We start from the raw sequence: 144,179 nt of genomic DNA on the forward strand, positions 1-144,179 counted from the left end.
CTTAAGTGTGATTCAGTAATATGGCAACATAAGTTTCAAGATGATAGATTTTAAACTTGCATCTGTAACAGCAGTATCAGCCAAGTCTATAAATAATGCAGAGAATAATGATGAACAGAGGATATGGAAACTGGCTTTGAAGTGAGAATACTTAGTTTGAGGGAACCTCAACATGAGGTAAGTGTCTTAATAGGTTATGAATTGTAGAAAGCATAAGCAGAAACTGAGCAATTGTATGCTACTGACTTGGCTGCGATGAATAATGAATTGACTGAACCTAAATCTTGATACTCCTAATTAGAAGAATACTCGAAAAGCTACCACTCAGAGCTGTTGCGACATGCAGTTGCTTAGACGAGTGTGCCTGTTGCAGCGGGGTTTTTGCCTTGCTGATTGCCGAGGAGAGGTTGCAGGAGAAGCCCAGGAGGTGGCACCCGCGTCCCCAGTTTGAGCACAGCCAGTGCCAGCGTGCAAACGCTGTGTGAAATTTACCTGCCCCAACTGGTGAGCAGGATCTACCAGGAACTGCAGGTTAAGTACGGCACTAGACACAAATCAGTATGAGCTAGGCAATGCTGATGCTCAGTGAGACAAGATCTATCTGAGCACAAACACCTTTTCTCCATCTGAAACCACGTTCCTGCCAAGACTGGAGCATGGCATGAGCCAAGATCAGGGATCTGCTGTGTGATACAGATGCTCCTTTCAAGCCCCTGGGCTGTGCTGCTTTAAATCATGCCAGCTTGAGCATGCTTCCTGCAGGTTTTTGTCTCTACACTATTAAACAATGGCAGATGCTGGAAAGAAGAAAATTCTTTCTTCTATTTAAAGGTCCATGGACTCATTTGGTAAAAAGTTTATTTGCAATTAGTATGTTCTCTTTAAATTGCATATATGGATATTCATTCTGAGCTTTTCGTTCTAGGCTTGATTTACCCAAGAGTAACTGGTAGAATACAGAATGTTTCTCTACATAATCCAGCAGAATGCAGGCTACCTACGTGTCTGTTTAATATATGGCAAGGCTGTAAAATATCTTCCATATTCTTACTCTTTTGTTCTTGGAGGTCTTCCCTGGTGCTCTGCAATATTTTCCGCATGACTTTACAAGTCTTTGCTTGATGAATGGCTGCAGTGTGTCTAGAACTTGCTCCAGAGCTTCCACTGATTTCCTTCATTTTACATCTACAGCAGTGGGAGAGAGACAGTCTTAAAGTATTCATCTACCTAACTGTGTAAGGCTTGTTGTCTGATTAATAACCATTTGAGATTTCATCTAGAACATGTCAGTTCTGTAAATACACCAGTAGGCTGCTGTAAGTACTCTGTAGTTCTCTTCTGTAAGCAGCTCACACTTGGCAGAGAATAAAACTGAATGCCCTATGAATTTTCAGAAAATTGTGCTGACCAGTCTGAGCTTAAAAGCTGGAAAAATAACCCTTTCACATACTTCCAAAAATAAGTTGTAATGTGTTGCCCAGACTGGCTTTAAATGTAAGAGCATTCAGAAGGAAGAGGAGAGAACTGCTGCCGACCAGACACATGTCAGCAGCTCGTCTCGGGGTGGCCCAGGCTGCTGTCGGATGCCAAAACTGAGAGCAGCAGTGAGGTCTGCTCATCAGGACAGTACAGCCTCTATACATTACCTAGGTAAAAAGCATGTTTGACTGCACAGACAGATCCAAAACACACCAGCGTGGACTGGTCAGATACCCTGATAGACCCTCAAAGAATGAGGTTAGGTTTAGGTTGCTATTGGCAATGGGAGATGGTTTCTTGAGAACTAAATAGCTCCCCTTAGTGATCTCGTATTTTTGGTTTAATTGCAGGTTTCATTCTCAGATGCATAGGACGCCTTTGTTTTGCAAACTGTTGTCTGCACAATCTGTTTCTACTCACTTGGCTGAGTATTGAAAACAATTGGTAACATCCAAGGTTCAGACAGACAATTATTGTCCTGATGATTTGGTTTTGTTTTTTACTCACTGAAAACTCAGACGTCCCGCACTGCCGAAGATTCCATACCTATAACATATACAGACAGATATGTTAACTTGTTTACCCCCAAATTTCTGCATTTCCAATGTCAGGAAACCTATATTTTCCTTACCAAAGTTTTTGGCAGCACCCAAAACTGGATAGCTAAGAATGATCATTCCAGCATATCCTTTGGGGCAACAGCTCCACTCTTCTTAACCTGTGCCTTCATCCTTTCTTTCACATGGCTGAATGTGTTTAATTGCAGTGATTGTGGCACCTTACAGCCTGGCTCTAACTTCTTTAGTGATTGAGTTTTCACTGCAGCAATGAGGAACATAATGCTTTTACCTGTTGGCTCTCTAAATTTCTAAACATTTGCAATTGAAATCAGAATTGTTTTCTACTTGGCCTGTTTTTCTTAGCTATTCAGTTTCTGAAAGAAACAGCTGTGGCTACAGAGAAAAATCTGTAATGATTGGAGCCCAAAATGAGGAAGAAAAAAAATTCCTTTCCTCATAAATAATTTATAGTTCACTGCTTTAGTGTAATGAATAGGTTAATCAACATTCTGCCTGGGATAAGAAAAGGTCTAGGCTTGGTTTAGTGTATTTCACATTTACTGTGGCACTTTGCATCTGAACAGTATTCTCAAAATGTTCTTCACGCTTACTTTATAAGTAATTAAGTGATTTACTAGTAGATGATAAAAAACAAGTCCCTGTAGGAAATCCCTGCTGATTTCTGTTTGTTGGAGTTACTAGGAGGGAGGTTATTCATTCTTTCAATTATTGATTTGGAGGTAAAGTATCAAGCTGCTGCTGATAAAATCTGTGGTTGGCACACCTATCAGGGAGTGCTGACAAGGGCAGAGCACCCTGTCCTGTTCTGCTGGCTGGCTCTGCTCGAGTATCTGCATACAAATTCGGCTCAGTGCTGTGTTTTTATGCCTAGCTGCAGAGGGCGAAAGCAGCACTTAATTCCCTGGAAAGCAATGATACTGAAAATCACAGTGAAAAACTCATCATCTGCTTCTGTGTGATCTTTCAAGGCGTTTGAGCAAAGATGAGCATTGCATCATATTATCTTTGTGTGCTGTATGGGTGAGACTGACACTCATGATGTACGATTCTCATTTTTGAAAGGAAGTAGAAAAAATTGAGTGCTGAAAAGGGAAAGGGGAATTATTGAGGGCATGCACTGCTAGTTAAGCTTTTTAAATCTTCCAGTATTAGTTTATTGAAAAGAAAACCAATAGAAAATACCATTGTGGTGTATCAGAACCTCCTTGGGGAGAAAATACGACACAAAGGGTCCTTTAATCTCACAGAGAAGGTAGTAAAAGGAAATAGAAGTCAGACAAATTCCAATTTAAAATAAGAAGATGGTAAATGCAAAATTACAGCTGCTTAATCACTGGAACAAACTATGAAGAAATATGGTGGGGCTTTCATTTTTCAGTGCTTTCCTGAATACTCAATGCCTTTCTGGAAGAGCTGCTTTAGCCCACTTGCTTGAGCCCACTCAAACTTTCTGCAAGTTCAGGACTCACCTAGGAGTGTTCCCTGGAGCTACCAGCAGCAGTTCAGTTTCAGATGAAATATTCCATGTTTTCAGATGAAATATTCCACGTTTACACTCATTCTCCCCTGCAAAAGAAACAGAGGTATCCCCAAAAAGTTAAGGACCAGAGCAGTTCACTCACTTGTAGACAAGACTCACTTGTCTTCACTTTTTAACTCTTCTGTGCTGGAAAAGCTGACCCTGAATGCTATTTTCTAGGATCAAACTTTAAATGAATCCTAAGGATTTCCATAAAGAAAAATACTGCTCTAGCTGAACACAAGCAGAATTAGTTAGTCACAGTGCAGGTGTTATGGGATAGAATGGAATCTACATTACCTAGGAATCTAACTAGGAATCTACAGTGGAAATGTCAGTAGCAGTTAGGAATTGCAAAATCTTTCTGATAACTCAGACTGAAATATTCTCTCATCTAGCTAACTTGTTTGTTAACTTTTTCATGTGCATTTCATTCTGAGATAAATTTCTGGCCCAATCCTAGATCAGATTGCTAATATTTGAGTAGTTCAGATTAGGTTTCAAAATACCAGTTGAAATATTTTTTTGCAAGAGGATGTTTAGCAAATAGTCAGTGGACGGAAGAGTCCTCTTCTCCCTCCAATGAGTAAAGATCAGAAAGAGAAGGAGTATTATCTATGCCTAGTTTTTGGCTGTTGACTGCTGCAATGATACAGCAGGCTTAAAATACTTCCTCACTGTCATGAGGTAAACAGAAAAACTTGATAAAAACTGAAAAATGTATTTATTTCATTTCCTATTTTCATTTCTTTGCTACCTCCCCATGCCTACCTCTATGAGATTACAGTTATATTCAAATCAGTTGTTGTTTCCCTACCACCACCAAAACTGCAAACTAGTTAACTCAAATTTAACTGGCACAGTGAAGTTTTTCTGAAGCTCACCTTGATCTTAGCCAGATTTTGGGATCTCAACACTTCCAACAGCTGCTTAGGTTTGGCATGCATGTGGTCAGGTAAGAACCTGAGTTTTGAAGTTTCTGATCTATGAACAGAAATACCAAATGTTGAAGTATGAAGAAAAAAAGAACAGCTTCATGATTCCCCCCACTCCAAACCCAAACCCTGGAATTAAAATATTTTGCTTTCCTAACTGCTTTCCCCAAGAAAGCTTTGCAGTCTTGACTTTCCATGCTATACAATCTCTCTTCTGTTTCCCTACACGCAAATCAGTGAAACATTCATACTCATGCAGGCCTGCACACCCATGTACCCATGTATGTAACTAATCTTATAAAGCAACTTGCTAGCTATTAAGTTTTTAGATGATTTGAATTCAAATGCAAACACTTTGCCTAGGATCCATCTTCAAATAACTTGAGTATAGTGCACAGAATTATTTTTTCCCTAACAAGAAACACAAGACAAGCTGTGCATGTAAGTCAGGCAAGGTTACTTAATGCCTAAATACTACAGGACAGAAAGAAAGTGTTTCAATTTAGTACTGAAGTGATATATTGGTTGTATAAAGGTCCTATTAACCTCTACCTAATCTGCAGTTGTTGAATATGAGAACCATAAAGAACACAAAGCATAAGATTTCTTTCAATATAAAAAAGCTAGTGATTTTTTTTTTCTTGACAATTCTAATATTCTTTTCTAGTTTGGTCTATGCACCTGTTTTCTCTGTTAAAACCAGCAGTAAAAGCCAGAGCCAATATAGAGCATAATCATCTACAGTACATTTTCAGTGGACTTTAAGCACCAATATCCACATTTGGTATTTAAAAGCTGCTCAACTGCAGCCAAATGGCTGTTACAGAACTTCTTAGGTGTTGTGACTGTAGATACATTTATGGATTCTAAAATTAAATCAATTCCCAATTTTGTCTCTGTATATGCTGGAGCTACCCCATTGTGTGCAGCTAAATGTATGCAGAAGCATCCAACTGGCACCTAGAGGTAGCTGGCACCTAGATGACAGAACAGAATGCTTAAATCCCCACGAGATCTGAATCCCAAGCACAGCACGACGAGTATTTATTGATGAGATTTGCTTCCTGCCAAAAGAGCAGCAGCAGCCACTGCTTCCTTTAGGATGTGTCAGAATGAAGAGTAAATAATGTCCCTCTGAGATAACTTGTACAGGGAGTCTAATAGTTAGATGACAGTCAAGGTCTATATAACAGGTGGATTTGTTATTTGAGAAAGAGAAGAGATGGGTTGATTGATCAACCCCTTCCTGACACTCCAAAATGTGAGTAATCCCTCACTTTAAATCTAACTCCTGGCAGAACGGTCTTATCAACAGGCTACAGTCTTTTCTGTCAAAACTCATGAGAAGGAGAAGGGGAACTCTATTACTTGTGTTCACCTGCACTAACATTAAAAAAAAAAAAAAAAAAGTAATTGAAAGAGCAAGAGGAAGCCTGGCTTTGAAGCCTAGTGATTATCTCACTTGCCTGGCAGGGAGAGAGAGAACTGGATTCTGGTACCTACTCCCAGAATTTATTCTGTATATTCAACCATCAGCAGCAAGTATGACTTATCCTAAGAAAGAAGGAGCTCATGCCACCCACAGGGAAAACACAGGATCTTTTTTCCAGGAAATTTCTAAGCATCAGGCTAAAGTCACACATTCTTTACCTGTAAAGAACTTTTAATATCTTTGCAGCACTGAACAAACCAAGCAACCGTTTTCAACCTGAGAGGCATATTCCTTTAAAACCAGGAAGGTCCTGTTGGCAGGTCAGGCTCCAGTTTGAAGGTCAGTGCCAAGAAGAGAGATGCCAAAAGGAGTCAAACACTTGGATCATTCTCAGGGGAGCAAATAAAACTGCCCAGTTCAGCAGAAGACTAATCTTCTGCCTGCTCTAACCTCAGGAAGACCTGGGCAGCCACTGCGTCTCTTTGGCCTATCTTGCCCACTGCTTCCAAATAAAGCTTTGGGTGCGTGTGCCTTTTTACAGTTTTAACTATGATTTTATATACACTACATGCTTGTTAAAAGTTTGTTGAATTTTCCCAACAAGGCCTCTTACCAAGATAGAAATTTCCTTTCCAAGGCATATCAAGCTTTAATGGGCACAAGGGAAGGAATTTAAGGTATGCTGGCAGAGAGAGTGAAGAGTTCAGCTCTAGAAAAGAAAAGAGGCTTTCATGATTGCTTGCCTACTTGTCTTGGAAAAGGGACAGATTTTCAAATACAGTAGAATATGCCCTTGCCTAAACATAGGCAAAATCTTTGGACAGTACTTGGATTTTACCAAAAATATATGCTCAGGAGTAGTAGAAAGGAATGGAAAATGTATGTAACGATGGAACTGCCTCCTCTCATCTAGAGTTTCAAGACAGTTAATGATGAATTTTCAAAGAGTAGAATAGAATTCTATAGCAGCAGCACAGAGATTTACTTCTGAATTTGATAGTAAAAATCTGCACTTTTCTGTGTTTGAAACTATAAAAACTCTCATTAAAATCAAGCATTTGTTGAGGGTAAAATCTCTTCCACGAATGTAAAACTTGAGTTATTGCATAGTTCAACAGTACTGTAACTGTGGAAAGGTGCAGTGAGATAAAAAAAGCTAGCTATTCATAGCTTTAATAAATGACTGAAGAGCGAGAGAGGGCACACAAGTACATGAAGCACATACAGCATACAAAGGAGAATTCATACTGAAAGAGAGGCTATATCCATTTTATGGACAGAATGAACCTACTAGATGTAAATATGACTGTGAGTATCATGATGGCATCTATCAAGAGGCTGTGGAACGACCATCCGTGAAGTGATGGAAATCTTTTTAGATGTAAAGAAGAGACACTAGCAATCTTGCAAACTGTCAGGTGATGTGATTGGTACGTTTAATCTCTAGTATCTAAAAAAATAAAAGAAAAGCATTAATTTAAATTACCTTACAAATTTCATGTTTACTGCAGCCATACTACATTGCTGTGACAATGAAATATGTAAAATTCAAGATCTCTCTGGGAAAAATAATGGAACAAAATGAATTTTCTTAGTTAAATACTTAAAGAATGACATTTCTGAACTGAGAAGTATTAATCCTGGCAAACATTTATTCTAGAAATGAAGTTTTGTTTATATTTTTCTTGAATTTGAAGTTGCATAATTATGTTTTTATGAAGACAGCTATTCTTCGTTAGCAGTCTGCCAATTTCTGGGATTTTTTTTTCCCATTAATGCAACAGTCGCACATAGGTCTGTTGTGCATTTAGGAGAATAGTGTGGGTGAGCCATTCTGGCAGTTTAATATTAAGTGTGGGTGTTTATATGCATATTTCAAAATGTTTCATTCTCAGTGTGACTTATTCACGATTGAGTATATAGATTGTAATGCTCAAAAATTGAACCTATTCTCTAAGGAAATGTCTTTGGCTATTTTCATAACCTGGCCTCTCCCAGTGTGCCATGCTGGTGGGTTTGCTTTTATCTGTAAACACAGGTGATGATTGCTTTCCAACTTCTACTTCTTTAGACAGAAATTTATACTGAAAGATGCCACATAAATGATCTTTGCCACATAAATGGTTTTGAAACGGTGCTTAAATTAAAAACAGCGTTGCATATATTAAGTACCTTTTACTGAATGCAGGTGCTACAGGCATAAGGGTGATGTGCCCCTAAGGGCACCAAAGGGCCTTAGTGGCCCTGACCAGCCTCACCTGGGTGCTCCACCAGCTCCCTGCCCATGACTCCCAGTCCCTATCACAGAAGCGCTGCTCTTCAGCTTGGCTACCACTGTGCCAGGCCTTGCTACAGGCTCTATGGATCCTGGACCAGTGGACTGACTCCCCAGATTGTCCTCAGGTCTGTCTCATCAGCAGGACACTGCCTGGCAGGCCGGACTGGGTCCTGGCCCCGGCCTGCCCTGCTCTGGCCCTGTCTGGCCTTGCCCAGCCATGTTGTGCTTGGCTTCTCAGCCCCCAGGGAGCAGCTGCCTGATGAAAGGTTGGGGAAACGGAGTTTCAGTGTCTGCCACGATGTAGGAGGAGGGAGATGAAGGAGCCTACCAAAGGCCATCCCCTTTCATCCCCCTTGCATCCAGCTCTTCACTTCCTGAAGCAATGGCATAGAAAACAGCAACGAGCAGGGCACGCACCCACTCCTCCCCAAGCAATATGTGGGTCAATGCCTCCCTCATCATGGATTAGCAAATAACTCCTCCTTCAATGCACAAAACAACTAAAAGGAGATGCTGCATGTTTGCTGAGGACCTCTGTTGCCAGAGAACTTACTCAGTACACAGCAGAGGAGCACTTAATTTTGTCCTTTGCCTAGCAGCAGCAAAATGGTAGCTCCCTCTCTGATCACTAAGTACTTGTCAAGTACTTCTGTTGAAGCTGTTCCTCTCTGAATATAAAAGTTTAACATTTACTGGTGAAGGACGTGAGTGAAAATAACTTTATAGTTCTACGGAGTAGTTTAAAATAGATTGCAGCAAGAACTAAATACCACATCTCCCTGATCCCCAGTAATACACTAGGATACTCTGCCATTCTTTTTCTTTGGCCTAAGTCTTGATCTACACCATGCAAAGGAAAATATGGAGAACATGGAGATGGGTCTGAACATGTTTTGAAGCCTTGCAGCTATTAGCCAGAAAGTAGGAAACACAAATTCAAGCAGAATGAGGAACCGAACCCATTTACCTTTAAAAGCAGTATCTTCCAAAGGACCAAGAAATGTGAAGAGATGCAATGCTTCCTCTAAGTGCACTATGCTTCAATGTTTCCTGATATATTCCACATTTAGCTGGATTTTAAAGATCCTGTTCTTTAGTACCCGAATTTTCACCAGAACTGTGTAATAGCTGTGATTTGATTAGATAGCAACTAAGCGTTATCACATTCAATGCAACAGCAACTAGCCTTCTTGATGGAATGGCCTTTCTGCAATCTCATGCAAGCTCCACTTCAGGGATTCATAAAAGTGTTTCTTAACTTTAAAGTTTACCTTTTCCATTCAAAAGAACATTTATTCAGTTCTTGGAACTAAAAAATTGCAAGAATGGAGTCAGAAGAATTTTGGTACATTCTTCTGGACTACAGAATTTCAAAATAAAATGTGAGCTCAGGTAAACAAATGAGAACAGTGAGTTGGTAAAAAAGCTTAGAATGATAAGTGATGTAAATGTTAGTCACACGTGCCTGAAAAAAGGGTATTTGAAAATCTAATCACTTTGCCAAAGACTGAAAACCACTGTTACCATTGGTAAGCCGGGTATCTTGGTGGTTGTGACAGATAAATCCCTGAATCTCTGCATATTTCCTGGCCTGTATCAGAAACAGTGTGACCAGCAGGGCTAGGGAGGTGATCGTCCCCCTGTACTCAGCTCTGGTGAGGCCGCACCTCGAGTACTGTGTTCAGTTTTGGGCCCCTCGCTACAAGAAGGACATCGAGGTGCTTGAGCGGGTGCAGAGAAGGGCGGCGAAGCTGGTGAGGGGCCTGGAGAACAAGTCCTACGAGGAGCGGCTGAGGGAGCTGGGCTTGTTCAGCCTGGAGAAGAGGAGGCTCAGGGGTGACCTTATCGCTCTCTATGGGTACCTCAAGGGAGGCTGTAGCGAGGTGGGGGTTGGCCTGTTCTCCCATGTGCCTGGTGACAGGACGAGGGAGAATGGGCTAAAGTTGTGCCAGGGGAGTTTTAGGTTAGATGTTAGGAAGAACTTCTTTACCGAAAGGGTTGTTAGACATTGGAACAGGCTGCCCAGGGAAGTGGTGGAGTCACCATCCCTGGAAGTCTTTAAAAGACGTTTAGATGTAGAGCTTAGGGAAATGGTTTAGTGGGGACTGCTAGTGTTAGGTCAGAGGTTGGACTCGATGATCTTGAGGTCTCTTCCAACCTAGAAATTCTGTGATTCTGTGATTCTGTGATATGATGAGCATGTTGACCGGGGTCAGCTATGTTAGGCATCAGATCACAGAATCACAGTGATTGGAAGAGACTTCTAGAGATCATCTAGTCCAACTGCCCTGCTCAAGCAGGGTCACTTAGAGCATGTTGCACAGGATCACTTCCAGGTGGGTTTTGAATATCTCCAGAGAAGGAATCTCCACAACCTCTCTGGGCAACATGTTCCAGTGCTCTGTCACCCACACAGTAAAGAAATTTTTCCTCATATTCAAATGGAAATACCTCTGTTTCAGTTTGTGGCTGTTGCTTTGTTGCTTCTTGTTCTATCACTGGGCACCACCAAAAAAAAAAAAATCCAGCCCCATCATCTTGACACCCTCTCTTAAGATACTTATACATGTATATGCAATGGTAACATCTCCTCTCAGCCTTCTCTTTTCCACGCTAAACACGCTCAGCCCTCTCAGCCTCTGCTCACAAAAAGAGACACTCCAGTCCCCTGATCATCTTCGTAGCCCTCCACTGGACTCACTCCAGGAGCTCCAGGTCTCTCCTGTACTGCAGAGCCCAGACCTGGATACAGCACTGCAGGTAAGATCTCACCAGGGCTGAGTAGAGCGGCAGGATCACCTCCCTCAACCTGCTGGAAATGCTCCCTAATGCACCCCAGGATCCCATTGGCATTCTTGGCCACAAGGGCACACTGCTGGCTCATGGTTAACTTGTTGGCCACCAGGACTCCCAGGTCCCTCTCCGCAGAGCTGCTCTCCAGCAGGTCAGACCCCAGCCTGTACCTGTGCTTGGGGTTATTCCTCCCTAGCTGCAGGACCCTGCACTTGCCCTTGTTCAACTTCATGAGGTTCTTCTCAGCCCAACTCCCCAGCCTGTCCAGGTCTCTCTGAATGACAGCACAGCTTTCTGGTCACCAGCAGACTTGTGGAGGGTGCACTCTGTCCCTTCATCCAGGTCACTGATGAATAAATCAAACAAGATTGGGCTTAGTACTGACCCCTGAGGGACACCGTTAGCTAAAGGCTTCCACATAGACTGCGCCGCTGATCACAACCCTCTGAGTTCTGCCATTCAGACAGTTCTCAATCCACCTCACTGTCCAGTCATCTAACTCACAATTCCTGAGATTAGCTATGAGGATGTTGTGGCAGAGTGTCAAAAGCCTTGCTGAAGTACAGGTAAACAACATCTACTGCTCTCCCTTCACTTATCCATCCAGTCATTCCATCATAGAAGGCTACCAGAATGGTTATGCATGATTTCCAGTATGAGCTGTTTCATCACCTTTACAAGGATGGAGGTGAGGCTGACTGGCCTGTAGTTTCCTGGGTCCTCCTTCTCGCCCTTTTTGAAGACTGGAGTGACATTGGCTTTCTTCCAGTCCTCAGGCACCTCACCTCTTCATGATCTTTCAAAGATGATGTAGAGTGGCTTAGCAATATCACCAACCTGCTTCCTCAGCACTCATGGGTGCATCCCATGTGGGCTTATGGATATGTGAGTTGGCATAAATTATCTCTAAGACAATCCTCCTCAATTCAAGGAAAGTCTTTCTTTCTCCAGACTTTCTCTTGTCTCCAGCATCTAGGATTCCTGAGAGCTGGCCTTAGTAAAGACTGAAGCAAAGAAGGCATTCAGTAACCCTTCCTTCTCTGTATCCTTCACCACAAGAGCATCCACTCCACTGAGCAGTGGGCCCACATTTTCACAAGTCTTCGTCTTGCTACTGATGTATTTGAAGAAGCCTTTCTTGTTGTCCTTGGCATTCCTTGCCAGATTTAATTCCACATGGGCTTTAGTCTTCCTTGTCACATCCCTGCATACTCTGACAACATTCCCATATTCTTCCCAAGTGGCCTGTGCCTTTTTCAGAAGTACACATACTGTGTACTTCCTTCTGCTTCAGTTTTCCCAGGGGCTCCTTGCTCATCTTGACACCTTTGCTTGACTTCTTACTCATAGGGATGTACTGATCTTGATCTTGAAGGAAGTGTTACTTGAATCACCAGCTCTCTTGACCCCCACCCACCCGCCTTCCTTCTTTCTAGAACCATAACCCATGGGATTGCTCCAAGTAGGTTCTTGAAGAAGTTGAAGTCCAGGGTTGAAATCCTACCTATTACCCCGCTTCGTTCACACAGGATCCTGAACTCCACCACCTCACAGTCACTACAGCCAGTGCTGCCCCCAACCTTTACATCTCCAACCAGTCCTTATTTGTTTGTCCATACAAGGCCCAGCAGCACACCTCTCCTCAGTGGCTCACCCACCACCTCCATCAACCAGTTGTCATCAATAGCCAGGAGGACTCCTGGACTGTGTATGCCTAGATACATAATCTGAAGTGATGCAGAGTTAGAGATCACTGAAGTGTTTCCTATGCTGTAAGGAAAGGCAAAAATGCAGGTCATGTCTATTTGCAGAACAGGAAGGCTATGAGGAAAGACATTTAATGGGAGCAGAAGGAAGTGGGTGGTGTGGTTCAGGGCTGGAGGTGCTTTGTATTATTGTGTTCCCAGGACACTGTACTGGTGAGAAGGGTCAAAGCCTTCCCTGGTCTGCTGGTCCTACCAAATATAACTCAACCAGAGGTGCACACAGAGCTCTGAAAAACCTCCCATTAGGTTACTCGACATCTTCCTCCACCCAAATCCTGCACATCAATATCGAACCACTAACTGCATCTGGGTCAGGCTGGCAGACACACAGCGTTTATTGAAGCTCTAGGTGAAGCAACCCAGCTGAGCTAACGCCAGCTGAAAGAACAGTGTGACCAGCAGGGCTAGGGAGGTGATCGTCCCCCTGTACTCAGCTCTGGTGAGGCCGCACCTCGAGTACTGTGTTCAGTTTTGGGCCCCTCGCTACAAGAAGGACATCGAGGTGCTTGAGCGGGTGCAGAGAAGGGCGACGAAGCTGGTGAGGGGCCTGGAGAACAAGTCCTGCGAGGAGCGGCTGAGGGAGCTGGGCTTGTTCAGCCTGGAGAAGAGGAGGCTCAGGGGCGACCTTATCGCTCTCTGTAGGTACCTCAAGGGAGGCTGTAGCGAGGTGGGGGTTGGTCTGTTCTCCCACGTGCCTGGTGACAGGACGAGGGGGAATGGGCTTAAGTTGTGCCAGGGGAGTTTTAGGTTAGATGTTAGGAAGAACTTCTTCACTGAAAGGGTTGTGAGGCATTGGAACAGGCTGCCCAGGGAAGTGGTGGAGTCACCATCCCTGGAAGTCTTTAAAAGACGTTTAGATGTAGAGCTTAGGGATATGGTTTAGTGGGGACTGCTAGTGTTAGGTCAGAGGTTGGACTCGATGATCTTGAGGTCTCTTCCAACCTAGAAATTCTGTGTAACACCCAGTGGGAAGCCACTTCAGCCAAATTTTCAGCACATTTCCCACATTTACAGCAGCCTAGCCAGCCGCCTAGGACTATCTCTAGGACCACACGGGCGGCACACAGATAAGGGCGATTTATCACACTTCCTGACGCGACAAAAACCCCGCTAAAACTCCTGGGGTGGGGGACCACCGGGCCAACCCCACACCTCCGCGCCGCAGGGCGGCCACGTCAACCCGCCCCGCCCCGCCCCGCTCCTACAGCCGCGGGCGGCGTGAGCCGGGCGGCCCGGGCGGCGCTGGTTGGCGGGGCCGGGGGAAGCGGCGCGGCCGGAAGGGGCGGCCCAGTCGCCCCGGTGACAGGAGGCCGAGATGGCGGCGCGGGAGGCGGTGGCGAGCGCCAGGCTTTGAATGAGGGGCGGCCGGAGGCTGCGCTTTGGCCGCCTCGGCGCCCGGCGGCCCCCCGGCCGGGGCAGGTGAGCGGGAGGCGGCCGCCGGTTGGGAGCCGTGGGGGAGGTGGGCGGTGCGCCCCTGAGGGGCTCGGATCCTGGAGAGCAAAGGAGGACGGCGTCCTGCGGTGTCTGCTGCCCTCGGAAACTCAGCCCTGGGCCGGCGGTGGGGCGCTGCTCCGTGGTCACTGTTCGTGGTGCCTCCGTGGCACGTCTGATGAAAAACAGCGCAGCTTGCTGCTTTATGGTCGTGCTGGCTGCTCTGGATATGCTGCTGGGCTGTGGAGGGGCTTCTTCAAGTCATCCCGTACAGCACGCCCCATGGTGTATCACGGCGGTGAATTATTGCTGCTTGTTTGGACAGCGGATGTTGCAAGATGATTTTGTGGTAGTAGCAAGAGTGCGTTAATTTATGTCTATGGCTTTCAGTGTGGATACAGATAATTTAAGTCCAGGGTGACCAGTAAAGACTGTGGTACAACTGGGGTATCGTGAGCTGTGTCGGAGTCTGGGAACTCCAGTGCTGTGCAGGGAGTTATATGAAGTAGTTCATTGTGTCAAAGATTAACTGTACGACCAAAGTTACAGTGTAGTATCATGGGATTGTAAGGCTTCCATCTTTATATTCTGCATCTGTTTTTCAGAAGATAGTAGCACATATAGATAACGAATTATTAAAGAATGACTGTGCCTAGTTAATGGACTTATATTTTCTGTTTTAACTAACATTACCCCAAAAAACAGGACTAATTCTAATTCAGAATAGAAAGTTTCAAGAACTTGCATTAACAAGATTGGAACTATGCTCATTTTCTTCAGGAGGAAGGGGTGAGTTGAGGTGGTACTAGCCTAGCAGTTTAATGACTATAGGAAAGTAGATTTAAAAAATAAAAAGTTTAAGCTCCAGTCTGTAAACAGTTAGGTGTCTAGGAAAGACTTAGGTATGGCTAGTTTCTGTGTTTAGTTAGTGAGACAAACTCATTCTTTCTTAAATGTTGGCATCTTCTGCAAAAAATCATCGTGAAATATCTTCTTGGATTTTGGATTTGAGCACCTTGGATGCCTTGTCTCACTCCCGTAAGTAATAGGCAAAGAAGCAGTCTTTTCTCCCAGCTACCTTGTAACTTCCTATTTAGGGTGCTTATGCTGAAACTGAGAATATCAGTGTTGAAACTACAGTTCCCTGTAACCACCCGCATGTAGACAGATGCTACACTTATAATGCTGTAGTAGCATGGCTATGAGATTGAGCCACGTTTCCATTTCATCTATCCATTTATCAAAATCAATGATAAAGATGTTGGCCTAGTTGTGCTTTTTTTTTTTTTTTTTTTTTCCTCCTGCCTCAGCACTCCCAATATTTCTACATAAAGTTTCTACATAAAGTGATTAGGAAAAAAAAAAGGATCAAATCATCCAGGAAGAAGGGAGTGGAGCATCTTCACTAGGTTACAGGATCACGGTTACTCTCTGAAGTGCAGGAGATGCTGGTTTTTGCTTCCAGTACCTGGCTGAATGCTGCTCCTGAATCATTACATTGCTGTTTTAAAAAGTCAATGTCTTTGTACATCTTTTAATGTACATGATTTGGAGGAGGAGTTTTGTGCTTGTAAAGAACCATTTATTTTTTTTAAGGTCTTTTTACTAATCTTTGTAAGGTTCCATCTCCCTGTAAACCGACTTGGTCATTCTTCAGACTGATGTGGTAGCACTGCTTGTTTAAAATTTTTATACAAATTGAACTTCTAAGAGACCTTATTCTTGCTGCTTAAACTTTGGACTAATCACATGGTGCTTTCTTGATTTTTTTTTTTTTTTTTTTTAATCAGCTGTTTGTTCTAGTGCAGACATGCTGGTTCACTGGTGCTCTTGTGGAGTTTTGGGGCTGACACGTGTGAGTACCCAAGGGCATGTTAGTCTTCTGTACCAGGAAACAGACGTCTCATTTTGCCTTAGGAGGTTTTTTGTGGTTACTCATGTAAATATGTAGTTGGTGGGGAAACGTTCAGTTTCAGTCAAGTTATTTTTAATTTTGATATAGACTTCTTCCCTTGGCTATTTAATTAGCTGTATTTAATGCAAGTAAAAGCCACTGTTTCCAAGATGTCTTCATGTATTCATTGCAGAGTCCCAGATGAGCTGATGTGAAAGAAAGTGCAATCAACTCACAAAGCAGTGGTAATTCAAGGCAGAAATTCCATTCAGAAGATGATGATATCTCAAGAAAGCAACACGGCATGCATCAGTCAGCATTACAAGTAGAACATAGGAGCAGCAGAGGAGAGGATAGGTGCCCTCTATATTAATCTTCTGTCATCTTTTCAATTGATGGAAGGAGATGAGTTCAGTAAGAGGAAAACAAAACAAAACAAAAACCTTAAGTCTTTAAAACAGTTTGAGTGCCAGAAAGTGACTTTGTTTTAGAATTGGTTCTGTCTCTTGAGATATTGCTTAATTAGTGTTTGTGTGTGCAATTAGGTATAAAAGAGGAAGTGCTCCTGCAGACAACAAGGTGCTTGTTGCATGGTGATGGTCAGTGAGCATCTTGTCTCTGGGACCTTAGTTCACATGCTCAGCTGGATGGTGTGTGCCTCAGGCTGATGCCTGCGAGGTCCGAGTTGCCAGGAGCTCTAACGCTGCTGCAAGCTGAGCGCAGCGTAAAACCGTTTCAGTACATTTCTGGACTTTCCCTCCCTTCCCTATATTTCCTTTATTGATCCATAAAATGTTTCCAGGGCTAAGTTGCCTTGGGCTTCTCACTTGTCTCTAATGTGTTTAAAATCTTGCTGCTACCATGCTCTAATCTTTGTGGTGCACAACTTCCACCTGAGCAATTGCTGTAACTTCTTTCCAGTAGAAGGCGGCTTGAGATACGTGAATCAAACTCTGGCTAAATTTGTTAACTTTTACAAAATTGTTGCACTGACTGCTAAAATTAGATGAATTAGGATTCATGTCCTGATTTACTTATTTATATCTGTTGCAATGGAGCTTAAAAGTTCAGTTGACAGTAAGTCTGATAAATGTTATACATTAGAAGGAATGTTAATGGGAGAAGGAAAGCTCCATCCCATGTTACAAATGGGAAGCTGAGGCACGGGGCGTGATACATGCAAAGCTGTGTCAGGCTGACAGATTATCAGATTTTTTGAATTCTAGTCCGGTGTTTCACCTCTGCCTCCATCTGTTAAGAAATGTTTGAGGACTCTTCCTGGAGTGTTGCCACTCCGTGTTCTGTCCCAGTGCTGTACATGGCTGTGCATCTCTTCTTTGCCAGGCTGGAGAAGAAACAGAAATACAAGGAACACCTTGTTTTACCTAACAAGTCTCATGTAATGTTATCAGGTGAATTCAGTTTGCACTAAACTCAAAAAATGCAATAACACAAACACTTCAAATGCCGTTTTAGATGCCTGGTAGGGAATGCTTGATGTGTCCTGATCTTGAACCAAGTACTTGGTTTAGGATTCTTTTTACCTAACTTTTAACATACTGCCAAAATTAATGCGTATGTGCTGCTTCACATCTTAATTAGCTGTAGAAAAACTAGATACACTGATAAAAGTACCTTTTAAAGCTGGGTGACTGCTGGTAGTACTGTGCCTAGTGATTCCTTGCTGTTGCTGAAACTCTGGCTGCGGATCTGACAACTTCGATCACAGGGCTTAACTTAACTGGGGAGGTTACAATCAAAGCTTAGAGCAGAGGAAAGCAAAATGCTACTTGCTGTCTTGAAAGGCTTGATACTGCCATAGTTAAAGGGGAGCATGGCTCAAACACACACGTACAGCACATGGCTGTGTCTCGCTTTCCTTCAGTATAATGCTGTAGTTTCTGCGTGGCACATAGGAAGCAGAGCAAGGAGTCACCTGAGCGGTGTGGAGAATGAAGGTAGCTGTTGAACCCTGCTGAACAGGCGTGTGGGTGATATTGAAGTGTGTGCAGACGTGTATAGGAATGCCCTGGGAAAAAATGCATTAATTTCTGGTGACTAACAAACACTTGTCAGCGGTGAGCTTCAAGAACTTGTGAGCTAGACTGTCCTTGAGGGTTCTGTTTGTTTGTTTGTTTATTTGTTTGAATTTAGGCAAAAATAATATTGAGTCTAGATATTTTTGAGTAATAGTGCTTCCTAAAACAATCATGTCAATCAGTGGGCTGTTCTGTTTTGTTTTTAAATTTAGGATCTGTCTGGACTGTCTAGCGTGGCAGTTCAGTAGGCTAAACAGTAGGAAAGTTGCTTTACTCTTTGTACTGTAGAGTATCTTTCTATTAACTCCCTCTGACCCCCGAGCCAATAAAAGAGTGAATTCTGATGAAGAAGAATGGAATGAGCTTCTAAATAACCTTCCTTTCAGAAAAGACATACCTTTATTCTTATTTCAGCAGGTCACCTGCTCTTCATTCCTGAAATCCCAGGTAGATGGCTTTTAGCTGCATCTCTTTAAAGTAACAATTTCTTTTGCCAATTAAGTGCTCCTGTGCAGTAATCTTTACCTTTAGAATAGAGAGCTATCCATCCAATTGCCATCTGCTTTTTCTTTCACTAGCTTCTACTGTTCCTAAATCCTTCAAATTTTTGACTGATGCATTATCCTGTCACCTAGATATTGTCCAAATCACTTATGCCAGAAGGTAAGGAAGTTCAGGAGTACAATACCAAATAATAGTTCTGTTTTTAAATTGGAAAGCTGAGTGTGTTGGCTGGTGTCTGATGTTACTACTTTTTTTGTGGGAAGTTTGACTGTTTCCAGTTCCTGTTAGGTAAAAAGTCCATTTAATACCCACTCTTCTATAAGGAGTCTCCCATGAAATAAGACTAAGACAAGGCTAGTGTCGAGGTAGAGGTGAAATGTGTCCTGCAAGGCCTTTCTCCTGAGCTACAGCTTTGTAGCATGGCCTGTAATTTGGTGGTTATGTTATATATTTGGTGTAATTTTGGTGCTTATACAAAGGCTTAAGCCTTTTTTTTTTTTTTTTTTTTTTTTTTTTTCAGTAAAAGGACCTACTTGCTTAGTGGCAACCCTACACAAAATTTTCAAATATATTTTCTGGATTGTATGTGAAGTAGTATTTCTAGCACTGTATTACTAGGTTTAATACTAGTTATCGTGCAAATGAGCACCGATAAAGTAAATCTAAGCTCCGTGAAGCTCACAAATCCCACGATGTACTTTTTAATAAAATCCTCAGGGCAGTATTGGAGCAGCCTACCTAATGACCCACCTTCCTGACTCTTCCTAACTTAAAGCCTGGAATATAAAAAGTGATTTAAATGCCATAGCGTATCTGAAATCAAGCTGTCCTTCCATGGAATACTCATGGCCTGAGGAAGATGTCACAGGGCTGCCTTCTCTTCTCACCAGGAGGTATGTTAAACTGGCAACAGAAAATGTTGTTACAAGTGTAGCTGCATATAATTAAAAGCTGTTTGTGAAGCCTAACCTCTTCTTCCTTACTCTGAGATGTTCACCTGTAGAAAAAAGAAAAGGGATCATTGAATTACAGCTTATTATTCTAATTGGGTCTACACCTATTTGAGGGGACCTATTGGAATAAGTATAGATACACTGAATATCAATTACTAAAGTCTCTAATTGACGCTGAAAAATAGCAGCCAGCATTGTTGGTTTCAGCTAAAGATCAATTTTTGCTCATCTGGGTCTGTTAGCATAATCTGAGCTGTCACAGGAGCATTGATGTATCCAGGGGATTAACTTGTGCTGTAGCGCACGTAGTGTGGACAGGATCCTTCTTCCCTGGTGATCTTTCAGTGACATTGGTCACTAAAATAAAATGTTTGTTCTCATCACACGTTTCCAATTAAAATCACTGGAAACTTTAAACAGCCACTTTTGGGTTTTGACTTAGTGCTGATTTAATGTACATTTATAATTTGCATTTGCAAGACTTGCTTAAGGAGGTGCGAGCTTCTTGGTCATAATTCTTTTCTCCTTGCATTGTTAGTGTCTAAGGCGTACAGTCACCACAGCTGATTGCCAGCACTTCCACTTCAAAAGTGTCTTTAATTGTCACTTTATCTATAATTATGTGCTGTTTTTTTAAAGGCTGTACACATAAGGTGCTTGAATTTTTTACATCAGTGAAATGTCCAGGTAGTAGGCAGGTAGACTCCTCTGCTCCAGGTACCTCCTTTCTTTTCTTTTCTTGCATGAGTGTAGCTTCACAGAATGTTTCCTGTTTATGAGCAACTAAGGAAATTGGCTTTAAGGGCTATAAAGATATATAATGCTCTACATCTAACTTTTTTTTTTCTTTTGCAGGAAGGGTTTCTCATCATGGCCATAACACAGTTTCGGCTCTTTAAAATCTGTACTTGCCTGGCAGCTGTGCTTTCTTTTATTAAAAAGTTAATATGCAGGTAAACACGTACTTAATTTGGTTACCTTTTCTGGTTTAATTGCAAGTTCTTTCTCGTCTTTCCTTCTCCCCAACACATACCCACCTCTTTTCCTAATTCTGGTTTTGCTACCAATTGCAAAACAATCAAGAAGGATACAAAACAAGTCAAATCCATTCTTCAGTCTGCATATTCCTGTGGAGTTCAAAAGTCTATGTAATACAGTTGTGAGTCTGTGAATTTTTGTGTTATGATAGCTCTAATGGGGATTGTTTTCTGAACAGCTATGACAGGGTTTAAAAATTGCCTTTTAGCGTTATCCTCTGTCAAATGACTAAAAACCATTCACAATTTTTTTAAAAAGGATTTGGCAAGTGATATTCTCTTTTTTAAGAGGTTCAGTTAATGGCAGCATCCACCCAGTCATCAGTCAGTAGGCTTTCATTGTAAATATAACTCATTCTCATCCTGCTTGGTCAAGAAACTTGAGATGCTTGAGACTTCAGGTTCTTCTGCCTGCTAAAGGTTAATTCAAATGTTTAGAGGACAGTGATTAGTTTCAGAGAACCACTTTTTTTTTCCTTTTTTAAAAATGAACATCTTAAAACTTGCAAGAAAAAGCAAAAACACTTAATGTTCTTTTGAGTTGTAAATTTGTGAACGCAGCAGTGCAGTATCTAGAAGCATTACAAAAAAATATAAAAACACACGTGTGTGTGTTTTTATCTCTAACACATGTGTTATATATACAGATTTATGGTTATATATTAGTAGGGTTCAACAGTACCTGATGCTGATCTTCTCGGATACTGTGCCATCTTCTGGACTACTTTTCCTTCTCATCACCCTTACAGGATGTTGTTTTATTTAAACAATTAGCAGTCTGAAGAAATGTATTATTCTTTTGTGTATGATAACTACTACCTTGCCACTGAGATTAAAGCATATGCAGAGCATGTGGTACACACAAAATAGCATCTGAATTGTTTTTTGTCCTGTTTACCTTTACTCATTGTATAAATAAGAAGAAGCTTTTAACTAGTTGTTGGTAAATTCATTCCACATCTACTGAAGTTTTAAGAGGCACATTTTAATGCTGCATACAACTTGATAGCTGTCAGCTTTAGTTTTGTGATTTGAATTCTAAATTAAATTAAGAATACTTGCCATTCAAGTTCTTTGAGAAGTCAAAACACCAAGTTGGCATAATTTCTGTAACATATATTTTATATATGTTTCTGTAACATGTGGACCCTTAATCTAAGTGTTAAGATATCTCTTAGAAAGAGATAGTACTATCACTGAATGTAATAAACAATTTTCTTCTTTTTCAATTTCTGAATGAACTTAATCATTGCAGTGAACAGGTGAGGAACTGATTGGGAGCAAAAAATAGGAGAACTTTTCTTCTCTTAATAACTGTTAGTTAAAACTTTCACATAAGCAAGTGAGTTGATCAAGCTGGTTCAGTCCATTAACTACGGATAGTTCTTCATTTTAATGTCAGCTGCAAAGCGTAGTTTGATAAATTTTGTTTTCTTATAACGCACCCCTGCATATGAGTAAGCTTGGTAACCAACAAATGTGATTTAATTAAATGTGCATTTTAATTTGATGGATATGAGCTAGTACTTGTTTGGATTACATATCTTAGTTTTTAATTTAAACAAGTGCCTGCAGAGACTGTGCATCTCTAGTCAGCATAAAGCCTGTGCATAGCACTTGGCATCTTTTTAGTTAACTTTTTGATGAACGGCAGCCTCCTTGATACCGCTGTTTCCAGCAAACAACAGGTATAATTACAAAATAAGGTGAAATTTCATTCTTTTTAAAATCTTCATTTTGCTAACAAATCTGGATGCTGCTAATTATTGTAGATAAACAAAACCAAGAGACATTTGGTCTTCAGAGCAGTGATCAGTCTAATGATGGTTGGGAAGCAGCTGTTTCCAGGCTTAGGTTTCTGTTAGAGACATCAACAAATCCAGTCAGCCCAAGTATCAGATGTTCCTAATATGTTTGAGGGAGCTTTGGTTTTATTTTTGTTTGTTACAGAATCTAGCATCAAGTACATACAAATATTTTCATGTGAAGAGAAGATTAAAACAGGTCTCATATAACTGCGTATGTAAGTCAAACAGGCCTACAACAATGACATTTTTATCGTTGTTGACACCACAGTAGTAGATGACCTTTTGTATGAAGACTTAATTTTTTCCAAGGATATAATCCGGAAATTGTGTTTAAATTTGGTTGCCTAAGTAATCTTTTTTTACAACAGAACCTGCTCAAAGATTGAACCTGTGCATATATACTACATAAGATAGAATTTAGAATTTTGTCCCTATCTTGGTTGCCTTATACTTAGTAATAGCTTTTTCTGAGCTACATTTATTTTAATTTCTTAACACTGTAAAGACTTCAAGACTTAGACAGCTGTAAGTTTATTTCTTAAAAACCTGAAACAATTAAGATTTGCTTTGTCTTGAAGACTTCTTGCACGAGAACTAAACTGTTGTTTTTCAGCATAAAGGAGCAGTTTCTGAATGGGCTAGAGTTAATTATATGAAGCGAAAATTTGATGATAGCACCTGATCTTTCCTAAGGAGGTATAATTTGGTCAAAAGTAGGAAAAAATAATCTAGTCACTCACCGGTGTGCAGTGGACCTTGTGTTACAAGCAATTCAGCTGCTCTGATGTGATGGTGGAATGTTCTATAATAATAACAATAATGGACGTGAACTCCAAGTGCCAGTTCCCTGTGGCATTCTCATCAGCATCAATAAACAGATCTTTGCTCTTCAAAGCTATCGAGGTCCAAGGTCAGTTAGGTGACTGTCTTGATATAGGAGGTGACACCTGGGGAGAACACGAGTGTCAGTGTCAAATTAATTCTCTTGTGTTAAAAGGTTTTAAGATACAGCAAATGTCAGCTAAAAATATTTTGTTAATGTGATTTTTTTTTTTAATGTCATGAAGTAAATATTTGCATTGTTTATTAGCAATGCACTAGTGTTTGTCTTCAATTAAAATTGCTACAGTTGCTGAAACACTTTCGCTGCGACATTATTAAATAGAAGCATGTATTGAGCAGAAGCTGTTGACTTGCATTACATTTTGCTACCTATCTTTAGACTTCAAAGGGAAAAGTGCTTTAGAGGGGCTTTCAAATCGAGCAGCTCAACAAACGATTTGTTAAATGCAGCTTAACGCTTCAGGACAATAGAAGAATTTCTCAGTTTCCAGTGGAAATGGTTATCTTTGAGCTAATACAGATCTGTAGTGTTTGCTTCTTTAGCATTGGGAATCTAAAAACTGTAACTGACTATATGCAAATAACTGATTTAATTCATCTCTTTTCAAACTGGCATAGAAACAGAGGAGGAGCAACTCTTTAAGAAATGTGAAGAGTAAATGGCACTTGAAATTTGTGTGAGCCCCACTTTAAATTCACGATGGAAGTCTTACTAGCAGTAGACAATACTGAGGTAGTTTAGGCACTTAATGTTTTAGCCAAGGCTACTTTCAGCAGTGCTGTTCTCAGACCTCCTTTTTTTTTTTTTTTTTTTTTTTTTAAAACGTAGTGCTCATGTTTTCAGAGCTTGGAGGAATCCTACATTTTTCTTTCAGGTCTGGAAGAGGGCGAAAATTAAGTGGAGACCAAATAACTTTGCCAACCACAGTGGATTATTCATCTGTTCCCAAACAGGTAATTGCTTCAGTGGTAGGTAATTTAATAATTACTTAACAGAGTGATTGTACCAGTTCTGTTGTCTTAGCAAGATACGTTAAGACACATTTTTACTTTCAGATATTAATTTGTATCATTTACTTTTACAGCCAGAAGTAGAAGACTGGTCTTCATGGGATGAGGATGCACCCACCAGTGTGAAGATTGAAGGTGGCAATGGTAATGTGGCAGCTCAGCAAAACCCTTTGGAACAAATGGAACCTGATTATTTCAAAGATATGACACCAACTATAAGAAAAACTCAAAAAGTAGGTATTGAGTTTTCAACTATACTTACTGAGGGCTTTCCATGTTTTAATATAGGTTATAAGTAAATTGGCAACCTATAGACAGTGCTTCAGGCAAAAGTATGTTGTCCTGTTGAAAGGAGAATAGATGCTGATGTCTAGTCTAACCTGGCTGATTAAAATGCTGACTTTCAGACCTTACCAAATGTGATTCTGGTTAGTGTTTACATTGCTAGTCTTATAATTCTTGGAAACTTACGATGAGTTTCATAGTCTAACTGTTCTAGGAAGTATAAATGTGAGAACTCTCACCTCGCTTTTAATTCTAAAAACAGCACGGTTGCACTAAGACACTTGTGCTCATACCTCTTTGGTATTTGAACAGAGACACTCGATGTCCTGCCCTTACTGATGTTTGATGTAGCAACGTTGCTGCTTCAGAAAGCAGTGGGTTCCTGTCTTACCAAACCGTGTTGGAGCGAGTGTTGTTAGGGAGCTGATATTTCGAAATAGCTTGCTCTTCAAAGGTCAGATTTTTGAAGAATAGAGAGATGGGTATCTTCACACTAATATTAACACCACGAACTTTTTCTAATTAAAGTTCTGGTAAATTGCAAGGTTTGTTTCCATGTGGAAATATTCCAGTTGGATACCTACAGGGCTTTGAGTCGATTGGAAAACCTTTTGCATCATGAAGGCAGTCAAGGACTGGAACAGGTTGCCCAGAGTGGTCCAGTCTCCATCAAGACCCAACTGCATAAACCCTGTGTACCTTTGTCAGCCTCAGAGCTGACCATGCTTTGAGCAGGAGGTTCATCTGGAGACCCCCTAGGCCCTTTCAAACCTTAATTCTCTGGTGCTCCTATGAACTGGAGATGATAGTGGGGTTGTTCTTGTGTATATTTGGGATCTGCAAGACTGTGTGGACTAGAGTCTTCTGAGGATTCTGGTCTTAGAAAATCTGGGGGGCAGAGGAGGACTGGGGGAGAGGTGGATTTCTCCTTTGTTTCTCATGATGTTTTTTCTTAATGAATTAAGCTTCTGGTGTAGCATAAAACTCAGGAAGAGTCCATGCTGCTTAAGTACTGCTATACTGGTTCAGTTTAAACACATCTCTAGGGTTGACTGCAGGCACCATATAGACCATTGCTGCTAACTTGGCCCTGTTACCAACCTGTAAGTACAAATTTGTATTTGCAGTTCCACAGTGTTGGGGCTCAATATGGAACCCCAAGATCTGAGGTGGAATCCTTTTGTGTTCCTGCTCATATCGATGGTGTGGAAATGGAATTTCAGTCGGATAACCACATCTGCCATTGCGAAATGAGATTGTCTAGTCCTGTTTGCTTTCTTGCATTGCTCCTTGTGTTTGTACAGTCAGTGAAATTGGGGATCTTTTGGAAGCAGCAGGGGCTTAAAATAGGCTAAACAAAGCAAGTGAGTAAGCTCATGTCTTGAGGTCAAGACAGATAAGGGATACAGGATCTTAGCTACTGTGTTAAACTTGTTAACTTGCCTTTCAGGAGAAGCATTAGTGCACGTTTTTCAGCTAAATTAGCACAGAGCTTTATCAGTTGATGTGATATGGAGTTGCATTTCAACTACTGAAGCTTAGGCTGTCTGCACAGCAGTGCTGTTGAAGTACCTGGAATAGCTTGTGTTCCAAAGCAGGGTTTCTCCAAGGAATATCTCATGTAATTGGTAGCTCAGGTGAATACTGGGAGATGTGGCTGTTAGATCTCTCCTTTTTTTGTGCCCTTTTTGTGTTTTGATACAGTCATAGGTTGTCAGAGTGCTTTGACCTCTCTTTTTGTTCCTTTTTTGAATATTTTCAGATAGTTATTAAAAAACGAGAACCTTTAAATTTTGGGATTCCAGAGGGAAACACAGGATTCTCTAGCAGACTAGCAGCTACGCAAGATATTCCTTTTATTCACCAGTCTGTAAGTATGCTCTAAGTATTGATCTCTTATTTGACAGGTAAATGACTTCCTTAGGAGAAGGAATAATCTGCCTTCTGTATTGTGAAGAGCAAGAGGAATAGTTGTGGAATAACATAAATTATTTTAAAATCGAGTATGTGGTTCAAAGTAATGAAGTAATTGATCTAATTCTAATTTATTTACTCTACTGTGAAGCTTAACAGACCAGTGGTTAAAAGGTAGGGAGCTTCCAAGCACCTTTATACCAGCAAATCTTGTAAGCCAATGACTTACATGTTTTTTGGACTCTACACAGTAAGTTTCTAACAAGAGTTTTTATTATTTTTTTTTCTAGGAAGTCTGTGGGTTTTATTTGCTTTGTAATCTTGAACCCATATTTAACTTTCTGCTTCTCCCTCCTCTTTATATAGAGCTTGTCTTCTAAGAGTCTCCTAACTTTTGCTCTTATTTTGCTAAATAGCCTGGCTATGCAATAGCCTGGCTGTTAGAGGGAGATACTCATTTTTTTTCTTAATTTTTGCCTTCTTTAACAGTGCTTTGTTTAATGTAGTACACAAAGTGGTCTAGGCAGAAAGCAGTACAGAATGGTCATAACACTTCCTTAGACTGTCATAATGAAAATAATTCAGGAAAGGGCTCTGGTGAGTAAAAACAGCATTCAGGGAATAATGTTGGTCTGTCCATGCAACTTCCAGAAATTTTTAATACCATCTACTCAGTTCACCTGCTCAACTTGTCTTCTTCCTAAAAATGCATTCTAGTACTTCCTTCTTTCCTTTGTTCCCCAGCAACAGAATCTAAAAATCTACACTAACAATATAAAGGCAAAAAGTCAGTATTAGAACGTGAACAGTAAACTGAGAAGTACTGTCATATCTTAGATATTTCTGGAAGCCTGAAGCATCAGGGTTAAAAATAAGTGATTTTATCTTTATTTTTTCCACGTGCTTAGAGTTTTTTTCTTGTTTTGTTCCAGCCTGAACTGGGAGACTTGGATACTTGGCAAGAAAATACAAATGCCTGGGAAGAAGAAGAAGATGCTGCCTGGCAGGCAGAAGAAGTTCTTAGGTAAATGAAAATAGCATAGCACTACAAAAACTTTTATATGCAAAATAATCAAGTGCAGGTTTGTTTTCTGTAGCACTTCTCTCATTCTCAGTGCTTCACAAAACTAGTGTGAATACCTCATCTCTTTTATTCTTCTTTTCCATTTTAAGAAGTTGAAGTACAAATGGTAGTGAGATGCAGGTTGAGTTGAAGCTAATTGCACACAATGATCTGAATTCGCAATGACTTATGTTAACCTGTTTAATTTCAAAGTTTTATCAAACTTTAGGAGCTTGATACATGATCAGATAACCTGCCTCAGATCACTCCAGCTTCCTAACCTGTTCTTATTCTACTCAGAAAATCACAAATCTACGGCTTCGGTGAGACAATAGTGACAATGGGAAATAAAGACGTGATATATTTAAAAATAATTCTAAACCTGTGAATTCTTTAAAGAAAAAGGGTATTTTTTTTCAGAAAGAAGATTCTGTAGAGCTATTTATTGTGCCATTATTTGGGAAGATGTCTTACTCTCTTGTTCAAGAGTACAAGAGTGAAGTCATACATAAGAAGCATGCTTTTGATGCGTTAGTGGTGGATGATAAATTCAACCAATTCTAACGCTGTCAAACATACATTGACATTCTGGTTAATATTTAGTTAGTTGTTTTTTAACGTTATTACTGAAACTGTTTCAAGACTGTATTGCAGAAGCTATATGATATATCCGAATGTTGTTTCTTCGGGTTGTTTTTGTTCCAAGGATAGTGCCTTTAAAGAACATCAATAGGCTCAGTAAGATCTTTAATCTCAGATGTGCAATCTATTGAGACTCAACCTGTGATGCACCAGACAAAGAAAATGAAAGACAATGAAAAATCCTGTTTATTTGGAATTGGGGAATGACACTGCAGCCTCTGCAGTTAGCAAAAGCAGTGTGTTTTACTGAGCCCTTACCACGTTCCATTAAAGATCTTGGTTTTAAGGCTATAAAAACAAGTACTCAAGCTTTCCCGAGCGTGGACTTGTTTTACAGAAGTTAGACAGTAATAATCCAGTGAGTGCATGTGTGTTTGTTTCTGGAGTGTGAAATTGTCTGTGTAGTGGATTTTTCCTGGGATGGTTGAAGGTATATTTTCTGCCAGTTGTCAGGTTTGTGCTTTAGAATGCTTAGTGAGAGGGATTGCTTGCATGGGAATAGCAGTGGAGTTTCTCAAATTTTCTTATTTGGTAGAAGCTGTTCGGAAGCTTTTGGCCTGACATATTTTTACTATGGAAAGGCTTCAGCTCGAGTAGTTAATTTTGAGAGGCTTCCTCCTCTGCCCCACTAAAAGTATTGAACTTTACTTGTTTTAGTAGGGATTTATGTGTATGTGTCCAAATATTTCAAGTGAACGGAGCACAACTAGAACTGTAACTGTCTGTATTACATATCTCTTGGCCTACTATGAATGGCCACCTCGGTACAACTGATCATTGTCTGAGTTGTACCCCAGCTGTGTGAAGTAAAACCTTTGTTTTATTCAGGACACATCAGATTACAGTGGTTTTCTTTAATTGTGGAAAATGCTGGCTGATATTTAGCAAGATTGGTAGGAAATGCCTTCCGGGCTTACAGTCTCTCTTGCAGTAGGTATCTGTGGTGGAATTAACATCTAACTTTTGACACAAAACTTGAGTATAGTACTTGATAGGCCTGGCTCTGTTTTTCAGGCGTGTGTAGTAAGGGAGCAATCTGGAGTCTGTTCTTAGTGCTCAATCATGCTAAAATGGTCTGTGGCCTCTTAATAGCAGGGCAGACTGTATCCTGCGGCCTTCTCCCTGGTGACTTAATGCACACAGCAACAGTTGAAGCAAGCATGTGTAGTAAGCCAGATGCTTCCTGGAAATCCAAGCGTGCTGGAAGACAGTGCTGAGGAGTAATCTGCAGTTGTTGTCTGAGCAGTTCCTGGAGTCTGTTTTCTTGCCCATTCCCCAGCAAGTTCTGGGCTGGTAGCACTGAAATCTTCCAGTCAGTGGCAAAGCAGTGTGGTGGATGAAAGCTGGATTTTCATTTTTCTTTGCAATTAATTGAAGTTAGATAGAACTTCGCTGCTGCAGATTGTAGATACCTGTATGTACCTTTAGACTTTCTAATACCAATGAATTGTTCTTTTTTTATTTTCCCCAGTGGAAACAGTTAACATAAATGGTCCTTGGTTTAATAAGTAGCTTTGTGTAAAAGGTCCAATGTGTGAGAATAGTTTTTGTACTCTTTGTATTGAAAGAAATGAAAATGATGATGAAATGAAATCATTCTTCTTAGTTTTTCAGAATGCATACAGTAAGAAAAAAACAAACACAACCACTGGAATGTCTGCTAACTGTTCTGGTTATAATTAGTGTTCTGCTAACCAGTGAAAGAGGTTTAGTTTTTTTGGACATAACTAGTGTTAGCAGTGCAAAGCAAGGCTGGCATCAATAATGAATACTTTTCTGGTTTAAATGACTGGTATCATTCCATCCAAACTGTGCTGAACTCCTTGTGCTGGAGCTCAGAATAAGTGAGTCAGATGTGGCTGTAGTTTGTCGTAGGCTCTTTGTTGAGAAATTGAACCTTTCTGAGCTCAAAAGGTTGTAGTAACTTCATACTGAAAACAAGTAAAATGTTTGGAATAGATACCAGTGTTTTGAACAGTGACCAAGTAAAAGAGCAGTAAAAGGCAATTGCTTTCCTGGTAAGCTACTTGTATGTATTTTCTGGTGACTTCAGTACCTCTGAGATGATACAAAGATCACTTCTCATTTGGACTTAACTCAAGTCCAATAAAATCACTCAGCCAGTAGAGGGCATGGAAACCCCTTACAGGAATCTTTACTGTGCAGTGTTCTGTGTTGTAGTTTACACGGGGAAAGAAACCTGATCTGCTATAACTTTCCTTATTTCACAACAGCAAGTGAATAGCAAAATTGCTTAACACCTTTTGCGTCTTTTTTCTTTCCTTTTTTTTTTTTTCTTTTTTAAACTAACTCCACTGTCTCTTTTTGGAACTGCACTGCCTCTATGTGCGTCCTGCCCTCTTTTGCATCAGTTCAGAGGTGTGAAAAATAAAAAATAAAAGTTTGGGCTTCCCTTAACCCCACTAGGAATGAGAGGTAGATTCTGATGTAAATGATTAATTTCATTCTTTCAAGACAGCAGAGCAGTTTATTAGGGGATAGGAAAACTTCTAGCCATTAATAATCAATCAAATGAAACCGTGAAGGTATTAAGTACAATTCCTCTCCTACCACTGTCAAGTACAAAGATAATGTGTAGTCTTTATACCTCAAGTATTTTGTTTTGTGTGCCCAGCTTGCCCGTAGTTGACAATTTACCAAAGAAGGTTGCCTCAGTTGAAGATGGTTTTTAATTCTGAACGTTTTACAGACATGCACAGATAACATTAATATGTTGAAAGTTAACTCCTTACGCTCTACCAATTAGACTTCTTTATTCTCTTTTAATGAGCTATTCTTTATTCTTACCAAATCTGATAAATTTCTCCTCCTCAAATTAATGAAGCTCCGTTTTTTATTTTTAAGTCATCTTGCAAGCAGCATGGCAGTGTTGTTTTTTTTTGTTTTTTTTTTTTTTTTAATATCTAATAAGCCAAATGCAAAGCAGGAGTGACCTCTGAACACTGTTCTATTGCTAATGGTGAAGTACAGGAGCAAGCTGCAATGTGTCACTTGGAATATGAGCGCTATAACGTGTCCCTGAGAAATAGAGTACAGCACGGATCCTGAGCAAGTGAAAGGGAATGTTAAAAGTTATCATCTCACTTGGTTACATGGAAAATGTTCGTAGGACTTGCATTATGAAGAGCACAGCTACTGATGCCTGTGCTGAGGAAAAGGAGGGGCAGAACTTCATGTTCAAGACAAGTCAAATTGTGTTGGTCTGAATTTGAAAAGACAGGTCATCTTGCTATTGTAGCACTAGATTAATTATGTTCTAATTAGCATTAGGCCTTTTAATTGTCCACTACTTGAACTAATTATTCTGAATCTTTGAGAACTGAGTGGCTTTCAGATTCTAAATGTTAGGGGGGATAGCTGGGCCAGATGATCCTGGCAGTCTTTTCCAACCCTTATGAATCTGTGATATTTGAAGGAATATTACTGCCTAAGACCATATTAATCTGAGAAAAGACCTTTAGTATGACAAAAGAGTAACTGTTCTGAGACTAACTATAGTCGACTGAGGCTCTGTTTTCTATTAGTTATAATAAGCTAGTTATTGACTATGCTGTAAATTGGACTCCTGTTTTTTTTAGCAGTTCATTTTTCTCTAATTACAGGCAACAGAAGATAGCAGAAAGGGAAAAACGAGCAGCAGAACAACAGCGAAAGAAGATGGAGAAAGAGGCCCAAAGGCTAATGAAAAAAGAACAAAACAAAATTGGTGTAAAACTGTCCTAACAGAAACGACGCATCGGTGGCAGTGCCAGTGGGAAAAGAGAATTCCAGCTCTACAACATGCGTATTGGTATTGATATAAGTATTTCCAGGACTTCAACACACTGCTCGGTTTCAATGCATTCTTCAGGTCATTCTTGGAAGCCAGAATTCTCCCAAAGTATCTTGAACTGCTAGTAGATGATTCTTTAAGGAGGAAAACAAAATCACAAAAAACAAAACACACACACAAAATCATGCCTTGGTGAAATGAAGTTTCCTACAATAGTTCTGTTCCAATACCCTTCTTTGCAGCAAAATTGATTGAGCAAGGATGTTGATTGAGAGAGACTCCTAATGAACAGCTCAAGCCTAGAGAAAAGAATGTAAATATTCAGTGGTGGGGAACCTACTGTATTGTCTGTGCTTACCTGAAACATGTAATTAAACAGTTTTAAATAACCCTTTGCTTCCTACTTGATATCAAAATGTCTGCTTTTGCCTTTTATAAAAGTATGTATAAATACCTCAGTTTTATGCTGGAGAGGTTTTGGAGGAAGTCCTGATGCAGTGCCAGTATTGTGCAGCAGCAGACACAACCCTGGTGTGATAGCACTGCTGTTCTAGCTACATGTGCGGAGCACAGCACTGCATGGGCTGCTGCAGGGAAAAGTTAGCTCCATCCCAGCCAGACCCAGCACAACATCATGCAGAAGATGATGACCTGTTATGGGTGACCTGCGGCTCTACGTGTACTCCTGGTGTGCTGTGGTAGAGGAGAGGTTACAGCTGAATGCTTCACTGGGTTTCTCATCACTTCGGCACTTGCAGCTTCCTGTGTTACCGCACCCACTTACAACACTGAGGTGGCTACAGGCAATGGTATGGCTGCACAACAAGGGCGTGTTCTGCTCCATGAGTGCAGGGGAGTGATTTAATTGTTTCTTTGTATTGGTAGATTTGTATTTCTTGCACAAATTGTTACTTCCTGCAGTTAGGAAAAAAATCCTGACATCTCCCAGCCATTGCATAGGTAGTATAGTTTGGAAATTCTCAGTTCAGTTACCAGCACTCCTTGGATTCCCTTTATGTAGAGGTAGACTTCAGTGGTAGGTGGCACTGGCACAGGCTGCCCAGAGAAGCTGTGGATGCCCCATCCCTGCAGGTGCTCAAGGCCAGGCTGGATGGGGCTTTGGGCAACCTGGGCTGGTGGGAGGTGTCCCTGCCCATGCCAGGGGGTTGGAACTGGAAGGGCTTTAAGGTCCCTTCCAACCCAAACCAAACTACGCTGTTATCTCTGAAGTCATGATTCAGGTGTGTGGGTTTGTATCTTGTGACAGGTAAGTGAATTTTCACTTCTGTGCCTGAGACTTGTTCCCCATGCATACAGGGAACTATAAAGTTGTGAAAGAGTGTGGCTGGGTGGGAGCTTGCCTATGGTGTGTGCCCAGAAAAACAGAATTTCTAACTAAGTTGCAGGTTCTGACATGGGTTTTGCTTGAAAGATAATTAAGATAGCAAGGTGGTAAGGTCTTAGTGACTGGAAAGTTCTTAGCAAAAATGTTTGTTCTGCTTGTTGTGTTCCTTAAAGTCTTGCACAATTCGACTGATTTGACAGAAATCTCAAATGTGATGTCCTTGAGAACTGTTCAATTTCAGAATGCATTTTAGAAGGCAACAATATTCACTTTCATCCTTATTTTTTCTGTACAAGTGCTCTGGCTGGAGCAGAACAGATGGCTACATGCTCTGCAGACTGAACAGCTGCGTGGCAAGTAAATCTTACAGGGAACACTGGTAAAATACCTGACTGGTGAGATGAATGGGAGATAAGGGAACGGCTGGGAATAAGATTTAATAAAAATAGGTGTCTGTACTTTTAACCACACTGGTGAAGCGAGGCCCTATGTGTCCTAACTTTCTTACACCTCCCAATACGGAGCTGAGACACCCTCAGGATGTGCTTGGTTTCTTTCCCTCCTGCTGCTGCAGGCTCCTCCTTCCCCTCCACCCAGCCTCCTGGCTGTGCCCTTTATTTTCCCTTTGCTGGGAGCCAAACCTTCCCTGTTACTGCTGACTCTGGAGGACTGGCCTGCTGGGAGGGCTGGAAAATCCTCCTGTCCTTGGCTCTGCTGCAGTGTTCATGTATGAAATGACGCGTGTTCGTTTGTCTGAAGGGTTTTGGAACAAAATACTCATTTGCTCTCCTCATGTAGGACACGACACAACTAAAGCCGGACTTTCGTTTGAGTGTGTGGCTGCAGTCTGGGATGTGGAAGAGGTAGCTGCTGGGGCGGAGGAAAGAAACAACTGAGTGGTCAGGAGCTAAGATCAGCCTCGTGAGTGCCGGCACGGTAAGAGTACAGCTTGGGGCAGGGCAGGTGCCTCTTGGCTGAGCACTAAAGAAAGTGGGGTTAGGAAGAGAAGTGTGTGATGGGGTTAGCAGCAGCTGTCCCTGCGGCCTGGGAAGGAGCTGCCATTCCCATGCTATCCTGGAAGCCTCAACTTGGGCAGCCCCCTGCTGCTTCACCCCTCGCTGGTGAGCTGCTCGTCCTCCCCAGCTGCATGCTTTGAGGCAAAGATCTCCAGTGCTGTACTGGTATGGACATGAATTATTTCTAAAATAGGAGAATAAAAGGAGTTTGCAGTGAGCTGTCTGCAGGCTGATGGTCCTCCTAGCTGCTCCGTGCAGCACCAGGGGAATGCAGCTGAGCTGTGTCAAAGATCAAAGCTGAGTATTAGAGGGGAAAGCAAATGAAGATGGCATGTCTGCAGCTCAGCTGCTGTGTCCTCTGTGGATAGGGTAACAATGGCCATTTCCCCGGTCTGGGATTACACCACTTATCTTGGTATTTCAGGCCTCTTACACAAGGCACCGCGAGCTGTCCATCTCCTGGCAGTACGGCAGAAGGCAGAAGTGAGCTGAATTTTGGGTGGAGATCGCAGCAAGGATTTTCTTCAGGTAGGTGATGGGAGCTCTGCAGCTCCTTGCTGAGCATAGCTGAATGCTTCCTGAGAGCTGAGCAAAGATTTTTTAAGGGCAGGAAGCAACTTTGCCATTATTCTAATGTTCGTGCCTCCTACCTTTTAAACAACCTGTTTACAACCACTGCTGCTACATGGAGCCTGCCCAAAGCAGGGTGTGAAGTGAGTTGAGCCTGTTGAAATTTTAAACGTAAGCGTGGGGAGGTTTGTGCTGCTTTGTTTCCTGCTTGCTACAGAAGAAACCTGGGTAGTCACAGGTGAATGTCTCTCCTGGAACTGGAGATCACTTTCTGCTCTAAGCTATGCTGCATTTCCCCACCACTCAAAGTGAAGAGCACTTAAACAACAGCAGATGTAACAGAGCAACCCAGAATTGTAATAAAGACACTAACAGTGGCGCTAATTCAGTCCATTTGACTTGAACAGACATTTTAAAATAGGAATAAGGCATTCTCCATGATGCTTTTTTCATTCATAACAGGAGACATTTAGGAATGGTGGGGTAAAAATGAGGCTACCTGCTTCTGTTAGTACAGCGTGGGTGCGGCCACAGACCAAGCGGAGCCTCCTCCTGCAGAGTGCTTCCTCGTGGAGCTGTGATTAGTTGTTCCTCACCCTAACTCTCTTCTCAGGGTCCTGATGGTTCCTTATGCCCTCACATGTATGTATGTGATACCTCATCTGAAACGGAGCATTTTTAACAGCTTTGCCACAATAAGACACTCGTACAGTGGTAAATTTTCTAACATGCTTTAATGAACTTGTGATTATAAAGGTAATTTATAATAAAGCTATTAAATAAACAATAAGTTAAAACACAATACATTTATAGATGGTATTTCACATGGCTCGAAAGACTATCAGGTTCCAATACATTAAGACTTTAAAACAACATTAATATTCAGAGTGTATCCACCCCTATATTTACCATTGTAACACATTTCAAGACTCCCCCCCACTTAACATTTTTGGTTACAGTCCCCTCATACGTACAAGGCCAGTGGAATGCTCGAGCAACTGCAGGATTTGGAAGAGCACTACACAAGACAGGCATGAACGATGTGCTAGAAGCTGCCTGGGAAATATGGATTGTTTTTTTTTTTTTTTTAATTGAATTGACATTTCAGACAACAAATGGAAAGCGCTAGCATGCTTTCTAGAGTACAGGTGTGATACACTTAGGGGAAATGAGCCTTCATCTTACTTAACGCTGCAGTTTCACAAATGCTTTAGGTTAGTGCTGCCTGGAGAAATACCCCACCTTCCTCTTGCCGTTTGTTCCCATATGCATCACATGCTGCCCTTCAGCCAGTGCACAATGTTTGTGCGTTTGCTCAGTGAACCAGGCAGGGAAACTGAGCTTAAACTAACTCAGCAAGCGAACCTGAAGTGGCGCTAGCTGTAATTCTGCTCGCTGCCCCTGATCCTGTTCACTGGGCAGGTGCACTGACACAAATAAGATGCCAGCAGAGGGCAGGGACCCAGTGACTGGGTGCAGGAGGACTATTTCTGCAGGCAGCAATACAGTGCTACGCCAGTTACCAACATTTTGTGAAACTGCAGGGTTCAGCTTTGCCATTTTGGAACAAGGAACATGTTTTCGAACCAAGTTATAGTGCAAATCAAATAGTCAAGAGCAAAACAATGTAGTCTGCCAGAACATACAGTATCTCTCTTACCACCCCTCCCCCTCCCCCCCCCCCCCCAATGCTTCAGCCCCTGGTGCCCCGTGACTGAGCAGAAATTAGGTTTTGATGTTGAAGGGTGTACGACGCAGTGAGTGCAGGGCCACCAGGCAGCACCCACGCAGCAGTGTTCCGATATTGTACATGGGGTCTACTCCTCCTCTCTGCGTGCTGAAAGCCCACATGACAGTGGGCACGATGGGGGCTGCTACTGCCAGGATATCTACCATGAGGCTGCTGTTCCAGTGCTTCTTCATTATTCCTGTCTGAGAGCAAGTATTCACATACCCAAACTCTTCATCATGTGGCTCTGTAAAATCCAGTTCTTTCATGACCCGGTTATCATTAACTTCACAAGCCACGTTTCTGTGTGGAGACTCCACAGAAGGCAAAAATTTGGCAGAGTTTGGACTGTTTGGAGTTAAGTCCACTACCATACCAGAATCCACAGTGTAGGTTCCAGAAGAAAACTCACTCGGTTCCTTCACTGAGGAAGGTGGGCTAGGGGAGGAATCTTGAGATATGAAGACATTTTGAATGAACCACTCCATGTTCAGGCCACGTGGCACGTCGGTCTGAACGGACTGTTCCACCGTCATGTTGCTGCTTTCCTCGTCTTTCTCAGAAGAAGACAGTTTTTCATCAGAAGCAGTTTCACGCGTCTCTTGATCCACAGCAGAACTGGAGGAAGATGGATCGCTCCCTTCAGAACTTGCGGTGGTTGAACTCTCGTTACTTGTGTTGCTTGTGTCCTCAGTGTCCTCGCTCCTACACGCCTCACTGTCGCCCATCTCCTCCGAAGCCTGGTCCTCTGTGATGAGGCTGCCTGGCGTCTTGACGTACAGTGCTAACGGCTTCCCTGGGGAGTCAGACACATACTCGTCGCTCAGAGAGCCGCTGTGAGCCATCTCCATGCTGTGCAGCAACGATTCCAGTTTCTTGTTTTGAACGTTTATGTCTATGAAATATTTCTGAATGCCTTTGTCTTTATCTGCCAAGTTGTTCTTCATGGTTTCAATAACCTGCTTGAGTTGTTTAATTTCCTTCTTTGCTTCCTTTAAGGCCAGCTGTGCCTCCACACGGCAACACTCCTCTTCAATCCAGTCTTCCCTCATGCGTTCCAGCTGAGTTTTCAGCTCTTCTATTTCCGTCTCCCTGTAGCAAAAGAAAAATGTTGTAACACTTGTGCTGACTGGCCAGCTAGAGTCAACAAAAGGCTCCACTGCACTGGGATGGCTAGGCAGAGGAGGTGCTCCACAGAGGAGGCAAATTCCTCCACGTGCCACTTGCTGACACTGCTGAGAGAGTCAGCAGAGCTGTAAGGCGGCTGCCAAGACACGCTGGCTGACCGCTAACCAGAGTCACCGACCTCACCACGCAGTCAGCAGTCTTGTGGTACTTCTGAGGGTTGTGCCACAATCCCTGACATTTGGAGGTGCAAGCGGTGGCCTGTAGGTTGGATCCAAGCAGTACAGCACTTGCACCTCACCTACTGCCTTGCCCTGGAGGAATGGAGAAATGTCTGCCTGGAAAGCATGCAACACATTGTCTGTGCCTGCAAGCTCTGTGCCTGCAGCCAGGGTAACGCTGCTCTCATGCGGCAGGTGAGCTCCAGACCTGAGAGTTGCAGAGGCTGCGCTGTCCTCAACTGCACCCTCGGGTCCCCGGGACTCTGCCTGGGGAGGACACTCAAACGCCCCTTCATGCCTGCTCGGGTTGTGTGTGCTGGAGACCCTGCTCTCAAAGCCCATTTTCAGTCAAAGAAATGACATCTGTCACTGTGTAATGCACATCGTCACTTCTTTGCTCAGCACCGGTACAGAGGGCTATTGTGAAAAATTCAATATAAGGAACAAAAACACAAGCGGACTCGCTGGTTTGCATAACCGCTTTTCTTTCATTAGGGAATAAGGAGCACATTTTGAAGTCGTATTTCACCAACAGAGGTAGAACAGAAGACTAAAGTAATACAAGTTTGCAGGGATAAAACTGTTTTATGTATAAAAATTCTTGGTGCTATATCAGACTGACAAGAAATATCCTTTATTTTTAATAAAATTGCCTAATATTAGGCAAGTTCAAAGGGAAAAGAGCCAGCTTTATGCATAAATAAACTATGGTATGTATTTACTGAGCAGATAAAACCTGAATACCTTGAAAACAACTTAACCAGTCTGATTATATTTTAAATTTCTTAGTTACAACTTTACAAGGTGAAGAAATTAGTAAAACATTCAGGATTCCTAACCCTAAATGTTCCTGAAAAAACCTTTACAACTCGGATTTCTGAAATGAAATATACCTTTCTTTAAGCTTGCTCTCAGATTCCTTCAGCTTTGTTTTTAAATGTCGTACTGTGACTTCTTTCTGCTGTAGAGGAGTCAAATACTGCTCTGGATTTACTGGCTTAATGCCACGGTTCTCACCACAAGACAGGTATCTCCCAGATCGCCTGAAAAGAAAAAAAGACAAATAAACCATCACTCCTACAGTTCTTCAGCTTTGGCAAAAATAAAAATACCATATTGACTGACACAAAACTGAATTTACACTTGACTCATCTGGGGCTTCTCAGTGTCAGCACAAGTGACTCACTCTGGTAAGTCAAAATACCTAAGGGAACTGCTGATATGTGGCTATAGTGAAATATTTCCTATTTATAGCACTTGGTCTCAGTGCAATTACACCAAAAAAGACATTTATCTTTAAAATAACAAGACATCCCCTCACCTAAAACGGGTGGAGTATTCAAAAGCAGACAGGCTATAGACACAGCTAAGTAAGTTAATGTAAGAACTGAGTTTAGCTCCACATACGAATTATGTAGTTGAGCACACTGAAACCCAGATTCACCCTGTCTAGTTTCAGGTGTGTATCTGACATACTGGACTGCTGAGCTGTCTGAGAGAGAAAGGGAGATAGGGAAACAGCAGCAGCATGGTGGCAATTTAGTCTCTGCACTGTGTGTTGCATCCTCTGGCAGGCATCTGTGTTCTTCCCTCTACAGGAAACTGCACTCCTTGGGTAGGTGCCTAAGGCTAGGCAGGGTGAATTTTTGCCTGAGTGTATAATATTTTCTCTAGTACCACACCCAATTCTCTCCAAAGCAAAAGGACCCTTATGTGAAAGAACCAGTAAATCTACATGGGAACTGATGGCATGAAACCACATGAAAGAGCCTGCCTTGAAGTGAAAATCAACTACAAGAGGCCTTTGACTGAGAGTAACCTTTAATTTTACAGTGCTGAAACAAAAAAGCTTTTGCAGTGGTAGGAAAATATGGGTTGGAGCACCGTGCTGACTGTCAAGCCACCAGCATGAGGAGTCACACCTACGCTAAGGAGCAAGATGACTTGCTTGGCTGTTCCCACATTCCAGTGCAGAGCATTGAACACTGGGATGATGAAATAAGCACTTGCCTCATTATTGGGCTGCTGTCACTTCCTTTGTTACTTCCCGAGTTACTGCTAGGGGGAGAAGCCCCATAAAGCTGTTGGAGGCTAATAGGATTCTGCTGATTTCTGCACAGCGCAGACAAAAGGTCCTTTTCACGGAGAGCAGGTGGGCTGGCTCCAGACTTGTAGGCTGACGATCCACTATTCCGACCGTAAGGGCCACGACTGGAGAGGAACCAAAATGGTTAAAGCACATTGGGTTATCCTTGTCACACAACCCGTTATGTCTTACTCTACATCCAAAATTACCCATGAGATACCACTGGAACTGATAAGTAACTGTGAGCAGCTGGAAAAAGAGCCTAGATGTCATCAGCCACTGCAAGTTCTTTCATCAACTGTGAGGGTCTTAGTTTGAACTATATGATCTAGGAAACCTCTGGCATTCATTTGCACATTTCTCTGTTTACATTACAGTTCCCAGTGACTCCATCAGATCATCCGTGTTCTCTGAACCTCTGCCTCCATTAAGTAATTAGAGGGCTACAAACTTGACTAGTTCCGAAAGAACCACATTTCAGCTTTCCCCTGCCAGGCCTGCAGAGAGATGCCCAGCTTTGGAGGCTGACAGAGGCTTGTTGGAAGACCTCTATCACGATCCTCAGCAAGCAGCCTGAGGGATCCCAGTGTGAAGTGGAAACAGATTTTGTTTGAGCCACTGTTCTTTTGTGCCTTTGGCAAACTGGGTGCTTCAGCTGTCACTGTCAGCTCTTTATTTGCTTAGATATAGTTTGAACCTTGAGAGCAGGCTGAAATGGTATTAAAATTGACAAAGAAAAGCAGTTTCTTCTTCCTTACAGTTTTTCTTGTACATACCTACCTTTCTTTTCCCTATCTTTATTAACTAACATATTCATTGCGTATGCTTGAATGCAATTCATATCTGCACTGTCCAAGAGCACCTGGGGCACTGGGGACAGCTTTTAGAGGTGCACTCTTCATTTGTTCAGTTGACACACTTTCCTACACTACTGTGCTGCTACCTTCGGTCTCTACTGGAAGTTGTTCTTCTAAACTCTAATGAAAGGGCAGGTTTCAAAAAATATGGAAAAAGGCAAATCTAGCCAGCAAAAGAGAAGGCTCAAACATAAAAATTAAAATACCACAGAATTATGAAGAGCAATCTCTTCTTAAAATTGTCTGAATTGGTTTCCTCCCTTCTCTGAAAATGGAACAGTTTATCAGGAACAGATGGCTGACTGGCTATGCTGCAAGCCTTCATCACAGTGCTGTGGTTTGGGTGAATTTATAATTATTCTACAATAAAGTGCAGGACTGTGGTTTTGTGACACACTGAAATGTTTCATAGTGAGTTAAGACAAACAGTTAAAAAAGAACATGTTACAAAGGAGACATCTCTTTCCACTTTGTACTGTACAGCATCAACTTTTGTGTAATAACACAGCAATGCATTTGAAGGAGCATTATTATAGAGGACTTCTATCCAATTAAGTAGGTTAGTATACTCTAATATTTATGTTTATATTTAAATACACAATAATAAATGAAATTACATGTTCTTATCATTTTAGGGCTTCATATTACACCTGTTTTTTTTCCACAAGTAATAACTTTATATTGTTAGATTTAGTCCAGAGAGAGCTTAACTGATCCTTATTTTTCTAACAGTCTCATGCTACAGATAGGAGATTGTTCATTAAGCATCATTCTGCTGATCTCTGTACACTGGGCCACATTTGAGAAGTCTGTGTGACTTCAGCATATGGGTATCCTGCTGCTGGTCCCAGTCTGCTTGCCAGCTCCTCTCTCATGACTCCACAAAGGGCAGGAAACAAGTCTTGTCAACTTGAACTCTTTCCACCTACTCAAAAAAATGTACCAGCAGGGATTGCGTGGGCAGAGCACAATGTGCACTGCTTCATCCAAACACCCCAGTATTCACAAGCTGTCTAGATCTGCAGTTCACAAATGATATGGAGAAAACTTACTGAAATCTTTCAATGAAAGGTTCATTGAGGTAGATAACTACGATCATCTTTTTTTATTTGCATATAATTTTAGTTATAAATGGACGAGGGTGTTTCAGAATAGAACATTAAAGGCGATATTGTCAATTCTTCCTACAAAAAATAAGGTCATAACCTGGAAGAAGTGATATTGTACACATTAATTGCAAGATTTTACACTGCAGTCTTTGCACTAGGTACACTTGAAATATACAGGAAAATTTAGTTTGCTTACTTGCGAGAAAAAGAAAATCTTTTGTTTCCAGCAGCAGACATACGGACTTCAGGAACTGAAATACTGCCCGTGCTGCTTGAGGAGCTAAAATCAGCTTCACTCCCTGGAAAGGAAAAGGGAAGAGTAAAGATATGATGGAAATTATAACTCAAAGGCTGTTTGCAAAATAACAATGAATCACAAGCATCCTTCCTTTGTCTGCGTTGTGTGAATCTTAGAAGTTAGATGAATTTTCAAACATCCCCGAGGACAAGCACTGGATATGTTCCAGATTTTCAACACTTCTTCAGAACTGGCACTTCAATAAGAGCACAAAAAAAAAATTTGGACACCATACACCTCACTCTACAGAAGCCATTTTGGAACCAGGCTAGAAACATTTGTTATGGCAACCTGTTTGCTCTCTCACAGCTATCAGTATATGAATGAAGATGCTCACATGGCTCCTTCAAGAGCATGGTGATTAAACGCATCCAACTGTAACTACATTTCTCTTGTTTCAAACCATACAAAATTTGTATCTGTTGGGAGGAAAGCTGCTTCTAGGTTGGTTTCTGAGCTGATGTATGTGTATATGTATGTATACATGTATATAGGCTAATAGGCAATGTACATATTTATCTGCATATATATATGCAGGGTTCCATGTGGCACAGAAGCGTAGTAAGGCAGTTCTAATAGCTTTAAAATAATCCCATAATAATAATGCCTGGCTCTCAAGTGCTTCTTGGGTGTTAAGCCACCTATCTGATTACTGACTTTCGATAGATTACAGCCTGTATATCCCAGGTGCTATTAAATATGAGACAACTGCTTGCAGATTGCTAAGGTCAGTAGTAGATAAATGTACTAACACAGTCTTACCATGTGGAAGAAAACCCCGTCGTTAGGATTTATTTGTTTGTCACTCAAATGGCCATTGTACCAAGCTATTTCCAAGTCTAACGCTGCAGGGTCGCAATGACAGATAATAGCTTTATTTGAGGGAATGGAAATAACTTTTTGAGGTCCTTAAGAACAGCTGCTCAACAGGAAGGCACACAGTGATTACCCAGCACCTGACCACTGAGAACTGGTAGGCACCTCGCAGCTGCTGCCTCCTCGTACCACCCAGGATGGAGCAGAGGGCGGTGGGTGCCCTGTTGCCCTCCAGACGAGCTTTGGGATGGCTGAGTGGTGGCAAGGCTCAGGAGAAGCCTCCTGCCTGAGCCCTCCTGAGGGCTGAGGACGGGGACCTGCAGGTACTGGCCCTTGGTGCCCCCACCACAGCCACCTGCCCCACTCAGCAGCTGAGGTCTTAGCAGAGAACTCATTTTTGCTATAAACCACGTTTCCACGAGGGGGAGATGCAACTACAGCTGCTGTGATCCCCACCATGGCAAATAAACCTTTAAGTTCATAGATCCTTCAACCTTTAACTAAGCTGACAGGCAGATCTTATGCTCCTGAATGTGCTTGGAAGAAGGCACCCTCAGAGCACCTCTTTGCAGACACAGGCTGAAATGGGATGAAGCATTTAGCAACCACTCCTAGTGGCCTTAGGTTCATACGTGTTCTGATTTAACACAGTATTTTCCCAATTTCGGACAGTCTGAGCGCCAGGATTCACATGACTCATGACTCTGACCCGTCCACCCAGTCTCAAATACCAGCTGGCTTTTCAGCAAGGAAAGCGCTGCCCTTCCTGTGACGTCCTTTTGCCGCCTGCTTGGACGCTGCAGGACTCGGCAGGATCCAGCTGGTTTCATTGTTCTTTTTTAGGCTGCAAGGCCTCAAGCTATAGATCAAACTTAGGTACCTGTCACACACGTGGAAGCAAGGGAGTGCCACAAACTCAGGCACAAAACCAACCTTGGCCCAGTCACAAGCATTTAATGGGGTCCCTTGTGAAGACAGGGCAGAAGTCCACCACACGGGGGAAATATATTTCAGTGTCTTGGCTCTTTTTACACTGTAGAGCTCCAATAAAAGCAGTATTCAAGGAACATGTCTTCTGCTCCCCACAGAAAAAACAGCTCCAAGCCACAGCTATGGGAAGAGGGCGCAGGCAGCCAGGGGTGGGGGCAGCAGTGCAGCTGGCCCTGACTCCGCTAGGGACTGAGCGACAAGTCTGTGACAGAGATGTAACCATGCCTCCTCACTAACAAAACCTGTGGACCACTAAATCGTAGAGGGCAGGGGTTTTACAAGAGGCGTTTGTTCTGAAACAGCCTCCACCATCTCACTGATGGATGGTGTATGCCAGGGCTGCCGGCGGCCCTCGGTGCCAAGCGTCCCTCACAGGAGGGTGACACGAGCCGCGGGGCCGCAGCAGTAGGCGCGTAAGGGTAGCCAGGGCCTCCATGGGCTCGCAGGCGGCTGTAGGCATCACTCCCTATTTCTCTGTGCTTCCCATTCAGCCCAGCCTGGCCCGCTCCAGGGTTTGATTTCAAAGCATGGAAATTCATAGCTTAGTTCTCAAAAAAGCTGTCCCAGGGACCCAGTTTTATCGCCCCTAGCCAATCCCACATCCAGTTCGACATCCCTGATAACCAGACCCGGGGTGACCCAAGTTGCTACAGCTCTAAGTAAATCGAAACCACATGCAGAGGCAGGGAAGGGCGGGGAGGCAGAGCGACAGCTCTGCTTTGTTCCATAGAATATTTATATCGTGTCTACAAATGCAGATGTCAGTGACCCTCTCCTTGGGGAAGTGAAATGACCGTGGGACATAATATCTGAAGCTGCAGCAGTTTTCCTGATAAACAAAGCACTCTCATCTATGAGATTACAGTACAAACAACACTGCCTCGGAACCATGCAAATCTACTTTTACAAACAAGACCCGAACAGGTAAACACGTCGCACGGATTTCATACCTCCGATGTTGAGGCCCCCAAAGCATTCGTGCCCTTGCAAGACGCCAGCAGCTTTCCAAAGCCCAGCACTGGCTGCTACACAGAGAAAGGAGCCCTGGCCAGGGCTCATCTATGATTAAGCAGACCACATCATAATCAGATCTTGTTATTGAAAGCATTTCAAGGAAGCAAGGCTTAATAATAGCCTCTCCCTGACCTGTTTGGCTTGCAGCGTAGTGCTGGGAAGGGCTGCCAAGCTAGGTACTGCAGATGTGATTTAGCAGAACCTGGAAATGCAACCACCTCAGATGCTGAGGTTTCTGAAAGACTGGAGTGCATTTGAAACGAGGAACTGCTTCTGCAGAGCAAGAATTAACCTTTCTGGCCCCAATTCTGATAACAGCTATATACAAGCTTACAACTGAGCACAGAAGAATACTCATGCTCAAAATGAAGCATATGTATATTTATAGGATCTTCCAGAACATTATAAATTAAAGGGGTCGTTGTCTGTAATGTTTCTAAGTGTGTTAGTTATGATCAAGCCAGCTCTGCGTGTAACAGAGCTCCACAGTAATGTTACTAGGAGAACTAAAAATATTTTCTCCTACTTGGTAGGTACCTCTACGTAAAATAACCCATATGATATAAACTGCAAGATACTATTCTGGGTATTACTTCTATCTTACAAATGCTCTACAAAGAGCACAGACAGAAGCAGAACGCAGCTCCTCACCCTTCCTACAGCCATTTTGTGACTGACAGCAGCCCAAGGAAGCCTGTTGACTATTTGTTGCTGTGACAATGTGACTGCAAAAGCTCACAAATGCAAGCAGCAGAACAGCTCTCAGAAGCAACATTAACCATGACAGCAACTAACATCTCTCAAAAAAATTTTTTTTTTTAATCCTAAATGGCCATAACACTTGTTTTGCCCTGATCTGAGGCTCCCCTGTTGTAGAGAGCTGTATCACCCACCCTTTCCCACAACAGACTCCACAGGTTGAGCTGCCAGCTTTTGAGGGATCTTTTGAAATTCATTCATATAATCTTCCACGCTGCAGCCGCCTGGCACCACAGCATCAATAGGCTGCTGGCAGGCGAGCTGACACAGGAATATGCTCTGACAGAAGTGCTGGCGCAGCCCGTCACTCCGGCCGGCCATGCAGCAGACTCCCGAGCCGCAGCACACGCATGCTGCAGGCAGGGCAGAGCATGGCCATGAGCTGGGAAGAGCACCAGCTTCTGCTGTAACATTTTACAGAATTGCTTCTTGCCTTGAATGGGTATCTGAGATGCAGGAGCGAAGTTGTGCAGTGTCTGGCACTGCCCCTGCACTGCTCGGTAGGCAATGGCACCGAGCTAACAGCATGATGCCACCAGCATCGTGCTCACTGCTGTCTTTTAGCCTTCTTGCTGCCCTGACAGCACTGTGACAGTCACGTAGCTCTGGCCAGCATAGAGGGGAGGAGAAAGGAGCTTCCAGCCATGTGACTGAAGGGTGTGCAGCCCCATGTGGTAGGGGCATGTGGCACATGGGTGCAGGACCACACAGAACTGCAGAGAGGATGGCTGAAGACTGCTGGGTGGGTGATGGTGCTTATCTGTGCCCCGACCAGCCATCCTGCTGCAGCGCTGCAAGTGGCTGGGCAGCCTCAACTCATTACTCATGGCCAAATTCTCCATCCCATACGTGATGCAATTGCAAACTTAACTAACATTAAGGAGAAGGAAATGATGCCTGTGCATGGCCAGGTAATCCTGCAGTGGGCACTGCTATATCTTTGTCCCGTTCATGCACTACAGCCATTGCACCTACATTTGTGGCTATAGAAAAGCCACATCTTCAACCTTGCTCTGTTCATTGCCTCAGCCACAGCATTACGGTAATGACACAGTACAGTGACCACGTAGTACACTACATTCAGAGCTTTTATGGGCAGAACAGATTAGGTACATTGGGTCCACCAGGACGGTATGCAAACACCAAAATATCACATCCTGTATGTGGTAGAAGGTACATTTCTTACACAGACAGACACAAAATAACCCCACATACCTGTCTGGAGGACAGCATTCCACGTTACAGTCTGCTACTTCTAGCTGTTACAGGTGGTCAAATACCACGCTGTACCATCTTCTGGCCTCAGCATTAGAATTTTACTTGTACTTTAGCACTTAATCTTTTTCCTTTCAAAAGATTAAAGATGCAACTTTCTTGTGTGCATTCTATTGTTCATTTTCTATATGAAAAATAAGATTAAAGTATGGAAACATGGAAAAAGTTCAAGTAACATTTGCATCAGGAACACTGATAACTGATTGGCAGAACTGGCTTCCCAAAACTCAGGAGGCATATGAATGAGCTTATCAAAATTTAGTCTTTTTGTGTGTCAGATTTACAACTTTATTATTATTTCATAGCTGCCAACATATGTAAACTACAGAATTTACCTACCTTGTGACTCCATAACCACAGTCTCTTTATATATATCAGTCTTGATGCTACATTTTGCATATAGCCACCCAGTGAAACAGAGCTGTAAATAAAACAGGGCTGACAGAGACAGCTTGTCCTTAAGATGTCAAGCACTTAAATTCACTGAGCTTCCTTGCCTTTAAAAGCATCCTGTTATATGGCAATGGGACCAAAGTATGCATACGTGTTCACCAGCAGCAAACAGAGAAATAAATGGAATGCTGTCTCTGCAGACAGCTTTATTTAGAGACCCCAGGGGAAGAGATAGGGCCTGACTGTGCAAAAACTCCAGCAGAGCCATTAGCAGCAGCTGGAAAAGCAGACAGCCTTGTAATGCAGGCTTTTGAAAGGATCTGTGGTTTTAAGAGATTTGCTTTCCTTTATCTTGAAGCCTTCAATTCACCTCTCTAGCTCTGCTCTCTAACGGCACAAGCAGTGTGTGCCCTGGCAATACCAATGCTGTGTCCTTTCTGCTTAACATGGGGATGTTCCTGCAGGGTTGTCCTCATGCACCACAAACAACCTAGGGGAGAACAGCCCACTATCCTCATGCGCTGACAGAAGTAAGAAAAAGAAGCTGGAAAGTGGCAATGAAGTCTTGCTTTTCTTCAGGTGGCACCCTTAAAATCACCTGTTTTGAGGGCAACATCGCCCAGTGGACAATGTGTTCGATTTTCAGTGCCAGGCCTGTAACTGACAGTGGTTTTTGTTTGCAGTGCCTGATCTTTAACTTATCGCTTATTTGACTTACTACATGTGAGAGTTCTATCTGGGACTTGCTATTCTATTTTACACCACACAGTAACAAGGTAAAAGCAGATATATTCCTGTGCACAAGGAACAGGATGTGAAGCTCTCCTCCCTGTGGACTGCTCTAACTTCTGGGTGACACAAGCTGCTCCTGCATGCTCTCCTGCCTGTGGCTCATACTCTTTTCCAGCATGATCTCCACAGTAAATGGAGGAAGATGAGGACTCCCAAAAGACCACAGTGGATCAGGATCTCTTAGGAGAGATGTGGATTTGAATTCCTTTAGTCTAAGGAGAGTGCTACATCAAATCTTTTGCCTGAGCTCCAGCTGCTCAAGGAAGCTGTTTTGGTGTAACTGCTGCACTAAACGTGGTGCTAACACTAGTGGTGGCCATATAGTGGCATAATAGTGGTGGCCACTGTTAACCCCAGCTCAGCTGCTGGCATGCTCCAGCCACAGCCAGTATAACCTGGGCCACTGGCAAAGGGGCAGCTGGAAGGGATGTGGAGGCAAACTGTCAGTGCGAGCCTCCCTATGCTGTTCTGAACTGCTGGGTGAGGAGCCTTCCAGCTCAGTATCAGCTAGCAGACTTCTGGGAAGATCTGCAATGCAGATCCTACTTCCCAGTGTTTGAATCTAAACTGGACTTCATAAATGATCCCTTCCATTCAGTCTTCTGGTTGTGTGATCTGAACTATTTATTCTTCTTGATTTTTGCTCATCTTGCTTGCTTACTCCTCTGACTTTGGAATAAGATTTGTTATCAAACAATCTAATCAAAATGTATCTCATTAAGCAGTTTTCTGATCTCATCTAAGTACTATGGTTTTGGTAGTAATCTGAACCATATTAATGCAAACTCTAAACACTGCACATCTCAAAGTGAATACAGAATGTGACTTGTGTATGCTGTGAAACCACAATCAATCAAGCTCCTCTCTAAAATCACAGTCACTACAAACTAATTACTGATGCTGGCAGAGAGCCATCCTGTATTCTGCATATCACTATGATCTAAGCTTGTTTTTCTTAACTGTTTTTAATTCATGCTCTTGCAGAGCAGCTACAAGTGGATGTTGGAACAGATAAAAGGCATTTCATGTAAATTATTTTTTTCTGCTATATATAACTTAAGTAGACCCTTCACACAGAAATCTGCCTGACCTAATTATTTTTTGTACTGCTATAAGCAGTTTGAGCAGTTTTGACAATAACTTATAAGTGGCTCCCACAAACTTTCTCTTCTCAGCCCGAAAAGCCCCTTGGCAGCGGAATATGTTCACAGGGCAGAAGGGAAGAGTCTGGGGAGCCTACCTTCCTGTTCAGACAGACAAACAGGCTCTTGGGATCAGAGGTGGAAGATTGCCACTTTGCTACACCAACTTCACTGGAAACACTGAGACTGGATGTCTGAAAAATACACTGATAGGGATATAACCTGGTACTCAACTTGCATTTGACAGTTTTATACAACGTATGTGCAAATGCACCAATACACAAGTATATTCTACAAGTAAGTGTGTGCTGTCACCTCACGAGATTTTTTTGCTCTGTACCTAGCAGTGCTATTTGTTCTGTTTCAAGGGAAATAGACAGGCTGCTCAGATGTATTTTTAGGAGCTGGAAAATGTCATCTTTGGCAGGCTGACTTAGCAGTACACAGAAAGGGAGTGAACTCCATCACAGGCTGGGAAAACATCCCAGCCCTCCTGTCACGTTGGTGGCAGAAGTTTAACAAAGGGCTTTCAGAGGCCCCTTCACGTCTGCTAAATCTGGTTCCAATATACCAGGAAGAGAGAGGCTGCCTCGTGTACGGCAATTAATTGTACAGGCACGCGTCCACAGTATATATGCAAACGTATAGGCTGACATGCTGAACTTGATTCAGCTGAAAGTTTTTGCACAGTCTCCCTTAATATAACACATACGGTTTTCATTACAATGTAAACAAAACAATTTAAATCAGTTTGACATGTTTTCAACCAGGAAGAGAAAAACACGGGAACAAGAAACATATCTGGGAGGTAACCAACTAAACAGCCCTGAGGTCCCAAGGATGAAAAGCAAAATTCATCATAATCTAATAAAATATTACCATAACACGCACACTGAAATCATTACAAAAACTAATTGAGTTCAAGTGTCATTGACTGACAAGAACACTTAAACCCTATCCCGTATATCAACTAGTTGCCTAAACTATTGTTTTTATAGTAATAAAGCTACACTAGTTCTGAGGGCAATACATTACAAGTTATGACTGCTGTCACTTGCTGTTCAAGCCCCCCCCCAGCATTTATTATTGAAAAGCACTAATTACAGACACGAAGCCTGTGCTTTTCAGCTTATTAATGCTTGAGGGCTTGTGGTCACACTGTGTTCTGCCAGTTCCAGCAAACAGACACAGCCAGATGAGTTCCTGGGTTCAGAAAACTAACACAGCATTACCTGAAGAATTTCAGAAATTATATAGACACACTATTATAAAGTAGGTTCCCTTTTTGGTTATAGAATCATGGAATCCTTAAGGCTGGAAGAGACCTCCAGGATCATCTGGTCCAACCGTTCACCAACCACTAGTATTTCCCACTAAACCACGTCCCTAAGCACCACATCCAGTTACATCACACTGAAGGTGGTAACACCTTTTTGGGAAAGTGATGTCCACCTTGCAGCAACTGGAGACGAGACTGATGAAACATCAGGTCTCCAGTTCCAAAGAGGGAATTTCAGAAACAGTGCTCTCCCTGCCACTCACCCTGGGAATACCTCCTGCCAGTCAATCTTTCTGTTTCAGTCACTAAAGCTTCTCAGATGTGTGAAGCGCTTTCTGGGTACACCAACAAGTGGGTCAGCTTTAGAAGCGCTCAACAGCTGAAAACCTGGCTCATGTCTCACGTGGTTCCCTGTGCCTGGCTTAGGGAGACTGGGGTGCTTAGGGACATGGTTTAGTGGGTGACATTGGTGGTAGGGTGATGGTTGGACCAGATGATCTTGAAGGTCTTTTCCAACCTTAATTATTCCACAATTCTATGATTTCCATCACAGTTGTTGAACTTTCTGTGGGATATCACAGAAGCATTGCACAGAGGAACAGACCTGAGAAAATTAAGTTCTACAACCTGAAGTTTTGAGCAAAGTTGGGCAACCACTATATAGTTGCTCTTCCAGATGCTTTTATTTTATTTATGTACTTATGGTCTATTTGTTGGAATAGGGGACTGGAAATGTCCCTTTCTCCTAGGTTCTTCCTCAGCCCAGCCTAGTAACTTCCAATGAGAACCACAACATGATGCAGGCATCTAAAACATAACTTCACCACGATTTAGATATCTATGAACATAAAAGGAAGTAAAATACCAGTGCTTAAACAGGCCAAGTGTTCAAAATGCCACAGCTATCTGCAAAGACTTGCTTCGTTGTTTATGGCTGAGCTTCCACTTCTGAGCCCAGTAATCACCAACTTAGCTGATGTCTTTACACCACAGTGAAATCAAGAAGTGAGATTTGCAGGACTAAAATAAAGACATTCCCTTAGCTTTCCATGCCTACGGATAAATACAGATATACAAACACAAGGAATATATAAATATAAACAAAACTTTTAAGGGAGTAATTTACTTACCAAAAAACAAAGTTCAGAGAACACTGAAACTACTTACAAACATGGCCAAAAGAAGGAAAATCAGAAATTGCAATTTTCTGTTTGAAATGATGTTTACATTTTGAAAATGATCAGATTTCTTTCTTTTTTTAAAAGGGGTTAAAAACATTAAAGCATCTCCCCAAATATTCTACATATTTTAGATTGAATATCATCTTTGTTCAGAATGAAACAAAGGTTTTGTTTAATGTTTTGATTTGGCAGCAACACTCCAAATCAGTTATTTGCATTGTTCCACTTTGAACACAGTTAGATGTCAGACAAAAAAGAAAATAGTGGGGAGAATAAAAAAGGAAATAATCTATCATTTTTTAAGTAAACATTGCTCAGAAAACTGTTTAAATCCCAGGATCCTCATTAAAAAGGCATTAATAACCTGGAGGAATTCCAAAAAAGGTCAACAATAATGATAATAGGATTACAGGGCACTGTTTATGAAGGGAGATTAAGGAAATGCAATTTGTGTATTCAAAGATAAAAAGAAATACTGGCAACACGGTTCATCACGGGGAGGAGGAATACAGCTGGAAAACTGTAAAGAAGACAATGTCACAGCAACACAGGAGTCTGGCTGCGATGCGTGATATTTTACAAATAATGACTTGAAACAAAACCTGATGGTTAGTGGGAGTTGTGCATAGTAAAATTTAGCTGGAGTAGACTCAGAATAATTTTACTATAACTGGGGAATCAGAAAGCTATTTTAAAAGTTGACATAAATAATACAGATTGTAATTTAAAAGCAGAGCACAAAAAAAATCTACAAAGGGAAGATTCATAATGGCCTCTTTCATATGCACAGTATTTTATTCTGTGGAGGTGAGGCAGGCTGGAATCCACAGAAAACAGCCAGAAGGAGTAGAAAATTTGCTGCAGTAAATTCACAAATTGCAAATCATGTTCTATCTTGACCTCACACATAGTTTAAAATAAATACTTAGGAGCGTACAGTGTGTATAGCATCAGTTTCTCTTTTTTGGCTCATACTCTATTCTGTATTACCAGAAGAGATGGAAAACCTGTCTGAAAAAAGGTTACAGCTACTGTCATCTTCCACACCCTACTGAACTCTGACTTCTAAACCCCAGTGACTTTCTTATGTGAGTAACATTAGAAGCATGTGTCCCTCCTCTCCCCTGAGACCTGTATCTGTCAAAAGGCATTTGGAGCTAAAAGATGACCTGGCTGGCTGGCCTGCATGTCCATCAGCCCAGAGTTTTTATGGACAGAGAGCAACTTTAGGTACCAGCCTGCAGAGCATCCTAGAGAGAGAATCTCCGTTTGAAGGTGGATGTCCCAGTTTTCCTAAATCATGAGTGATACTGAGATAATTAATGGGCCAGAGAGAAAGGAGTTATGGTGTGCCTGCTGGGAACTCTGCTTCAAATACCCAATAAATACCCAGTTACTAAATTATCTGAAGTAGAACAGCTTCCCTGGGAGAAGACTCTGAATCCCCTCACCCTACCTTGCAGTCTGCTGCAAGGGCTCTCTTCTCGTATGTGCTCAAGTCCATCCTTCCAAAGATGTACACAGGGATCTAAGCTTTTCCCTTCACTTGACTACTTAACAGGGATCTCCTCCTTTTTTTTCCTGAGAAAAGACTTAACTACCTAACTGCAGAAAAATTGTGCCCAGGACCCTTAATTGTTGGCCTGTGCTGCCAGCCCAGAGCTGGGAAGATAATTATCTTTGAGAAGTGGGATTTTGGGCCTTTGCCCTTTACTTGCCGTATCTTCCTCTGCGTCTTGTCAACTTCTCCTTTGGATCCTCCACTTTCACCGCAGCATTTGGGGCTTTGGCACAACCTGAGAGTCTTCTGAACAGTGAGAGATACACATCTTGAGAGTCCACAACACAACCACTAATTGCCTTCATCTCTACTAAACAAATTCTAAATTATGTTTTAAGAAGATGGGGATCATAAAATTTATAATACAGAATTAAAAGACTGTTTTTCTAGGACACTTTAATTGGAACTTGTAGATTTTGGTTCAAAAATATGAAACGCTTTAAAGTCAAAACACTCTGTAGCTACTACTTATTCTCATTTGAAAGAACTACTTGGCTATTTGAACGTGTTTTCCACATTAATTCAAGTAAGTTTGTTTAAATTATAGTTGCAAACTAAAAATAGCTGATATGCTAATAATTATTCAACTTGTTAAGAGTCTTCTGCTCAAAAATGTACACTCTAATTATATTCTAATATTATCTATCAGACATTATAGAGCATTTTTTCACTTTAGTGCAATTTTGTTAGCCTGTGTTCTCAAAATGCTTCATTCCTGCTGGCTAATGAAATTTGCAGTGCAAGATAACATACATGATCTCCCTGTATAATGCTAAGGTCCTGAGGCAGTGGTCCTCAGAAACAGGACAAACAGCCTAAGCTTATCAGGGATGAACAGAAGAGCAAAAGGCATCTAATTAGACCTACTGACCTATGTTGAGTAGCCATTGGCTTCCAAGCACGATCTTCAGTTATAAACCTTCTTCTGCAACTATATGACTAAGACTGACTTTGCTTTCTGTTAAACAAAAAAAGAAAGAGAAAAGAGACTTCACTTGGCTTCAGTAAGGGCTAACAGCAGAGTTGTAAGAGACTTCATCTGGAATAGGAGAAACCTAAATGTCTCTAATGTAGACACCTATGGCTGAGACAGCTTAGGTCCCATTTTCAGTCCGTGCAGAGTTAGTCGTTATAATTGGTGAGCTTAAAGCACTGTTTAGCTTATTCTAAAGTAAGTACTTGTTTCTGGTCAGAAAGCCATCACTCTAAATTCACTCGTTTTATTAATTATATCTCCTTTAACACAAAATAGGACTTTTGTCAACTCGGGTAGGCAGGGATGATTACAGCCGCAACTACAGATAAATTGCAGCCCACCACCACTCCATCCAATTTGGCTCAAGGCCACGAATTCACATCTCCCTCACCTCCAAAACCACTTCTATAACCACAGGAAGGAGAGCAAATGACAGTTTAAGCTGAGAAAGCTGCTCCACTTCCTACACACAACTGGACCAGTGGAAGTCTCCGTCCCCATCTACAGCCCAGAGCGTCTACGAGTAACGAAGGGAGGCACGCACATTGACTCCTCACCTCTCCTGACTCACAAACAAATATTCAGGGATTTAAGCAAGATAGAGTAGCTCCAACAGGATCTGCCGGCTCCGCTGGATCCGCTGATCCAACTGAACTGACCGTTCAGAAATCGCCACGGCAACGATTCTGAAACACAGGGGTGGGGGGGTGATGCGATGGTGACATGGGCAGGGTGGGTGTGAGGCGATGGTGACATGGCGGTGTGACCCCAGGAGGAACTGCCGCCTGCAGCCCATGGTGTGAGGCACCAAGCCTCCCCAGGCTGAGCTCCGGGACACTGGACATGAGGCTAGCGCAGGCTTTTGAAGGCAGAGATGTGTATTTTAATCTCCTTGCAAAGTATACTCGGGTACTGCTGTATCCATGGAGACTGCGTCTTTAATAACTCCCTGTGCTAGCAGGTCAAGTAAGCAAATCTACACAGCTCCATAGCAACAGACGTGAAATTAAAGTGGATCCCATCAGTAAAATATGCAGAAGGGCTCTGTGCATACAGAATTATTAGCTGGAAACACTTTGTTTAAAGAAATCAGCGGTAGCTGCTTCGCGTAGGCCTAAGCAAGATGCTAAGAGACCAAAGAAAAGCAAAAGTAAATGAGGGAAAGGAACTGGGCCAAAACCTGCCACAACTGTTTCTGTCAGACTCTGTGTCAGCAAATGTCTCAGAAACTTTATTGTCCCAAATAAAATTATGAAACTGACATACAAAAAAAGGGAGAAGGCCGAGATTAAAATTCTACAGCAGATAAACATTTCACACTGGTAGGTCTGAATGTGAGGTTACGCTGTCTGCTCTCAGGTACAGCACAGAAGTGAGTTAATCGAAGCACATACTTATATCTGAGAAAGGCAAAATGTGCTCAGTTGCCTGCTTCATTTTATTGCCAAAGCCATGTTTTAAAAAGCAGATGAAAAGCCCTCCAGAAAAGCAAGTAATTGACCACTGTGTATCTGTTCTTTGCCAAATATTGAGCTGCTTAGAAGTCGAATGCTCATGTGAGAGCCATCCTCATCAGGTTTACGTGACTCAAGGAACCTGAGCTTTTGCTCTTCCTCTTCTCACTTGGAAGCTCTTCTGCACACTTCAGAGAATTTATGTTTTATACATGTAAATAAGCGTGGCCACATCAAGAGACTGTTTATTATTAAACCAAATACTTTATGGAGTAAGAAAAGAAACAAGTATATGAAAGATGCTCCATCATTTGGTATCAACTTACTTCACTCAGCCTGTCTTCAGAACATTTTTTTGTTCTACAACCAGTTATTTAAATTACATTGAATCAGGTGTAGATGATTTCCTGATTCAGTATTTTATGCACTTGACACCAGCCACATATTGAACTATTTGAATATTCCCAGGCATGGAAGAATGGTTCTGCTCATCTTCACTGCACAAGTAAAGTTCTGACTGACTGCGGGATGGTAGCACGGTGTACGCAGTCACAAATTCAGCCACAAATCACTGATCATATCCAGTGTTTGTGACTGAATTAAATGTTCTTTGACATCCTCTTGTTCGTACTTATTTCCCCCTTTAGAAAAAGTGCAGTACTGAAATGTGGTTATAAAATACTGGTAAATAAATCACAACAGAAAGAGATATACATTATAGTGAGGCCATCAGTCTTCTCATCACTCCCACCTTTGTGTGATCCTGCTTTTACAATGAAGTACAGCAACTTATTTTGAGGAATCAGTCAAGGCAAATTGCTACCTCCACATACAGGTTTTTTTGTCATTTTATTTTTGAAACAACCTAACAGGGTGACTTTGTCTTAGAATGTACAGTTGACCAGCAGCATTTTAGAAAGTATTTCTACATGAGAGGTGAAAGTAGATCTCAGTTACAAAGAACAATGAATCTCTCTGCATGACATAGGATCTATTCGAGTTAGCCCATTCTGTAACTTTGTTTTTGTATTCTGTACCTTTGTTCCTGAACAATGGGCACAACCGTTCTATTATTTTTCCCACTGCTTGCACAAATTTGATACAGAGAATGTGCAATAGCCACACATACACAAAATAAAATGTCGTTGGACAAATGCATCAGCAAAACATGTATTTCTAGTATTTCATCAGTCTTCCTAAGATAAAACACGGAGAAGTCCTATCATTATATTCTGCAATCAGAAATGTAAAGTGCTTCAGAATGAAGCTGATTTCCAGAAATGCCTCTAAGAAAAAATTCTTGCAGAACTCATACACCAACTAATCTGTTTTCAATGTAAAGCACATATAACATGTTGGAGTCAGACATTATTATTTCCACCTTATTACTGAAGTGAGGGAGAGAGCTGACAAAAGATTTGGAAAACCATACAGCCAGATTTCAGTAACTTTAAGCTTAATCAGACCTTTTATGTTTTGCTTTTAAAACTACCAAAGTGACTGCTTTTAGCATACAAATACACATGGAAGTAGAGCAGCAATATGGATAAACTTACCTGTTAATTTTACATTATTGGATTAGCTTGCTGTTCTTGGACAGGATGAACCCCAAGAGTAAGTTGCTGGACATTTAGTATCCTGGGAATCTAATGCTCACACATCAGACAACACAAAAAGATCAGCAGGAAGGGCATGATGCTTTAACAGCACAACTTGCATTTCCTGTCTCATCTGTTTGGGTTATTTAACTCTAACTGTAATGTTCCCAAATGCCATGGGTCATACCCCTTGTCTCCTATTTGTTAACTCTGATCAGTTCTAATGCTGATTAAAAAAGCATCTGCAAACCTACTCAGTACTCACAACCAATTTAAGGCCAATATAGCCTACTCCATCTGTCCCTTCTGAAAATCCTAATAGTCCTAAAACCTTCTGAGATTAATCTGTTCAGACCAGGACATTCTGTCTCAAGTCTCATTTACTTGTGACTTGACAAATTTACTGTGAAGAAGCAGGAAAGATCATAATGATAACATATGCTGAGTATGACGTTACTTACTATTGCTCAAAGTTAAATGATATTGTAATTGAATTTTGATTGTTAAAACTGCTTTTATGTATTCTTTCATTTCTGTGAACTCATTATAAACAGAATGGTAATACACAGATGTGGAAGGGTAGGAAAAGCACAAATTGTGCCTTGCAATGACTTAGCTAATGTTCTGGGTGATGCACTATTTAAAGGGATAAAAAAGTCTGCACAACACAGAATCGCTGGGGTTGGAAGAGACCTCTTGAGATCCAACTCTTGAAGTCCGACCCCCAGATCACACAAGTTTAGCTGGAACTGGCTGCCCAGGACTGTGTCCAGCCGAGTTTTGAATATCTCTATGGATGGACACTCCACAACATCTCTGGGCAACCTGTCTGATCAGTGTCACAGTAAAAATACTGTTTCCTTGTGCTCAGATGGAATTCTACCTTTTTTAATGTGTGCTCATTGCCTATAGTCCAACAATGGTAGGTGCTCTAAGTGGTAGAAGCCTCTGAGATTCTCCCGTTGATTTGAACAGAATGAAGTTTTAATGCCTGAATTCGAAATGACGACCTTTCTTGAAATACAATCCATTGCAGTTCAACTGCAGCATAGTCCAAAATACTGCTGTTTTAGCCAAAGCCAGTAATAGATGGCCAAATATTTTATCAGCAGTGAAAGAGAAAAGCTTTTTCTATAGTCTGCTGCTACTTGGAGTGGTTATTACTGAACCGAGCTGTGAATGACGAACAGCCAGCCTTTACAAGATTCGGAAGCTGACCCTAACTGCTGCTCACCCAGGACCCTTTTGTGCAGCTGTGCATAAATCTGTGCAGGCTCCTAAATGTACAAAAGGCACGGGTGTGGGAAAGTCTTAATATTTTATCTTAAAACCTAAAAATTTCATGTGAACCATCAGCACTTCAACGGGATCTCAGAGGCAGCTCCAACAACCATCTTAGCTCATTGAATAGACTGGATCAAGGCTGCCCATGGCACCAAAAGCAAGCAAGAGAAGATCAGAACTTTCACCAGAAACACTGAACACAGTCAGCTGATCCAATGCCATTCTCGAATTATGATGCTCATGGACACTGAAATGCAAGTAAGCACGGCTTTGTGTTACTTTAAACATAGAAGGCTTGGAAAAGCTATTGACACAACTCTTGCTCATGATTCCTTTCTTTATCCACATGTCCTTGGAAGCTTATGATGACCTTCCAGCTTGCAGGTCTAGATTTTGAATCCTTGCACTAACCAATCATATAGAAGTCAAGAGATGAAACGAGAAACACTGTCAAAGAAAACAAAATACTTCCTACTATTCCTAAAAAGATCTGAACGTGAGGTACAGGAATTCAGGATGGATCTTCACAGGGTAAGTAGAACAAGAATGTGGACATGTAGAAATGTTTATGCTGCTGTTTATTCTATTACAGAAGCTGCAGGTTTTAGCGCAGCATTACGACATCAAACTAGGTCTAGTGTTAATTAATCTTACCGTGCCCTTTTGTTGGTTCACTTTCTGCAATGCGTTTTCTTAGTATTTAGTATTGCAAAAATGAATCACATCCAAAACTGGGAAAAACTTCTAAAATCTTGAAATTAAAAGGTCCGTAACTTCCTCCTGAAGTGAATGTTATGTATCCACTTACGTGTTCCTACCTCTCCTCTCCATCCTTTCCTGGGAAAGCAGTCACAGATTTTAAGCCAAATTCACCTATAACACTGCTATGATTCAGTTTTAATGCACATTAAAAACATTACCAACTATCCCAAATGAACAACATTTTTATGATTATAAATCTTTCAGAGGTTTAGCAAGATGCAATGATAATGCATTCCAGGATTAAATACGGTTCACTATACGAACAACATAAATTATGAATGCTATCCAAACCTACTTTGTTAATACTTCAAGAGCCGAGTATGACTTAGATCCATATAACAATGTCTGAGGCTGTTAGAGAAAAGAAAGCTATGTTGTATTTCATATTCTGAAGTGTAGAAAAGAGAGATGAAGTGATACTGCTAGCGTAAAAGAAAAGCACTGAAGCTTGGGAACAGCCAAAAAAAAGTCCCAAGGGTTCATTCTCAGTGCTATCCCACTCTGACATTTCCTGAATTATCTAAATATTTGTGTGAGTGTTACTTCTGAGACTCAGCATGTTCCAAGAAGACAATCCTGGAAACAGATAAATTTTCGGCAAAATGGCAAGGCATTTTGAAGGTGCACACTGATTGATGTACTTGCTTATGGAAATGCAGCAGCAGACATCATCCATAAGATACTAGTAGACCAGATTTTTGTATCTTACGTCTGGCTCCTGCTATGTACTCATTATCACAAGGCATTTCAGATAAATACTACATAGAGATTATCTTCATAAATCAGTAAGGACTCAAGGTAGAGAGAAAGATATTATGCATGACTTTTTGCACTGTACTTTGAGGGATCTAGCTGTATATAGAACCAGGTTGTGCATGTCATGGGTATATTGCTGTTATTCTCCTCCCACAGCTTACTACTTCCCTTGTACTGCTCCCATTACTCCCTGTGTGTTTTGTTACAAGACAATGCCTTCTCTTTGCATGTGGGCTCATGCACATGAAATTCATGCACAGAACGGTTACCAGGAATGCACTGGATCCACTTGAAACTAAGAGATAGTGATGGGACCCACTTCCTGCTCAGAGGATTTTGATGGACCCCAAGAATGACAGGCCTGAATTCCAGAGATCAGTTACCAAACTTCAAGATCGATCAGTGCAAAGGTACTGATGCCTACTGAATAGTTTACCTACAAGAACAGCCAAATTAAGAGGAAGCTACAAAGATGACAAGTTATGAGCTTCAAGTGAATGGATGAGGACATCAGTATATCCGTCTGTGCCCAAAGGAGCACTAAAGACAGATCCACAAGCAGTAAACTAACCAAGCAAGTTGTTTTTGACTCCTCTTTGCTATTTTTTTAACCATAGGCATATTAAAATTCTAAACAGATCGCTTTTGTTTCACCCTTTCAGTCTTTTAGACATTTGTACAACCTTACTGATTCTTCCACTCTTTTTCAAAAAAATTATCTAAGTCTGTTCAGGAAGTTAAAAACAACAACAACTTAGTGATGATGGTGGTAAGAGAGGCAAGCATGACTACATGTGCAGAAAAGAACAACCAAAGCTGGTGAAGGGACTAGAAAACAAGACTTAGGAGGAGAGGCGGAGGGAACTGGGGATGTTCAGTCTGAAGAGGAGGCTGAGGGCAGACCTCATTGCTCTCTGTAACTACCTCAAGGGAGGTTGCAGCTAGGACGGCATCAGTTTCTTTCCTTAGGTAACAAGTGACAGGATACAAGGAAATAGTCCCACATTATGCCAGAGAAGGTTTAGATCAGACATTAGGAAGAATTTCTTCCTGTTGAGGGCGGTCAAGCACTGGAATGGGCTGCCCAGAGAAGTGGTGGAGTCCCCACTGCTGGAGGTATTTAAGAGACACATGACACTAAGGGACATGCTTTAGTGATGGGACTCACTAGGTCAGTTTGATGGTTGGACTTGGTGATCTTCAACGTCTTTTCCAACCTAGATGAATCTATGATAAGCCTAGTATTTGAAACAGGAACGGTCTAAAAAGAGTATTTTTCAAAATATCTAAACTAAGTCAGTTCAGAGATTTCAAATAGTACCATCAAGCAAAACAAAGCTGACTTCTGACTATTAACGGAAAGGCTATTAACTCGCTATTACAGTTTAAGTGTAATAATTGAAAATAATTAAGTAATTTACTGAAACAAGTGGATAACTCTTTTCCATGTGTATAGGACTCCTCAGTAGAATAAATTTTCAGAATTCTTCCGCATTTTCTCAAGCTGCATCTGTATTCACATATAAAATGGATGTGACAGCCATGGCTGCAGATTTGACTGACATATATAATATTCACCACATTCTACTTGCATTAAGTTCCTTTATTTTAGTGGAAAAGAAACCTTGAAGAAATATAATCTACCATCATAGGAGACCAAGAACACACAAGTAATACGGGTGCTACGAAATGCTTTGAAGAACTTTGCAAGGATAGTGATAAATCAGATTTAATCACCCCTCTCAATGATTAAGCCAGCGAAGAGTTTTTGCAACAGATTCTCTACTGTTTCTAATTGCAGAAAAATGGTGCTAGAAGATGTGAATGACTCCTCCTGAAAGTGTCTAAATTGCTTCCAGAGGTAAAATAACTCTGGAAACAATACAGCCATGAGGTACCTGAGCTCATAAACCATGTCAGTTCTGTAGCTGGTTCTTCACAGGGTCAAAACACCCTCTCTGTCTCCATGATTAATTAAATAACAGTTCAAATATCTTGGCCATTTGTAATCCAGAGCTGCTTGTACATGAATCACAAAAATATTTTATATCCACTCGTTAAAGTTACAGCCGTCTGTGACACACCAGGATATTTAGTCTTGGATGTGTGACAAGCAGGTGCTGATGTAATTGGTGGTCTAAGGTAGCCCATTAGCTTGAGGCAATGGGAGACACACTCTTGACTCAGACAATACACTACAGAGCTGCATCTGCATAACCCCCACATATATACTGCCCATTATCCTGCCTCAATTTGACATGTTGTATCCCGAGAGTTATCACAGCCTCATGGCATGAACTTCAGGCAAGGTCTAGCCATCAATCTACCAACATTAGAAGACTAAAATTCTTTGTTTCAACAGAAAGAGTAATTTATCTTTGGCCAGTGAAATATGAGTACAATTACCATGGAACAGGATAAAATCCATTTCAGTTGTTATTTGACATCATCATCCACCCTCATAAAAGAAAGTGAAGACATCAATTATTTTTATTTCCATGAAGAAGCTAATACCCACAGTATTTTCAAATCTTGCAGGTGGTTCCATAAGAAAGAACCCAATTATCTTTTTTATTTACTATCAGCAATAGTTGGATCACAGGCAGCACAATACAAAGCATCTGGACACCTGTAGATGTACTATTCAATTAGAGAGTGTAATTAGAGAAGTGAAAGGAACTATGCTATACTCACCAGGCTTTACAAGGTTTGTCTTTGTTTCCTTCTTACATCGAGCCAGCTGTGTGTTTCCTTCACTCATTGTCCCTGCATTGAATTTCTTCCTGGAGAAGTCTCCATCACTACCAGTGCAAAAACTGATTGGACTGTGTCCAGCATCAGAAGGAGTCTTAACTGGAGATACTGACTGGCTACTAGGACAGCCAGTGTCATCTAAAGAGAAAAGGAGAAACAACAAAATTTCTAACAAGTACAGGAAGTTGGCAAAATGAAAAAAAAAAAAAAAAAAAAAAAAGCTACAGCTATTTACAGTCTTGTTATATCTAACCTTGGCACTGAAACCTGCTGAGAAGCTATTATTTTCTCCCATTTGTTTAAAAGGTTTGGATACCTTATGGTGGTCTGAAATGGTGCTTGTTTCACCAAGCCTGATAAAATCAGGGGCTGCACAATAAAAATTAGTATCTATAATAAATTGTTTTTACTCGGTGATGATATGGAATACTGAGACATGAACATTAAGAAATGTCCATAAGACATGAGAAAGGTTTGTACCACTACATGCACACTGGATGACAAGCAAGCACGGGCTACACATGTTCCTTCGAGGTATGTTCCTATCTGAACAAGAGAAAGATCTACTGATAGAACTATGGGTCCACACAACTACAACTATCTGTCTGTATGTACAAAGTCAAGGTTTTCATTTAACTGGAATTAATAAATGTTTCTTTTTTTTTTTTTTTTTTTTTTAATTTCTTTTAAAGTGAGCGTGATGACCGTGCTCCTTCATTCTTAACGAGTGGATGTGTGTTGCTACCTCTTTCTGAAAAGGGTGCATTACACACAGACTGCTTTTGTTTAAAGCAGAATTCTTCTGAGGGAACACCCATGCTGGGAACACCAGCAATCACTGTTTGGAACAGAGCAGCTTTTCTGATCTCCAGAAATACAAACACTGCAGCTCTTAACAATGAAATGCAAAGTAAAATGTCAGAGTCGAGATGAAACCAACACATCAACCCCCACCCCCTGGCCTTCACCTAAATCCCTCTTGAATAATCACCTCTCTTGTAAAAGTCACGGTGGTTTTAGAGACAGACAACAAAAACAAACACGCTACCCTGACACTGGGAAGCCATGAATATTCACTCTCCTGGAGCAATGTAATTGTTTGTTCTTTCCCAGGACAAAATGAAAGCTGCCATCTTACTAATGCAATTGCACGCAGTTCCCAGTGCATTACCTTTGTCTAACAAGAAACTCAAAGAAGTACCTGCGATTTGCATGACCATATTGCACCTACCACTTCCATCCTGTTCCTAATTTAGGTCAAGCCTGATCTTGCAACGAGCTTTGCATGGGTAGCCTGCTTAGTCAGCCCATGACTGTAAGTTTATCAGGTAAAAAAAAAAGTTTAACCCCCTTCAGCCCCCTTCCTAGCAAAGAGAAGCTTTTCCTACCATTAACTATTGCTCCCTCAGTACAGTAAAACATCTGCAACCTTCCATGTGAAAGCGTTTCCATGGTGTCTGACCTCTCTACCTTCACCTGCTGAAAAGTTCTGCCCCCCTTCTCTCCACGTTGTGCCCCCAGCGCCAAGCAGATTACCCAGAAGTGCTGCCTGTCCAGTGCCTGTAACACGAAGCAACACAGAAGAACAGCCAGCACTTGGAGGTGTTGCTGCCCACACCCATGCAACCTGCCACAAAAGATGCCAGCCACAGGAGGAGCCAAGCCCATTCTGAGAATGAGCTCCCCAGGCACAAAGGTGAGTAACGGTGCGAACACCTCATCCTGCTTAATTGTACTTCATTCCTCCAGCTCAGTTAAGCCTGCAAGCAGCTCCTTTTGGCATCTTGCTACTGACATCTGTGGTTCAGAGCCAGGCCCTAGAGAAATAATGGCAAAGAGAAGACTCAAGGAAGGTTTCCTGCCCACCCATTTCAGCCCACGCTGACACTGACTGAAGCAGTGCTGTCCAATGCACGGCCCATGTTTACTTCTCATCCTTTCCATTCATATCAACACCACGATATAACTCAACACATAGAAGACAGAAAGCAGTTTCCTCTCAGGTCCGTGCCCCTTTCCTTTTCACAAGGGTTCAGAGTCTCTTCTGCAGGCCATACGACTGCTATCTGCAGGGGAGTGAATCAGCGGGGCCGTGAGCTTTTGAACTGTATTTAAGCAGTTCCTTTAGCTACGCCCAAAGTGTCTTCTCTTCAGCAGCATACAAATATTTATAATCAAACATATTTATGATAAAGTGCATGTTCGCAGAGTTTATTTTTCCTTACAGCCTTAAGAAGCACGTAGATGCTTCTCTTTGTAGCATTATTTTCCTAAGATTGTGTTTAAAAAACAAAAGACTGAGAAAGAAACTAGTTACATCAGCCACCAAAAAAAAATCACTGCAATTACTGAGCAGATTCTGCAGGCCTTATGGATGTGTTTTATATGGGAGACCTCATGTACATATGACACCCGGAGATATAAAGATCCCACCTGAAGAACCTCAGAACTGATAAAACCTCAAAACAATGAAAACCTAAGCTGCAGCATTAAGAATTGCAGCATTAGAAGACAAATATGTAAAACCATCTCTGAGATAAGACAATAGGGTGGCTAAAGAAAGCGTACAAAAATAAATATTTTAATTGCAAGCCTCCCTACCACTGCTGCTGCTATCACACTGGTTGCATTGAGCAGACAATGCCAGATGCCATCTCCTCATTTTATGCTTACGGACTACAGTTTTTGTTGCAGCAGGGCACTTATTAAAGGAACAAATGGCATGAAGAACAATAGGTCTTCTCTACTTGTACTGCTGGCGACCTTTAGCCACACTGATAACCAGGTGAGCGTTCCCACTCCAACTGAAGGAAATTAATGATTTTATTGTACTCTGTTTTCCCTGACAGTTTGGTATTTTTAATGTAATGTGTAACTTCTACTCCTTCTACAGAAATACAAACACAGAATTAGCCAGAAACATGAACAAAATTATAATATTTCCTTTTTTTTTTTCCATGCTGCTGACAAACATTTTTCTGTGTCAGCTTTTTGCAGTGCTTTTTAAAGAATCAAAACATTTACTATCACGGGAAGGAAAAGCTGCCTGTGAAACACGGGAGCTCACCACCAAAGGCCGGGTTGCAGAGGCTGTGCTACACCTCCCCACCAGCCTGCACCTCGTCATTCTGCTACAAGGAAAAGTCCTTGGGGTGCCACCCAGCTCCTCAGTGCAGGGCAAACCGCCTGCACTTACCTTTGTTTCTTCCTGCTAGTGAAGCCTTAAGGAGCTATTTATTTATATTCAGCCACCCTCTGTCCCACACAGCCTGCCCTGCCCACTGCCACAGCGCACACCCCTTCTTCCCCAAGAGGAAGGATGCAGTGGAGGTCCTGGGGAACCAAGACTTTCCCCATACCTCTAGGCTCCTCCGAAAACCCTGTTGACAGCTCAGAGGGGAGGAGGTGAAAACCCCAACCTGCCAAGCAACACGCCGAGATCAGGAACCTGTTTCCAAATCTGGGTATGGGGAAACAGGAGCGGACGAGCACACAGTGGAGCTTACCCTCTACTGAAGGCAGGGTGGGAACACAGTTTTCAGCAACATCAGCAAAAGATCCAGTCTGATAACTTGTATTGCCCCAGAAAGGATTTCAGGTTCAGCTCTCAGGACCATACATACATTTGATTTCCTTTCTCAGGCATGAGTACTGGGGTCAGCAGAGAGAAAGCTGGCGAAATCTGCTGTGAAAGTCAATACCAGTAATCCTGCCTGTGTTATTTACTTGATAGACAGAAGGAAAACGCATAAATAACACATGACTTGCACTGCTTTCCTAGCGATACTCATGGTGTCTTTTTTTTTTTTTTCACAGCGGCCTCCCAAGAGCGTTCTGGAAGTAGCTTTTCCCTTTGACCATCAGCTGGATTTCATCACTGAAGCAGTGTCTAACCCCTCTCCCAGATCAGATGCACTCGCCAAGTTTCGAAGCCAAACATGGGATAGTGCCTCCTCACACAAACATGGGGGAAGTTACTCAGCGTGCTCTGACATTTGCATGCACTGACTAACTTTCAAATATTAAAGTCAGAGTATAAACAAGAGTGTTACTGGCAATAATACTCTAACAATTGACAAAAAAATTGTTCTCACAGACTTTAGCACCATGCATTATATTTTTCTCTGATCTGTTAGGCACAGAGGATATACGATTTCCATTGCAATGTGCTTTAGAGCCTTTAGAAAAATAATGCCTTTTCCTAAGATGTTCAAGAAATATGTGGCAACAATACACAACCTCCTTATTTAATCCTTCCAGCTAATTAATTCACTTTTTCTGTGGAACCCCTCACTTCACTCCTAGCTGTCAGATCTAGTTGTGTGCTTTTACAAGTTTATGCTGTCTGACCCCTACCGGACCTCTTTGCTCCTGTTCATGTGTGCATCTTCTCTTTAGGTTCCCTCGATCGATGTTCACACTCTCCCCATTCTGCATTTCCACCAAGCACTGTGCATTTCAGAATTAAACACAAGACTCTAATGAACTTTTACCAGTGCACTGAGGCACAACCTGTACCCTGCCTTTCACCTGACAGTTTCCTTTCTGCCCATCCGGGGCTCTGTAGGTCCTTGGAGCCGTGGCTCTGCGAACACGCTGTGCTGTGAGCTGGTCAGTGCCAATGAGCCACCGAGGCTATTTCAGAATTGTTCAGGATAACCTCCCATTCTGACGGCCTGCCCTGAATTTTTTAACCCCCTAAGGGTTGTTTTGCTCTTCTCATGGGTCTTGTAACACAGGAGTATTTTATACAGTGATGAAAGTTGCTGGTAGACACTAAAGAATATATCACTGAGGTTTAGTCATCTGCTGCTAACAATTTGTCACCTGCAAACCAGGGCAGATTTTTACAATATCACAGACTTGAAAAAAGTATTGAATAACTTCCCTGGTCGTAGAACCCTACAAATGTTAGTTTTGGTCCTTCTGATCAATCCTAAATTCATTTTACATTTTTAAGATTTACTGGATTAAATCTATATTTAATAACATTAATTTTAATATCATGTGCTTCTAAGGCAGATGTCTTACCAGAAATCAAGCATACTAAAGCAGAAGAGAAGAGCAACCAAAGCTATAGGCCTGTTCAAAAAAAGAGAGGAGGTTTATCTGACAAGGCCTACTTACATGAAATCCTGCTAAGCAAATTAATTCCACATCTAATCTTTCTGGCTCTGCAGACAAACTTGAATGAACTGTGCTGCACTTCGCCCGTGTGTGAAGGCAGGCTAACAGCTCCAGCACCCCCTCAGGTAACCTGGCGAGGTTGTGCCAACTCCCGTCCTTGGAAGTTTTCAAGGTTCTGATACTTAACGCTGTGGCTGGTGTGATGTAGTGCTGGCAACAGCCCTGCCTTGGAGAAGAGGTTGGGCTAAATGATCCTGGACAAACTACATGCTCAGGATCATACTTCTCCTTGACATTTTGTGTATATTCCACAGCTGGGAACCTTTTTTTTTTTTTCCCAGTCCATCTTTCAAGCTGTTTTAATGTTCTAGTTGCAAAACCTAACCCAGCAGTGAAGTAGGTAAAATCAAGACCAAACACCTCCAACTCCTCTTCGCTGTTGCTTATGTTCCTATCACCAGCATACAGACAACCATGACGTCTGCTCTTTGCCAGTCACTTTGTGCTTGCATCCACCACACCCAGAGGCACACAAACTGCCCACTGCCTTCAGCAAGAGGCTCCCTCTGCTTGCTCACCACGTGGCACAAATGCTAACAGGCTCACATTCTGCAGGAGATGGGAGACCAAGGTGAAAGAAGATGGACCTAGAGCTCCTAAAGCTTGGGCATCTTTTACCATGTAGTATTTTCCATAAACATGTCCCTAAAGATATCAGCTCTTGACATTTGACTGACAATAGCTGTTATACTCATGCAGCAAATTTTAATTGACTATGGCAGCAAACGATGCCTTTGCTAATCTTCATTATATTTGAACATTTCTCTAATAAGCAGGACTGACGTGAGTTCTGGGAAACCACCTGAAAAGAGGACTTTGTCATTACATTTATAGCACAGCTAATGGCATCGGTATTAGAGAACAAAAGCATCGATGCCTACTAGTAAAAATATCAATAAAAATAGCACTGTTACTAGAACACTGTGGTCAGCAATAGCACAGCGCCTGGGGCTTTGGTATCACATCACAGAAAACATTTGGACAAGGTGTTTAACATGATAAAGGACTGGAAATTTTTAAGAAAAATTTTAAAGATGAGGAAAGCAAAGAACCTGAAAAAGAGAGAAAAAAGAGTCTTGGCAGTCTGGTAGTTTTTTTAAGCAGTTTCGTAGACCTCAATAACCTTTTGTGAGGCCAATAGTTGGAACCACTGCTGGGAGCCTTGACTGCACCAAATGTAAGTAACATTGCCCATTTCACATGAACATCATGTGCAACATGTACAGATGGGTTTGTGTGTGTGTTTATTTCCACTATGCAGCAAAGGAAGAAACAACAAACATTCTATCCAGTTTTGAAGGGACTGATTTTGGAAAGAAAAGTATTAAACAGACCACACAGAAATTTGTAACTGTTCCTCAGACAGCATGAAATGTTAAACTCCTTCCTTCTCACATAGCTCTGTCTCCTCCGTGGCTGGCAGCTCATGAATGTGCCCCTTGCAGCTTCAACATCACCTCATACAGTTGCACTGTTTACCTTCTGGTGGTGCCTGGAAGCCACATATATTGTTATTGTATATATACTTTACATATTTTTTATTTATTTTTTTAACTGATACCAAACTCAGACTGGCATCTAGCATCACTCCAGGACCCACTGACATGTCAGAACACTGCTGCAAGATTTCAAGGACATATACTAACCCTATAAATGCACGGTTAGAATGCATTAAGTAGAATTTCTTTTGAAGTATCAAGACTCCTTTAATAAAGAAGAAATCAAAGATGTGTGATTTGATATAAGTTTCATTTCTGCTTCAAGTTGTGGTGTTCTTCAATATGCATGGCACCACTCAACTCAATACAAAATTGTGTGAAAACTATGTTAAAGGAAAAAGATTAGATTATGTACTGGTGGTGAAGAAAACATACTATATAGCTTAGAATTAAGTCAATATAGTCATCATAGTACACAGCACACTGTGACAAATGGTACCAGAAAGGGTGCAGCACAAAGTGTTCTCAGGACACAATCCAAAATGTCCCAGGGACAATGGGGACGCTTCTGCTGACTTCGGGAGGCTCTCGGTCTGGATTTAATGGCTCACAGTGCTGACAGATACATCAAAAGGTGACAACAAACATTCAAAAGGTCAAATATTTTGGCTTCCAGATGTTGTTGTGTGGCACAGACACAAAAGGATAGTTCCTTAGTAAGAGGGAATAAACAGGGAAGTTGAAAGGGGCGAAAGGAAAAGCCAAAAATGGAGGAACAGGCAGGCTTTGCTTTTAGTACCTAGACACTTTTCTCACTTCCATGTTTGGAACCCATTTCTGCTGCACAGAAACAGAAATGGTGGCTAACAATACGAAGCAATAATAAATTATTGCACGTACGTTGGCCCAGCGGGAAAATCTCCAGGGAAACAGCAGTGAGAAAAGGAGGCATGTCACCAGCACTGCCCTTATGCAGAGGCCATGCGTGCATTTTTAAAAGTGGATTTTGTTTTGATGGTTTTTGGAAAATTAATATCACAGTGATTGCTACACTGCCTTACAGAGTGCTGCAATCAAAATCCCTGGAGAACAGCTCTGCTTCAGAAGTTTGAAAAAATGGCAAAAGCACTGTGCAAAAGTGTAGCACAAAGGACTGCAGAAAAGAGGAGCCAGCTTTCAGTATCAGACATTTGAGCACTTCTAAGTGTTCTCTTCAATTCAGGAACACCAAGTAAAAAGAACACAAAACAAATAAACAAGCCAATAAGGAATTATTTAAACAGAATATTTCTTCATGTAACAAGAAACAAAAAGAATGGGACAGTTCACTGTTTCCATAGTAATACATAAATACATATATCCATTCAGATATACATAAATAACAGGGGTAATTATTTATATATACACACATACATGTATATATATCAATAGTACGGTAACTATTTAAGTAATTTATCCCAGTGCTGTATATGCCTTAATCTATTGACTTGTTAAAATACTGCAAATGTATTTTCCTCTATCTTTCTATTCAGAAATCTATATTTAAATACACCTCCAGGTGTATTGCAGCCTCCAGGGCTGGTTTATGGTACACCCTACTCCAGTGCTCTAGCAAAGGAGTGATTTAGTAGAGTCACAGGAGGTACACAGGTGTTTGTCCAGCAACACAGGTTCAGTGCACTTGTACAAATGCCCAGCTCCCCTGCCATGTGGCTAGCAACATGGGTAGTGCATCCACACTGATTTTAATAAGCCTGTTGGCTTAAGCTACACGCTTTTTCTGACATATGCACCGTGAACTCAGTCTCAGCATCCCTCAACAGTTGGGCCCACTGGCAAATAAACTCCAAGTTCAAGTGGACATGTGTATGAGCCGCTAAGCAGGGTACACAATGCTGGCACATCACCTGAACATGCCTATCACACTACAAACTTGAGCAATATATATATATTTTTTAAGATCTTTATACCAGAAAAAAAAAATGAAATAAACACTGAACCCGGATCTTGAAATTTGAAAGGAAAAGAAAAAAAGGGAAAAAAAAAAGGAACCTTAAACTCCAAATTCCAATTTTTGAAAGCTCTGGTGGAGTGAATCATAATCACTCATACACAGTAACCCTATTTTTTCAATGGCCTGCAGCACTACATAGTCTAACTACTGAGATGATCTGCAGGTAAGCCTAAGAAAGGAGGAAGGGTTTGCTACTGGAAGAGCACAGCTCCTCTGGCTCATGAAGTCTTTTCTGGACTGATTATTAAATATGCAAGTGCTTCTTGCAAAGCTGTATCTGAGTTAACGAAGTACTGCTGCATTATCTGCAGAAACTCAGCCAGCTGGCTTCTGGGAACAGGCTGAAGGGGAGGCTGAGCATCGTTAAAAAGGTCGCCTCTAAGAACTCTTTTGAATAAGAAATTCAAAATCTAAGCTATTCAGAGGCAGAAACTAGAAAAAAAGAAAAGCCCAAACTAACTTTCTTTTAGAACTGAAAGCTAAGCAGGCTATCATTGAGCTTAGCACTTCCAGGCTGCCTTCAGTCCAACCAACAGGCGGCTCGCTTGGTATCAAAAGGATGTGTACACAAAAATCAAGGATAACACCCCACCCTCAGTATCCTATTTCTTGTAAGGCAAACAGTGCAACGGCAAGTACCAAAGGGAGCCTCATTCCATCTCAGAGCAGCTGCTAGGCCAGGGACCTCTGAGTGAATTGTGTGTTTGTGATGTTTAAAAACACACTCTCCTCCGACTGACAAGGTAAGGGTGCACAGCAGCTCCAAAGCCAGAAGTTATGAGGAAAACATGCATGACATGGGGAAATACTCAGTAGCAGTTGAGCCAGATGAAGCTGCTGGGAGAATGTTTTCTCATCACTTAACATGCGCGCTCTGTGGCTGACGGCCAAGCCAGAGGAGAGCAGAGGTTGAAGGAAGAGAAACGCTCCAGTATCAGATGACAAACAGGACCCCAGATGCGCTAAGATTTTAAAGATGGATTGCACTCAGTGAGTAACGATGCAGGGACTCAGTTTGCACACAAAATGTTCAGAGAGCATCCAGTGCCATTTGGTATAAACAAGGAATACTGAAAATATATTTCATTGGGAATATCAGAGGCAAAATGGATTAACGGTCTTACCATGGTTCATGCAGTCTTACAAAGCAAAACTGACACAAAGTCAGTTGTAAAAACCTGACCAACACAAACAACCAAGTCTCTGATCTGGTCATATAAGACTAAGAGGGAGCTGATCATGCAAATTTAAAACTTATCTCAGCCAGAACTAACAAATTGTTCATAAGATATTAAGCAGAAAAAAATGAAGTATCTTTTGCCTATTGCTGAGTGGTACTTTTTGCTGTTTCCACTATACTCGCAAAATCATGACAATTCCCAAAAGTTCTCAACCCTTTTATTTTCCTGTCCTTTGCCTACCTAAAACATCATTATTGGTAACTACAAGACTGCTCTCATTTAGAAAGAACTCCAAGCCTTCTTTTATAGACTGGGACCAATGTAAGCACACCAGGAAAATGGACAATGCCAGAAGCTCTAGGGAATCAAGCAGGAAATACATATTCATGCGGACTGAGGATGAAAAATCAGTTCTACTGGGGAAAAAAGAAGTCAACTTATCATAACCATTTAGTGTCAATAATAAGGGAAGAAAGGTAGATAGCAACTTCTCAAGAGAAGAGGAAAGAGGTAAGGAATTATACACTACCTGCTGCTTATCATGAAACTTCTGGCATTCAATGCTCACTACAGAATTTATAAAAAAGGCATTTATCCAAATGCTCCTGAACTTCACATACACATGCTAACATTCGACACATTATTCATCTGCTCACCCTTCCTGCTCCAGAAACATTACCTGACAATTTCATTGCAGCACTTGCTGCATGTCACTTTTGAGTAAGATGAAGATGCTGGCTGGAGGTTGCAGCCTCTCCACTCACCTCTCCACACAGCTCTTCTCCATCCCCTCCCCAGGAACAGGAACCAGCAGCCATCTGCTGCTGCTGCCGGGGAATTTCAATCTAAATTAGCTGTATGATTATAAGGAAGGATCATAAGTGAAGGACAGCAAAGAGACATCAGAGAATGAGGAAATTAAGTAAATGACTTATTATACCTGCATCACGGTAAAAAAAAAAAAAAAAAAAAAGCCACCAAATGCATTAACAACAAAAACATGTCCTGTGATGGAAGACAGTGATCTGATCATGACTGATCCTCAGCTCAGTAAGTTTTAAAGAATCGCAGCAGTCAAACTGAGTGGCATGTAACTGGGTGCTGCAGGTAGCTTGAGAGCACAAAGCTCTTAGCATAGGAAAAAAAATAATACCAAACTAAACCAATGAAGTATCCACTGAAAAAGGAAAGATGAATTACAGAGAGATAAAAATGTGACCAGCTGTACTTAAGAGGAAGGCTAAGAGAATGGCATAGCATTCGAACACCTCCACGAACACTGCCAATCCATGAGATCTGGTACACCCAAGGTAAATACAGAGCTGCTGTGGGGACTCAAGAAATTGAGCCTACATAGCCTTGTGGGAAAGCAAGGATATTGCTTTGGCAGCACTACCTTGAGTGGATTTGAACATGATGCAAACCCAAAGGATATCAGAAAAAAAAAAAGAACATCAAAATGTCAGCAACCAAGATGAAAGCCTCGTTAACGCACAGGAAAAAGATCAGCCACTTGGAAGAGATCATAAAAATAATATATTTCTAGAAAGCTTCTAATAATTTCACATCTTAATTTCTTAGGAGGGAACAAGCAAACTCACACAGGTGAGGTGGAGGGATCCACAAGGCGTGGGAAAAATTCTTTAGCGGTCTCCTGACCCAAGTAGCTGTTTGTTTAACAATCTGCATTGTTCAGTAAACAATTACCAAACAGACCACTCTGCTGAGCCTGAATTGCAAAATCTATCCAAGCTGAGAAGGAATTATTGGAATCAGACACAGATATTGTGTTTCACATCTAGGAAAATTCACTGTACGCAGTGTTAGAGGTACTGCTTTTTGTTAGAAGAAGTAAATGTGAAGATAATGATAAATGGGAGTATTTCTGATCATCCTCAGGAAAACCTCTGGTAACTTCAACACTTTATTCATTAAGAAAGGGAAAATTCAGAAACTTGCTCTGAAATTAAGCATTAAAAAGTGTCTGTTATAATTTGGGAGTTTTAGCTAGATGGAGAATATTATACTTTCCAAACTACCAACAATTAAAAACTAATTTTCAGTCACCAAAATATCTCTGGACCTACCACATGCATCCAGTACCCGAGGACTTCATGATCTGACCCTCCAAGCCATTATCCACGTGCATAACCTCACACAGGGTGAAGCGTTTCACTGAGCTGAAAGATTACTCACGGCTAGTAAGCATCTGAGTCACTCCCTGCTGGATGAGGGACTTCAATTGTGCTCAACTCCACACATGACAAATGTGGAACATCAAACAGTCCCTGCCATACAGGGATTTTGAAGAGCAAATGACACTCATTTGGGACAGCAAATGACACTTTTGTGGTGTACAGCCAGGGAGCCCTAGCTTCCTCCTGATACATCACCCGGCCACTGCCCCCTGCTCAGAGGGGGCACCGTGCCCAGCTCACGGCTGGCTGCACGCTGGCCAGGAGCAACCTGAATGATCCCAATCCTCCAAGTTAACTTCCAGATGGAAACCTCGCCGACACACCGTGTCCACGCTGGGAGCTCGGCGTCCCAAAACACGCCGAGTTACGGCATCTGACCCACGCCTGATACCTTTACCAGCAGCAGCCCCATCTCACAGGCGGAGGCTCTCTGGTTTATGGGCTTTTCAGGATTCCTCAGCCAGCCGCTGCAGGTTTTAAGGCAAATCTTCCTCTTTAGGCAACCACCCTGCGGCAGCAGACCCACTGGCAGTGGACAACAGAGCCCTCAGACCCCGGGTGGGCTACACCTGGTGCCTCTGCGGGCACTTCGCGTACTCGAGGCACAGCCACCGGGTTTCTGCAGGGAATGGGGGGGCGGCGGCTCCCCCCTACCAGCAGCGGGAGCCCCGGTACCTGAGCAGAAGCTGTTGCTGCTGACGGTCCTGGCGGAGCCTCCGGAGGAGCTGGGCGGGTTGAACTCCCGGCTCTCCTCCTCCGAGAAGGGCGACTCGGAGGCGGGGGACACCTTCTGGTGCTGGTGCTGCTGCTGGTACTGCGGCCGGAGGACGAGGCGGGGGATGCGGCTGCGGGACGCCTCCTTCTCGGGCTGCGCCTTCTGCTCCTTTCTCGGCAAGGAAGAGCCCCCCCCGGCCGTCAGGGCCCTCCGCCGCCCGCGGAGGCGGGCAGCCAGCGGCCTCCGCCCCCGGGGGTGGGGGGAGCCCGGCGGGAGCAGCCCGGCGGGGGCAGCCCGGCTCCCCCCCGGCAAGGACCGCGGCGCCCCCTGCCCCTCAGCCCCGTTACCCCCCCCCTCCACCTTCTCCTTCACCCCCTTCCCCTCCCCGTGCCCCAGCCCCGTCCCGCCCGGCTCTCACCTTGCCGCTCTCCCGCAGGGGCCCCATGGCGCCTTCAGTCACCGCGCAGCCGGGGAAAGGCACCTGGCATGGGCGAGAGGGACGCGCTCAGCCGCCGCCGCCTCCGCCTCCGCTCCTCCCGCGGCCGCTGCTGCGCTGCGGGTGGCGGAGCCCGGCCCGGCCCCGCCGCTCCCCGCCCCGACACGTGGTGCCACCGCCGCACAGGGGGGCTGAGGACGGCGGGTCCGGGCTCGGGGAAGACCCGAGGCCGCCGCCGAGCCCCCCGAGCACCCGCGGCAGGTGTGGGGCTGGAGACGGGGACTGCCCCTCGGGGCGGCTGCGCTGGGTGGCCGCGGGCCGTGGGGAGGCGCTGAGGCGGCGGGGCAGGTGGCTGCTGTGTGAGGGTGTTGCCTCCGTGCCTGGCAGCAGGGCAGCGGTTGAGCCTGCTGCCCCTCGGTGTGCAGGTGTGAACTCCATGCATCTGCTCCCCAAAAAGTGCTGGGAATGGATGCAAGGGGTGTGTGTCATCTGCATAGCCCGAAAAGAATCACACAATCATTACGGTTGGAAAAGACCTCCAAGATCATCTGGTCCAACCATCACCCTACCACCAGTCACCCACTAAACCATGTCCCTGAGCACCAGGTCCAACCTCTATTTGAGCACCCCCAGGGACGGTGACTCCACCACCTCCCTGGGCAACCCATCCCAGTGCCTGACTGCTCTTTCTGAGAAGAAATGTCTCCTCATTTCCTACCTGAACCTCCTCTAGCACAACTTGAGGCCATTCCCTCTAGTCCTATCACTAGTTATCTGCGAGAAGAGGCCGACCCCCAGCTCCCCACACCTTCCTTTCAGGTAGTTGTAGAGAGCAATAAGGTCTCCCCCGAGCCTCCCCTTCACCAGACTAAACAACCCCAGTACCCTCAGCCGCTCCTCATAGGACTTGTGCTCCAGGCCCTTCACCAGCTTCGTAGCCCTTCTCTGGGCAGGCTTCAGGACCTCAATGTCCTTCTTGTAGGGAGGGGCCCAAAACTGAACACAGTACTCGAGGTGCGACCTCACCAGAGCCGAGTACAGGGGGACGATCACCTCCCTGGTCCTGCTGCCTACACTAGCCCTGAAACAATCCAGGATGCCGTTGGCCTTCTTGGACACCTGGGCACACTGCTGGCTCATGTTCAAACACAGTCAGCTCATGTTTAGGACCTCGTGGCCACAAAAAAGGAGGGTGAAGTTTTCAATGTGGAGTTCGCCCGAGGTTCCATATACACATCTCCCTAAAGCATTTAGCGAACCTGCCAAAAATACTTTCATCAGGAGTGTTTTGGGGCAAAGACTTCCTTTGCATGTGTGCTTTGTATGAAGGGCCCCAATTCCTGTAGGGAACTTCTGGTTGCTATTAGAGCGTACATATTAAATGCTGTGTCAAAAATAATGAAGAGCAAATGTGTCCTTTTTGTGCAGTGCAGAGCATGTGCCATCAATAATAGGAAAGGTGATGCATATTCATCTAGCCCTCAAAAGGAAAGAGGACACTGGTGAGCACTGTCACACTGATTGTTACACACACAACGAGTTACAATTACTAATTTATTAACCCGGTGCTAGGATTAGATCCATTACTTATGTAGAGCTCCAAGCTATGCTCTGCCAAAAAAATGATACCACCTTCCCTTGGCACTGTCAAGACATCTGTAATTCAAAGGAGTGAGATAGTTATATTTGCAAAAATGCTTAAAATTCCCGTGTTAAAAAGGCTGTGTGCTTACAAAATACCTTCTAAACACTGGAATACACCTCCCTGAGGCTCAAAAGAGGGGATGTATTCTGGACCTTCCCCTAATACTCTGAGACCGTTTCCATGGAAAATTGGAAATCACGTATTTTAATCCCCCAAATTTGCCGTTTCATGCAGTAGAAAACAGGGCACCTGAGCATGCAGCCTTCTGCGAGCCACACGTGGCACGTGTGCGGTGGAAATTTCCCCTGTCCGTTTAGAAAGCTGTTGTATCGGTGGGAAGAGCAGAAGATGCTGTGCAGCAGCACTGCCATTGCCATAGTAACTCTGCTAGAGAGTTGATGATGATTCGATTGTCGGATCCTGCTCTACTTTCTTCCATTTGGAGCTCAAATTTTTGCCTTGCTGAGAAAGACACAAAAAGTGAAGTCTTCGAGCTGTCTCAGGAGTCATAATGGGATGTGATTCCCTTTGATCTCCTGTCCTTTTTGCACAGAGATTTCTACCTTTATCATAAACCATAAAATAATCATTAACTTTCAAGCAAACTTTTTTTTTTTCTTTCCCATAATGGTCCATGTATATCTAATGAATATGGAGGAGTTACGACACTTTTCAGCTTATTAAAATATCATTGCTGTGCACTAGGAAACCAGCAGTACTGGGAGGAACACACACCTGACATATAGTACCGCTCTTAGTTTTCTCTTGATGTCTTTTACAAACTTCCAGTACTACAGCATTACCTATTAGACCAATTTCTGTAATTTATATGTAACTCTGAACCAAACTGTATTTTCTGTGGAAAGGAAAAACATTACAAAAAACATGAGGGCATCACAAACCCCACTGAACGGTATCTTCACAGGCTTTTTCTTGCTCTACCTCCTCCTGACAAGTACCAGCCCCACAGGAAGCTGCAGCAGGCTGCAAATTCAGCAGAAGTGCCTGGGCAGTAGGAGTTGCCAGGGAAAACTGGGCACTGGGCCAGGCCTTTTGGTTAGACCTTATGCTTTCCTGCCGGGGAGCAAGGTACGTGAAGCAGCTTTTGTTCCAGGCTTTGCTACTAGTATCTCCACTCAGATGAGGTGCTCTGCAGGAAGAAGACCAAGGGCGGTTTGCTGTCCCTCTTCAGCTGCTTTGGTCTCTGAGCCATCGCAGTGGAAGGGGGAATGTGCTCCTAATTCAGCATGATTTTATTAGCCAGCAATTCCGTGTGTCCCTTAGCACACAGACAAGGAACGGGGTGTGTTGCTACTTCCACATCTCGACTATGAAGAAAAAAGCTTCACGTGATGTTTTTACAATGCTTTGTGTGAATTTTTTTTTTTTTTTTTTTTTTGTGAGATTATTCTATCTGATGGTACGTTGACTCTAGACATCCTCAAATTATGTTTTCCAGTTTGACTTCTTGTAATGTATTTTTTTCGCTCTTGAGGTTTCAGAATAGCAGCAGCAGACAAGTAAGTCCAGTGAAGGGCTCCTTTTCTCAGAATCAGGCATTTCAGAAGAGCAAGACAAAAATACTGTAGCCGGGAGAGGATCGTGTAGAGCTCAGCAGTGCATACAAGGTCCCTTTACACCCTTCAGCACAGGAGGTTTATTCATGCTGCCAGCAGAGATCAGGTCTCAACTGAGTCCATCCCTGTGGCACAGCTGTGTACACTGCTGCTCTGATGCCATGCATTTTCCTTCTTTTCTATACAGGAGTTCAGCTTCAGCAAGGAGGTTTCCACTCCTAATTTATTTTACCTTTGGCCAGTTCCTTGTGCAGTGGAAGAAAGCAGGTCTCCTAAGAAAACAGAGGCTATAGTCTCCCCAAGTGGCAAAAGGAGTGGAACCTGTACTTTCTGTTTTATTTATTTATTTATTTATTTATTTTGGTGTAATAATTAGCAAGCTAAACAACGGTTCCTGCCTTACGTGTTTGCTCACTAAGCACTCATCCCCATGCATCACTGCTGTGTTTTATGCTCTGATTATTTGGCTGCATTGCGTCTACTTGCAAAATTTGACCTTGTGAGGAAGTGGCATGCTTCTGCCCTCAGTTTATCACTTCGAGGAAGCTGGTCCATACCGTGCTGTGTTGTTGCTCTGACCAGGGCAGTTTCAAGTTTTTATACAACTGACAGCACTTGTGGACATTCATGATGAAAAAACAAACACTTTGAGATATTAGGTTCTCTGGGGTTAGGTGGCTTTCTTGCAAAATTATTTTGCATCACTGATTTGGAAAGTTTTCATGTCTAAATTTGTTTAAGTTCAGTTTCATGTGGTTGAATTTCTCCTTCAGGTTTAGGGCTTTCAGAGGTTAACAAAATGCAGACATTTCTTATACTGCTTTAGGTCCACAAGCCAGATTTTTTTCTTGAATTACATCCCCCTATGAGGTCAAAGGAGATAGGGCAGAGGGCAGAGCTGGGCTCTACAATCCCAATACTGAACAATTTCATTAACGCAGGCAGATAGGTGATAGTGCTTCTGTCTGTGACCTACAGAGCATCTTAATTTTGCCAGCTGAGGCCTGTGATATTCTGACCTTTATTTTTTTCCCACCCAAAAGAAGAGGATGATGCTGAAATTAGGTTTCCTGATTGTGAAAGACTGTGAAAGCACAGAAAGCTGGGGAAAATGAAGGAAACACAGCAGATTGTAAATAGTAAAAATAATTAATTGACTTGGTGATCTTGTTTAAACATTTACTTTCTAACCAAGTGTTTAATATGTGGGTGAGAAAGCACAATTAAAAACATTGCTAACTGTACAAGATTGTTCATTTCCTATCATGTGTTTCAATATATTAGTAAGGGATAGGACAGAAAGAAATGATGAAGAAATTAGAACTGAAGTGTTAGAAGATCTCAAATGAATCTATATTTAAAACATCAGAATCACAGTGCTTTTGCATGGATTCTAGGTGGTAAATCAGTATAAAGTACAATCAGGTAAGTATAAAAAGAGGAAAACAAAAGATTAAGCAAATAAATATTCATTGAGTATGTTTGTTTTTAATATTTACAAATGCTATTTTTACACTTTTAAATTTTGTTCTGTGGTGGTAAACAGATGCTTTTTCTGCTTTAGAAACAAATGTGAAATCTCTATTCTGACTGATCTTAGTTCCAACCAGTTCAAATTCCCCAAGCTGAATAACACACTCTAATTTGCTTATCAAATGTGTTGGTCCTGATTTTCCATTCACATGGATCTTGCTCAAACGTTTCCCAAATGCTAAGAAGAACATCAGCTGGAGCTAACCATTTTCATATCAGTAGTCTACACCTAGAGGTCTTCTGGGAATTACCTGAAAAAAATTTTCATCTTCTTTAAGAAATACTGGAAATAAGACACAGATGAGAAGGCTATGAATAGCATTATGCTATACAGAAAAGACAAATAGGGAACCAGAGTTCCATGTCAGTATTGGGCAAAATAAGAGAATAATTAATTTGGGACTCTGGCAACACAGATCAGAGGTTAAAAATATGACTAATAAGTATCAGGATGTCTTTGTGGGAAGTATATCTTGTCAGAAAACATTGTTATATAGAGTGAATAGTAATGATAAAAAAAAAAAAAAAGACACAAATTCAAAGAAAAACATCTGTGACAAAGAAAAAAGCTCCTCCAACAGGGTAGGAAACTGTTTTGGAAAACAATTACCAGAGAAATGTTTTGGAGTCATAATACTTAAATGCATCAATGTGAATTCCTCAACCACATCTGTGGGTAAAAGAACAAATGCCCAAGGAGGGGAATATATAACTGAGATGGGGGAGCTACCTTGCCTGTGTACACAGCGTCAGCGAGACGTCTGCTGGAACAGTGTGTTCAGTTCCAGTGGGGAAGAGTTCAAGGGAGATGTTATTTTCTGCAAGACATCTATTTAATCTGACTTTTGATAAGAACTGGATGATCTGTTTGCACTGAGTAGATCAGCGTCAGTACTACTCAGTGTAACGCAAGCCAGAAAGCAACCTAAAGCTCTGCACACCCTCAGATGTTTGTGTAGCAGCCCATGTGCCTAGGATTTGGAGTTGACTGGTCTGACTTCAGGCATCTGGAGTTACTGTGTTAAATTGAGATAGGCAGGGGCAAAGTCATGGCAAGCAGGCACACCCGTGTCTGAGCTTGGAGACGGAGGTGTGAGGAAGGACCTGTGCCCAGTGGCTGCCTGAGCTTAAGCTTCCTTCCCCAGGGGCTCCCAGAGCTCTGCCAAAACTTGGGACTCAGTTCTGCATCCAAACAGTTCAGGAAGTATGGGCTGAAATGCAGTTTGGATCTGCTCTTGAAATACAGTATAAACTTCATAAAAAATCTTCCTAGAAACCACCGTTTCAGGAATTTATCTAGTTTATAGAATGGTTGTGTACAGCAGGACGTGTATTTTGATAACCTCTGTGAAGATACGGTTTGATCCGGTGTCAAAGTTTAGGAGCAGCCTTGTTGTGATGCCTGAAATTCAACCAGCTGAGCTGAATATCTGTAGCTTACTACACCATATGGCTTTTTCATGTAATTTACCCTCTATACTGATTTGCAGTGAGGCTTGTGATGAGGCTGTGGTGAGGTCCTGAAAATGCTGATGGTATGAGGCTATTTTGTTTAGATGAGCCCTGGTTTAATCAATAACCCTGACTGGTTTAGGGTTTGGTGTGATAGTGCTGAAGTACAAACTCTCACAGAAGATGGATTGTTCTGAGATGGCCACATACACAGTGACTCCTACCTACTTTCAAAAGCTTTATTTGCTTTGGGGCAAGTGTTCTTCACTGCACTGTGTTGGCTCAGTGGATATCAGCCAACCAGCTTTTAAACTGGAGGATACAAGTACATTGGATCGGACACAGACATTTTTAATATGAAGTTAGAATCAGTGAGAAAGTAAGTAGAAGTGGTATTCAGTGGTTAATTATTTCTGCATGCTGCATCTCCTGGGGTTATCAAGAAATTAATGAAGCATCTTGCTCCATTGTCTATGTAAACATACCTTGTGTATGTTTACATAGAATATTGCATTTCCAGTGTACAGTGGATGGAAAAAGCATTTGGTTGGGAATTTGGACTGAAGCGTGACTTGGAGAGGAACAGTTGATACTTTTAGTTCTACCTGGAAACAAATGTCTCTTGATGAATACAACATTTGTGAAAGAATGTTTTTGACCCCAAAATGGGTGTCCGAGAAGTGTCTGCTCATTCACCTTGCACATCTATTTGTGTGTCTCCATTTTGATGAGTAGAAGATTCATTTCAGAGCTACTTTTATTCTGTCCTTATCCTGTGGGTAGAGAGGAGTCTGATTTCAAGTGCTCTTCGCTGTGGGAAAGACAAAGCATGCAGTGATACCTGCATATCAAAGTTTCCCAGGAACTGAAGCACACTCTTGCAGAGAAAGGTCTTTAGGTGAGCATGAAATTGGTTGATGACATTCAATACGGTTAAGAGGATAAGCTCTCAGTGACCTGGAATCTAATATGGTTCGTTTGAGCTCTCTGCTTTGAATCAAACTTAATGCCTTGCCAATTGCCACATGCTTCTGGCAAAATGTAATGTTTGAGCTAGGACAAATTTCATCAATTTATCAGAATGCTTGCACAGGATCAAAAGGCAAAATGAGAGGCCATCATGGCAGAGAAAGAGATGAGGTCTAGGAGTTCCCCACAGGCTCCTCTGAGTGTTGCACATGCTGTAGCCAAGGTATCAGCATATATAGGAGGTAACGATCAGCACAAAGTCCCTGCGGGGCAGCCTGGAAGGAAATGGAGAAAAGCCTATCTAGGGTGCAGATGTGATCCAAGACATTGCTGGACAAAATAATATGATTTCCCATGCTCACTGTATGGAGTACAAATCCATCTGAACTGCCACTGACATAAGGAAAAACAACATAAATGGTATACAGCTATCAATGTCTGTTTCTGTTAAACTTAAGGAAAGAGCTGAAATCGTGTTAGCAGAGCATACAATTTGAGCTCAGGATAACTGAATTGGATTTTTACCACATTTCACATGTAACGGTAATGAAAGATTGTTAAAACTGAGGCCTTTTATCTTGATAATGTCCTTTTAAATGACAAAAACATGCACAATACTTCCCCTCTCCAAATTTTAAGAAGTAAGAATCTTACAAATTCTTTTATCCTAACTATCATGTTAAGTACTGGATTAGTCCTTCTGGGGTTACTTTAATAATAAAATTAAGGATATAAATTAATTTGTTAAGTACTGAGGTCCTGTGTTGAACAACTAGAAATTTATGTATGCATATTTATGTTCATGAAAACATCAATAGCACCAAAGAGGAACCAGAAACACGATGAGCTCTTTATTCAGCTGATGATATATCTTAGTCTTATCCTTCTAAGCCTGACCTTTCTTCCAACAAGTTTACAGTACCATAGTTATTCTGCGCTTCTTCCTCTGTTTTTATTGGTGTTCTTGGCTAGATACTTGCCCAACACTGACCTGCTCAGAGGCACTCTCAGAGTGGGATTAGAGTCTGAGCTATGCCTGCAAGCACGGACAAGGCCTTTTGGTCTAATTTTTCCAGTAGCTACTGCCATGTGGTCTTGAGCAGGGCCTTGAAATACTACTTCAGTATTAACAACAGATGATAGTATTAATGGGAGTAAATGATAAAGCTCAATGCCTTCAACGTAATAAAGATAGCTGTGAGGCCATCTGTGAGACTGTAAATTCTTCAAGCTATTAAGCAGATTGTTGTAGTCATTGGCAGATTTTAAATCACTGGAGAAAAGATTTTGGAGAAGAGTGTTTGTGGTTTGTTTGGGTGGATGGTTCTTGCCAGATGCATTTCTGGTTGATAACATCCCCAATATGAATGAGTTTGGTTGTTACGATCCTCACACTTCCTGTCAATAGAATAATTGTGCTATCTGGGACACTTCTAAAGCAAATGCCATGTTTTGATTTAGTTATCCACTTTCTATGGTACTATAGAACTAATGGTACTATATTTTGCATAACTGTCAGTAAACAGCAGTGAAACTGCTTTGATACAAAGGCTTAGAAAGTTTCTGAGAACCCTGAATAAATATGCAAAGGGAAGAAGTACAGCTCTCCACTTCCAGGAAAAGCTGTGTGTTTGTAGGGCTGCCAGACTCTTACTGTGGTTTGGAAATACCAAGAAGAGAAAATGAGATTTTTAATCTTCATTTAGCATTTAATTTGATCATTTTATGTTATTAGTTTGTGATCATACTTGCATTTTCTCTAAAAGCAGAGAAGATAAGCAAGAAAATATTTCCTACTGATCGTGAATGATCAACCATGTCACATACATTGTTGATTTATGGTCTGGTTATTTAGTTGAAGAAATTGATCCAGTTTGAGCCATGAATTTATATTGTGCGTGATATTGAAAGATTGCACCAGGCTTGCTCACCTCTTTGCTCACACTCAGCTGCTTCACAGATGTTGCCCTGCTCTGGGCGAGGCCCCAGGCTACAGCCCAGTGCAATGGCAAAACTCCTGCTGAGATCTGCCTTGGCTCATGCGGTGTTGTTCCGAACTCGCTGGAGGCACACAGCCAGCAAGCTCCAGTGGACTGGGGATTGCCTCAGAGTCCCCTTGGATTACAGGCCCTAAATACCCTGTATTAAAACAAGCAGTGGGAAGCAGATCCTGGTCCCGTTTTGCTTTCACTTGCAAAAAAAAATAAGCTGCCTTGTAAGGTTTGTTACACAAAGTGGCAGGGAAGGGATCTGTATAGGGGATGGGGACAAACAGGAAGCCTGTCTGAGCTGATTTAATGTCCTGTTCCCTGTGGGAACTCCCATGGGGACAGGATAGGCTCGCTCCTGGGGTGCAGTGCCCCTGGGCACAGCTGGCAGAGCTGGCTTCCAGCATCTCCAGCTGCAGTGCAGAGCAGGTGCAAGGCCTGCCTCACTTCAGGAAAGACTAATGGGTAAGGCCAAGTAAGTCCGAAATATGATTCAGTCCTGTGGTCCCCATATATCCATAATGACCAGAACAGCTGAAAGGTTAGGCCTTGCCCTTCAGTGCCTGCCAGGCTAATCTTTGAAAATCATCTAGAGGGGAATTCTCGATCCTAGGAGTAACTCATAAATCCAATCTTTGTGCACCCATTGGTGATATGAATATCAGAAGCTTTAAAATCCTCATTAGTAATAGCATCTGTTATTAAAGCTACCTATTTTCTACATTTGTTTTCTTGATATTCTTGTAGTTTGCTATGTTCATCTAGACCTCAATCACTGAGCCTTCTAACTGGTTTGGGGGAGAATCAGTGCAGAGTCAACCTCTTAGTTTCAAAACTGTCAATTTTTCCTTTGTAAAAGTGTATTAAATGCACTAAAGTGTAGTAACTGATAGATTCTTTTTTTCTTATTCCTTATGCCTGTCAATCTTTGTCATTTTCTTGGCTATATTTAATATTGCTATTTTATAAATCAGCATGAGAGACTATAATTGTTGCTTACTGTCGCCTTGAATTAAGAGCTTATAGCAGTAAAAAGCACCCACTCAACCCGCTGGATGCATTAGTCTTGTCTCCTCAAGATATGTACATTTAACCCATGTCAACACATGAGCCCATAAATCCGTGAGGCTGATGCAAGAAGGACCGCCATCAAGTTCATCAGCAGTTATGCACTGGCAACTCTGCAGGATCTGGCCTCAGTCCAGAATTAAAATTACATCACTACTGGAAGATGACTTTAAAAAATCTGCATAAACAATACCCAAATAATACCCAGTGTTATTTTTTATGGTATCAGTAGAGTTAAAAGAAACATACTTCTAAACTAAACTCTAGAGAGAACTTGTGACAAAATGAAATACAGCCTGCTGAAACCTACTGTAAGCAAATACCACAAACTATGCCAACCCATTATATTAGTTTCTCTGTAAAAGTAAGCCCAAATAAGAAGAAAGGACTTGCATATTCCTATCACCATTGTCTTTAAATGGTACATCCATGAAGAAAGTTGGTGATCATGTGTCTAAAAAAAAAAACACACCAAACATTAAACCATACTCTGCAAATATCTAATACACACAGTAGATCTAAATATCTAAATATCTAATCAATACAGTTTCAGGGGCTTGTTTTTTTTATGAGGAAAAAATAGAAGTGAATATCAAATATGCTTCCTAATCCTACTTAGTAATATTTAGAGACCCTGCTTTTATTTCAGAATTTCATTTTCATTATGTTTTAAATTTTCTTTGGCTCCTCTGATCCAGTGTAAGATACAGGCACATTTTCTACTTTTCATTTAGAAAAGCTATGGTGTAATGCATCTTCTATTTGCAGCAAAGCATCAAAAAATGGGATTAATGCTTACTTCATGCCAAGTACATTATAACATTTATAAATGTAAATGGATTTCTATGGACACCTCTGAAGTGGTGAGGTAATATGTACTTGAAACATCAGCTGTGGTGTACATGTGTCAAAAACAGGAGCTCCTGATATTCTCTTGCCAAAAGGCACTAAGCTTTGTAGGCTTGTCTAAGAAAAATGAGGCTGACAACTGATCTAGGATCACAGCCTCCTGGCTCAGGGCCCTTGGTGCAATTTCTCATCAGATATTCCAGTGCTTTTTCAAACATTCATTTTCCGTAACCTGACCTCAACCTCCTGCGAGAAACTCCCTTCTCCACTGCAGCAGATGAAACTGGCCACGACTGGAGGATACAGAGTCTGATAACATGGGGGATTTTATCTTTACTGTTTGTCAGAGCACTCTACCAACAGTTTTGCTTTCAGAGCTGAGTTAGACTTTTTCTTTAAAGAACCCTTTGTTTTTGCCAACTGGCAATCTTCACAAATATTCAATTTGTTTTGCCAACTGGCAATCTTCACAAATATTCAATGTTAGCAATGCTTCAACAGCAGTATAAATATCTCAAGGGTTTTATATCTATATTCTTCCGAAGTGTGTGTATTGGTTTATATGTAGCCCCCACTATTGTGTACTGGAATGTATCTTTCCATTGTACCTCACTAAACTTGTTCTTCACAGTCTATCATCAGTTAACATTACACACAAGGCACTTAGCCAATCCAGTCTAATTCCACCAAAAGTTAACTGGATTTGGGTAACTTTTTGCATCACCTAGCAAATCATTCAGTTCATTTTCAGGGCTCCCTTCTTTATCTTTTCCCAGTTTATGCAGAATTTCTTACTGTTGTGGCATATAGTAAATCAGGAACATGTATATGAAGAATACAAGGTGAAGTTCCAGCTTTTAAAGTGGGTTGTGTTATCATTATTAGTAATAACTGCTATGCAGAATTCAAGCTTGTAGTCATGCCTTAATCAACAATATTTTGTTACTTTATCACTGATCCAATTTTCAAGCTGTAAGAGAAAACTGATTTTAGTTATATATATTTATATATATTGGTTCATTTGCTTTCTAAAGGTAGCCTTAACCACAGTTTCATGACCTCAGTTAACCTTGTAAACCACACTAGTTTTTATGGGTACTTTGGCATAAACCATAAAATGATCTAATCATTTTAATGACTTCACGGTACAACTATACATTTTTAACAGTATTTTTATCTTCCAGCTCCCTGTGACTTTGGAGGCAGTGTACTGAAACTGTTAATGACATACAGTTCTTGAAAAGTGTGGAGATTTTTTTTTTTTTTTTTTTTCCAGGTTAAAGCTGTTGCAATCTTCCATAATTTTTTTTCAAGCTTATCAGAATACTAAATAGTAAACTGGGAGGTGTTGTTAGCTCTCTGTATGGAAGAGAGACCTTGCAGAAAGATCTAGATACATTAGAGCACTGGTCAATCGGCAATGGCATGAAGTTCAACAAAGAATAATGCCAGGTCTTTCACTTGGGATGCAGTAATGCTGGACACAGGTACAGACTGGGAGATGAGTGGCTGGAGAGCAGCACTGCAGAAAGGGATATGGGGGTGCTGGCTGATAACCAGCTCAACATGAGGCAGCAGTGTGCCCTGCAGCCAAGAGGGCAAACTGCATTTTTGGGTGCCTTAAACACAGCACAGCCAGCTGGTCAGAAGGTGTGACCTCTCCTGTCCCAGCTCCATGCCGTTCCCTCGGGTCCTGTCGCTGTCCCCAGAGAGCAGAGCTCAGCGCCTGCCCCTCCGCTCCCCTCGTGAGGGAGCTGCAGGCCGCCATGAGGCCTCAGCCTGCTCTGCTCTGGGCTCAACAAAACAAGGGACCTCAGACCCACCTCATATATTGCCCTCTAGACCCTTTGCCATCTTTGTAGCCTGCCTTTGGATGCTCTCCAATGGTTTAATGTCCTTTTCGTACTGTGGTGCCCAGATCTGCACACAGCACTCAAGGTGAGGCCTCATCAGTGCAGAGCAGAGCAGGACAATCCCTTTCCTCAATCAGCAAGCAATGCCGTACTTGATGCACCCCAGGGTATGGTTGGCCCTCCTGGCTGCCCAGGCATGCTGTTGACTCATACTCAACTTGCTGTCGACCAAACCCCCAGATCCCTTTCCATGGGGCTGCTCTCCAGCCTCTCATTCCCCAGCCTGTATAGACAGGGCTGCCCCTTCCCAGGTACAGAATGTGGGACCTGCTCCTATTAAACTTCAAGTGGTTGGTGATTGCTTAGCTATCTAATTTGTCAAGATCTCTCTGCAAGAGCTTTCTGCCCTCAACAGAGTCAACAGCTCCTCTCAATGTAGTATCGTTTGCAAATTCACTTAAAACACCTTCTAGTCACAGAACCACAGAATCACAGAATGACCGAGGTTGTAAAGGCTGAAGATCATCTAGTCCACCCCCCTTGCTGAGCAGGATCACTTAGAGCACTTTGAGCAGGCTGTAGTTCTACATCCAACTCATTTGTAGAAACATTAAAGAAAACTGACCCTAGAACGGATGCTGGGGAAATAGTGACTGGCCACCAGCCTTATGTAACCCCATTTACTATAACCCTCTGAGCACAATGCATCAGCCAATTGTCCACCCATTGTATTATGTTTTTATCTAGTTGTATGATGAACATTTTGTCCAAAAGAAAGGACCCTTCCAACTGAACTATTCTATTCTATTCTATTCTATTCTATTCTATTCTATTCTATTCTATTCTATTCTATTCTATTCTATTCTATTCTTTATTCAACAAGTTATAAGAAGTCATTGAGAAGTGTATTTCATACTGCAACATTTTTTAGATTTTGGAATGTTAAAATATCAGCCAACAGTAAGAACCAAAGCTACAGGAACTGTTGCATGAAAAAGGACATTTCTAGTTGTTTAGCTTGACTAATAATATTAGTTAACTTCTCATTTCTTATGCTAGTTATATGTGTGATGCTCCAAATTCATGCCATGACAGGCTTTTCATTTTGTTTTAGGAGGTATTTGCATTTTTTCTAATGTGAACAGTATCCTGCAGTTGGTAGAATTCTGTCTTCTCTCTACTTCAAAGTCTAAGAAGCATTAATTCAAATATCTGACATTCATTTTAACCTAAGATAAGAACATTTAGGAATTTGAGAAGCTAGTGGTACCTTGTAGGGTGGAAACATCCACTTGTAAGGTCCAGTTTCAGTGACAGGCAATGAATAGCATCAGCAGAGGTGTTGGTATTTCTTATTTCTACAATTAGGATCTCATGTTCTGTAGACATAGAAAAAGTTATTACATCTCTCACTCTGTTCTTACTCCAGTACTTCACAGATGCTGTTCACACTCCCTGAATTTTTCACGGTTCTCAGGTAATGTGATGCCTTTTCTATCTTTTCTTTATGATCACTTATTTCTGCTTTCATTAAAGCCGTCATAAGCTTTCCCCAGTTCCTTGTCAGAAGATGCTCTGTTCCTAATAGGGCTAGAAAAAATATGGACAATATGAAGTCATACTTGGATTTTTTCCCGTTCACAAAATGCTTTTAGAGTAAAGAGTCTGACCTCATTTGATATCTAAAATTATAGTGTTATTAAAGAAACCTGAATTCATTTTGTTCTATGTAACACAGAAAATAAATGAAGGAAGTTTGCATGGGAGTTGATTAAATGTTTCTAATAATGGGACTTTTTATCATCCTCTTGAATGCTCTGGTTCTTGGTGAAAATCACTGTTTTTGTAATAATTACAAATACATGAAATTGTGGTACAGATGGCATCTTATCCTGTTGCTTACAGTAGGACGTTGGAGGAGAGCGAATAACCCCTGACCCTGTGGGTAGCAGTGTGCACATGATTTCCATGGGGCTGTGCAAAGGTGCAGGCAGAAGGTCATCTGCAGGTGCAGCAACTTTCTGTTGCTGTAGCTAACAAGTCAGGTTCCTTCCTAACATTGTGTGTGTGTTTTGATTCTCTCCTTTGTTGAATGTATCAAATAATAATGCTGGATCATGAATACAGATCAGGTTTGGCTTCTACACATAAAGTGTTCTCTGCAAATGGTAATTATTCTAGCAGTAAGAGTAAATAATTCAAGCTATGGGGAGAGGATGAGGAATTCCCTGTTTTGGAGTGAAGGTACCCTGATTGTTAAAGTAAAAGGAGATACCTCTTAGGGGGTGAATTATTCATGCCTTCCTTGTATGGGCTCCTTCACACCTTCTTTTGAAGCATTTGGCTAGCTACTGTGAAGACACACAGCTAGCTGTACCACTGGCTTGATGGAATGTCAGCATTTCCACTTTTTTTTTTTTTTTAATTTTTTAAATCCTTTAGGAATTGGCAAAGTTTTACTCTGAATATATACATTATCCTTATCAAAGCCCTTTCTGATGAAGAACTGTATTAGAGGGAATTGACATCAATTTATCTCCTTTGCTTCTAGATTTCTAAATAATAGGAATGCTCTTCTAATTGAAAAAAATTAGATTGATTTTTAACCTCCCCAGCTAAAAAATTCCTCTGCTCAACCTCCCCAGCTAAAAAATTCCTCTGCTTTTAATTACATTGTCCAGGTCCGAACTTTCTGTTCTAGTGCTAAATTCATTTCTTCTTGGGTCCTTCACAGACTTGAAGAACAAATATCCATTTCCTCTTTGTGGCAGCTTTTTATGTGCTTGAATACTGTCCTCTACTTATCTCATCTGTTTATCATCATTTTTAGGCCTAATACTTGTATTTTCTGCAAACTTTTGCTCGAAGGCCATTTTGCAGTCCCCCCATCACACCTATAACAACCTTCTAGATTGCCTTTGATTGAACCAGCCCTGCATGGCATTGAAACCTGGACACACTCCTCCATTTGAGCCTCTACAAGCGGAAGAATTACTTTGCACTTTAGTGTCTCCAGAAACCATTTGGCATATTTTCCTGTTCATATGACAGTGGAGTCAGCTTGTGTTTCACAGTGATCCCAGTCCAAAACTGCTTCCTAACAATTTCTTCCTCATCCTGCGCAGCACATTGATCCTTCAATAATTTTCACCTATCCTTTTTAGAAAAGCATCCTATTATACTAAGATGATGCTATTTGTTAGGATTCTTTTGAATTCTAAGCATTGTACAGCGTATTGACAGCCCCATTCAGCTTGGAATTGTCTTCCCATTAATAATATACTCCTTATTTCATTATCCAGGCTATTCATGAATCTGCTTGCCAGACCCAAGGCAGATACCCGAGGGCCCTACCAAAATATATGCTGCCATTTTTTTACACTAAACTATTGGTAGTATTTCTCCTGATATGATTTTGTAGCCAGTTTTGCAGGCAGTCAATGATATTTTCACCTCTATTGTATCCCTAGTTTGCTTTGAGGATGAACTGTCAGTACAGTGTGAGAAGGACTAAAATCAAAATACATGACTTAAACTGTTTCTCTCTTACCCATCAGATCTGTCAGCCTGTCACAAAAGACTTTATATCATCTTGACATAATTTATTCTTAGCTAATTCATTTTGGCTGTTAGTCATCTGTTGTTTCTTTGGATGCTTACAGATAGTAAAAAAAAAAAAAAAAAAAAAGACAATCTAGGTAAGGACTTGAGGGGGCTCCCAGGTGAACATCAGTGGATACTGTCAGGACAAAATCTGCCTCTCCAGGCTAGTCAGCCCAGTTGCTCTTCAAGCTGCAGCAGGGATTGTTGCTGCCCAGGAGTTTAATGAGAGGGATGTGGTCCTCCTATGCAGGTCAGCCTTGGTGCCAGGGACTGCTTCCTGGCATGTTTCATCTGCTCTTTCAGGTGCACCTTCAATGCACTCTTCACCTCCTTCATCCCTTCGCAAAGCTGAGACCTTTCACAGTTGTCACCATTGGCAACCACTTGATTGGCAAGTGATCTTTCTAGTGAAATGGAACATAGCAGCATCATTTGTTGCCACAGAGTGGTACAATGGCAGTTTGTGTTTTTCTCCTGTTATTAAAGTACTCCTAATGTCCATTGTTAATTGCATTACACATATATATTTTTTCACTTTTATGAAGCTAATATGTTTGTCTTGCAATTACAACTTCTTATCTGACAGTCCTTCCAAGCAAGTTGCCACTGAATTAGGCAGAGGTGTTTATTTTCAGTAAAGCATGTGACAGCTTAAAATGTATGTTCATGTCACCCCCGTTTTGAAACAACCTCTGATACACTTAATTCAGAAAGTGGGCATCTTGAAGATAACAAATACCATAAACTAATCTATATGTGTATGCATACATTTACATATATGTATAATTGTATTTCTCTAGGAATAAATGATTTTATTTATTTATTTCTCAATAATAAACTCATCAAAATCACTCTGATTAAGCTCTGATTAGACTCTGATTAGTTATATACTTGATTTTACCCCTTAAAAGAGAAAATTAGTTCTGGTATTCATTAGTAAATATAACAATATTTGAACAGACAAAAAAAAATCATAACTGTGGCCTCCCTGTACAGTATTATAAATTATATCCTCTCATATGATGGTCCTCTCATAGAATATCCTCTCATAGAATGGTCCACCTAAATGGACCATTCTATGGAATTAATTTCTTTGTATGGAAATCCTTTTTCTGTATCAGAAAATATCCCATCTTTAGAAGGAATGTCTTCTGGCAGGTACTCATTCTACATGAGAAGTGCAGTAAACAGTGATAAAACTGAATACTTTTTTTTTTTTTTTTTTGAATATAAGGGAAAAAGGTACAAGCTAAAACACCATATTGACAGAAGGCCCCCAAAATTAAATGTGTAAAAATGATGCCACGCTGTCAAACGTATTTTTGAAATTTTGTGACTAAAATTTCTTTCCCTTTTATTTTTCAAATTTGTATTTATTATCATGCAAACACCTGAGCTAATGAAAGCCTACAATAGGCCATACTAGATGAGGCTAAAGACCTGTGTGATGCAGCATCCATCTGCCATTGGCCAACAGTGGGTGCATGAGAAAAAATATAAGGGCAGGGTTAATTATGCAGTGAGCATGTTTGCAAAATGTTTTCTCAGCCTCTGGAAATTTGTCGGTCAAAGGCTTTCTGTAGCAAGCTTTATGTATTTTAAATTTTACTTTATAACGTATTATATGTTATTAACATATTATAAAAAATTCCAACAGGACTTTTGCTCCATGACTTTGCCCAGTTGTGTTCTGCAGCCATCTCTCAACATACACCACCACCTGCAGAAGGGAGTCCCATAACCTAGTTAGATGTGGGGACACGTCACTACTTTCCCTTTATTTTTTCCATGCTGGTGTGGCCAAACCACCTCTGCAGCAGCGCTCAGGAACCCACATCTTGCCCTGAACAACTCTGTCAGCAGCAGCACTCCCCTCTCTTGTCACTGCTTTTTCACTTTGTGTTCTTCAATTGCACGGATCCATCTAGGATGGAAGAACTCAAGAAACCATCCTCAGTCCCTGCCTTCCGCCCCTGCTGCAGAATTACTTTTTGGCTTTGGTTTGCATTTCCAGGAAGGGACCTACCCAGGGAGTCTTTCTGGAGACTTTGTTCTCCAGCACCCTCTCCTGGCTGGCTCCAGGGCGGCAGCGCAGCCTTAGAAAGTGCCAGATGTGTTGGTGGAGGACCGACTACACCTGCACTTTGAATGGAAAGTCAAAGTGGGAAAGAGGAGTAGAGAAGTGAAATAATTCTCCTCTTTCCCAGGGACCCTGAGACAATTTATAGGATCAGAGAGGGGTTAAATTTGCCATAAATTGTTATTAATGGGCTTGTTGATAAGGTCGTGCCCAGGAAAGGAAATTGTAAAATTGCATTTTCACATGCTCAGACGCAGACATGGAAAGCGACCTGCAGGATGCCATGGGGCCACAGGTCTGGTGCTGGGTACAGACCAGCCCACCCGACCTTGTCTGCTCCAGCACTGGGGCCATAGCTTCAGGCACTACCCACAGTGCTTCCCCTGCATGGCATGGGGCTTTCAGCTGCAGTTTGGGAAGGAGAAGAGTGACAGAAGAAACCACAGGTGCTGCCAAAATCAGTCTCATGCCTAACACGAAATATTTCTACAAGTATGTACAGTAGAGAGAGCAAGAACACCTCCTAATCAAGCCACCACCGACTCCAGTTCCACCTATACTCCTAAAACACAGCAATTTTATTCCTCTTTCATTTAACTTGGTGCAAATGGGTGTTAGGATGTCATGAAATGAAAGGCAAGGCTTAAGGTCAGGCTGTTTTAAGAAAATGCTGACAAATTACACATTGTAATAACATATCAGAGAAGTACAATTTAAATGTTTTTTCATAACTTCAAGGTGTTTTGTGAGGATATTTATACTGAAGAATGTATACAAAATATAAGATTAAATGAATATGAAGAAGTGAGTAATTTCACTCTTAGACATTAGGAATATTGACAAATTGTAACAAAGACGTTTTCAAGCCCTTTAACAATCATTTTCTCATAATGGTAAGAATAAGTCAGATGTAAAGCATTAGGTCTGATATCAAAAGAATTATCTTTGATTATAGGATATACTACTTCCTCAAAATCTTGGTCTGCAGAATAACACTTGAAAAAGGGAAGTATTTTGTTTACTGCAATGAGACTTCAGTGACATTTAGCGATTTCAGCCATCAACTGAGCAAATCAGCTGTTATTGCAAGGTGTGGTATAACCAGATATATGCAGATGCATAACTACAAAAGTCTTAAATTAAGCATAAAAGAGTAGATGTATTACAATAGCTTATTTCTCTTGAGCTTATATTGACAATGTACTGTAACAGTAGTAAATTAAATCTTGTTAAATTATTACTGCAATGCTACTTGAAGCAAATAGTTTTATCACTTTCTGTTCCATGGATTTCAGCTGTTTCACATGTAGGTACTCAGTTTAGTAACACCCTTGATTACAGCACTTGAGTTTTAGATGTGTTATTCCTTTTCCACAGACTAAATGCACAGATCTGCTACATGATGCATAGGGCACAGAGGTGCTGGAGAGCTGCTTGACTCACCAACAACAAACATTGAAGGGCTTATGTAGTGTCCTACATGTGTGTGTGACCTCCAAGCCCTCTTCTGATCAGGGTGTAGGTATCTTCCTGTGGCCTATGTGGATGTGACTTATAGAGCCCAAACCTGGACACTTACATAAAATTAATTGTTTCCCACAGTTTTACCCACTGGGACATGCCAACACTATCCTCTCCCACACTCTGTAATTTGGTTTGAGATGGATCGTCCTTTTCCTTTGAGGGGATATGAGCTTTCTGGAGAGCAAAACAAAGTGGGTGCAAGTGTCTTATCTGACATTAGGCCATTGGCCCATTCAGCTGGGAGGAAATATTTCAGTCCTTCCTCCAAGACTGCCTAAATGTCAGGTAAGCAGGGATCACAGTTGCCTCTTTCCTTCTGACTCCATATGATGATGGTTATATTTGCCCCATGGCCTGGTTATATTTGCTCCGGCCCTGTTCAACTTCAGGAAGAGGTAATGGCAACCAGGGTGACAAGATGCTGCATGTCAGTATCCATGTGGAGAGGTCCCTCAATGATTTTTGGAGTGGGTAGGGGGATCCTGTGCTTGTACCTCTACTTTCTGTGTAGCTTCTAGCTACTGAAGTCTCCAAATTGTCTAGCACAGAAAATTAAATCAGTTGTTGACTTTTGTAAATAGAAGACTTTCAGTCCTTTACAATGCTCCTAAAGCACAGAATTTACTTTGGAAAAAGGCCTTTATGTGCTATGGGAGAACGGGAGAAGAAGGGCAGATCAGATGACATATAGATGATGTTTCTGAGAAAGAGTTTTTGAAACGAGCCATGCATAAATTGTAATTACAGTTTTGTCATTCTGTTGGTAGCACTGGAGTCATTTTGTCTTGATACAGATATAGTAAATTTGGAAAAAATTGCTGAAAGTAAATGCTGAAACTGAAGTAAAAATATCCGTTTCCCTGTATTCTTCAATGATTTGTGTAACTTATCAGATCTTAATAGAAATAGAAAGTCATAGCAGCACACATATTATTACATAAAGGCACACAAATTATTACTCATACATTTATATCTAAATGTGAATATACAAATACAAAGATAATTCAAGCTGATGCAAGAAAATGAACATTTTTCAAAATCATTAAATCTATCCTCCACTCAGAGTAATTGTAGTCACACACCAATGTCTTCAGACACATTAGTTTGACATTAAATCATATTCCTTGTGCTGTATGAGCAATGGGAAGTAAGAGATTTTTCATAATGTACGTATATCTCTACTGTTAGAGAAGCTGTTCCTATATGAAAGAAATAAAAGATTCATTGTCAATCTTTTTTTCAATTTGCCTTCTCTTTGCCAGCAATTTTTAAGTTCTTTTAGAGAAATAACATTTTTGTAATTGTACAGGAAAAGAAAAAGTCCCTAAAAGATTCACTTATTCAGACATTAGGGTGACAAATGAAATTTTCCGATGCATTACAAACAGGGAAGTCTCAAGGGATCAGTCTGGCAACAACAACCCCAACATAAGAAGCGGGGCAAAGGCTCTTGAACTGAAGAGCTCAACAAGAAGAATCTCGCCCTGCCAAGAGCTGCCCAACATACCTGCCTCTGTGCACTTCATCAGGGATCCTGACCTACCTGAGCCAATGATTCTCATTGGGTAAAAGGCATTTTTCCTATGAATACTGCTAGAGATTTTTGATTATAAAACTAATTGTAATAATTAAATCTACATGGAGAACAAACTATGGCCAGTGGCAATTAACATGCTAAGCTAGAGCTCTGCAAAATTCCTTCAATAGTTATTATTCCTTTGCAAAAGCTTCCATATCGAGGTACAAGGTAATTACTTTCATCGTGTCCAACAGGTACATGGAGATTGTAGTAATCTTATTGCGTTAATATCAAGCATTAAATATTGGGCTCTTTATTTATTTATTTATACATTTTTAATAATGAGAAGTACTACACTTTGCTTCCAAATCCCACATATGCATCCAAAGCAATTGCATTAATGCCATTCAAAAATAGTGCAGAAATATAGGTCAGAAAAAAATGCAGTGCTACTCTCAATTTTACAGAATCTAATGGTATAATAGCAGATTTCAGGCTATCAGTTTTGAAATAAATTCACTGAAGTAGCACTATTTGAGTGACCCAGTCACCATAGTACCACTGTAGCTCTCATAACCTGAATTAACTATTACTACTTATGCTCAAAGTCAATCTCATGAACAATATTGTCAGTCTTTATTCTTACTGAGATTTAATTATAAGTGACCTTCCAAATCTTAGTATTCTACAGAACTGTAGAAAAACTTCAGTTTCTAGTGTGAGGTGATGGCTGGACTTTGACTGTTGTGCTTATGGAAGGGCAGCAGCAATATGGAAAATGACACATTGTTATAAAAATATGATGTTTGTTGCTTCTTTGCCTATGTTTTACAAATCTGTCTGGGAATTGCAGGTTTAAACCTTCTTAGACACTAGCATGACTTTGAAGTTTATGGAGATGGCCTTAGGTAACTGGTTGCTTATTTTTGAGAAACAGTCAAAAATTGAGTTCCTTAGACCCTCAGCTACCGGCTCTCCCAGATTTTCTGAAATTTTCAGTAAGAAAGCATCCATAGACCTGAGTTTCCATAGCGTGCTGCTAAACAAAGTCTGGAACTGTTTTGTAACCTATGGTCTAGATCATTGGCTCTGGGGATAGATTGTCCTCCCTCTGTCTCCTTACACGTAGCCAATAGCTTAGAAGATTGAGCACCTTAGCCAGGATATCCTTTATCTCAGTTGAGGGGTTGTCCTATAGCCAAGGAAAGGATAACACTTCTGGGCTCTGATAATTCTCGGTTGGAGCTCACCCAAGCACATGTGCCATAGCCATTCAGTCAATATCAAAATATTATTTAGAACCAGAAAAAAAAAATACCTACCCAAGCAAATGGATACTAATTTCCAAAATGATTTTCCAAACTATTTTTTTCTCTTGAAGATTAAAAATTAAGTTTGAAATGTTTTTGTGAACACAGAAGTGAAGAATTTGTCCCATTGTCCAGAGGCATAATGTTTAACAGAGGCACTTAAGGTCTGCTGATGGATAGTTAGTGCAGTCTGAGTCAAATTTCCTTTATTATGCTAATTTTTAATTGATGTAATTTTACATCATTCATTGAAAATAATCAAAATCTTCACAGATGCAAATGAAAGGAAAATAATCTCTTTTGTCATTTTCTGAATCCATGGCATACACAAATGACACAACATGATATTTATTTATTGCTCAGCTTTATATGTATTTAGCAGGTCTTAAAGCAAACTAATTATTAATTCTTCCATAAAATGAATATATTTAGTATCATAATTCCATGAGAAACAACTAGCTCTGAAGCAGATAGCATTTATAATCTTGAAGTACACTATCATCATTCACCTCATAAGAGGTGAATTACCTCTTCAAACACTTTTATTCCAAGAGGATATGTATATATTATGTGGCCAGTTGTCTTCTTTGACATCATGCATAGCAATCTGATTAAGTTCTTAGCAAATCTCTCTGCTGTTTCCCTTACACTGCTTATGTGACAAAAATACAGTCCATTTCTTTTTGCTAATAGAAAGTCCTTGAAAATATTTCTCTCTTGGTATGAGAGATTTTTCACTTGTTTTGCATCACTCATCTTTTGGTATTATTACATGTTTATGTCTTTGCTTGTGAGCAGATCTGAAACCAGTGAATTTCTGAAAACCTCAATTAACCTCAAAGTCGAATGTTATATTTACCTGTAAAACTGTAAAATACCGAGTCCAATTCAATTGCCAATGTTCTGTTCTAGGCATATTTTCTATGGCTGCACCAGATGCAAAGGAAAATTATAATTTCATAGCCTGGCATCTTGTTCTTTCCCATAGTCAGCATAGGCTGAAAAACAGGGAATTGCACCTTCTTTCTGTCGAATCTGTGTGTATTGCTGATAGCTGTACAAAATGGCTGTCATGTTCCTTCTTCACAAGTGATGGAGGAAATTATCCATACACTAAAATTGCTCCTTAAATGATCTTAAGAAAAGAAAGGAATCAAGCAAAATGTTTCTATAATGTAGCAATTTATGTTGCAGTAATTGAGCATTAGCAAAGAACGACATGCTTATTCTTAAGCAAAAGTCACTTGAGTTAATATAGACATTTTTTCAGTGCAGGCTAAGATGTCTTGAATGACATCATCCTTGTGCCAGACTTGGAAAGTTCAGCTTCTGTAATTCAGCTGATAAACTTGATCATTTGTTTGAGTCCACAGCTGGCATTTGCTTTTTTTTTTTTTTTTTTTTTTTTTTTTAATGGAGTATTTTGTTTGTATTTTCTTTGAATTAATCCAGATACTTTAGAAATTCTGTATTAAATGCGACCTTTTCTTTTTGAAGAATGAGGGCAATTTATGCTTATACACATATACCTTAATTACATAATCCCTGTAGAGATTTAAAATCCAATCATGATCTTGCATAAGATTGTTTAAAATGGAAGTTCCGAGATTTATAAAATTTGCTAAAGCATGAGCAGTGCTTCAGTGTTTCCCAGCTTATGAAGTCAATCATGAGGCCTCCCACAGAGAAGATGGTCCTAAGATGAACCAACTCACCAGCAAGCTACTGTACATCAGCAGCTTGTAGCATCTGGCTTTGGAAACACTTTTCTCAAATGAATGGGCAATTGCCTTTCTTTCACACAGAGTAAGCTGCCTAAATTACTTCACACTTTTTGGGGGATAGGAGGGCACAAGGACAATTATTGTGGAATGGATGACGTCTTAACTTATTCTGTGCACTCAAACTCCAAGTGTGAAATTAATGGGAATGCTGAGCAGCATCACAGCCTTTCCTGAGGAACACTAACTGAGAATGAGGAAACTACTGGGAATTATTAGAGGAATTTAAAACAAGTAAGCATAGCAGATGAGATGGACCTTCCTTTTACTTTAAGAAGTAGAGTCCCTAATTATTTATAAAACTAGATTTTCTTAACTGGCTTTGAGACTCACATGAAATTCATAAAATAATGTAGAAAACTCATTTTGTATAATCTCAGTGTAGGCAAGAGAACCTTTATGAGAACTTTTGAATAGCAAAATTATTACAAGTTGTTTTGCAACAAAAATGAAAATAATGAACAATTGAGAGAATATTTGAGACATTTCACAGATTCTAGATTCATTAAGGTATCTATTCTATATGACTAGGAACAAAAAGGCACAAAAACCAAAACACTGGTTCATACAGAAACTCCATATGAACTCTTTATACAAGCAGATAATTCCAGATAGCATCAAATGTGAATCTCCTTATAAGACTAAGAGCTGTCATTCAAAGTCATGTACTTCTTTTATTTATGCTGACTCCAGCAGGGCTAACTGTGCAATGAAGCAGAATTTGAGTGTGACTCGACAGCACATGGCTGTCTGCATCCTTGGCTTGGGGGACTTAAAATATACACAAGAATTTCAGCTTTCATTTTCCTATGTAGATAGCACAGAAAAGGAAACCCAGCTATTTCTCAGTGCAAACTTATGACAGAAAAAACTAGGGCACCTCTCTCTAATGGTCTTGCCTACGCTTTGTTCAAGTTCATAGGCTCTTCCCACAAAAATTCACTGCTCTTCCTTTCCTCCCTGTAGCATATTTATAGTGGTAACATCAAGGAAGAAAGTGACATCAATGAAGTTCAATATGCACCCACAACAGATGTACATGCTGCTCTTCTAAGATGCACACTAAACACCAGGAAGATATCGGAGTCAAAAGCAAAATGATTTGCCACTGGTTGTGAGCCCACATCTCCAAAGCAAAACATGCTGCCTTGCCAGTTTGGCAGTGTTATGGGTTAAGCACACTCAATATACCCATTTACACATTTTGACCTCTTATAGAACTATGACTTCAACCTTATCATGTTTAATTTCAAGATTTTTAGAAGGAAAGGGTAAAAATATTTTACATCAAATCAAATAATTATTTATATAGTTCAAAACACAGCAAACACAAAACTAAAACATTCTTATGGGAAATTTAAAAAGTTAAATAATATAAGGCTAAATAGTAATTCTGAAAGTTATATAAAGGAACTGCAATCAGATTAATAACTACTGTTTTTGTGTCAGATGCTTGTCTATTTATGCTGGATTGCATAGCAAATTTGGGCTGTTTATTACTCACATCAAATGCTGTTGAAACTGATAAAGGCTATTAAAATCAGTTAGTGTGAAACCCTCTCTAAAAAGCCAAAAGGCATCCAAAACAGTAATTTAAAGATTATTGTAATAGTCAAAGATTAAGATTTCTGTGTTACTGTCGGAGATTAAACATGCTGATTTCTTGATTGCTCTATTATTTTGAAGCTATGAACATGAAGGATTTTCAAAATGATTTCCCGCCCACAAACATTATTTTCTTAACCTTTTTAGTAACAATTCCTGGAACAAATCCTGTTGATTTGATTTAAGAAATCACACAGAGCTTGGGGCAGCATTGTCAGTACGATAGAAATGATAAATCTCATTCAGACTTTAAACAAGCAAAGACTTGCCTTTTGAGAAGAAGAGATGAGATAACAGAACAATAGCTGTGTTCTTCTTAGAGAACCCTGTCCTGGACACACCGGTAAAAGATATCTTCTTTCTTGATCTGGACCCAAACAATGAAGCAGTTTAAATACACTTAGCATGCAACTGTTGTGCCCCTTGCAAACAGAAAGCAGAAAGACATATACTAAGTCCTTAGTTGCAGAGCTGCACCTTTGTTCTAGGCAGAATGCTAATGGAAAAACTGCTACTTCACACTGCTCCATTACTTTGTTGAGCAATGATTTGATCTGACAAAGAGCTTCCAGCCAAATACCATGTTATGTTATAAGACCCACTGAGCTGTACCCTTACAGAGTGAATGTGGACATCCCCCCCAAAAACAAAAACAAAAACAAAAACAAAGCAAAACAAAACAAAACAAATAAAAACAAAAACCACAACCAACCACGACAAAAACCAACAAAAACAACAACAAAACACCACTGCCAAAACAGTTAAGAGCATGGGTACATTAAGCTGAAGAATATCAAAGCCCTGACCATGGAACTGTTTCTCGCCCTTCCCAGAAATTCTCATACAAAGCATATGCAAGCAATGAAAATAAAATTTTAAATTTGACTAATTCCACCCCTTTCTTAACCTGCTCATACCAATGACAGTGAACATGCCCATAAGAGAGTCTGAGTCAGATGTGTCAGTACAGCTCCTGAGTACTGTATGTCTCTTGTGAGGAAGATGCATTTTACAAAATGAAAAAGATGTATACACAGGAGTAAAGAGATAAACTGAAGTCAAGGAAAATATGGAGTAAAACTGAGAACACTTCCTATCCATGAAGTCCTTTATATATTTCAGAAATGTAATTCTACATGGCACAAAAGAGCAGAATCTTTTTTGGACAGTGCCACCTGTCCCATGGCAAGTGTCACAGCCAGGACTGTGAAAAATCCATCTCTTTAATGAATTTGCTCACATGCTTTGAGTACTGTAAGTCAGAAGAAAGTTGATTACATGGATTTTGACTATTTTCTGCCTCTATTGTAAATATCCACAAAGTCCTACTTAGGAAGAAAAAAAAAAAAAGATAAGAAATAAAAAGCTCCAACTAATGAAGTTATAGCATAACAATGGAATTAATTGTTATCTTACACACTGATGTTTAGAATGCTCCTAAACATCCCAGAGATCTCCCAGGCCTATGAGATAGGTTGCCCTTCACTGGTATCCCTCTTTGAGATTTCCATCTCATTTTCTCTGTCTCAGAGAGAGCTTTTCCGCACTATTTGTGAGTATGACTGCTTTATTACCTTTGTTTATATGCTCCTCATTCACTTACGTCTTCTCTGGCAACTTGCCAGCAGGAAAACTGCTGCCTGTGTGCCATTCATCTTAATTAGCCTCCTTCTCAAAACTCTTGGTGTCCCTGTATGAAGGACACACTATCCCTCTGTGGAAGTGGCTGTTATTTTAAGTGTTTCTTTGACATAGATATTTGATCTTGTCTTTCTCTGATTTCTTTGAGATACTTCCGGAGGAAGGAGAATATCATGCAAAATCCAGGTTTCTTTTTAGGTTCAGCCTTGGAACCTTCATCTCTTTCAATAAAGAATGTATAATCTCTTAAAGCACACTGTTAAACCCATCTAACTACTACCTAACACTTGATCAGAAGAACCCAGACACAACTTCAATACAGTTATTTGTTTCAGACCCACATCAGATTCTGAAACTATCACTGTAAGAAATAAGGGCAGAAGAGTGACTGTCCTCCTGTTGGAGAAAGTATGTTTATTCTAGTGACGTTAATATCAAAATGTGGGTGTTTTGCAAAGGAATGAGCAATTTTTAGTCCATGGAATCACAGAATGGTTTGTGTTGGAAGGGACATTAAAGGCCACCTAATTGCAACCCCCTGCCATGGGCAGGGACATCTCCCACCCAACAGGGTTGCTCAAAGCCACAACCAGACTGGTCTTGAACACTTCCAAGGATGGGGCATCCACAGCTTCTCTGGACAACTTTAAATATTAAGTCCACTCAAATGTTAAGATGTTAGTATGTGAAGAAATGTTCGCACAGAGTCATTAGCAAGGGTCATTTTTAGATCAGAGCAGTCTTGCACCATCTCTGGGCTCAACACCTTTTTGAGCTTCTGGCCTGCTGAAGCGATCCCCTGCTGCTGCGGGGCTGTTGGTGTGGCTCAGCACCATGGACAGTGCCGGGCTGTGCAGGGCAGAATGGGGTGAACAGGGCCATGTAGGGCCATGCAGGGACGTGCAGGGCCATAAGGGGCTGTGTGGGGTGGAACGGGGCCACGCAGGCCATGCGGGGCCATGCGGGGCCATGTGGCCACCCCTGCTGCTGCAGCTGAAGCCATTCCCTGAAGCACACGGGACATGTGCAAGTGACTGCCGTTAGTCCTAATGTGAGGCTTATGGGAATTGTGCTCATGGAAGGAGAGTGATTAATGGTAATGGGAAGTGGGCTTGGCCTTATGCATACTGAGTAGAAGAGCTGAGAGTGCTTTGCACCTCTCCTCTCGGCTTTAAAGCAGCAGAAGAGTAGCACAAGAGGCCGAGGTATCCGGCCTTTCAGCATTACATTGCATCTATTTGATGTGCAGCGTAGCCTGAGTATTTCACCTACATGAGTCAGGATGTGTAATCCCCATAAAACGTTTCCTCAAAGTTGGACAGTATAAACTGCAAAAATGAAAAGGTACATGCAAAGCATCTTTTACATCTTATGTCAGTCAAAGCATGGAATATATATACCAAACAACAGCTGTGCTGGTCAGTAACACAATTCAGTAAAATTAATAAAATACATGCAAGCAGATAAGTTTCCTGAAACTGGATGATTACAGTGATGCTTTGGTGCTTAGTGGATGTGCAGAAAGACTGATGTTCTCCCAAAAGCTTTGCTTTTATTGCACATTTACCTCTGGCTGTGGAACACATCCATGAAAACATATGATTCCTGTGCTTGCTAGATTTTGGCCCCTGATGAAAGACATGAACTCACATTTATTGATGTCATATAGAACTTGCAGGGCACTTTAAGCCCTTTCATCTGTAATGAAGTTACCATCCAGGCAAAAGTTCAAACAAGAAGGCAATTCTTCAAAACAAATTAATATATATGTGTGTATATATATATATATTTTTTTTTCATTATAAAAAAATGAATGCATGGTAGTCCTGGTTATGAAGAAATGATCTTGACTCAATGGAGTTAAAGCAGTTGTAACCAGGACAATGTGACAGATTTGCTAAGGACTGAATGCTCATCTGCATTAGAGATTATTGTAAGCATTCACACACACGTTAAATGGGCTTTTATACATAGGGATATAGCTGCTTCTCCAATCCTGAAAGAAGAAATACCTTTGAAAAAAATGAGACATATTTCTGAACTAGTGTGGCCTGTCAAGTGCTGTTTGCAAAGAGAAATCAGCGTATGACCTACTTCTGTGTTCAGTGTGTTAGCTACAATACTTCTGGCACAACAATGAGAGAGAGATGGCTCCTTGCCATATGTGTCTCATACCTGGAACCATCGGCTGCTTACCTCACCTCCATTTATCCCCTACTATAGCCCTAGAATACAAAATACTCGATAATTGTGCATTGTGCTTTTACATTTATTACAAGTGTTTTCACATTCCAATATTAAATTGAGTGTGTATAATGAATTTCTCAAGGATGGGTGGATAAGGTATACTGTACTTTATTGAGGTATCTCTTAGATAATATTGAGGTATCTCTTAGATAGTAAAGAGATAATCCACAGTAGTACTTTTAAAGGTATGTTCATTTAAAGGGTCAGAGTTGGTCCTCCGAGATTCACACAGTCCCAGGATGCACTGACACTACTATTTAACACAACAGTGACAAGGTACTTCAACAAGCCATGCTCTATGCACATCTGAAAAAAATGCAGCTGTATTTGTGAAGGACATAGAAGGCGTGAGGAGCAGAGACAACCCAAGCACCCTGTCAGCTCCTGTTGCAGCGATGGAGATGGCAGAAGAGGCTGCCAAGCAGCCATGCCATCACCATAGTAACAGAAAGGAGCAGATGACGATTCCGTATTGAACACGCACTCTTCCCATTGCTATGCAACCTCTTGCCGCAGGATTTTTTAAGTGCAGTCTCCAAATAGAACATTCTTTTTACACTAAACCATCTGAAAATGCAGAGATTGCAGAACAATCCTGTACTGCTGGGTAAGCCTGAATAAACAGAGGAGAATTTTATGTCTTATTGCTAAATAATCACAAATTTAAAAAACATAAAAATATTTGCTGAAGAGGTTGTGGAATAAATCCTACACTTATTGAATAGAGTTAAGTGATGCTTTTAGATTCCTCTGTGCATTACAGGTCCCTCCCCACTCAGGGAGCTCAGCTGTAAGTCTTTAAGTTGCTTAGTTAAATGAGGTGGAGTAGTCTGTGAGTTACCCACAACCAGCTCTGTAAATCACTTTGACAAATATGATGTTTTTCTTCACCAAAGAGAAATGCAAGAATGGGTTAAAACTAAATTACATGAGAGTTTATAAGGGGAGAATATATTTTCTAGACTGTATCTAAGAAGCCTTCAGCACTTTCAATTGTGGTTACTTGTGGGTACATCTGTGTGGATCTTTACCAGCAGACTGGAGCCTGCTACATCCAGGCCCTACCCACATCCCAGCTTTCTCCACTTTCGTCCAAGCAAACTGGTATTCAGATTACTATATTAGTGTAAAGATATACTGTGGTGCTCTTCTTATTGATGCTTATTAGCAGAGAATTGGTCACGTACACCACAGCTTCTGAGAATGAGACAGAGTAAGCTGGGCGTTACCACTGACAGCCATGCTGATATACCACAAAGGCTTTCACATATTCTGTTCCTTGGTTCCTGCAGTAAATTTAGATACAGGCACACATTTAGATACAGGCACACATTTCATGCAACACATGCTCAAGATTCAAGTATGCTTATACTAAGGGTAGAGCATGATGTAAAGACCAACAGGTGAAAGCATAGCTGACTTTTTTTTTTTGCTTCTACGTTAGGAAAACATAGGAGTGTGACTAGTTCTTCTATGCATTTTTTTCTCATTTCTTTTTCTAGCAAATTAACCTCTTTTCCCTCTCCCTGTATGCTTTTTTTTTTTTTTTTTTTTAATGTTTTTAGTGCTTCTTTCTCTAGGATTTTCTACTGTGTCAATATAGAGAATGTTGGCATGGTCAATGGGCGTAAGGGTGGTATTCACTAAGGCAGTAAAATGTAATCTGATTTGCATAGCATTTTTCTATAACGGTGAATCTTCCACTGAAGCACTGAAAAGAGGATTTATACATGGTCAAGTATTTAACTCATGGTTCCTAGATATGACGGCAATAAATACATAAGAAATTCATCCCTAAAAAGCATGATTGCGAGTACATAGAGGAAATAAAGTCTGTATAGCTGCCAATACTCATTCCTCCTAATGACTAGATTCCACATCATTTCCTAGCTGTAAATGACATATTTTAATTACATTTATTTTTAATTACATTTATTTTTAATTTGTGCATATATTTTACAGAAAGAAAAAAAGTAGTAAGAGATGAAACTGCATGTCTTAAGCAAGTGAGAAGAATAAGGCAGATGATTCTGAGATAGTTTTTGATATTAACATTTACTGACAAGTTTGTTGCACTACACAGCAGCACTGACCTTATTATGCCAGTCTCATTTTCGAGCATCCTCCATGCAGCAACAGGAAAAGAGGGCAGGCTATTTTTATAAAATACAAGATGAGCACAGATCACAGTGCTCACTGAAGCAAACACATCTCATAATGACTTTAAAGGAAAAGTAAAAAAAAATATATATATATATTTTTTTTCTTGAGCTTATAAGATGAATAACTGCTACTCAAAGCATAGTGCTGGAGCTGAACTGGGGCAGATATGCCACAGTTATGACTGTGAATTCAATGAGTAAGACATTTGAGAATAAATCCCCAAGATAGATATTATTGACATAGGTATGCTTCAGTTTGAACAAACATACTTAACATTGGCAAATTCCTTTTACATCCTTTTTATTGGAAAATGTTTTTTATGAATTTTAGAAAAGCATTTATAGGTTACAGGGCTTTTCCATTCTTTCCTTTGGTCTAGCTCCTAACATATGAATGCCCTCCCATGTGTAGTGGGTTTATGGGGCAAGGGGTCCATAGGAGTAGCTTCTGTGGGAAGAATCCATAAGCTGCCCCATGTTAGATAAGGGCCCCACTGCTGGCAAGAGCCAAGCCAATAAGCGATGTTGTTTGTGCCTCTGTGAGAGCAGATTTGAGAAAGGGAAACACTGCTGGGGAACAGCAGCTGGGAGAGAGGGGTGAGAAAATGTGAGAGAACCAGCCCTGCAGCCTCCAAGGTAAGTGCAGCAGGAGGGCAGGAGGTGCTCCAGGCACACAGTAGCAGTTCCCCTGTGGCTTGTGGAGAGGCCCCTGGTGGAGCAGGCTGTCCCCCTGCAGCCCACGGGTCCCACGTGGAGCAGATCTCCACGCTGCAGCCCCCCCATGGGTGGAGGAGCCCCCGGTGGAGCAGGTGGATGTGGCCTGGAGGAGGCTGCGGCCCATGGAGAGCCCCCGCAGGAGCAGGGGGTCTGGGGGGAGCTGCCGCCCACCTGTGGGGGACCCGTGCTGGAGCAGTTTGCTCCTGGGGGATGGACCCCATGGGACAGAGCCATGTCAGAGCAGTACTTGAAGAGCTGCTGCCTGTGGGCAGTCCCCGCAGGCTCAGTTCAGGAAGGATGGCATCCCATGGGAGGGACCCCACAGGGAGCAGGGACAGAGAGGGACTGTGAAGGAGCTGTGGAGACTAAGCATCAGGGATTGATCACAGCCCCCATTCCCCTATTGCTCAACACCACTCAAGGGGAGACAGCAGAAGAGGGTGGATGGGGGGAAGATTATTTTAGTTTCTTTCCTTTGTTTCTCACTTCTCTAGCTTGTTAGTAATAGGCAATAGATTTTACTATCTCCCTACTCTGAGTCTGTTTTGCTCATCATGATAATTGTTGAGTGATCTCCCCATCCTTATCTCAACCCTTGAGTCCTTTCCATCATATTTTCTACCCCTTTCCCTTTGAGGAGGAGGAGTGAGAGAGTGGCTGTGGTAGAGCTCAGCTGCCCACCCAAGTAAAACCACCGCACCACGACCTATTGAAAAGCAGTTCATATTCTCAAACTTTGTCTCACAGATTTTACTACTGTCTAAGAAACTCACCTTAGATGCATTCAGTTGTTGCCCAGGGTCTCTCCTTCTGGAACAGAAAAGCTAACTAAAGGCAAATACGAACCTATGCACTTGAAGCTAATGCTTTGAATTCAGCATGGCATTCAAACTGTATCAGTGGTGCAAAGCAAAGATGGTTTTATTTCTAAAGACAGACAAAACACATTCATTCTCTACCTCCTCAGCCCCTCTTATCATATAATAGGACAGCCTTATTTAAAAGAGTTATCAGAAATTCAGAATAATATGGTAAACCAGTACTTCTTGGAAGGAACATTAAAATGGGGAGTGAAAGAAAATTCAATTTAGAGGATTAATGTTATTTACTGAATACTACAAGGATTAGCTCTTTCTCCCTAATCCAATTTAACATGTACTTGCAGATAGATTAAGATGATATGGAGTGGCAGGTGATACAGACCTACTTGAGCTTCACCACGTATAGCTATGTATAGCAACAAGACTTAGAAAAATAACAAATATTGGCATAAGATCTGCCAGTAGATGAAGAACTGCTGGAAACCGAGCAATTCTTGACAGTCTTAGTGCAGCTTTTTTTTTTTTTTTTTATTATTATTTTTTTTGTTAGAAGCAATATACCTGTGACTGCTTAGTTCAGTCCCCTAATGAAGATAACTGCTGGATTGCTCACCAACATTAAATCTTAACCATTTCAAGTTGACTGCTATTTTTCATTTTATTTCTGATGGCTCTACAGCTTTGGTGTAGTTCCATGATCCTTCACAGATACGAAGCCTCTGCAGGTCAGGAAGCTCCAGCTGGAACCCACCACCGATACATTAGCAGCAGTGGTTGCCACAAGCACATCAAACCAGTCTCCACTTAGTGCTGGCTTCTCACAGAGTATCAGACCAAATTCAAAATCATTGTCTCTTATTTTCAAAGCATTAAAAAGCTAGAGATCAAAGAGAGTAAAAAGTCATTTAACCTTCTAGGCTGAACACAATGTCTGAAGATGAAGGAACAAGCAAATCACACAAGTTAATCACCTATGCTTAATACAGTACCAGAAGAACTTGTATTATGCCAGAGGGTGAGAAGAAAAAACAAATAGATGCCCTTGATAGTCACAACAGAGGGGATATAAACAACTACCTTTTGCCACCAAAGAGGGTCGCTTGTGCTCATAAGTGAACCTGCTTGTGAGAGTTTTGCTGTGTCATGGCTTACCTGGTATTTAAGTTGTAGATGGAGGATTTTGGTTCCCAGAGCTGTCAGTCTGATGTGCTATGATGTCTCATATCCACTAAGCTGCATCTGATACCTGCTTGATGGTATTAGCTTCGCAAAGCTCTCTGAAGGCTGAATCATGTTCCAGTTTGACTCAGATGCCAACTCAAGTACTTACCATGGAGTAAGATCTTTAGAAGATTCTCTTCTGCTCTGAGAGCTCATTTCATTTGATATCATCTGAGAAACTTGAAAGACACTGGAATTATGCCTTGGATGATGGTGGCAGGATGCTTCCAGCTGACAGTCCCAGCATTAGAATGCAGTTCTATTGCTTGCACACTAAAGAAAAAAGAAAACCCGATTTTCGGGAGACTCAGTCACTAGCTTGTTATCTAGGATAGCTGGGAATCTTTCTATGAAACTTAAAAGTTGGGCATTTCTATGAACAAGTTAACCTGTGCTTGGTGCTTCTCTAATTGGACATTTTTTCCTAAGATAAAGGAGAAGGGAAAAGATTGTAAATGACCACAATGTACAAACTATAAAACCGGCATTTTACAAGATGAATTTAATTAAGCAAATAATAAAAAAAAAAGTAGGCATTTACTGTATTGTTAAGAGGTAAAGTGACAGAACAAATACTCCTTTCTTCAAGGCAATATTTTTAGTTATCCTTGTATTTTCCCAGTGCCTTTAGCACCAAGGGAAATGTGGTACATGTTTTCCTTTGATGTCAAATACTACCATAAAGTCCTTTCATGACTCCATGAGTACAGTCAGGAAAGGACCTTCCTGTTTTATGTGTAAGCTAGAAAAATACCAACCAGAAGACATGTATCCTTTTTCCAGCCAGCTGGATGAATTTACCTCACCCCGAGCTGTAGTTGCTTTGAAATAAATTGTTACTTACACAGAATTTGTCATGACTAGTGTCGATTTCTGGTCTTTTTATGAGAAATGATAGCATGCAAGTTATATTTTAAATTCTACTGAACTTCAAAGAAATAGGATAAAAAGACTTTTTACTTGACAGCAATTGCATTTTAGAACAAAGATGTTGATGTGCAGAAACTGTAGCCCATCTCAGAAATCAAAACCGTTTCTAACACTGCAGTGGAAACAAACAGGAACCCTTCAACATTTTCTCTGATTTTTTCATTATCCTACAATATCCCTGTGTTCTGTGCTGAGAAACTCTGGGCCACCATCACTCAACCTCCATTGCATTTACTGTTGAAGAATCACAAAATCTTAGGCATGTGGATGACATCTCTTCCCTTCTCCGGATTAACCCGTTTTGTTCAGGTGCTGTGTAACACGGGTGCCTCTGGAGATGACAGCTGCAGGAGTAGCCTTGGCTGTGTGAGTTGATCTGAAGAGATCCTGACTCAACCCAGATAGTCCTCTTACTGATTCTTTAGATCTGGTTTTGTAGACAACCAGCTTTTTTCAGCAGGGCTTTCATTCTTAATCTTAAGCATCATGTCAGTTCCATATATTATCTGTAATTCTACTCTGCAGAATTTAATATCCCAAATATTTTTTGTTCTATCTTAAATAAATAAAATCTATTTAAAAAAAAAATTATCTTCAAATATCATGAGCATTTCTTTTAAATTATAGTGTGGCCATCCTTGATATAGGGTTTGTCTAAATTTAGTGTTGAGTATTTCTGATCTTACATTCAAAATTAATAAGGGTAAGACAGCAGTTATTAGGCCACAAATATATCTCTAAAGGCCCTGTAAACTGTAAAGTCTTAATGAAAGACAGAAAAAGTAGCAGACAGTGAAGCAAACAAAGATCCCAGTCACCTTCCATTTTTCAGAGTGTCCAGCTTTCCATGAGCTTGTCACGAGGGTTGTTTTTCAGCAGACTGTATTTTCATGTGCTACACTGCACAAAGGAGCATCAGAACTGATCAAGTAATAATAGTAATTCACAACGATTTGCTTGTTGAAAACAAGCACTTATGCTTTGCTGCTGAAACAAAAAGAGAATAAAGCCATGAATATAGGCAGATTCTGAGAGCTGTTCAAAGCAGCCTTGACTACCCAGTCTGCCTCTTCGTTTTGGCTGTGAGAATATTATGGGATACTCTGATGAAAGCTTTCTAAATCCATATCCACAGGTCCTCAACTGTCAGCTAAGCCAGTCATCTCATCACATAAAGCTGCCAGGCTCATCAGGCGTGGTATGCCCCTGGTAAATCTGTGCTTGGTGTTCCCAATCAACTTATTCTACTTCATGAGCCTGGAAATGGCCTCCAGGAAGATTTGACCATTAGTTTTCCTGTGGATAGATGTTAAATGAACTGGTGTCGTGGTTTAGCCCGGCCGGCAGCAAAACACCACGCAGCCGTTCGCTTACCCTCTCCCCTCCCTCTCTGGGACGGGGGAGAGAAATGGAAAGTGAAGCCCGTGAGTTGAGATAAAGACAGTTTAATAAGACAGGAAAATAATAATAATAATAATAATAATACAACGATGATAATAGTAGTACTACTAATAATATGTACAAACAAGTGATGCACAATTCAATTGCTCACCACCCGCTGACTGATGCCCAGCCTAACCCTGAGCAGTCCAGCCCCCTCGCCCAGCTAGCCACCCCTATATATTGTTTAGCATGACGTCAGATGGTATGGAATACCCCTTTGGCTAGTTTGGGTCACCTGTCCCGGGTCTGTCCCCTCCCAGCTCTTACTGCACCCCCAGCCTGCCCGTTGGCAGGACAGAGCAAGAACCTGAAATGTGCTTGGCTTAGTATAAGCACTGCTCTGCAACAATGAAAACATCGGGGTGTTATCAGTACTCTTCTCATCCTAAGCCAAAACACAGCATTCTACCAGCCACTAGGAAGAAAATCAACTCTGTTCTAACTGAAACCAGGACATCTATCCACCCCTTATTCCATACCATTTATGTCATGCTCAGGTTACACTCTTTTCCATACATTCTAATTAGTCACCATTTTCATGTAGGGTATATAGTAGTCATGGTAGTGATAACATACAGTATTATATAGTAATTAACATGGTACAATTCAATTCATGGGCTATTCTCACCCATTATTAAATCTCCTTGAGGTACACACCGGACCTCTCCGTTCTTTTGCATCACCCACCAAGTGTATCCAGGTCCCTGAGCGAAAACAATTCCACGAATAGGTTTGCCTTTTCCTGAGGCAGGAGTAGCCCAGACTGTTTTACCCAGCATATTTCTTACATGCACTACAGTAACTTTATCCCCATCTACAGTACGTAACAATTTTGACTGGGGAGGTCCAGCTCGGTTGGCAGATCCCCTAGTATTGACTAACCAGGTGGCCTTTGCCAAATGCGTATCCCAATTTTTGAATGTCCCAGCGCCCATTGCTTTCAATGTAGTCTTTAACAGTCCATTGTATCGTTCAACTTTCCCGGAGGCTGGTGCATGATAGGGGATGTGATACACCCACTCAATACCATGTTCTTTGGCCCAAGTGTCTATAAGGTTGTTTTGGAAATGAGTTCCATTGTCTGACTCTATTCTTTCTGGGGTACCATGTCACCATAGGACTCGCTTTTCAAGGCCCAGGATAGTGTTCCGGGCGGTGGCATGAGGCACAGGATATGTTTCCAGCCATCCGGTGATTGCTTCCACCATTGTAAGTATGTGGCGCTTGCCATTGCGAGTTTGAGGGAGTGTGATGTAATCAATCTGCCAGGCCTCTCCATATTTATATTTCAGCCATCATCCTCCATACCAAAGAGGCTTTGACAGTTTGGCTTGCTTGATTGCAGCACGTTTCACAGTCATGAATAACCTGTGCTATAGCGTCCATGGTCAGGTCCACCCCTCGATCACGAGCCCATCTGTATGTTGCATCTCTACCTTGATGGCCTGAGGTGTCATGGGCCCATCGGGCTATAAATAATTCACCTTTATGCTGCCAATCCAGGTCCACCTGAGCTACTTTAATCTTAGCAGCCTGATCCACCTGCTGGTTGTTTTGATGTTCTTCAGTAGCCCGATTCTTGGGCACCTACGTGGCGTACTTTTACAGCCAGGTTCTCTACCTGAGCAGCAATATCTTGCCACAATACAGCAGCCCAGATGGGTTTGCCCCTGCGCTGCCAGTTGTTTTGCTTCCATTGCTGTAACCATCCCCACAGGGCATTTGCTACCATCCATGAATCAGTGTAGAGATAGAGAACTGGCCATTTTTCTCGTTCAGCAATGTCTAAAGCCAGATGAATGGCCTTCACTTCTGCAAACTGACTCGATTCACCTTCTCCCTCAGCAGCTTCTGCAACTCGTCGTGTAGGGCTCCATACAGCAGCCTTCCATCTCCGATGCTTCCCCACAATACAACAGAACCCATCAGTGAACAGGGCATGTTTCTTCTCATTCTCTGGTAACTGGTTGTACAGTGGGGCTTCTTCAGCACGACCCACCTCCTCCTCTGGTGATATCCCAAAGTATTTGCCTTCTGGACAGTCCATAATCACTTCCAGTATTCCTGGGTGACTGGGGTTTCCTATTAGAGCCCCCTGAGTAATCAGTGCAACCCACTTGCTCCATGTAGCATCAGTTGCATGATGCGTAGAGGAGACCTTTCCTTTGAACATCCAGCCTAGTACCGACATTCGGGGTGCTAGGAGGAGCTGCGCTTCAGTACCGACCACCTCTGAAGCAGATCGAACTCCTTCATATGCTGCCAATATCTCCGTTTCAGTTGGAGTATAGCGGGCCTCAGATCCTCTGTATCCCCGACTCCAAAACCCCAGGGGCTGACCTCGAGTTTCCCCAGGTTCTTTCTGCCAGAGGCTCCAGGTGGGGCCGTTCTCCCTGGCTGCAGTGTAGAGCACATTCTTTACATCTGGTCCTGTTCGAACTGGCCCAAGGGCTACTGCATGAACTATTTCCTGCTTGATTTGTTCAATGGCTTGCCGTTGCTCAGGGCCCCATTCAAACTCATTCTTCTTACGGGTTACTTGGTAGAGCGGGTTTACAATCAGACTGTAATTTGGGACGTGCATTCTCCAAAACCCCACAACACCTAGGAAAGTCTGTGTTTCTTTTTAGCTAGTTGGTGGAGACATAGCTGTTATTTTGTTGATCACATCCATTGGGATTTGACGACGTCCATCTTGCCATTTTATTCCTAAAAACTGGATCTCTCGTGCAGGTCCTTTGACTTTATTTTGTTTTATGGCAAAACTGGCTTTCAGAAGGATTTGACTATTTTCTTCCCTTTCTCGAAAACTTCCTCTGCTGTGTCACCCCACACAATAATGTCATCGATGTACTGCAGGTGTTCAGGAGCTTCCCCCTGCTCCAGCGCAGACTGGATCAGTCCATGGCAAATGGTAGGGCTGTGTTTCCACCCCTGGGGCAGCCGATTCCAAGTATATTGGACTCCCCTCCAAGTGAAAGCAAATTGTGGCCTGCACTCTGCTGCTAGAGGGATGGAGAAAAATGCATTAGCGATATCAATTGTGGTTTAGCAATTGGCTGCCTTCGATTCAAGTTCGTACTGAAGTTCCAGCATGTCCGGCACTGCAGCACTCAATGGTGGCGTGACTTCGTTCAGGCCTCGATAGTCCACTGTTAGTCTCTACTCACCATTAGACTTTCACACTGGCCGTATGGGACTATTGAAAAGTGAATGAGTCTTGCTGATCACTCCTTGGCTCTCCTGGTCCCCAGTCCTTGTCCGTTTTGGCATCCCAATCAAACCTCCTAGACTGCTTTCTCTGAGCTGTGTTGTGCTTCCAGGATATGTCAGGGAAGTTGAAGTCCCCCACGAGAACAAGCACCGACGATTTTGCAACTTCTGTCAGCTACCTGTAGAACTCCTCATCCGCCTCCTCATCCTGGTTCGGCGGTCTATAACAGACCCCGACCAGGACGCTAGCCTTGTTGGCCTTCCCGCCGATCCTAACCCAAAGGGACTCAACCTTGTCATTCCCAGCCTCGAGTTCCACAACATCAAAAGATTCTCTAATATAGAGAGCCACACCACCACCCCTTCTGTGCTGCCTGTCCCTTCTGAAGAGCTTATAGCCAGACATTGCAGCACTCCAGTCATGAGAGTCGTCCCACCACGTCTCCGTGATGGCAACCAAGTCGTAGCCTGCCTGCTGCACGATGGCTTCCAGCTCTTCCTGTTTGTTACCCATGCTGCGTGCATTGGTGTAGATGCACTTCAGCTGGGCCATTGCCTTATCCCCCAGCCTTGCCATTGTTCCCCCTGGCACAGCTCCAACATGCCTTGAGCGAATGAACGGCTGTGCGAACGGCTGTGTGGTGCTTAGCTGCCGGCTGGGGGAAACCACGAGGACAGCAATGTAGTCATGTAACCAAATTAAAGCCAAAACTTTCAGCCCGGTCCTTGACCTGAATAGGGAGTGAGGATCCGGATCCTGGCATTGATACGTGATAGTTTATATGCAGCCAAAGTAAATACTGCAGTCGGAGGTCATGGCACTAGATTTTGACAAGTCCGGCATAAAGGAGTGATCTCAGAAAAGCAAATTTAAGCAACATTAATGTCAAGTAAAGTCTTTCTGATTGCTATATTCCTTATCTGTCGTGACTAGACAGATGAAAATCCAGGACGGCAATTTTGCCTTTTAGGTCATTTTCTTTTTTTCTTTTATTTATTTCTTCTCTTTATGTTGATTTATCTTATTTTAACAGGCTCTGTACTAATTTTCCTCACAGAATGACTAGCAGAAATATGACCCTTACATGCCTTTTGTAGTTAATTAATTAGGTCAACTCTAACCACTGAGCCCCTTGTCAGGTTCTTTCTGTTAGCAATAAGGAGCAATTGAACCTTAAACATTGAAACGAGCTTGTTGAGCCTATTCCACAAGGTCTCATGACTCCACATGTGAAGTGAAATCTGTCAGGTGGGGATCATTTGACCTTTGCTATATAGGAAGCATGAGGAGTCATGGGAAGACTTGCCACTCCAGAGGAGTTTGAGGTTCAGGTTACTTAGGGTGCTTTTCTACTGTCCTGGTGAAATGGACTCAGTGTTCCAAGATAGACGGATTTTTCTTTGTGTTTTCTGCTATCTCTGAGAAATAGTTTTGGAGAATCTATGAGCTAGTAAAATCGGCGGTGACTACTCAGAACAGGAAAACCCTGGTGGTGCTACTTCCCTGTGAAGTTCTTTGTCAGTGAGTCAAATTCAGAAGGTGGCAGGTAAGTGCTTTGAGGTTAAAAATGAGAATTGGGTTGGGTTGGGGAGCTGGAGGAATTCTTTCAACTTGTCCTGGTCCCCAGTCCTGGTCCCCAGTCCTGGTCCCCAGTCCTGGTCCCCAGTCCTGGTCCCCAGTCCTGGTCCCCAGTCCTGGTCCCCAGTCCTGGTCCCCAGTCCTGGTCCCCAGTCCTGGTCCCCAGTCCTGGTCCCCAGTCCTGGTCCCCAGTCCTGGTCCCCAGTCCTGGTCCCCAGTCCTGGTCCCCAGTCCTGGTCCCCAGTCCTGGTCCCCAGTCCTGGTCCCCAGTCCTGGTCCCCAGTCCTGGTCCCCAGTCCTGGTCCCCAGTCCTGGTCCCCAGTCCTGGTCCCCAGTCCTGGTCCCCAGTCCTGGTCCCCAGTCCTGGTCCCCAGTCCTGGTCCCCAGTCCTGGTCCCCAGTCCTGGTCCCCAGTCCTGGTCCCCAGTCCTGGTCCCCAGTCCTGGTCCCCAGTCCTGGTCCCCAGTCCTGGTCCCCAGTCCTGGTCCCCAGTCCTGGTCCCCAGTCCTGGTCCCCAGTCCTGGTCCCCAGTCCTGGTCCCCAGTCCTGGTCCCCAGTCCTGGTCCCCAGTCCTGGTCCCCAGTCCTGGTCCCCAGTCCTGGTCCCCAGTCCTGGTCCCCAGTCCTGGTCCCCAGTCCTGGTCCCCAGTCCTGGTCCCCAGTCCTGGTCCCCAGTCCTGGTCCCCAGTCCTGGTCCCCAGTCCTGGTCCCCAGTCCTGGTCCCCAGTCCTGGTCCCCAGTCCTGGTCCCCAGTCCTGGTCCCCAGTCCTGGTCCCCAGTCCTGGTCCCCAGTCCTGGTCCCCAGTCCTGGTCCCCAGTCCTGGTCCCCAGTCCTGGTCCCCAGTCCTGGTCCCCAGTCCTGGTCCCCAGTCCTGGTCCCCAGTCCTGGTCCCCAGTCCTGGTCCCCAGTCCTGGTCCCCAGTCCTGGTCCCCAGTCCTGGTCCCCAGTCCTGGTCCCCAGTCCTGGTCCCCAGTCCTGGTCCCCAGTCCTGGTCCCCAGTCCTGGTCCCCAGTCCTGGTCCCCAGTCCTGGTCCCCAGTCCTGGTCCCCAGTCCTGGTCCCCAGTCCTGGTCCCCAGTCCTGGTCCCCAGTCCTGGTCCCCAGTCCTGGTCCCCAGTCCTGGTCCCCAGTCCTGGTCCCCAGTCCTGGTCCCCAGTCCTGGTCCCCAGTCCTGGTCCCCAGTCCTGGTCCCCAGTCCTGGTCCCCAGTCCTGGTCCCCAGTCCTGGTCCCCAGTCCTGGTCCCCAGTCCTGGTCCCCAGTCCTGGTCCCCAGTCCTGGTCCCCAGTCCTGGTCCCCAGTCCTGGTCCCCAGTCCTGGTCCCCAGTCCTGGTCCCCAGTCCTGGTCCCCAGTCCTGGTCCCCAGTCCTGGTCCCTGGTCCCCAGTCCTGGTCCCCAGTCCTGGTCCCCAGTCCTGGTCCCCAGTCCTGGTCCCCAGTCCTGGTCCCCAGTCCTGGTCCCCAGTCCTGGTCCCCAGTCCTGGTCCCCAGTCCTGGTCCCCAGTCCTGGTCCCCAGTCCTGGTCCCCAGTCCTGGTCCCCAGTCCTGGTCCCCAGTCCTGGTCCCCAGTCCTGGTCCCCAGTCCTGGTCCCCAGTCCTGGTCCCCAGTCCTGGTCCCCAGTCCTGGTCCCCAGTCCTGGTCCCCAGTCCTGGTCCCCAGTCCTGGTCCCCAGTCCTGGTCCCCAGTCCTGGTCCCCAGTCCTGGTCCCCAGTCCTGGTCCCCAGTCCTGGTCCCCAGTCCTGGTCCCCAGTCCTGGTCCCCAGTCCTGGTCCCCAGTCCTGGTCCCCAGTCCTGGTCCCCAGTCCTGGTCCCCAGTCCTGGTCCCCAGTCCTGGTCCCCAGTCCTGGTCCCCAGTCCTGGTCCCCAGTCCTGGTCCCCAGTCCTGGTCCCCAGTCCTGGTCCCCAGTCCTGGTCCCCAGTCCTGGTCCCCAGTCCTGGTCCCCAGTCCTGGTCCCCAGTCCTGGTCCCCAGTCCTGGTCCCCAGTCCTGGTCCCCAGTCCTGGTCCCCAGTCCTGGTCCCCAGTCCTGGTCCCCAGTCCTGGTCCCCAGTCCTGGTCCCCAGTCCTGGTCCCCAGTCCTGGTCCCCAGTCCTGGTCCCCAGTCCTGGTCCCCAGTCCTGGTCCCCAGTCCTGGTCCCCAGTCCTGGTCCCCAGTCCTGGTCCCCAGTCCTGGTCCCCAGTCCTGGTCCCCAGTCCTGGTCCCCAGTCCTGGTCCCCAGTCCTGGTCCCCAGTCCTGGTCCCCAGTCCTGGTCCCCAGTCCTGGTCCCCAGTCCTGGTCCCCAGTCCTGGTCCCCAGTCCTGGTCCCCAGTCCTGGTCCCCAGTCCTGGTCCCCAGTCCTGGTCCCCAGTCCTGGTCCCCAGTCCTGGTCCCCAGTCCTGGTCCCCAGTCCTGGTCCCCAGTCCTGGTCCCCAGTCCTGGTCCCCAGTCCTGGTCCCCAGTCCTGGTCCCCAGTCCTGGTCCCCAGTCCTGGTCCCCAGTCCTGGTCCCCAGTCCTGGTCCCCAGTCCTGGTCCCCAGTCCTGGTCCCCAGTCCTGGTCCCCAGTCCTGGTCCCCAGTCCTGGTCCCCAGTCCTGGTCCCCAGTCCTGGTCCCCAGTCCTGGTCCCCAGTCCTGGTCCCCAGTCCTGGTCCCCAGTCCTGGTCCCCAGTCCTGGTCCCCAGTCCTGGTCCCCAGTCCTGGTCCCCAGTCCTGGTCCCCAGTCCTGGTCCCCAGTCCTGGTCCCCAGTCCTGGTCCCCAGTCCTGGTCCCCAGTCCTGGTCCCCAGTCCTGGTCCCCAGTCCTGGTCCCCAGTCCTGGTCCCCAGTCCTGGTCCCCAGTCCTGGTCCCCAGTCCTGGTCCCCAGTCCTGGTCCCCAGTCCTGGTCCCCAGTCCTGGTCCCCAGTCCTGGTCCCCAGTCCTGGTCCCCAGTCCTGGTCCCCAGTCCTGGTCCCCAGTCCTGGTCCCCAGTCCTGGTCCCCAGTCCTGGTCCCCAGTCCTGGTCCCCAGTCCTGGTCCCCAGTCCTGGTCCCCAGTCCTGGTCCCCAGTCCTGGTCCCCAGTCCTGGTCCCCAGTCCTGGTCCCCAGTCCTGGTCCCCAGTCCTGGTCCCCAGTCCTGGTCCCCAGTCCTGGTCCCCAGTCCTGGTCCCCAGTCCTGGTCCCCAGTCCTGGTCCCCAGTCCTGGTCCCCAGTCCTGGTCCCCAGTCCTGGTCCCCAGTCCTGGTCCCCAGTCCTGGTCCCCAGTCCTGGTCCCCAGTCCTGGTCCCCAGTCCTGGTCCCCAGTCCTGGTCCCCAGTCCTGGTCCCCAGTCCTGGTCCCCAGTCCTGGTCCCCAGTCCTGGTCCCCAGTCCTGGTCCCCAGTCCTGGTCCCCAGTCCTGGTCCCCAGTCCTGGTCCCCAGTCCTGGTCCCCAGTCCTGGTCCCCAGTCCTGGTCCCCAGTCCTGGTCCCCAGTCCTGGTCCCCAGTCCTGGTCCCCAGTCCTGGTCCCCAGTCCTGGTCCCCAGTCCTGGTCCCCAGTCCTGGTCCCCAGTCCTGGTCCCCAGTCCTGGTCCCCAGTCCTGGTCCCCAGTCCTGGTCCCCAGTCCTGGTCCCCAGTCCTGGTCCCCAGTCCTGGTCCCCAGTCCTGGTCCCCAGTCCTGGTCCCCAGTCCTGGTCCCCAGTCCTGGTCCCCAGTCCTGGTCCCCAGTCCTGGTCCCCAGTCCTGGTCCCCAGTCCTGGTCCCCAGTCCTGGTCCCCAGTCCTGGTCCCCAGTCCTGGTCCCCAGTCCTGGTCCCCAGTCCTGGTCCCCAGTCCTGGTCCCCAGTCCTGGTCCCCAGTCCTGGTCCCCAGTCCTGGTCCCCAGTCCTGGTCCCCAGTCCTGGTCCCCAGTCCTGGTCCCCAGTCCTGGTCCCCAGTCCTGGTCCCCAGTCCTGGTCCCCAGTCCTGGTCCCCAGTCCTGGTCCCCAGTCCTGGTCCCCAGTCCTGGTCCCCAGTCCTGGTCCCCAGTCCTGGTCCCCAGTCCTGGTCCCCAGTCCTGGTCCCCAGTCCTGGTCCCCAGTCCTGGTCCCCAGTCCTGGTCCCCAGTCCTGGTCCCCAGTCCTGGTCCCCAGTCCTGGTCCCCAGTCCTGGTCCCCAGTCCTGGTCCCCAGTCCTGGTCCCCAGTCCTGGTCCCCAGTCCTGGTCCCCAGTCCTGGTCCCCAGTCCTGGTCCCCAGTCCTGGTCCCCAGTCCTGGTCCCCAGTCCTGGTCCCCAGTCCTGGTCCCCAGTCCTGGTCCCCAGTCCTGGTCCCCAGTCCTGGTCCCCAGTCCTGGTCCCCAGTCCTGGTCCCCAGTCCTGGTCCCCAGTCCTGGTCCCCAGTCCTGGTCCCCAGTCCTGGTCCCCAGTCCTGGTCCCCAGTCCTGGTCCCCAGTCCTGGTCCCCAGTCCTGGTCCCCAGTCCTGGTCCCCAGTCCTGGTCCCCAGTCCTGGTCCCCAGTCCTGGTCCCCAGTCCTGGTCCCCAGTCCTGGTCCCCAGTCCTGGTCCCCAGTCCTGGTCCCCAGTCCTGGTCCCCAGTCCTGGTCCCCAGTCCTGGTCCCCAGTCCTGGTCCCCAGTCCTGGTCCCCAGTCCTGGTCCCCAGTCCTGGTCCCCAGTCCTGGTCCCCAGTCCTGGTCCCCAGTCCTGGTCCCCAGTCCTGGTCCCCAGTCCTGGTCCCCAGTCCTGGTCCCCAGTCCTGGTCCCCAGTCCTGGTCCCCAGTCCTGGTCCCCAGTCCTGGTCCCCAGTCCTGGTCCCCAGTCCTGGTCCCCAGTCCTGGTCCCCAGTCCTGGTCCCCAGTCCTGGTCCCCAGTCCTGGTCCCCAGTCCTGGTCCCCAGTCCTGGTCCCCAGTCCTGGTCCCCAGTCCTGGTCCCCAGTCCTGGTCCCCAGTCCTGGTCCCCAGTCCTGGTCCCCAGTCCTGGTCCCCAGTCCTGGTCCCCAGTCCTGGTCCCCAGTCCTGGTCCCCAGTCCTGGTCCCCAGTCCTGGTCCCCAGTCCTGGTCCCCAGTCCTGGTCCCCAGTCCTGGTCCCCAGTCCTGGTCCCCAGTCCTGGTCCCCAGTCCTGGTCCCCAGTCCTGGTCCCCAGTCCTGGTCCCCAGTCCTGGTCCCCAGTCCTGGTCCCCAGTCCTGGTCCCCAGTCCTGGTCCCCAGTCCTGGTCCCCAGTCCTGGTCCCCAGTCCTGGTCCCCAGTCCTGGTCCCCAGTCCTGGTCCCCAGTCCTGGTCCCCAGTCCTGGTCCCCAGTCCTGGTCCCCAGTCCTGGTCCCCAGTCCTGGTCCCCAGTCCTGGTCCCCAGTCCTGGTCCCCAGTCCTGGTCCCCAGTCCTGGTCCCCAGTCCTGGTCCCCAGTCCTGGTCCTGGTCCCCAGTCCTGGTCCCCAGTCCTGGTCCCCAGTCCTGGTCCCCAGTCCTGGTCCCCAGTCCTGGTCCCCAGTCCTGGTCCCCAGTCCTGGTCCCCAGTCCTGGTCCCCAGTCCTGGTCCCCAGTCCTGGTCCCCAGTCCTGGTCCCCAGTCCTGGTCCCCAGTCCTGGTCCCCAGTCCTGGTCCCCAGTCCTGGTCCCCAGTCCTGGTCCCCAGTCCTGGTCCCCAGTCCTGGTCCCCAGTCCTGGTCCCCAGTCCTGGTCCCCAGTCCTGGTCCCCAGTCCTGGTCCCCAGTCCTGGTCCCCAGTCCTGGTCCCCAGTCCTGGTCCCCAGTCCTGGTCCCCAGTCCTGGTCCCCAGTCCTGGTCCCCAGTCCTGGTCCCCAGTCCTGGTCCCCAGTCCTGGTCCCCAGTCCTGGTCCCCAGTCCTGGTCCCCAGTCCTGGTCCCCAGTCCTGGTCCCCAGTCCTGGTCCCCAGTCCTGGTCCCCAGTCCTGGTCCCCAGTCCTGGTCCCCAGTCCTGGTCCCCAGTCCTGGTCCCCAGTCCTGGTCCCCAGTCCTGGTCCCCAGTCCTGGTCCCCAGTCCTGGTCCCCAGTCCTGGTCCCCAGTCCTGGTCCCCAGTCCTGGTCCCCAGTCCTGGTCCCCAGTCCTGGTCCCCAGTCCTGGTCCCCAGTCCTGGTCCCCAGTCCTGGTCCCCAGTCCTGGTCCCCAGTCCTGGTCCCCAGTCCTGGTCCCCAGTCCTGGTCCCCAGTCCTGGTCCCCAGTCCTGGTCCCCAGTCCTGGTCCCCAGTCCTGGTCCCCAGTCCTGGTCCCCAGTCCTGGTCCCCAGTCCTGGTCCCCAGTCCTGGTCCCCAGTCCTGGTCCCCAGTCCTGGTCCCCAGTCCTGGTCCCCAGTCCTGGTCCCCAGTCCTGGTCCCCAGTCCTGGTCCCCAGTCCTGGTCCCCAGTCCTGGTCCCCAGTCCTGGTCCCCAGTCCTGGTCCCCAGTCCTGGTCCCCAGTCCTGGTCCCCAGTCCTGGTCCCCAGTCCTGGTCCCCAGTCCTGGTCCCCAGTCCTGGTCCCCAGTCCTGGTCCCCAGTCCTGGTCCTCCCCAGTCCTGGTCCCCAGTCCTGGTCCCCAGTCCTGGTCCCCAGTCCTGGTCCCCAGTCCTGGTCCCAAGTCGTCCCCAGTCCTGGTCCCCAGTCCTGGTCCCCAGTCCTGGTCCCCAGTCCTGGTCCCCAGTCCTGGTCCCCAGTCCTGGTCCCCAGTCCTGGTCCCCAGTCCTGGTCCCCAGTCCTGGTCCCCAGTCCTGGTCCCCAGTCCTGGTCCCCAGTCCTGGTCCCCAGTCCTGGTCCCCAGTCCTGGTCCCCAGTCCTGGTCCCCAGTCCTGGTCCCCAGTCCTGGTCCCCAGTCCTGGTCCCCAGTCCTGGTCCCCAGTCCTGGTCCCCAGTCCTGGTCCCCAGTCCTGGTCCCCAGTCCTGGTCCCCAGTCCTGGTCCCCAGTCCTGGTCCCCAGTCCTGGTCCCCAGTCCTGGTCCCCAGTCCTGGTCCCCAGTCCTGGTCCCCAGTCCTGGTCCCCAGTCCTGGTCCCCAGTCCTGGTCCCCAGTCCTGGTCCCCAGTCCTGGTCCCCAGTCCTGGTCCCCAGTCCTGGTCCCCAGTCCTGGTCCCCAGTCCTGGTCCCCAGTCCTGGTCCCCAGTCCTGGTCCCCAGTCCTGGTCCCCAGTCCTGGTCCCCAGTCCTGGTCCCCAGTCCTGGTCCCCAGTCCTGGTCCCCAGTCCTGGTCCCCAGTCCTGGTCCCCAGTCCTGGTCCCCAGTCCTGGTCCCCAGTCCTGGTCCCCAGTCCTGGTCCCCAGTCCTGGTCCCCAGTCCTGGTCCCCAGTCCTGGTCCCCAGTCCTGGTCCCCAGTCCTGGTCCCCAGTCCTGGTCCCCAGTCCTGGTCCCCAGTCCTGGTCCCCAGTCCTGGTCCCCAGTCCTGGTCCCCAGTCCTGGTCCCCAGTCCTGGTCCCCAGTCCTGGTCCCCAGTCCTGGTCCCCAGTCCTGGTCCCCAGTCCTGGTCCCCAGTCCTGGTCCCCAGTCCTGGTCCCCAGTCCTGGTCCCCAGTCCTGGTCCCCAGTCCTGGTCCCCAGTCCTGGTCCCCAGTCCTGGTCCCCAGTCCTGGTCCCCAGTCCTGGTCCCCAGTCCTGGTCCCCAGTCCTGGTCCCCAGTCCTGGTCCCCAGTCCTGGTCCCCAGTCCTGGTCCCCAGTCCTGGTCCCCAGTCCTGGTCCCCAGTCCTGGTCCCCAGTCCTGGTCCCCAGTCCTGGTCCCCAGTCCTGGTCCCCAGTCCTGGTCCCCAGTCCTGGTCCCCAGTCCTGGTCCCCAGTCCTGGTCCCCAGTCCTGGTCCCCAGTCCTGGTCCCCAGTCCTGGTCCCCAGTCCTGGTCCCCAGTCCTGGTCCCCAGTCCTGGTCCCCAGTCCTGGTCCCCAGTCCTGGTCCCCAGTCCTGGTCCCCAGTCCTGGTCCCCAGTCCTGGTCCCCAGTCCTGGTCCCCAGTCCTGGTCCCCAGTCCTGGTCCCCAGTCCTGGTCCCCAGTCCTGGTCCCCAGTCCTGGTCCCCAGTCCTGGTCCCCAGTCCTGGTCCCCAGTCCTGGTCCCCAGTCCTGGTCCCCAGTCCTGGTCCCCAGTCCTGGTCCCCAGTCCTGGTCCCCAGTCCTGGTCCCCAGTCCTGGTCCCCAGTCCTGGTCCCCAGTCCTGGTCCCCAGTCCTGGTCCCCAGTCCTGGTCCCCAGTCCTGGTCCCCAGTCCTGGTCCCCAGTCCTGGTCCCCAGTCCTGGTCCCCAGTCCTGGTCCCCAGTCCTGGTCCCCAGTCCTGGTCCCCAGTCCTGGTCCCCAGTCCTGGTCCCCAGTCCTGGTCCCCAGTCCTGGTCCCCAGTCCTGGTCCCCAGTCCTGGTCCCCAGTCCTGGTCCCCAGTCCTGGTCCCCAGTCCTGGTCCCCAGTCCTGGTCCCCAGTCCTGGTCCCCAGTCCTGGTCCCCAGTCCTGGTCCCCAGTCCTGGTCCCCAGTCCTGGTCCCCAGTCCTGGTCCCCAGTCCTGGTCCCCAGTCCTGGTCCCCAGTCCTGGTCCCCAGTCCTGGTCCCCAGTCCTGGTCCCCAGTCCTGGTCCCCAGTCCTGGTCCCCAGTCCTGGTCCCCAGTCCTGGTCCCCAGTCCTGGTCCCCAGTCCTGGTCCCCAGTCCTGGTCCCCAGTCCTGGTCCCCAGTCCTGGTCCCCAGTCCTGGTCCCCAGTCCTGGTCCCCAGTCCTGGTCCCCAGTCCTGGTCCCCAGTCCTGGTCCCCAGTCCTGGTCCCCAGTCCTGGTCCCCAGTCCTGGTCCCCAGTCCTGGTCCCCAGTCCTGGTCCCCAGTCCTGGTCCCCAGTCCTGGTCCCCAGTCCTGGTCCCCAGTCCTGGTCCCCAGTCCTGGTCCCCAGTCCTGGTCCCCAGTCCTGGTCCCCAGTCCTGGTCCCCAGTCCTGGTCCCCAGTCCTGGTCCCCAGTCCTGGTCCCCAGTCCTGGTCCCCAGTCCTGGTCCCCAGTCCTGGTCCCCAGTCCTGGTCCCCAGTCCTGGTCCCCAGTCCTGGTCCCCAGTCCTGGTCCCCAGTCCTGGTCCCCAGTCCTGGTCCCCAGTCCTGGTCCCCAGTCCTGGTCCCCAGTCCTGGTCCCCAGTCCTGGTCCCCAGTCCTGGTCCCCAGTCCTGGTCCCCAGTCCTGGTCCCCAGTCCTGGTCCCCAGTCCTGGTCCCCAGTCCTGGTCCCCAGTCCTGGTCCCCAGTCCTGGTCCCCAGTCCTGGTCCCCAGTCCTGGTCCCCAGTCCTGGTCCCCAGTCCTGGTCCCCAGTCCTGGTCCCCAGTCCTGGTCCCCAGTCCTGGTCCCCAGTCCTGGTCCCCAGTCCTGGTCCCCAGTCCTGGTCCCCAGTCCTGGTCCCCAGTCCTGGTCCCCAGTCCTGGTCCCCAGTCCTGGTCCCCAGTCCTGGTCCCCAGTCCTGGTCCCCAGTCCTGGTCCCCAGTCCTGGTCCCCAGTCCTGGTCCCCAGTCCTGGTCCCCAGTCCTGGTCCCCAGTCCTGGTCCCCAGTCCTGGTCCCCAGTCCTGGTCCCCAGTCCTGGTCCCCAGTCCTGGTCCCCAGTCCTGGTCCCCAGTCCTGGTCCCCAGTCCTGGTCCCCAGTCCTGGTCCCCAGTCCTGGTCCCCAGTCCTGGTCCCCAGTCCTGGTCCCCAGTCCTGGTCCCCAGTCCTGGTCCCCAGTCCTGGTCCCCAGTCCTGGTCCCCAGTCCTGGTCCCCAGTCCTGGTCCCCAGTCCTGGTCCCCAGTCCTGGTCCCCAGTCCTGGTCCCCAGTCCTGGTCCCCAGTCCTGGTCCCCAGTCCTGGTCCCCAGTCCTGGTCCCCAGTCCTGGTCCCCAGTCCTGGTCCCCAGTCCTGGTCCCCAGTCCTGGTCCCCAGTCCTGGTCCCCAGTCCTGGTCCCCAGTCCTGGTCCCCAGTCCTGGTCCCCAGTCCTGGTCCCCAGTCCTGGTCCCCAGTCCTGGTCCCCAGTCCTGGTCCCCAGTCCTGGTCCCCAGTCCTGGTCCCCAGTCCTGGTCCCCAGTCCTGGTCCCCAGTCCTGGTCCCCAGTCCTGGTCCCCAGTCCTGGTCCCCAGTCCTGGTCCCCAGTCCTGGTCCCCAGTCCTGGTCCCCAGTCCTGGTCCCCAGTCCTGGTCCCCAGTCCTGGTCCCCAGTCCTGGTCCCCAGTCCTGGTCCCCAGTCCTGGTCCCCAGTCCTGGTCCCCAGTCCTGGTCCCCAGTCCTGGTCCCCAGTCCTGGTCCCCAGTCCTGGTCCCCAGTCCTGGTCCCCAGTCCTGGTCCCCAGTCCTGGTCCCCAGTCCTGGTCCCCAGTCCTGGTCCCCAGTCCTGGTCCCCAGTCCTGGTCCCCAGTCCTGGTCCCCAGTCCTGGTCCCCAGTCCTGGTCCCCAGTCCTGGTCCCCAGTCCTGGTCCCCAGTCCTGGTCCCCAGTCCTGGTCCCCAGTCCTGGTCCCCAGTCCTGGTCCCCAGTCCTGGTCCCCAGTCCTGGTCCCCAGTCCTGGTCCCCAGTCCTGGTCCCCAGTCCTGGTCCCCAGTCCTGGTCCCCAGTCCTGGTCCCCAGTCCTGGTCCCCAGTCCTGGTCCCCAGTCCTGGTCCCCAGTCCTGGTCCCCAGTCCTGGTCCCCAGTCCTGGTCCCCAGTCCTGGTCCCCAGTCCTGGTCCCCAGTCCTGGTCCCCAGTCCTGGTCCCCAGTCCTGGTCCCCAGTCCTGGTCCCCAGTCCTGGTCCCCAGTCCTGGTCCCCAGTCCTGGTCCCCAGTCCTGGTCCCCAGTCCTGGTCCCCAGTCCTGGTCCCCAGTCCTGGTCCCCAGTCCTGGTCCCCAGTCCTGGTCCCCAGTCCTGGTCCCCAGTCCTGGTCCCCAGTCCTGGTCCCCAGTCCTGGTCCCCAGTCCTGGTCCCCAGTCCTGGTCCCCAGTCCTGGTCCCCAGTCCTGGTCCCCAGTCCTGGTCCCCAGTCCTGGTCCCCAGTCCTGGTCCCCAGTCCTGGTCCCCAGTCCTGGTCCCCAGTCCTGGTCCCCAGTCCTGGTCCCCAGTCCTGGTCCCCAGTCCTGGTCCCCAGTCCTGGTCCCCAGTCCTGGTCCCCAGTCCTGGTCCCCAGTCCTGGTCCCCAGTCCTGGTCCCCAGTCCTGGTCCCCAGTCCTGGTCCCCAGTCCTGGTCCCCAGTCCTGGTCCCCAGTCCTGGTCCCCAGTCCTGGTCCCCAGTCCTGGTCCCCAGTCCTGGTCCCCAGTCCTGGTCCCCAGTCCTGGTCCCCAGTCCTGGTCCCCAGTCCTGGTCCCCAGTCCTGGTCCCCAGTCCTGGTCCCCAGTCCTGGTCCCCAGTCCTGGTCCCCAGTCCTGGTCCCCAGTCCTGGTCCCCAGTCCTGGTCCCCAGTCCTGGTCCCCAGTCCTGGTCCCCAGTCCTGGTCCCCAGTCCTGGTCCCCAGTCCTGGTCCCCAGTCCTGGTCCCCAGTCCTGGTCCCCAGTCCTGGTCCCCAGTCCTGGTCCCCAGTCCTGGTCCCCAGTCCTGGTCCCCAGTCCTGGTCCCCAGTCCTGGTCCCCAGTCCTGGTCCCCAGTCCTGGTCCCCAGTCCTGGTCCCCAGTCCTGGTCCCCAGTCCTGGTCCCCAGTCCTGGTCCCCAGTCCTGGTCCCCAGTCCTGGTCCCCAGTCCTGGTCCCCAGTCCTGGTCCCCAGTCCTGGTCCCCAGTCCTGGTCCCCAGTCCTGGTCCCCAGTCCTGGTCCCCAGTCCTGGTCCCCAGTCCTGGTCCCCAGTCCTGGTCCCCAGTCCTGGTCCCCAGTCCTGGTCCCCAGTCCTGGTCCCCAGTCCTGGTCCCCAGTCCTGGTCCCCAGTCCTGGTCCCCAGTCCTGGTCCCCAGTCCTGGTCCCCAGTCCTGGTCCCCAGTCCTGGTCCCCAGTCCTGGTCCCCAGTCCTGGTCCCCAGTCCTGGTCCCCAGTCCTGGTCCCCAGTCCTGGTCCCCAGTCCTGGTCCCCAGTCCTGGTCCCCAGTCCTGGTCCCCAGTCCTGGTCCCCAGTCCTGGTCCCCAGTCCTGGTCCCCAGTCCTGGTCCCCAGTCCTGGTCCCCAGTCCTGGTCCCCAGTCCTGGTCCCCAGTCCTGGTCCCCAGTCCTGGTCCCCAGTCCTGGTCCCCAGTCCTGGTCCCCAGTCCTGGTCCCCAGTCCTGGTCCCCAGTCCTGGTCCCCAGTCCTGGTCCCCAGTCCTGGTCCCCAGTCCTGGTCCCCAGTCCTGGTCCCCAGTCCTGGTCCCCAGTCCTGGTCCCCAGTCCTGGTCCCCAGTCCTGGTCCCCAGTCCTGGTCCCCAGTCCTGGTCCCCAGTCCTGGTCCCCAGTCCTGGTCCCCAGTCCTGGTCCCCAGTCCTGGTCCCCAGTCCTGGTCCCCAGTCCTGGTCCCCAGTCCTGGTCCCCAGTCCTGGTCCCCAGTCCTGGTCCCCAGTCCTGGTCCCCAGTCCTGGTCCCCAGTCCTGGTCCCCAGTCCTGGTCCCCAGTCCTGGTCCCCAGTCCTGGTCCCCAGTCCTGGTCCCCAGTCCTGGTCCCCAGTCCTGGTCCCCAGTCCTGGTCCCCAGTCCTGGTCCCCAGTCCTGGTCCCCAGTCCTGGTCCCCAGTCCTGGTCCCCAGTCCTGGTCCCCAGTCCTGGTCCCCAGTCCTGGTCCCCAGTCCTGGTCCCCAGTCCTGGTCCCCAGTCCTGGTCCCCAGTCCTGGTCCCCAGTCCTGGTCCCCAGTCCTGGTCCCCAGTCCTGGTCCCCAGTCCTGGTCCCCAGTCCTGGTCCCCAGTCCTGGTCCCCAGTCCTGGTCCCCAGTCCTGGTCCCCAGTCCTGGTCCCCAGTCCTGGTCCCCAGTCCTGGTCCCCAGTCCTGGTCCCCAGTCCTGGTCCCCAGTCCTGGTCCCCAGTCCTGGTCCCCAGTCCTGGTCCCCAGTCCTGGTCCCCAGTCCTGGTCCCCAGTCCTGGTCCCCAGTCCTGGTCCCCAGTCCTGGTCCCCAGTCCTGGTCCCCAGTCCTGGTCCCCAGTCCTGGTCCCCAGTCCTGGTCCCCAGTCCTGGTCCCCAGTCCTGGTCCCCAGTCCTGGTCCCCAGTCCTGGTCCCCAGTCCTGGTCCCCAGTCCTGGTCCCCAGTCCTGGTCCCCAGTCCTGGTCCCCAGTCCTGGTCCCCAGTCCTGGTCCCCAGTCCTGGTCCCCAGTCCTGGTCCCCAGTCCTGGTCCCCAGTCCTGGTCCCCAGTCCTGGTCCCCAGTCCTGGTCCCCAGTCCTGGTCCCCAGTCGCATCGCAATCAAGCTGCTCCAATTCCTTTCCAGGGATAGAGCTGAGATTTACTGACTTTTAGTTTCCCCGATCCTTCTTTTTGCCTTTGAAAATCCAAATGGCGCTGGCTTTCCTCCTGTCTTCCGGCACCTCACCCATTCTCCAGGACCTTTCCAAGATTATTGAGACTGTTTCACCGATCGCATCTGACACCTCCCTCAGCACATGTGGATCTAGTAGCTTTGTAATAGAACCCCACCAGTGTGTCTCCCATATCAGCCCACCCCTTAATTCTTATTCAGAAGCTCTCCATCACCCTCCCCCAGCTGGAGCTGGCTACACTCTAATTGCTCCCTCACATAAAGGGCAACCCCACCCCCTCGCTTCCCCAGCCTGTCTCTCCTAAAGAGGACGTGGCCCTCCATGGCTGCGTTCCACTCACGTGAGCTGTCCCACCACGTCTCAGTGATCGCAACGAGATTGTGGCCCCATGACCGAACACAGATCTTGAGCTTATCCTGTTTATTTCCCGTGCTCCGTGTACTGGTGTACAGGCACTTTAGGGAAGCAGCAGGTACAGTTACCTTGGGGGCATGCAAGAAGAAGGTACTGGATGGGGGATTGGGAACGCTACCTTCTCTGAGGAGCCCTCAGACAATCCTATGGGAGAGCTCTGAAGTTTTTCCTTGTCTTCAACAGTGGCAGTAGTGTGAAAAGTGTTCATCTGATTCATGTCATTATGGAACAATGCTAGGGCCGCATGGTATGATGAATGTGACCTTCTGTCCTACAGACCCTTGTATAACCACAAGTCTAAGAAAAACAGAGTGGTTAATGTATGTAGTTCTTGTACCTTGCAAAGGAATGTTTTAGCAATTCGTGTCAATAGAGAGCTTGAAGGGAAATGTATTTGTAGCCTTGTCCTTGAAGTCTCTGATACCTGGGGGGGGGGCGGGGGGTCAGAATAGCTGCTAACTATTATGACTCTTGTATGGGACACCATGCAAGTCTCTGATATCTGGCCAGGAGACTAAGGAGACAGGGAAAGCTGAAGAACGACTAAAAGACAAAGCTTGCAGGGGACGCTGCACAGGTCTCTGCCATACAGCCAAGTTGGACAAAGGAGAAGGACAAGAGGGAGGGAGGAAGACTATGAGCCTTCAGCATGAGAGACCCCCAGAGGGTCCACTGGAGACTGTTACGCAAACCCTCCAGTAGGAGGGTTTGGATTCCAGAAACTAATTATAATAACCCTGGTTGTTTTAGAAGCAGTATTGAATATGTATTAGCCTAGGAGCATAAAAATCAGCTGCTTGATGTAACCGGTGTGCGTCTAGGTGGAGCAGAGACTCCCGGCGCACCCAGTGCTGTTTGCTTACCTCTATTCCTTTAATAAATTCTAAACTTTGATTATAGTCCTATTTTGAAGACTGAGCCATTTATAACAGTAGTGAGGACTTCCCCCAGCCCTTCTCTGTCCCCTTTAGCTCCCCTCCCTTCCCCCATCAAACCTAGTTTAAAGCCCTGGTAATCAGCCCAGAGAGCTTGCTCCCCAACACACTTGCGCCCCGCTTGCCCAGTCCTGGTCCCCAGACTTTTGCGGCAGGAACATGATTCCACAGAGCCTTCAAGCCTTTCTGTAGCTTTAAAGATGCTGAAATGGTCCCTGGCTTAAGAACTAGTTCCCCACCTGGCACTACGAATCGTTGCTTAGGGCTAAAAGCTGAGGCTCTTGTCTGTTACGTGAACAGCCAGGAAGACTCAGCCTCCCTTCTCCGAGTTCGGTGCTGCCTAGCCTTAGCATTTTCAGTACTCAGTAGCGTCCGCCAGGCTCCTGTATTTTGAGAGGGATCGCACTCCCCTTACATCATATGGGAATCCCAGTTTTCTGTCTCAAGGGTGAATGGTGGAAAGCACTTGTAAATCATTGCAGGAAATCATTGCAGGTTGTCGTTGTTGTCCATTGCCGTGTAAATTAAGGCCATGCAAGTACCTTCTACTGTTTCTTCTTCCCTTTCGTTTGTCGTCTGGTTTCTACCAAATATTACATATTTGGTGAAATGCCTTAAACCAACGTTACTTTTTAATTAACAACTTATTTTTTTTTCTCTCTAGGTCTGCCAGTAGCTGACAGAGTAGAAAGGTGTGCTTCTCTCTCTTTCTTGTATAGAGTTAGAGGCAATGCCTGATATCCAGCCAAGATGGACAAAGGAGAAGGAAAAGGACAAAGCCTGGGAGGAAGACTATGAGCCTTCAGCACGAGAGACCCCAGAGGGACCACCGGGGACTGATACACATGAGCCAGTGGGAGGGTTCGGAATCTGGGAACTAATTATAATAACCCTGCCCCCTGCCTTTTCCAGAAGTAGTAATGAACATGTATTAGCCTAGGACCAGAAAAAGCTGCCGCCTGATGTAACGTGTGTGCATGTTGGAGGAGCCCAGACTCCCCGCGCACCCAGCGCTCTTTACTTGCCTTTTATTAACCCCATAAATAAATCTCATAAAGCTAAGTTGGCTCGGAATTTATAACAGTATGATGAAAACTGTTGCACTCCAAGTTGGGAAGGGGAGAGGAAAATGTTCATGTATACGTGAGAATTGTACTCAAACAGCTGATTACACCTTTGCATACACCTTTTAAGGGAAAAGTTTAAACCTGAGAAGCAACAGGCAGTTTTCTATGTTTCCTGATATGATAACATAATATATGATATAGGTAGGATACCAAAGGATGATATCATACCTATAGCCTGCTGCAGGCTGAAAAGTAGCCTGTGCCTCAGGCACCGTTTTATGCCTTTGCTTTTGTTACTACATCCCTGTAAGTCTTCAAAAGGGAAATGAAATCTCTCCTGGCTTGTTTACTCCTGAAGGAGCGTGAAAGAGATGCGTGTCCTTGTATGTGAAGAGGAGGTTAAGGAACAGCTAGCGCAAGGAACACACAAATCCATTGCGCCAGACTAACAGGTGGTTGGCTCTGAGCTGGGAGACTGCAACAGAAACACAGAATTACCTAGGTTGCAAGAGACCTCCAAGATCATCAAGTCCAAGCTCTGACCTAACACTAACAGTCCTCCACTAAACCATATCCCTAAGCTCTACATCTAAATGTCTTCTAAAGACCTCCACGGAAGGTGACTCCACCACTTCCCTGGGCAGCCCGTTCCAATGTCTAACAACCCTTTCGGTAAAGAAGTTCTTCCTAACATCCAATCTAAAACTCCCCTGGCGCAACTTTAGCCCATTCTCCCTCGTCCTGTCACCAGGCATGTTGGAGAACAGACCAACCCCCACCTCGCTACAGCCTCCTTTAAGGTACCTGTAGAGAGCAATAAGGTCGCCCCTGAGCCTCCTTTTCTCCAGGCCAAACAAGCCCAATTCCCTCAGCCGCTCCTCGTAGAACTTGTTCTCCAGGCCCCTCACCAGCTTGGTCGCCCTTCTCTGGACTTGATCGAGCACCTCGATGTCCTTCTTGTAGTGAGGGGTCCAAAACTGAACACAGTACTTGAGGTGTGGCCTCACTAGAGCCGAGTACAGGGGGACGATCACTTCCCTAGCCCTGCTGGCCACGCTGCTTCTTATACAAGCCAGGATGCCGTTGGCCTTCTCGGCCACCTGAGCACACTGCTGGCTCATATTCAGCCAACTATCAACCAATACTCCCAGGTCCTTCTCCGCCAGGCAGCTTTCCAACCATTCCCCTCCCAGTCTCTAGCTCTGCTTGGGGTTATTGCGCCCCAGGTGGAAGACCCGGCACTTGGCCTTGTTGAACTTCATGCAGTTGACCTCAGCCCATCGCTCCAGCCTATCCAGATCCTCCTGCAGAGCCTTCCTACCCTTGAGCAGATCGACACACGCATCTAACTTGGTGTCATCTGCGAACTTACTGAGGGTGCACTCAATGCCCTCGTCCAGATCATCGATGAAGATATTAAAGAGGACTGGCCCCAGCACTGAGCCCTGGGGAACGCCACTAGTGACCGGCCTCCAACTGGATTTGACTCCATTCACCACGACTCTTTGGGCCCGGCTATCCAGCCAGTTTCTAACCCAACGAAGCGTGCGCCAGTCCAAGCCAAGAGCAGCCAGTTTCTTGAGGAGAATGCTGTGGGAGACGGTGTCAAAAGCCTTGCTGAAGTCAAGGTAGACCACATCCACAGCCTTTCCCTCATCCACCTTTCATAAACCCATGCAGACTGGGCCTGATCGCCTGCTTGCCCTGCAAGTGCCACGTGATGACTCTCAAGACAATCTGCTCCATGACCTTCCCTGGTACTGAGGTCAAACTGACAGGCCTGTAGTTTCCCGGGTCTGCCCTCCAGCCCTTCTTGTAGATGCTAGCCGCCAGTCAACTGGGACCTCCCCCGATAGCCAGGACTGCTGATAAATGATGGACAGTGGCTTGGCCAGCTCCTCTGCCAGTTCTCTCAGTACCCTCGGGTGGATCCCATTCGGCCCCGTCGACTTGCGCACATCCAAGTGCCGTAGCAGGTTGCCAACCATTTCTTCGTGGATAGTGAGGGCCACATTCTGCTCCCCATCCCCTTCCGCCATCTCAGGGTACTGGGTATCCAGAGAACAACTGGTATTGCCGCTAAAGACTGAGGCAAAGAAGGCATTAAGCACCTCCGCCTTTTCCTCATCTTTTGTACCAAGGTTTCCCCCCGCACCCAGTAAAGGATGGAGATTCTCCTTAGTCCTCCGTTTTGCGTTGAATTATTTGTAAAAAGATTTTTTGTTGTCTTTAACGGCAGTAGCCAGATTGAGCTCCAGATGAGCTTTGGCCTTCCTAATTATGTCCCTGCACAGCCTTGTAACATCCTTATAGTCCTCCTCAGTGGCCCGCCCTTTTTTTTCAAAGATTGTAAACCCTCTTTTTTCTCCTAAGCTCAAGCTGCAACCCTCTGTTGAGCCAGGCCAGTCTTCTTCCACGCCGGCTCGTCTTTGGGCTCCTGCACCATTAAGATTTCCTTCTTGAAGAGCGCCCAGCCCAGCCTTCCTGGACTCCTCTGCCCTTCAGAACCACCTGCCTAGGGACTCTACCAACCAGTGTCCTGAGCAGCTCAAAGTCAGCCTTATGGTAGTCCAATACAGCGGTTTTACTGGTCCCCTTCCTGGCCTCGCCAAGAATAGAGAACTCCACCATTTCGTGGTGATTCTGCCCAAGACAGCTTCCGACCACCACATCTCCCACCAGTCCTTCTCTGTTTGTGAAGAGAAGGTCTAGCGGGGCGCCACCCCTGGTGGGCTCACTAACCAGCTGTGTCAGGAAGCTATCTTCCACGCTCTCCAGAAACCTCCTAGACTGCTTTCTCTGAGCTGTGTTGTGCTTCCAGGATATGTCAGGGAAGTTGAAGTCCCCCACGAGAACAAGCTCCGACGATTTTGCAACTTCTGTCAGCTACCTGTAGAACTCCTCATCCGCCTCCTCATCCTGGTTCGGCGGTCTATAACAGACCCCGACCAGGACGCTAGCCTTGTTGGCCTTCCCGCCGATCCTAACCCAAAGGGACTCAACCTTGTCATTCCCAGCCTCGAGTTCCACAACATCAAAAGATTCTCTAATATAGAGAGCCACACCACCACCCCTTCTGTGCTGCCTGTCCCTTCTGAAGAGCTTATAGCCAGACATTGCAGCACTCCAGTCATGAGAGTCGTCCCACCACGTCTCCGTGATGGCAACCAAGTCGTAGCCTGCCTGCTGCACGATGGCTTCCAGCTCTTCCTGTTTGTTACCCATGCTGCGTGCATTGGTGTAGATGCACTTCAGCTGGGCCATTGCCTTATCCCCCAGCCTTGCCATTGTTCCCCCTGGCACAGCTCCAACATGCCTTGAGCGAATGAACGGCTGTGCGAACGGCTGTGTGGTGCTTAGCTGCCGGCTGGGGGAAACCACGAGGACAGCAATGTAGTCATGTAACCAAATTAAAGCCAAAACTTTCAGCCCGGTCCTTGACCTGAATAGGGAGTGAGGATCCGGATCCTGGCATTGATACGTGATAGTTTATATGCAGCCAAAGTAAATACTGCAGTCGGAGGTCATGGCACTAGATTTTGACAAGTCCGGCATAAAGGAGTGATCTCAGAAAAGCAAATTTAAGCAACATTAATGTCAAGTAAAGTCTTTCTGATTGCTATATTCCTTATCTGTCGTGACTAGACAGATGAAAATCCAGGACGGCAATTTTGCCTTTTAGGTCATTTTCTTTTTTTCTTTTATTTATTTCTTCTCTTTATGTTGATTTATCTTATTTTAACAGGCTCTGTACTAATTTTCCTCACAGAATGACTAGCAGAAATATGACCCTTACATGCCTTTTGTAGTTAATTAATTAGGTCAACTCTAACCACTGAGCCCCTTGTCAGGTTCTTTCTGTTAGCAATAAGGAGCAATTGAACCTTAAACATTGAAACGAGCTTGTTGAGCCTATTCCACAAGGTCTCATGACTCCACATGTGAAGTGAAATCTGTCAGGTGGGGATCATTTGACCTTTGCTATATAGGAAGCATGAGGAGTCATGGGAAGACTTGCCACTCCAGAGGAGTTTGAGGTTCAGGTTACTTAGGGTGCTTTTCTACTGTCCTGGTGAAATGGACTCAGTGTTCCAAGATAGACGGATTTTTCTTTGTGTTTTCTGCTATCTCTGAGAAATAGTTTTGGAGAATCTATGAGCTAGTAAAATCGGCGGTGACTACTCAGAACAGGAAAACCCTGGTGGTGCTACTTCCCTGTGAAGTTCTTTGTCAGTGAGTCAAATTCAGAAGGTGGCAGGTAAGTGCTTTGAGGTTAAAAATGAGAATTGGGTTGGGTTGGGGAGCTGGAGGACTTCTTTCACCTTGTCCGGTCCCCAGTAGGACCGGGAACTGGAGCGGCTGAAGAGTCCACCGTTGGTGTCACAGTGGCCGTTGGATCTGTCACAGGACTTGGACTGTCGCAGGGTCTGTCACTAAGATGATAGCAGTATCAATGACAGCTTGATAGGCATGAGCCAGGCCCCAGCACGTTACAATGATTTGTGTTATTTTGGAACTACCAGAATCATGACACCTTTTTTTCAAGCATTCTGCCCGTTTTTAAGGATTTTGCAGTTGTTCAGGGGTGAATTTCCAAAACACTGGGGGTGCCAACTGCTCTAGATGCCTGCCCATATCCTCCCATACTCCCTGTCACCCACAGCTATACTGCCTCCGGGCAGATCTTTGGATGAGCTTCCTAAGTAGTTGTTTAACTTTAAGCAGAATCTGAAGTGCATTCAAGAGGCAGAACAACAGGACTATGCTGGTCTGAGTATCCCAAGGATATTCAATATCTTGGAGAGCTATTGTAACAAGCTTGGAGGATAAGAGGGTGGTGAAGGAGGAAGGGAGAGTGATCAAGTACGAGAAAATATCTTCCCCTTTCCCTTCCACAGATTGACTCCCTAATGAAAAAAGGCAACAGGTATAATTGCTAATAGTTTCCAAAATACGGTTTCCAAAGTATAGAGTCAATGATGTTACTGAGTACAAATACCAAGTTAGAGTCATGACCAGATATTTCATCGTCTCATAAGCCACTGTTACAACACACAGTACCATAATGTTCTGAGACCGGGTCCCGGAGAGGATAAGCAACATGACAGAGAGCACATACGGAAAATAACATGCTATAATACTCAATTTGGAAAACAGGCGCAGCAGAGTTGAGATTAAAGCAATCAGCATTATGACAAGTGACTATTAAGCAGGCCTAATACTTATACCAATTTTAGTTTAACACACTCTGGTCAGATCTGCCATTATCTCAACCTTTCGAGCCCCACGTTGGGCGCCAAAAAAAATGTTGTGGTTTAGCCCGGCTGGCAGCTAAACACCATGCAGCCGTTCGCTCACCCTCCCCCCTCCCTCTCTGGGACGGGGGAGAGAAATGGAAAGTGAAGCCCGTGAGTTGAGATAAAGACAGTTTAATAAGACAGGAAAATAATAATAATAACAATACAATGATGATAATAGTACTACTACTAATAATGTGTAGAAACAAGTGATGCACAATGCAATTGCTCACCACCCGCTGACCGATGCCCAGCCTAACCCCAAGCAGTCCAGCCCCCTTGCCCAGCTAGCCACCCCTATATATTGTTTAGCATGATGTCAGATGGTATGGAATACCCCTTTGGCTAGTTTGGGTCACCTGTCCCGGGTCTGTCCCCTCCCAGCTCTTACTGCACCCCCAGCCTGCCCGTTGGCAGGGCAGAGCAAGAAGCTGAAATGTGCTTGGCTTAGTATAAGCACTGCTCTGCAACAATGAAAACATTGGGGTGTTATCAGTACTCTTCTCATCCTAAGCCAAAACACAGCATTCTACCAGCCACTAGGAAGAAAATCAACTCTGTTCTAGCTGAAACCAGGACAACTGGATAGCCAAGTTTTCCTTCTTGCCCTTTGAAGATGGGTGTCACATTTGCTTTTTGTAACCACTGGGGATTTCACCTAATGTTCTTGACTGTACAGTGATGATTCAGATTGGCCTTGCAGTGGCATACAGCATCTCTCATGGTACCCACAAACACATCCCACCCAGTCCTGTGGGCTTGTTTACAAACAATTTCCTTAAGTAATCCCTAATTTGATTCAAAAGGCCAGAGACAGCTGTGTGGCAGGATGTATCTTTGCATTTGTACATTACTATGAGATCATTTACACCATTTCTATTACACATGGGGGTTGTAAAAGCATCTGTAAATCAAAGCCAGTTTAATGAGTTGTTGAAAGGCAAGCAAATTGGGCTATGACAATATTGTACCACCATCGTTAGGTTAATCCAGACTACCTTTAGTATGGCAGGGGGTTGTTTCCTCGTAAATTTCAGAATGTATTTTTAGTTATTTGATTCTTTATTCTGGCAGCAGTAATTTAAGAAAACAATTATGCCTGAGTAATTCAGTAACTGTCATGCAGCAAATCTGATTAGAAAGCAAGTGTTTTTAAGTACAGAAGATGACAGACTCTTGAATATTGCCTAATTCTAAGGCATTTCTTGTCTTAGCTCACATTCCAGTGTAATGAATAAAAATAAAAGAAAATTCCATCAATACCAGCAAGAAATTGTAGGTCATGCTTCAGGGGTCAGCATTCTAACAACATACTGTGTTTGTCAGTCTGAACTTGTTAATGTATGATGGTATGAATATAAATCCACGTGGGACATAACACACTTTTGCATGCATGAATTGTCACTTATTTCTATATTTTCTCAAGAAATTCAATCTTAAATATGTAATTTCCTTCCAGTGATTTCTTTTTCTTTTCCTTTTTTTCTTTTTTTTTTTTTACTTTGGAAACTATTCTCCATAGTGTAGTAATGAAAATGAATTTATATCTAATTCTACAGTAATACAATTATCTCTATATTTGAAATGAACACTGTAAAACTACTACTAGCACCTTTATTTCATTATTCAAATATTAATTAAAAATATCATAATTCGATTATAAGATTAAACTCTTACAGCCATAGCAGCTGAATTCCACTGCTTTCTCGTTTCCAGCATCTTCACACTTCATATTGTTTGTATGTTTGAATTTAGTTTCTCTTGTAAAGACAAGGATTTGATAAAAATTGAAGTCTTGAATGTGTGTGTTCCTATTGAAAAATTCTCAAAATGCTGTTCTTTGCTACAATATAGAGTACTATAGACCCAACAAAGACAAAGTCAAGATTCCAGAACTATCTCAGATGTCTGAAGCCTGACTAGTTGGGGAAAAAAGCATCCCATTCAATAAACACCTGATCCATAGGCAGCTGCCTCTGCAGGTTTCACTGTTTTTGGTGCAGGTAAGAGTGCATTCACAATGGTACCTTGTGTGGTGCAGAGAGGGTAGGACCAGTGTTTGATTTGACATGAACATTACAATCTAGGACTGTGTTCACAAAGTTTTGCATCTAAAAAAGTGCATCCAGTGCACTGAATTGTTAAGGTAGATACATCCACAGAGGTTCTTTCTTGGTCAATTTCCAGAGGCTACTGTTTTTGGCCTCTGTCTAAACCTTTGGGGATCCTAAAAGTTCTTCTGTTAATCACTACTTTCAACTCCTCTGTGGCTGTCTCTTCAGACAGCCATACTCACTCCTCTTCACGTCTTCCACTTCCTAGATGAGAGCTCTTTCACTCAACAACTTCCAGCGCTGTTTTACTCAGAGAATGATTCCACTGCATTCTTTTAAAGCAAGCAGAAATTAGGGTTGGAGGTCTAGGGGAGCAAAGATACTTGTTTGCAACAATAAGCCCGCAAAAGAGGTACCTCTGCCTTGAATAAGACAGTCTTTAGCATGCTGCCCTTAGAAAGTCTGACAGGTTGTTCTCTCATGGAGCAGCAGTACAAGTCCAAGGACTGGGATATGGGCCAGACCATAGGATTTGCTGCTACAGCTGGCAGCTTCAATCTATCAGAGTCTGTTACTTGATTTGACTCATGGATGTCAGTCAAATACTGTTCTTTCCTTCTCCCCAGAGGTTAAAATAAGCTTGGTCTTTTTTTAGGGACTGAGAATCACCAAAAGTAAATGTTGAGTTTAACTGATGAAATCTTGTTATCTGACAATTTTCTTGTTCTACCTGGTGTTTAGTGTGGTTTTTGTGCTTGTTAAATAAAGATAATAAAGATAATCACAGTCAATATTATAGCCCGGAGTACATCACTAATGGCTCAAGGGGTTAAAATAAAATGTGAAATCTTCTAGGCAGAGAGATTTCTGTAGGACATCATTGATGTCTGGAGATCTAGAGGAACTTTACTAGCAGACTCTCTGTGGTCACATACCAGGAGATACAGCAAAACAGAGAATCACTCCCATGAGGTGCTGAGTTCCTTCAAACCTACCGGGTGTTTTGAGAGTTGAGTGTGTGAAGAGCTTTCTGTGACTGAACACACAGGGTTTGAGAACTTACTATCATGCATCAGCTGACAAATTGCAGGCAGGATAGGCTGTGTAATAGGCATTACAGACCTTCTGTCTAAATAATCACAGTTCTATTCTCTTTTTACATTCTTGCCCTCTCTCTACAAGTTGATCTTCACTTTGACAACATTCTTGAGGAGCAAGATTGCCTTTCCATAGCTTTGTCCCCATCACCTGGCCATAAGAGAAACTCCAAATCTGGAGTAATGCAGTCTCACACAGCTCTTTCCTCACAGGTGAGTTTTAGTTTGGAAGAAAAAGCCGTGTATAAGTTTTGCTTATCTGATAGTCTATTGGCAAGTGGTTAGTGTAGCAGGTCCTAGAATGTGTTTTATTTCTTTAATTTCCCATTTCTGGCTCATGGCTTGCAGTCTGAATGTTAGGAAAAAACGTGCATTCTAATTTGATCCTCCTTCCTTCTACACCTTAGAAGAGAAATCCTGAAAAAATCTCAATCGCATAAAGAATACAATTTTAGGCTTCAGGATGGATATTCCAGTTTACTTGAAAAAGCTTATAAGCCAGTCCAAACTGCTCAGACTATTTCAGAATGAGAGCTGAAATCTGTTAACATGCATCTAGCTTCATGGTTGCTTAGAGACAAGTCATTCTAAGGACAATTCATAAATGTTTCAAATGATGGCAGATGCTGACACCCAGAGGCAGGATAATGCAGTACTTCACAGTGGCTCATGTAATGAGAATACCAATGCATGTCAGAAGAAACTGCAGAAATGGATTCTGAGTAAACCAGTTAGATATTGACACCTGTAATACAGGTAGTTACTAGCATAAAAAGTTAAGAAACAAAAACAGAAGATAAAGGATATATTTTGAAATGAGATAGCATGGGTATTTTAAAAGTCTGTATTTCTTGGAGATGGCAAATGTAACAGGCAAATCGCTGCATCTTCACTTCTCCTTCTCCTATGTGAAACATTTTCCTATTCCACTTCAAAGCAAAGCCACCAAGGCCACCATTTCTTTCAAAGCCCTCCTCAAGATTTCTTCCCCTGAAACAAAACAAAACTCTATTATTTTAGAGTCTTATAAAAGATATATCGTGTGAGTAGTTTGATCATAGTCTATTATACAAACTTCACTGGAATGATCTTACCTAAAAATGGGAAGAGAAGCATTTAAATGCTAGGAAATATAACTTACTGAAATGTTAATTCACAACCTTTTGTTTATTCCCATAACAGACGCATATATATTCCCGCCTCCCCCCAGCACAGTGTTTCTTTATTAGTGTCTGTCCCAAAACATTGGTATTACTCAATCTTCAAATTCCAGTTTATAAAATGATCAATATACTCCTCATTCAGTTGATCCAAAATCTTAAAAGTTAGTAAAATTAATCTCCCAGTACCATTAAAGTATTATCTGGTATTAATCAATCCTATTTTACAGACAGTGGGCTAAGGGAGATTGAGGGTAATGCTGAGTGTCCCTTAATTCTGATGCCTAGTTTTAGACAAATATAAGTTGATTTTTTTTAAATTCTGTGAAATCAATTTAAC

At 44.4% G+C, this 144,179-nt stretch overlaps 2 protein-coding genes across 5 annotated transcripts; one reads left to right on the top strand and one right to left on the bottom strand.

Annotated features, from left to right (window-relative positions):
* Positions 1-14,050: 14,050 nt before the first annotated feature.
* EBAG9 (estrogen receptor binding site associated antigen 9) lies at positions 14,051-32,383 on the top strand. 3 transcript variants are annotated; one of them, XM_082753452.1, is made up of 8 exons: positions 14,070-14,202; positions 19,369-19,544; positions 20,460-20,557; positions 24,168-24,246; positions 24,378-24,536; positions 26,351-26,458; positions 27,435-27,526; positions 31,831-32,383. In XM_082753452.1, the coding sequence occupies exons 3-8, from the start codon at positions 20,475-20,477 to the stop codon at positions 31,949-31,951; spliced, it is 642 nt and encodes a 213-aa protein (XP_082609578.1). In that variant the 5' UTR covers positions 14,070-14,202; positions 19,369-19,544; positions 20,460-20,474; the 3' UTR covers positions 31,952-32,383. The 3 variants fall into 3 exon arrangements, with proteins under 3 accessions (XP_082609577.1, XP_082609578.1, XP_082609579.1); XM_082753451.1 differs by lacking the exon at positions 19,369-19,544 and having other exon boundaries at positions 14,051-14,202; XM_082753453.1 differs by lacking the exons at positions 14,070-14,202; positions 19,369-19,544 and having other exon boundaries at positions 24,122-24,246.
* Positions 32,384-36,595: 4,212 nt separating this feature from the next.
* On the bottom strand, positions 36,596-76,461 carry SYBU (syntabulin). Of its 2 annotated transcripts, XM_082752710.1 has the most exons (7): positions 76,295-76,461; positions 75,837-76,044; positions 63,083-63,280; positions 42,255-42,357; positions 40,017-40,217; positions 38,900-39,049; positions 36,596-37,752 (listed from the first exon to the last, which is right to left on the bottom strand). In XM_082752710.1, the coding sequence occupies exons 1-7, from the start codon at positions 76,319-76,321 to the stop codon at positions 36,657-36,659; spliced, it is 1,983 nt and encodes a 660-aa protein (XP_082608836.1). In that variant the 5' UTR covers positions 76,322-76,461; the 3' UTR covers positions 36,596-36,656. The 2 variants fall into 2 exon arrangements, with proteins under 2 accessions (XP_082608836.1, XP_082608837.1); XM_082752711.1 differs by lacking the exon at positions 75,837-76,044.
* Between the last annotated feature and the right edge of the window lie 67,718 nt (positions 76,462-144,179).

The sequence above is a fragment of the Aythya marila genome, assembly GCF_965140915.1.
Source record: "Aythya marila genome assembly, chromosome: 2".
NCBI lineage: Eukaryota > Metazoa > Chordata > Aves > Anseriformes > Anatidae > Aythya > Aythya marila.

Excerpts from the sequence above, each read along its gene's own strand:
- EBAG9 (XM_082753451.1), top strand. The coding sequence starts at position 20,475 with ATGGCCATAACACAGTTTCGGCTCTTTAAAATCTGTACTTGCCTGGCA. Across the intron at positions 20,558-24,167 it reads ATTAAAAAGTTAATATGCAG|GTCTGGAAGAGGGCGAAAAT; the intron begins GTAAACACGTAC and ends TTTTTCTTTCAG. Across the intron at positions 26,459-27,434 it reads TTCCTTTTATTCACCAGTCT|CCTGAACTGGGAGACTTGGA; the intron begins GTAAGTATGCTC and ends GTTTTGTTCCAG.
- SYBU (XM_082752710.1), bottom strand. The coding sequence starts at position 76,321 with ATGGGGCCCCTGCGGGAGAGCGGCAAG. Across the intron at positions 39,050-40,016 it reads GACAGCAGCCCAATAATGAG|GCGATCTGGGAGATACCTGT; the intron begins GCAAGTGCTTAT and ends TTTTCTTTTCAG. Across the intron at positions 37,753-38,899 it reads GAGAGCAAGCTTAAAGAAAG|GGAGACGGAAATAGAAGAGC; the intron begins GTATATTTCATT and ends CTTTTGCTACAG.